This window comes from Salvia hispanica, chromosome 4 (genome assembly GCF_029641045.1).
Source record: "Salvia hispanica isolate PSC_SH4W2 chromosome 4, Shi_PSC_v1, whole genome shotgun sequence".
In the NCBI taxonomy this organism is placed as follows: Eukaryota; Viridiplantae; Streptophyta; class Magnoliopsida; order Lamiales; family Lamiaceae; genus Salvia; species Salvia hispanica.
The window spans coordinates 48,050,026-48,158,188 of record NC_142695.1 but is presented as its reverse complement, the minus strand read 5'-3'; the positions used below and the strand labels follow the sequence as shown (position 1 = coordinate 48,158,188).

The following is a 108,163-nucleotide window of genomic DNA, read 5'->3' as shown; positions in this document are numbered from 1 at the left end:
AAATTATAATTAGACTGAAATATTCTACAAATAACAAAACATATATCGAGTTTTGAAATAATTGTAGCTCGACATAATTTGTGATATTTGAAGTGTGAAGTGGAAGAAGTTTCGCGGGAGCTGCCTTTTTCCACAATTTCCAAATATATAATGAAAGTGACGTTCAGCCAAAAAAATTTGACTAACCAATAAATACATAAAGAATAATGTTACCATGAATATAATAATTTATAGTTTTATGTAGATATTTAAGATTATCTTAATATACCCATTTTTAATAGTATGATTTAAGAATGGGTAAAGCTATGATTCTAGTTCGACCTGATCTAAATCGATGAAAATAATATTATAAGTATAATTTACCACAGTATGATTTAAGAATGGGTAAAGCTATGATTCTAGTTCGACCTGATCTAAATCGATGAAAATAATATTATAAGTATAATATAGAGTGGTAAGTTCAATTCCGTTGTAATATATTCCTTAAATTTCAATTTATTTATTTATTATAAAAACAAGCGGATGTGATAGAAATTCATGGGTTTCATCCTAAAATCAATTGGTGATAGGAGGAGGGCCCATGAAATTTATATATTAGTTTCAGTTTGCTCATAACCATGATATGAGATAGTTATATGTTATATTTTTTAGTTTCCATCGTCAACTGGATGTAATTCAAATTAGTGATTATAGACAAATTGATAGTACTTAGGATTTTTATTTAATTGCGCAATAATGAGTTAATACTAATAACGAAGCATCTTTCTTATAAGCATGTGCTATAAATTGGATTCTTGTTTGGACTTAGGTGCCATCCATTACAATCCAAAACAATCTAGAATGAGAATATTAGTGCATTGGCCGATTTTATATATAAAACTATTGGCGTTTTAATTAATACCAAAGGATGCTAACGTTAAACAATGGGTAAATAAACACAAATAATATTGATGTCTTCTAGAAAAAAAGAGGCTAAGATGATCTAATTAGAAGACAACAAAGTCATACCAAATAATGTATAGATCTGTTACTTTGTAAGCCACCCACTTTTTATCTAATTGTGATGGTTCCTTTGACTTGTTTAAAATGTGATCTTCCTTGTAATTGCTTTAATTCGATTTTCTGTAAATTTTACTACTACTATTTATTTTACTGTAAATACAGTCATACATAAACTATAAAAATTACACTAATACTTGTTACTATAAATTAAAATACTCCACATGGTATGCTAGTTATCTCACGTACATTTATAAATTACTAACGGTACAAAACTACTATAGAATATACTTTACTTAAAAAGAAAAACTACAAACCATCCGCAATTAATTATTCCATTGATTTAATAACTTAAAATGAATTAATTAAGACTATATTGTTAAGTAGTCATAATTAGTCAACGATCAATTGCAGCCAATTGGCATCATTAGATGAATCATACCTAAATATCACTAAAATATATATGACTTAAGCGGATTTGATTGGAGTTGAGTAATCCAAATTAAATCTTATCACCTTATAAAAAATGTTTGAAGTCGCTTTGAAGGATTAGCAATGTAGCATGGTCAATTTTTATAATTATCAAATTAAATAGTACTCTCTCCATCCATCAAAATTTATTCTATTTTCCACATTCGTCGGTCTCCCAAAATTTATCCCTTTATCATTTTTAATAGTGAATCCCATATTTCACTAACTTATTTCTACCCACATTTTATCCACGGGGAGTAGTAAATTGATTCTTCACTCCTACTTTTAGGCCACTTGATTGCATAGGACTGCACTGCGAGGAGCACGTGAGTGGGGGCCACGTGCTAAATTGTTTTAGTAGAAAAGTCAGCACACCGTGTACGACCGAAACACCATGTTTGACCCTCACTTAATTTCCACATTATTTATTGCGCAAAAGAATTTTCGTAGGAGTATCATCTAGGCATATATAGGGAAAAAAGGATTGGGTGAATTCCATCAACAATAAAATGAATGTACATAGTAACTTAGTAGGGGTATAAATTATTTTATTATTAAGATCTCTGTTTCATTTATAATATATTCATATTTTTGATCGAGTGCTGTGAGGAGTTGTAAAGTGGAATAAGTCAAATGAAAAAAGGTAAATAGTTAAATATTTTTAATAGAAAAAAAGAAAATAAGAATTATTTTTAAATATAAAAAGTAAATATCTTAAGAGGGACAAACTAAAAAGAAAAGTTAAATATGTTGAGTTGGACGGAAGGAGTATTATATTACAATAATAGTAAAAAAATGTAGATGAATGAAAACTTCACGACAAATTTACATGGGATTTCAACTTGATTTCAAAATAATTATGTACTAATATCTAACAAAAAATTAATTTTTTCATTATAAATGTGATTTAAAAATTTATTCTTTCGCTAAATTATTGCAGAAAGATTAACACGTGTATTATGAAGTAGTATTAATTTAATTTAAATCGATTAATGTTTATGAAGATACTTTTAATAGGAGTATGCAGTTATGCACGTGTACATTATTACTATCCGACAACATATTATCCAAATTTAAAATTAAAATACTCCGTAATTCTGATTCAATATGAAAAATGAGTCCAATTTTATTTATCAGAGGTTCAAATGTTTTTAATATTATACGGAGTACTACTTGTGATTTGTGAACAAGGTCGATACACAAATTTAAAGTTAGTAACTATTTAGCTTTCATTTACACTTCTATTGGTGGTGATTATAAAATTAATGATACGATAAAGTCTATCAAATTTATTATAGCATGTCACTAAACAGGATTACAAATTTTCAAATATATAAATGCAAAAATTTTGAACTCGAGTAAAGTTCCTGAATTTGCAATAATTCCTTTAACTAAATATCAACATGCATGCTAACCAAATCAAACTAGCAGATACCAATACTCAACCATGCATCTCTAATTAACTAGTCCACTGCTAAATAATCATTTTGACTGGATATGAATTTGAAGAAATTATTTGACTTTATAAAAATAAATAAATTGAAAAAGTAAGTAAAATGTGAAATCCAAGTACTTATTAGAATTATGAGTGTAAAAAATTAGTGGAATGTGGAATTCGCATAACAAAAGTGAAAAATAGCAATGATTTTCTAAATCGTGGATAGCAAAAAATGACAATATAACTCTTTAAATAGTCGACAAATAAGTAATTATTATGAGTACATGACATCCCAAGTTAATATAGTTAGGAGGTTTTGTTTTAATTAATTCCTCCCTCCCACACTTTTAGTCCATTTTTGTTTGTCCCCATCATTTATTATCTTCTTTCATTTTTTACCATAAATATTAAGTAATCTCACATTTTATTAACTCAGTTCACTTAAATTTTATTAAATCAATATATAAAATGAGATTTTGATTTCATTAATTTTTTCAATCCAATTTTCTTTAGCATTCTTAAAAGTTAAAACTAGCGTCCAACATAAAATGGACTAAAAGTTGGGGACGTAGGGATTTAAAAAAGAAAGAAAACTACAAAATCCAAGCAGAATATCACCCAAATCTTGAACAATCTTTTCTTCAAGCTCGAATCTGTCTGACTGTGCCTCCCATGAGCAAATTTTCTTCCTAGGTTTTTATATAGTCCATAAGTGATATACACTGTATCCAATTATTTTTTTCATCCAACTTTTTTTATAGAGTAAATGCCAAAATTAGTCATGACTCATTTTATGATTTTAGTCCTCAACACTTTATCTTTTGAATTTTTGCATCCCGAACATTTCAACTCGGATCACAATTAGTCCTCCATAAAAAATTTCCGTTAATATTTAACGGTCAGCGATTTTAATCACAATTTTGACCAAGTTAAGCATGTTAATTGTGATTACCAACTCCATAATTAAAACCTATTTTAAGGATATATCGTTTCTCATCTCAGTCGATCGGAGCTCCGGCGAGATCTCAGCCATGCCGCTGGTGGCTTCCGCGATTTACTTCCACAATCTTCGCGGCGATGTTCTCATCAATCGCCTCTACCGTGACGAGGTCGGTAGACTGAGGGGAAGGGGAAGAGCACCGACTGAAAATCGACCTCAAGCACCGCCTCACAATTCTGAGAGAATGTCGTAAGCAATAACAACAATCTTAAGCATAAATATATAGAAAGAGAAAATTGGAGGGGAGGAACGACCCGACCTTGTCGGTAGAGGCGATTGATGAGAACATCGCCGCGAAGATTGATGAAGTAAATCGTGGAAGCCGCCAGCGGCATGGCTGAGATCTCGCCGGAGCTCCGATCGACTGAGATGAGAAACGATATATCCTTAAAATAATTAAGGTTTTTAATTAGGGAGTTAGTAATCACAATTAACATGTTTAACTTGGTCAAAATTGTGATTAAAATCGCTAACTATTAAATATTAACGGAATTATTAATGGAGGACCAATTATGATCCTAGTTGAAATGTTCGGAATGCAAAAGGATAAAATTTAGGACCAAAATCATAAAATGAACATAAATCCAGCATCAATTTTGGCCTTTTACTCTTCTTTATATTTTTAAAAATTTGTAACTTACTTAAATGGGATTTCGAAGAAAGTATCAACTAATGTTTTTAATCAAAGATCCGTTTAAATCATTTAAACTAACAGAAAAGTTTACAATTCTGTCATTCTGTGCTCCGATATAAAAGTAAAATCATTTAGTAATACAAAAATTATACAACGATATAATGTGAAATAAATGAACAAATTTGCCAAATTTAAACTATTCATGCCCCACGTGGGCCACAATTGCAAGATTTAAATAATAAAAAATCCGCCATTTTCCACACTTTATCAAACCAATAAAATTTAATGATTTTTGAACAGAAAACCAAGCTTCATTTATAAAATTCCATTGTCCAGAGTTGACCGACATCACTAGATGAATCAAAAACGTGTCATCTCCCTCCACTTCACCCACAGCCTCCGCCAATTGTCCAAAATGCCCTTCCTCCACCTCTTGCTCCTCCTCTCCTCCCTGCCCATTATCGTCATCTCACAACAATTCTCCACCGCCGATAGAGCCACGCTTCTCAACATCAAACAACAATGGGACGACCCGCAAAGCCTCAGCCACTGGAACTCCACGTCATCTCCCTGCAATTGGCCGGAAATCCAGTGCTCTGGCGGCGCCGTCACCGGAATCACCCTCAGTAGCTACAATCTCAATGGAACCATTCCGGAATCCATCTGCTCGCTCCGGAATCTAACGTTTCTCGATCTTTCCTACAATAATTTTTTGGAGGATTTTCCAGTGACAATTTCGAATTGCTCAAATCTTCAGCATCTTGACCTACAGCAGAATCTGTTTGAAGGAAAAATTCCGGCGGAAATCGGCCGGCTGAAACAGCTGCAATATCTAGACCTCAGCGGCAACAACATCGCCGGAGATATACCTCCGGAAATCGGTGAATTGGACGAGCTGATGACGCTCAATCTACACATGAATTTATTCAACGGTAGTTACCCTAAGGAGATTTCAAAATTGGCGAATCTCGTGAATCTCCGGCTGGCCTACAATAACCACTTGTTGCCGGCGGCAATACCGCCGGAGTTCGGGGATTTAACGAAGCTGGAGTATCTGTGGATGCCGGATGCGAATGTGATCGGCGCGCTGCCGCAGAGCTTCGCGAATTTGTCGAGCCTTCAGCATTTGGATTTGTCTATGAATGAAATTAGTGGAGAAATCCCGCGCGAATTGTTCATGCTCAGGAATTTGAGTGTGGTATATTTGTACAAGAACAATTTATCCGGCGTGATTCCTCAGGTGATCGAGTCCTTGGATTTGGTAGAGTATGATATCTCTATGAACAATCTGGTCGGTGAAATTCCTGAAGATTTCGGAAAATTGAAGAAATTGGAAGTTCTGAATCTGTATGCAAACCAGCTATCCGGTGAAATGCCGCAGAGTATTGGGGAAATTCCGAGTTTGAAGGAATTCAAAGTTTTTCGCAACAATTTGAGTGGGATTCTACCGCCGGCAATGGGGAATTACTCAAAGCTCGAATCATTCGAAGTTTCCGACAATCACTTCACCGGAACCCTACCGGAAAATTTATGCGCAGGGGAAACTCTGTTTGGTGTGGTGGCGTTCAACAACAATTTGACCGGAGAAATTCCGAAATCGCTCGGAAATTGTCCCCATCTTCGCACTCTACAGCTCTACAACAACCAATTTTCCGGCGAGATTCCGGCGGGTGTGTGGACAGGGCTCAACATGACCAGCATGATGCTGAGCGACAACATATTTTCCGGCGAACTTCCCCGCCGCATCGCGTGGAACATGACGCGATTGGAGCTCAGCAACAACAAATTCTCCGGCGTGATTCCGGCGGAGGCCTCGTCGTGGGCGAAGCTCATCGTGTTCAAAGCCAGCAACAACTCAATCACCGGGCCAATCCCGAAGGGCTTCACCGCCCTCCACGAGCTGACCACTCTCTCATTGGACGGAAACTCTCTCTCCGGCGAGCTCCCACCGGAGATCATCTCGTGGGCATCGCTCACCGCCTTGACTCTCGCCCGAAACCAACTCTCCGGCCCAATACCGCCTTCATTCGGCTCCCTCCCCGACCTCCTAGACTTGGACTTATCGGACAATCAGCTCTCCGGCGAAATCCCGCCGGAGCTCGGGCGGCTGAAGCTCACTTCCCTCAACCTCTCATCGAACCGACTCACCGGAAAAATCCCCGATGAATTCGACAACTTGGCTTATTCAAACAGTTTCCTTAACAATTCAAAGCTCTGCGCAAGAAATCCAATCTCAAATCTCCGTAGCTGCAGCTTCACTCATTTTCAAGAATCCAAGAAACTACCACACAAAATCCTCGCTGTGATTCTAGTGTTAGCAATAGTGCTTCTTCTGATCACCCTCGGCACTACCCGTTTTCTGGTGAGAGAATACCGGAGAAAGAAGCTTAACCGCGATCTCGCCACGTGGAAGCTCACTTCATTCCAGCGGCTCGATTTCACGGAAGCCAACATCCTCTCCCGCCTGCAGGAGAGTCGCATGATCGGCTCTGGCGGCTCAGGGAAGGTCTACAAGATTCCGGTGGACCGGGGGGCCCAGTGCGTGGCGGTCAAGAAAATCGGGAGCAACACGAAGGTCGACCGCCTCCTCGAGAAGGAGTTCCTATCGGAGGTTCATATACTAGGCTCGGTTCGACACTCGAACATAGTGAAGCTCTTGTGTTGCATCTCTAGTGAGGATTCGAGGCTTTTGGTGTATGAGTATATGGAGAATCATAGCTTGGATGGGTGGCTTCACGGCAACAAGAGAAAGGCAGGTGCAGCTGCGTTGGACTGGCCTGCACGGCTGAAGATCGCAATGGGCGCGGCTAACGGGCTGTGTTACATGCATCACGACTGTAGCCCTCCGATCATACATCGTGATGTCAAGTCGAGCAACATCTTGTTGGACTCGGAGTTTAACGCGAAGGTGGCGGATTTCGGGTTGGCGAAGAATTTGATGAAACGCGGGGAGGAGCCCGACACGATGTCTGCCATCGCCGGGTCATTCGGCTATATCGCACCAGAGTATGCTTACACGAGAAAAGTGAATGAGAAGATTGATGTGTACAGCTTTGGTGTGGTGCTGCTGGAGCTGGTGACGGGCCGGGAGCCCAACCGCGGGGATGAGCACACGAGTTTGGCAGAGTGGGCGTGGAGGAGCTATGGGGAGGGGAAGCCGGTGGCGGACTTTCTCGACCGGGAGATAAAAGAGGGGGTATATTTGGAAGAGATGATCAGCGTATACAAACTCGGGCTTATGTGCACCAGCCCGCTGCCCACAAGCAGGCCCTCCATGAAGGAGGTGGTGCAGATATTGCAGCGCTGCTGCCCCCTTGATGCCGATTACCGGAGGAAGGCGGGAAAGGAGTACGATGTTGCACCGCTCCTCGGTGCTGAAAAGTACATCGCTAGCTATAGGTGTGATTCGAAGAAGCTGATGGGGCAGAGTGACAGCAGCTTGATCACTCTTGTGTGAAGAGCAACAAGAGAGAGTGAAGAATGAGAAGAAAAATGGCTCCAAAATGCAACGTGGAATGTTAATTTGCGGTTTGTGAGTTCTAGTAGTATTTTTTTTTCTCAATATAGATGAAATTTTGGTGTGTTAGTCGTTAGGGTGAGAATACTATGTAAAATAGTTGCAAGAACTATGTATACAAAATTTACAAGAATCTATGTAAGTTTCGCAAAACTCTAAATTTTGAAAATTTGCTTATGGAATTCATTCCTAATAGAAGGTTGGCAGGTAACTTATGCGAAATATATGCGTGCGGCTAAAATGAAAAATTTCTATATAGAAATAATGGTAATGTGACAGATCACAGATCACAAGTATACGGGGGGAAATGAAACACAGTTATTTAAAAATGCTTCGCAGTCTCACTTAGCCGAGCCAGAGATAATTAATTGCACATTTGGACAATAACAGCACTTCTTACACATTGAAGATGCTGCATCTTCAATGTGTACGTTTGAAGGCAAACAATCACACTCAAAATCACGAAACTACTCGTTGACTCTAAATTTATGAACATCTCACTCTCCCTTCCAGATATGCACAAGAAGAATGAGAGGGAAACAAGTGCGAAAATGACGTTTCCAAAATTGAGAGCTTCAAGTTGGATAAGAGAGCAGAGAAAACAGGAAGCCACATTCAGAATGCACAAGAAAGCTAAATTCACCTACAAAATATTTGGAAGTTGAGAATCCAATCTGTTCTGCAACTCCTTGATCTTGATTGCAAGCTCCGAGTTATGCTCCTTGTAGCTGTGCAGCAAGTAGTCTTTTCCTTCATTCAATTCTTTCAACTCACTCACTTCCCTCCTCAACATTTCAACCCTTTCCCCATCTCTCCCTTTCTCTGGAGACTCCATATTGTTTTTGACTTCTAGGCATCCGTTTACATGGCCGTTCATTACTTCAGCTGGCCAAATGGGCACAGTAGGGAGTTTCTCACCTGAGTTGACATGTCCAACACAGTGATCTGCTATTGCCTTCCGTAGTCTCTGTACTTCCCGTTCTGATTCAAACAAATCCCTGTTTGAAGCATCTAGAAGAGACTGCAGGTGTGAAGAATGTGAAACCTGTGCAGCAAGAGAGGTTTGCACTTCTGCAATTTGATCTTGCATTTCTAGTATCATGTCATCCCTTCTCTTCAGCTGCTGCCTCAGCTTTTGTATGACCTCCCGCTTGCTGAAAATATCAGAACCAGATTCTGAGACACAAGGGGAGTCTGAGCTGTTTGATTGGTGGAAAGGTTTCTGGGGCAGCTCCAGGCGGTCAGGAGAAGACGACCACATCACCCCGTTTTCTTTATTGAAGTCTGAAGTGGGAACAGTCACCAGTGGAAGAGCCATTTCAGGTTCTGACATCATCTGTCCATTGGCGTGTGGTTTGATTTCCATAACATTCCTGGATCCTGTTTCATGGATGTCATTTAATTGCATGTTCACATTGGAACTACCAATAATATGCCAATTCGCTATATCAAACACCTTACATAAATATGAATGGTGATCTACATCACTACTTCTATTAGGCTAAGTACTACTACCAAAAGACACATTTAACCATCCAACAAGTTTTCTCCAGCACAAGATAAATGAGGAAAAGCAATCTGAGGAGGTTCAGTTTTTGACTTAAATGATCTAAATAAGGCTTTTGACCAGGACAAAAATGTGATTACCTGAATAATGGTTGTAGCAAACATCTTGAGGAAAGCAAAAGGCATTTGAATGCATAGGGCAGCTTCCTGATTTCTTTCCGTTAGTAGATTTTCCATTAACTGCAAATACAGTAAACTCTAAGATAATATAACTAGAATCTTCTGGAATAAGTTGCAAGAACATGCATTGGACACCTTCTAAACTTGGACTACTGTTTTCCAGTTGTTTAGCATCAAGGACCTGTTTTAGCTTATATCCGAGGCGAACAGACAATGTACTAAGCAGTGCACTCCCTGCAATAAGGATCCAATTTGGTCCCTCCCCCTGAACATTTCTTGACCTCCGAGGTGCCTCAGTGGATCTTGGCTTCATTGCTAAAGCTATAGAAGTGCAGACCAAAAGCTTCTCTGGCATGTACACAAACCCTCCTTTTGAAACATGAAAATGCAACAATTACTACAGGCAAAAAATAATTTATCACTTGTTTAGGCAAATGCTGTGTTTTTCGAAAGACATGGCCTTTTACACTACAATACATCTATAAAAATATGGAATGTCACTCTCAAACACCAAAAGATGAAAGTCTATGTCTGCATGCATACTCATATAATGGTTGGCAGTCAATTATGTTAGCACTGAACAAGATCTGTAATTCTGTATGTGCTTCTCTTGTTTTAGTCCACATGTCACTTGACTATCCAAGAATCCTGATGAACAAAGATATAACCTTACATCAGGTACTAACATGTTGCTTTCTTTCATAAAAAAACATGTCTCCACAGTTCATGCCAAGAACTATTCTAGAATCCCTACCGTGTATATGCTACTCTGACTTTTCTTCCAAGCGAAAGGAATGAACTCAATCTTTGTCTAATCCAAGAAATCTCAATTCCCTTAGGCTACTATCATAGAAGCACAAATTGCGAGTGGTCGGGCCTTAAGCCATAAAACGCAAACTATAAGTGTTCCACTCTATAATTACCTAGTTGATTCCATGATTAAAACTGATTACACAAGCTATAAAATCAACATAAAAGAAGCTTCCCAACAGAACAATCCATCAAAGATTATCAGAAATGTGGGAGATAAAACACTATTTCCTTTATTTTTTGTGTTCATGGGAACCCGCAGCCACTACCTTCGGTTAGCACTGTGATTTCTCTTTCTATGTTTATAATTAGAAAGACAAAGGAACGCCCGATTCAGGTCTGTACACTCTCTGTTCTTAGCTGTTTCAGCAATGGCATGCATCTATAGACACATTTTGCTAAAAAAATCCTACAAATAACAACGAGAACACATTGACTCTCCAAGCCGTACACAACAACTGCGAAACTATCAACTATCATATCAAAATTCGTCCAGATTTATGAAATCGAATTAACCACACCATTAGCCACAGGTAATTTATAAACCCTACCACTGCTTCATCTAATCTCAACTGCGTCCTTCTATTCGGAGCTCCACCAGCTAATATGCACAGAGATACATAAATTAAACGCAGTGAATAACCCCCGACAAAAGCAAGCGCGGGAAAAAAGTAGAAAAATTTACAACCAAAATCACACGCGTTGAGAAAATTTGAAACCATAGCAGCTAGAAATAGAAAGTACCACAGATTCCGCCAAGCTCGCAAAGAGTCTCAGACGATTGTCATTTCAATCAGCTCAGTTTCCGATTTATTGTGAAATTGGCACCAAGATGGAGACGGAGTCCGGAGTAAGAGTAGGTAGAGAATCACGGTGGCGCTGAGACAACGACGGCGGCGGCGGTAGAGAGACCGACTGACGGGGAAAATGGGGAAAGCCAGAGAAGGTGAAAAATGGGAGCTAGGGCTTTTCTAAATAGTATAAATCCTAATTCACATGCAGTTTTTTTTTGCTAAATATAGTAAATATTCCTATACAACTGGATGAATGAATTTTACAAATCTGATTTGTGTAGTAAATAAAAAGAATTAAATATTACTGTATGAATCTTCATAATATTCTTAAAATATATCCATGTATATTACGGCCGTGTATTAACAACAGAAATACTTTAATATTTATCATTAAAATTTTTAAATAAATAAACATTATATTTTTTTACATAAGATAGAGCACACATTTTGGAAGCATTCATAATTTTCATTCTCACGATCCAATCGCATAAAAATAAATTACGTATACTTACTAGGAGCATGGTGTATAATAGATTCCCCAGTTTCGAAGAAAAAAACAGGAGAAATTTCAGGTCACCAAAGACACAGACAAAATCGAGGATGGAAATTAAAATAAAAAATTAGATAAGCAAATTATACGAGAAAATTTTGTTTGCCTGTTACAAAAGCTAAATATATTAGAATTCTCATAATAAATAAATTAAATTTTATTACATACCAAAAGATTCATACAAAAGATATGGAGCAATCAAAACAACAAATTAAAAAGAAATGATGAATACTAGGTTCTCAGGCATCCCAAGTTTCCAAACTTGGATAATTCTATAGAAGATGCCGTTGTAATCTTTTCTTACAGTCCAAGTAAAATATTGTAAGATCAGGAAAGAATTAATAAGATGAATAGAGCGGTAACATGAACCGATACAAGGATATGGCAACAATAAGGTGAATGGATTTTGTTTTGGTGTTGGGAGTGATCACAGTCTCCCCGCGATGCAGCCTCGATCTCAACATGCCCATTCATGATTGCAATATGAAGCGTGTTCATATCATGTCTGTCTCGCCACCAGCAAGCCTAGGGGGCTAATGGTAACAGCTTTTGGCATATCCCAATGTACCCTTCTTGAGAGCCTCTTCAACAATGGTCGTTTGTCCGTGCATTGCTGCTACGTGCGAAGATTTCTTGAACATGGAAATGGGACTCCATGAACAAGATATTGATCTTGTTGGAGTAATTGTTGAAGTGTTGCAACATAGATCTCCCATTGTTGCAGCATTATATAGTGTCTTTTCTACATCTTCTCCAACCATTCTCTTATGTTTTTAAACAAATTAAGAGCTAATACAAGGTGAAATTAAGACAAGACGGAACGTTAATTATGTAAATTGGTTTAAACATATAGAATCAACTTAACAAGAAAGTATATGCCAATACTTTTGTTTGAGCCATGAGGTGAAGTGTATTCCAATATTGATATGGCAATTAATTCTTTTCTTCAAGACAAAGAAAAAGAATTAAAAGCTGCATTTACTAATAACTAGTGTCAAATTAGAAACTGTGAATTCTCATTTATGAAATTAGAAACAATATTACTATATCAAGTTCTAAACTCCGCATTTATGAAGTGAGAAATTTCTTATACTTTTTCTCAATTTAATCATGTCCTTCATTTTTTCATTGATTTATTCTCTATTCATTTATCTATTTTATTATATCTTCACGTTAACTAACTAGACATCATTTAGAATAGATAAAAAGAAGGAAATTTCAAGGAGTCGATAACAAACGATGTTGAAGGATATATATTGAACTTGTACAATGCATTAAACTATGGAGTGCACGGAGAGGAAATTCTTGATAAAGCATTAGAATTTTAGTCTTCTCACCTCGAGTGTTCAATCATTAACACGAGTGATAATTCTCTTTCGACATGAGTTAGGGAAGCTCCGAATGTCCCGATTTCAAAGACTCTTAACGGAGGAGCAAGAAAGTTCAATTCTATGTAGAAAGAAACGACTCATGCAACTAAAAAACTACTACTAGATTTTACGATATTGGACTTCAATCTTGTGCCGAAGATGGATACCATGCATTTTCGTCGTTTTTTTATGATAAATCTGCTAGGGGTGTCGAAACGGGTAGCGGGTAACGAGTAATCCCGAACCCGACCCGATACCCGCGGGGTATCGGGTACGGGGTCGGGTATAATTATTTTGGCTTTTGCGGGTATCGGGATACCCGATACCCGACCGGGTAATCCCGATAGTCCCGAAATACCCGATATGTATATTAATATTTTCTAATTTTTTATTTTTAATTTTAATACTTACTGATTGGGATGACTCAAAAGTCATAATATAATTTTTTATTAAGCGTATTTTTAAATTTTTAACTTGTGATTAAGGTTAAGTATTTTTATCTTTTTCCGCCTTATTCTCTTCTCCCACTCTACGATTCAACTCCAGTCTCCTCCACCAGCCGCTTGCAGCTGATCGTATGATTATTTAATCTTCTAAGTTCTTATTCATTCTAGAATTTTGATGTGAAACTGTAATAATATGAAAGGTTCAAAATTTAGAAATAGATGAAGACAAATCACATGGCTTCATCTCAATTCTCAATAAAATTAAATTAATAAAAATAAAGTTTCAAGTTAGCAAGTACTCCCTCCATCCGTGAATAAGAGTCTCGTTTTTCCATTTTAGTCCGTCCGCGAATAAGAGTCCCGGTTCACTTTTACCATAAATGGTAATAGGGTCCCACCTTCCACTAACTCATTTCACTCACATTTCATTTAAAACTAATATATACAAGTGGGACCCCTATTCTATTAACTTTTTCCACTCACTTTTCTTAACATTTCTTAAAACCCGTGCCGCCCATGAATGGGACTCCTAATGGTGGACGGAGGGAGTACTACTTAAAAAAAAAATCATCCAAAAATATCATACTCCATATAACAGTTCATGTGAAATCATATATAAGAGTAGAAGTGTGCAAACAATTTGCAAATAATTAAAAAAGGTTTGAAAAAAAAAAAATGTTTCGGGTCAGGTACCCGCAGTGTCGGGTGCGGGATACCCGACTCAGGTATCGGGTAATACCCGATTCACTGCGGGACGGGTATCGGGATTAACATTTTGGCCGAAATCGGGTGCGGGTACCCGCGGGTACCCGTTTCGACACCCCTAAAACCTGCAGTCAAAGAGAATGCACTACTAAATTGATAGAATTATTGTTGTAGGTGGTGGAAGGAATTGGACTTTGCAAATAAACTTCCCTTTGCTAGAGATAGACTTGTGGAATGCTATTTTTGGATTGTGGGTGTTTACTTTGAGCCAAGCTATGCAATTGCAAGAAAGCTACTGACCAAAGTCATTTATATGGCTTCTGGCTTCTGTCCTTGACGACATTTACAACGTTCAACTTGTGCTGAGTGTTTTCAGTGCCAAACGACACGAAGAAACTAGAACACGAGAGCTACGCAAGAAATGGATAATGAGATAAATAATTAGAGGATGGCGTAATAGAAATTAGAGATCAATATAGTGACAATATTAATATCGAAATAATTAAAGAATAGATTTATAACACAGACATAATATTAAAATTGATTTTACTAATACTCCTATTATATTTATGTCAAAGAATTATTTTTTATTCTAGTTTTTTATCATTGAAATTGAATTTTTTTTAATACTATTATATTTAAGGGATGTTTTAAATAATTCATATTCTTAAATAAAATTATCATTTATATATATTACAACTGTAAGATTATAATGTTAGAAAATCCAAAAGAAAATTACTTAAATTAGCCATCACTCCACTTCTCATATGTTGCAGCCATCTCTCCACGTTTATTCCTCTCCAAATTTTATGTAAATAGGACTCCTCTCTCTCAGTTGAGCGAGAGATGGGCGCTTCCATTCCACTCCTCAAGATTCCTCATTTATTACTACTATGAAATTATCAATATGTTATCAATATCAAATTATCTCTCCTATCTCTGCACCGCTCCACCTCCTTTTATTTTTGTCAATTTGAGAAAGAAACTCATCTTCATAATCTCTCTCCACCATTCTTTCATAAAATTGAACTTCAACATTATTTTATCCGACGATTGTTGAATGCATAATTTCCAAGTAGTTTAGGTTTTTTAATGATCAAACGGATGTCTTGAATAAAGATAAGGGTTTAGGGTATTTGGGTAAAAGAATAGGTTAATATGATGGTATTTGTGTAATAACCTAAGTTTGTCTAGTTTTAAAATTGTTCAGGATTTTAGGTGGTGGTTTTATTTTGTGTGTTAGACCATCTCCAATTATACACCAAAACTCATTTTTGGTGTAGATAATTTCTCCAATCATACATCAAACTCAAACTCATTTTTGGGGTTTTCAATGGGATAAACCAAATATGGTGTTTACTCCAAAATTTTGTTAGCCAAATACTCAAAAATGGTGTAAACTTAAATATGGTGTAAATGGTTGGAGTAAAATTACTTTTTGGTGTGCGTATACTAAAAAATGAGTTTGAGTTTGGTGTAAATGGTTGGAAATGGCCTTAGGTGGAAAGAAAAAATATACTCCCTCCGTTCCATAGTAATGGAGGCAAAACTTTTTGGCACGGAGATTAAGAAAAAATGTGTTAGGTGAGTTAAGTAAAGAGAGAATAAAGTGAAAAATGAAAAAGGTGGAGAGATGAAGATAGAAAAAAGTAAGAGAGAGTAAAGTATGTATGGAAAAATGTGTTGACTTTTACTAAAAAAGGAAATGACTCTATTACTATGGAACAGACAGAAATAGAAAAACGCCCCTATTACTATGGAACGGAGGGAGTAATATTTATATTATTAATTATAAGAGAGAATTTGTACTAAAAATGGAAATGTGACATCTTTAATGGGACAAACTAAAAAGAAAAATGAGACATCTTTTATAGGACGGAGGGAGTAGTACAAAAATGGATGAGAAAAATATAGTACTCCCTCCGTCCGCGAATAGGAGTCCCGGTTGGCTATTTTCATCCGTCCGCCATTAGGAGTCCCGGTTAGACCATTTATTTTGGGAGTATAAAAAATGACCACACTATTCCCTTAATTTAGAAGCTGCAATTAATTTTAATCCACTTTGATTGCAATTTCTCACACTCTCTCTTAATGTTAGATTTCATTATTCCAAAGAATAAAGTAAATAATAATATAAATGGATCCCACATTCCACTATCACACACTTTAATTATTACACTCAAACTTTTCTTAAAACCCGCACCCAACTCAACCGGGACTCCTATTCGCGGACGGAGGGAGTAGTAAATAATAAGATACACTCCCTACGTCCACAAATAATAGTCTTATTTATGGATGACACGAATTTAAATAAGAATTTTGGTAAAGTAAGAAAGAAGGAGAAAAAATAGATAAAGTAAGATTTATATGTAGAAAAAGTAGCTAAAATATGGGAGAGAAGAGAAAAAGTGGATAAAGTATAACAGTGAAAGTTTTCATTTTTGGAAATGATTCAAAAATAAAAATGAAAATATTTTACGTGCACATGCATATGTATATTAAAATGCATTAGGAGAAAATTAAATATACTAAAAATGCAGTATCGAAGCATGATCTTGGCTTGAAAAACGTGTTTAAATGAAGAAGAGGGCGAGAGGCAATCCAAGACGAGGAATCAACGGTATCTTACACCGTTCGACGTCGATGACGTGGCACCTTTCGATTTGCTTGTGGTAGATGAGCTTATCCCATCACCATTTTTCTCATTCTCTTTTCTAGCAATATTGTCTACTATTATTAGTGATTCGAAATCGTCGTACACATAAACTTTTAGTGATTCGAAATCATACACATAAAAGTTAAAAACTAAAGCTTACGCACTCCTTTCACGAGAAAAAATAGTTTTCTTTATCTATGTTAGTCTCTTCTCTACCATAAAAATTCTTCACTTTTATTTCAAATAATTTTTTTTGTTACGTGGTGAGCCCATTCTATACTAAAAATATTTTAATTATTTTTTCTTTTAATTTTTTTTTATTTTATCAATTTTGTATTAAAACTCATCTTGTCCCCAAAATTCCTATTTTATAGCTAGGACAATAGGAGTAACTATAATTCATTAAATTAATGTACTATTCTTTTCATCTTGTCATAAACGAAACATTTCTTTTGGACATACGCCTTTGTAAAATGATATTTTGAGAGTAATGTGAATAGAGAATGAAATAGAAAAATAAAATAAAATAAGAAAGAGTAACTATATTAATATTTTACTAAAAAGAAAAATTACTTAATTTAGATTAGATGTCAAAGAAAATATATTTCACTTATAATGAGACAAAGGAAGTAGTACTAATTAGAGCATCCGCAATGGGGCGGAGGATGCGGCGGACGATGCATCCTCCACCCCTTAGTCCACCACTGCAGCACCACGGACTATGCATATTTTATCCTCCACGCCCTATGCATCGTCCGCGGACTATGACATGGAGGATGCATCCTCCGGCCTATCCTCCGCCCCTTAGTCTGCCATTGCAGGGATTGCGAACTATATGGCGGAGGATGCACACATTTTTATTTTTATATTTATTTTAAATTTTTTTGTATTTTCTTCTATATATATCACCAATTTTTTTACTTCATTTCACACCTTTCACTCCACTCTCTTCCTCATCTCAATTTCTCTCTAAATTCAATAATGAATTCCGACAATTTTTCATTTTTGCAAGTACAAAAAATAAAAAATAAATATTGACAATAGGATTTGCCTTTAATTTATAGTGTTTTTATATTTATTCTTGCTAATTGATATGTTTGCAAACATAAAAAATAAATATTGTAGTGTTTAAATATTCAAATAATAAATAAAATACTTAGGGCGGGGCTTAGGGCGAGCTATAGTCCGCTCCATTGCAGATGGAAGGGGCGGAGGATAAAATGATGATGTGGCAGCGCATAGGGCGGGGCTTAAGGCGTCGCATCCTCCGCCTCATTGTGGATGCCCTTAATTATATTTTCATAAAGCACTAGTCCTCGTTACATGTTCATATTTTCTTAGTTGGACAGTCTCCAATAAATATCTCATTTCATTTTACTATTTTAAGTAAGTGGATCCATATTCCACTAATTAATCCATTCTATTTATAGTTACTCCTATTACTTTATCTGTCCATCATAAGCAAATCACTTGACTTGTTGGAGTGTCCCATCATAAGTGAATTATTTTCCTTTTTAGTAGAACATTTAACATTTATCTCTCTTACTTTATTCCTTTTTTATTCGTCTAGCTACTTTCTCTCTTTATCCATCTATTTCATCTAACCAAAGAAACGCTTCGCTTGTGGTGAGACTCATAAAAGTTGCGTATATATTCCACAATCTTTTTCCACTTACTTTTCTTCACAATGTTAAATAAATTCTTAAAACTCGCATTCAATTAAATATCTTATTGGATACCAACGAGAGTATTTGTAACATCCCGAATTTCCGAACCCTAATTTTAGAGCCCTAGAATTTATTATTGATGACGTGGAAGATGTGAATTATTTGATAAGTGAATTTATTGCATGAGTTTCTTTGACCGGGAAGTTTGAAAAGTCAAATTTGTTGACTATGTGAGGTGGCATGTGATTTATTAAATTATGAGATGAATTAATTGTTTAAGGGTGAGTGAGAATATTAGAGAAAATTTCCATAAATACTAGCCACTCAATTCTTGAGATTTTCGACCCCCTTGACGTTTGAAGAAGAAATTCTATTTTTCCGGATTTAATTTAATTCTTGGGATATTTATCCAAATTAAATCCAAGACCCAATTATTCCTTATTTTAATAGGGAAATCGACACCCCCTTATTTAATAGTGATTTTCGAAAATCACCATGTTGGGAAGGAAATAATATTTTGCTTATTTTATTGATTCCTTATTTGATTTCCTTCCATACCTAGAATTTAAATATTCTACCAAATCTTTCCATACCTCAAGAGATCTTGCCATATCTTATTTTAGTTAATAGTCAAAAAATCCATTCCTTATTTAAAACCCAAAGTACACGCCTATTTCTTTTTCCCATTGGGAGGATTCTTTACTTTATTTTATTTTTTTGCTCCGTGATATTTTATTCTACTCCGTAAAATATACCAAAACAAAATCTTGGCTAATTGAGAGCCATATATTTCGAAAATTACATGCCTTGATACCCTAGTCTATTTTTGTTAATTCTTCTTCCCTACTTCACAATATTTATTTATTTAATTGTGGAGAATGAAATCTTACCAAATATTCTATCCTAATTACCTAAAGATCTTGTTGAGCACTATAAATAAGAGGACTCCTAAACCCCCCTCCCCCTCAACTTTCTCTCAATTTTCTTCTACTTTACTCCATTAATCTTGCATCCCTTGAGAAGAAATTGAAGTTTGATCCAAGAATTCTTGAAGAACCAAGTCTTTACTTACTTCCTACCGATCGTTTTTCTCAAAAAGGTATTCTTATAATTATCTTCTTCTTCTACTTGATTCATCTTCTTTCTAACCGACTAATCGGTACTCTTGAACCCTCATGCATATTAATTAAGCGAGAGTGGGATAAAAAGGACATAGAAAATATGTATGCATGTGGTGTGTGTGTTATGCGTGTGTGTTATGTGTGTGTGTGTGTCGAATATGTGTGTGTGTGTTGTGTGTTGGTGAAATACTCATGCACGATATATATTAATGCTAGATCTAGATTTATTATGCGAACGAATTATATATATATATATAGAACATGTTTATGTTTGACCATATTAAGTTAAGTCATTAGGAAAAGGGAAAAAAACGTCGAGGCATGCATGAATTAGACTTTGAGTTGTGATTTTGATTTGTATGTGCCTATGTGCTTTTTAAAAGGTGAAACCTCGGTTGCAAAGTCAGATAAAGGAAAAGGGAAACTTACTTGAAATCTAAGCAGTCGAGGTGGGCTTTATTCTTAAACTCTTTTATTTCTTGCAAAATATTGATTGGTGTTATAAGGGTGGTTTAACTGTTATGCCATGCCTATGTCTGTTTTATTGTGATATTGTGTGCCTGATGCCTAGTTTGTGAGTTCGCTCCATTGGGCTATATGGCTATGGATATGTTTATACGAATTCGGGTCTGAGTATGGGCCGCAAACCCTACCAGGCTGTGTACACGAGGGGATCGGGAGCCATCCTTGCTAGTCGGCCGGTCTCGTGGGCGAAAAGTGTGGCCACACTTTCGTCGCACCATGGATATGATTGAGATTGTGGAATTTGATGAGAAAATGGGAGATATTTGATTGGCCAATCTATGAAAATATTTTGTGATACTCGATGATATTTTTGTTTTGATTAAATGTAAAACTCGAGTACACTTGGTAAGGGTGGCATAACTTATAAAATGTTTTGGCAACGAGCTCACTGAGTATTTCAAAATACTCAGCCCTGCATGTGTTTTCCTTATGTCCAGGTTGAATGGCGACGAGCGGTGGCGGGTGTTGACCTCATTAATTAATTAAGACGGTTGTTCTGAACACTGAGTGTAGTCGTGTCTCCATACATGGCTCCACTACTCTTGGTCTTTTCCGTTGAATTCTTGACACATTCTAGTACTCTTTGATTACTTTGAGTTTGCCCCTTTTGAGTTAGAAGTTTCAGACTTGTTGTGGTTCTGTTGACTCATGTTGAACCCCTTCTGAATTCGATCACGTTTTATGATATTTATCCTTCATTTATTCCTCTTGACTAAATCGTTGACTTAGGGCTTGTTAGTTCGTTTAATGCCTTAGTCGAACCTCTTTTATTGAAACCCTAGGCTTTATTCTCAGTGCTTTGAAGTCCGTTTTGTACCATAGAATTCCGGGCTGTTACAGTATTGGTTTGAGTGGTTCTCACTTCTCATACAAGAAACCACCTCTTGACAAAACATTTTACAACAATATTAATTTTATGACAAACGTAAGAAATATGTTATTGGATACCAAAGAGATTACTGGTTTGAGTGGTTCTCACTTCTCATACAAGAAACCACCTCTTGACAAAACGTTTTACAACAATATTAATTTTATGACAAAATACGATATATTCTATTGGATACCAAAGAGAGTATTGATTTGAGTGGTTCTCACTTCTCATACAAGAAACCACTTCTTGACAAAACGTTTAACAACAATATTAATTTTATGACAAAATACGAGAAATTTTATTGGATACCAAAGAGAGTATTGGTTTGAGTGATTCTCACTTCTCATGCAAGAAACCACCTCTTGACAAAATGTTTTACAACAATATTAATTTTATGACAAATGTACGAACCACTAAAGATTTCTCTATATAAAGGTCGTCTAAAAAGTCCCATTTATTCAAATCTGTTGCCTCAAAATAATAAGATGGAAATTCCCATAATGGTTACTTTCCACAATTCAGCTAATAATGTCAGTGTAAACGACAGCCGTCGCTCTGTAACTTACCATCCCAACATATGGGGAGATTTCTTTCTTTCGTATGCTTCACAACATAAGGTATATATATTTATAATATTATTTCACTTATTAAAATTGTTTTAGTCATTCCCATTATTTATTATATATATGTATGCAAAGTTTTCTGTCGAATGTTGATCATATTTAACCAAATTTATGTAAATGATTACATAATGTGAATTATATTAAGAATATATTTCTGAATAAAATTTTGAAAAAGCACGTGCCTTCTAACCTTTTCACGTATTACATGTATTGTCAGTTGTCACTGCTAATTTTGTGCTGGTTCGAATTAGGACATCTCCATTGCTGAAATGGAAGAACACGCTGTAAGAATATTTATATTCTTATATGATCTATGTATCTATTGGTTTAAATTAAAGTTCAAGTTCATAATATTAAAAGTTAAAAGGGATTCTAATATTAAAGACGACACCGTAATGGATCGGTTTCGATTAAAGAATTAGAATTGGGTGTATTGATAACCCTCCTTTCTTACCTTATTATTGATATATGTTTATATATATATATATATATATATATATATATAAAGCGTAATATAAATATATATATATGTACATTAGAGATTGTATACATAAATGATAGTTTAATATATGTATACATGTGGCACCGAGAATTAAAAGAAATGGAAAAGGTGTCAGTTGTTTATGATAAAGTAGTTATCACTTCTATTTTATCTAATTAGCAACGGTTGTGATATTCAATGTACATATATATATAGGGTTTTGATCTATGAAGACCAGATTTACATACAGAAACGCAGAACACGGTCATACGTAAGGCATTTTTAGGTCATAGTTAGTTTATTTTTAGGTCATGCTAACAAAGCATGACCTAAAATGATCTTAACATGACATAAACCCAAATATTATAATATGACCTAAAACTACTTAATTATGACCTTCCGTGTTTTGGGTTAATTATTGACCATTAGATCATCTAATCCTAGGGCCATGATTTGGGCTGCATTTCTGGATTTAAATGCATTCTTACTTTGATCATCTCCCTATATATATATATATAAATTGATTAAATTCGGGTGTTGTGCATGTATAACCGTAATGATAAGGTAGTTGATTCTTTTGATAAGAGAAAATGCAATTCTCTTTATACCAATTAGCATATCTTTGGTTAAATGAAACGATGTGCTTCTTAACTCACGGCGTTTGGATGTGTATAAATATGTGCGATGGTTTCAGCATTTGATATACAATCCAGAACGAGTTATATACTCAGAAAAGTCACAGTACATACGCACATATATATACACTTATATACAAGTTTTTGATTCTTTATCCATTAAAAGAATCATAGAAGGCTTGAGGTCAAGGAGAGGAGAATCATCAAAGTGGATTCAACATCTTCTTCAGCACAAGAAAAGCATGGATGGAGGTTGGTGATCTATCTCCACTTTATAGTCTATATGTTGTGGTTGAATTAATTCAAATCTAGAATCAGATTTCATTATCGAAATCATTAAAGTTGAGATTTGGCTAACAGTTGGTATCAGAGCCAATCTAGATTTGGTTAATTCACCATTTATGTGACTTCAAAATCGAAATTTGAATGGTCTTGGATTTTTCGATTTTGATTAATATGCTTCCGCTTATGTGTTGGGTAATTGTTTTATGAAATGTTAGAACAATATTAGGATATTCTACCCATTAAAGATTTCAATATTTAAATAATATATAACTTGTTTATCACCAAAGTGGTCTTGTTATATTGCATTTATTTATTGAAAATGATAAATGTTAGTTAATTGATCATGATTAAAGAGATGCTATAAATGACATAAAAGTTTGATTGATCAATTAAATTATTATCTATATGCTTGGAGATCACCCAAAGGTGGATCATTGTATATATTTAATAATACGAAAGGGATTAATCATGTATACTATGTGTCTTATGTAGTATGTACACCCAAAGGCAACATGCTTATTTGATATATGTATGATTTGATTAATTGTTAAAGTAATATGATTTTAGCATCGTTGAAAGTATGTGTATTTAAGTATTGCCCAAAGGTTACTTGAATGCATGTTATTTAAGATATTACTGTTTATGAATCTGTATTAAGGACTCAAGCACTAATAGATAAGTATGTATAAATGTTGCAGCCTCAGCGAATTTGTATGCATCTGCAAACTCTGTCATTAAATTCAATGGGCAAAACTATGGCGAGTGGTCCGAACAGATCCGGTTTTCATTGGGTGTAATGGCGTTGGACCATGCTATACTAACAGAAGATGAACCCTCAGCCATAACGGATGAGAGCTCCGAAACTGAAAAGTCTCAACATGAGACTTGGGAGCGATCTAACCGGTTGAGCCTGAATCTTATGAGGATGACGATGGCAGAAAATTTTAAGCCATCGATGCCCAAGACAGAAAGTGCAAGGGAATTCATTGAGAAAATTAAGGAGTGTTCACAATCTGAATTGGCTGATAAGTCAATTGTAGGAAGCTTAATGAGTGAACTTACTACAAAGAAGTTTGACTGGTCACAGCCCATTCATGATCATGTGACAAACATGTCTAACTTGGCGGCAAAGCTAACGACCTTGGGAATGGAGGTTCATGAGCAATTTGTGGTCCAATTTATCATGAACTCCCTACCTATTGAATTTAGCCAGTTCCAGGTGAATTATAACACCATCAAAGATAAATGGGACTTTAAGGAATTAAAGGCTATGTTGGTTCAAGAGGAAGGGAGATTAAAGAAGATGAATGGTCAAGTTGCGAATCTCATAGGTCATGGAGGTGCTAGCTCCAGTAAAGGAAAATCAAGTAAGAATGACAAAAAGAAGGATAAATCTTTTCTGAAAGGTCCGGAGAAGAAAATCCAAAAGGAAAGGAAGTGTTTCTTTTGCAGGGAAACGGGACACTTCAAGAAAGATTGTCCTAAAAGGAAGGCCTGGTTTGAAAAGAAAGGTAAACATAATACTCTTGTTTGCTTTGAATTGAATCTTATTGAAGTGCCTAATAATACTTGGTGGTTAGATTCTGGTGCTACAACTCATGTGTCTCATATTAAACAGGGATTCAGTTCGATCCAACCTATAAAAGGGGTTGAACAATATTTGTTCATGGGAAATAGGATGAAAGCACTGATTGAAGGCATTGGGACCTACAGATTAATCTTGGACACAGGATGTCATGTAGATCTTATAGATTGTCTTTATGTACCTGAATGTGCTAGAAATCTTGTTTCTGTAAGTAGAATGGATGATTTAGGTTTTAAAGTTAAGATTGTAAATGGTGTATTCTCTTTGTACCGAAACGATTACTTTTATGGTAGTGGTACTTTGTATGATTCACTTTATAGATTCAATCTTGATGCAAAGTTTCGTGAATCCTTATTTCATGTTGAAAGTCGAGGCATTAAGCGTAATGCGTCAAGCGAAAGTTCGGCTTACTTGTGGCATCAAAGATTAGGTCATATTTCTAAAGAAAGGATTATGAGGTTGGTAAAGAATGAAATTCTTCCTCGATTGGATTTTAGTGACCTAAATATGTGTGTAGATTGCATTAAAGGAAAGCAAACTAAACACATTGTAAACAAATCAGCCACGAGAAGCACTCAGCTTCTTGAGTTAATACATACTGATATATGTGGTCCTTTTGATGCTCATTCGTGGGATGGTCGAAAATACTTTATCACATTTATTGACGATTACTCACGTTATGGTTACATATATCTACTGCATGAAAAATCTGAGTCAGTGAATGTGCTGAAAATATTCATTGACGAGGTGGAAAGGCAGTTAGATAGAAAAGTTAAAATTGGTGAGATCGGATAGAGGTGGTGAGTTCTATGGAAAGTATAATGAGACTGGACAATGTCCGGGCCCATTTGCAAAGTTACTCGAAAGTAGAGGCATTTGTGCACAGTATACAATGCCCGGTACTCCGCAACAGAATGGTGTAGCGGAGAGGCGGAATCGTACATTGATGGAAATGGTTAGAAGTATGTTAAGTGGTTGTACTTTACCCCTTTCATTGTGGATTTATGCTTTAAAGACTGCAACTTATATGCTTAATCGGGTTCCTAGTAAGGCAGTTCCTAAGACACCTTTTGAACTGTGGACGGGAAGGAAACCTAGCTTAAGGCATATTCGTATTTGGGGTTGCCCAGCAGAAGTAATGTTGTATAATCCACATGAAAAGAAACTTGATTCAAGGACCGTCAGTGGATTTTTCATTGGCTATCCGGACAAATCAAAGGGGTATACCTTTTATTGTCCTAACCATAGTACGAGAATAGTTGAGACGGGAAATGCTAGGTTCATTGAAAACAGGGAAATTAGTGGGAGTGGTGAACCTAGAAAGGTGGATATTCAAGAAATCCACGATAAGGTTCATCCACATGTTGTTGCACCAAATATTGTTGTTCCTATTGTCTCACAATCAAATGACACAATAGAACAACATGATAATGTGCAAAACTTACTAACCGAAAATGAAGTAATTGAACCTGTCACAATTCAAGAAGCGAATAGTGAACCACAAGAAACTTTGAGGCGATCGGTAAGGGAAAGAAGATCTGCCATTTCAAATGACTATGTGGTTTACAGTGTTGAAAGTGAATGTGACTTAAGCCTTGATGAAGATCCAATCTCATTCCGACAAGCCATGGAAAGTGAAGATTCTGAAAAGTGGTTGATTGCCGCAAAAGATGAAATAAAATCTATGGGTGATAACAAAGTTTGGGACTTAGTAGAATTGCCTAAAGGTTTTAAAACCATTGGTTCTAAATGGATTTTTAAAACAAAACGTGATTCGAAAGGTAACATCGAAAGATACAAGGCTCGCCTTGTTGCTAAAGGCTTCACCCAAAAGGGTGGCATTGACTATAAAGAAACCTTCTCTTCAGTTTCAAAAAAGGATTCTTTAAGAATTGTTTTGGCTTTCGTGGCTCATTATGATCTCGAGCTACACCAAATGGATGTAAAGACCGCCTTTCTAAATGGAGAACTTGAAGAGGAAGTTTATATGAACCAACCCGAAAGATTCTTGGCAACGGGACAAGAACACTTAGTATGTAAGCTGAGGAAGTCAATATATGGACTAAAACAAGCTTCTAGACAATGGTATATAAAGTTTAATGATATCATTGTATCATATGGTTTTGTAGAGATCATTGTTGATCGATGTATCTATGTAAAAATCAGTGGGAGTAAGTTTATAATTTTAGTCTTATATGTTGATGATATTTTGCTTGCTGCAAATGACATGGGTATGTTACATGATGTGAAGAAATATCTCTCTAAGAACTTTGAAATGAAAGATATGGGAGATGCATCTTATGTGATCGGAATAGAAATATTTCGAGATAGGTCACAAGGATTATTAAGTTTATCTCAGAAAGGATATATCAATAAGATTTTAGAGAGATATAGAATGGAAAAGTGCTCTATAGGGATTGCTCCAATTCAGAAGGGAGACAAGTTTAGTAAAATGCAATGTCCTAAAAATGAATTGGAGCGTAAGGAAATGGAAAGAATTCCATATGCATCAGTGGTTGGGAGTTTGAACTACGTTCAAACATGTACGCGACCAGATATCACCTTTGCGGTTGGTATGTTGGGTCGATATCAAAGTAATCCCGGAATGGATCACTGGAAGGCTGCAAAGAAAGTCCTCAGGTACTTGCAAGGCACCAAAGAGCACATGCTTACGTATAGAAGATCCGATAATCTAGAGGTCATTGGATATTCAGATTCAGAATATGTCGGGTGCGTTGATAGTAGAAAATCTACGTTTGGCTATTTGTTCCTTTTAGCCGAGGGAGCAGTATCATGGAAAAGTGGAAAGCAGTCTGTCATTGCTACTTCCACTATGGAAGCCGAATTTGTGGCATGCTTTGAGGCCACTGTTCACGGATTGTGGTTGCGGAACTTTATTTCAGGGCTTAGAATTGTCGACTCTATAGCTAGGCCGCTGAAAATTTATTGTGATAATTCCGCAGCTGTCTTCTTTTCAAAGAATGATAAGTACTCGAAAGGGGCTAAGCACATGGAGTTAAAATACTTATCTGTTAAAGAAGAAGTGCAGAAACAAAGAGTGTTCTTTGAGCATATTAGGACGGATATGATGGTAGCGGATCCGTTAACTAAAGGACTACCACCCAAAATGTTTATTGGCCATGTAGAGCGTATGAGTATTATAGATAAAGCCTTGCTATTTTAGTTGTATTATGCTTGTAAAGTGTAAGACACTTTGAATTCAATAAAAGTTATGTTTCTGTTTATTAAATATGTTATCATTATAGTTTGTATACAATTATGGTTGTTGGATAACATATGATGAATTGAGAATAAAAGTTCATCTCAATGAAAGGACAATGTAAAGTTGGAATTGATTTGTGATACATGGAAGGAATCATGTCGCTTAATGATGTGTGACCGCCATGATTCGATCAATTCTAATTTTTTCATGGTATTTAAAGAATATTTTGAACATGATATAAAAGTGCGCATTATAGTTATTAAACCATCAAGACGATACAAAGGTCAAGTGGGAGAATGTAAGAATATTTATATTCTTATATGATCTATGTATCTATTGGTTTAAATTAAAGTTCAAGTTCATAATATTAAAAGTTAAAAGGGATTCTAATATTAAAGACGACACCGTAATGGATCGGTTTCGATTAAAGAATTAGAATTGGATGTATTGATAACCCTCCTTTCTTACCTTATTATTGATACATGTTTATATATATATATATATATATATATATATATATATATAAAGCGTAATATAAATATATATATATATATGTACATTAGAGATTGTATACATAAATGATAGTTTAATATATGTATACATGTGGCACCGAGAATTAAAAGAAATGGAAAAGGTGTCAGTTGTTTATGATAAAGTAGTTATCACTTCTATTTTATCTAATTAGCAACGGTTGTGATATTTAATGTACATATATATATATATATATATATATATATATATAAATTGATTAAATTCGGGTGCTGTGCATGTATAACCGTAATGATAAGGTAGTTGATTCTTTTGATAAGAGAAAATGCAATTCTCTTTATACCAATCAGCATATCTTTGGTTAAATGAAACGATGTGCTTCTTAACTCACGGCGTTTGGATGTGTATAAATATGTGCGATGGTTTCAGCATTTGATATACAATCCAGAACGAGTTATATACTCAGAAAAGTCACAGTACATACGCACATATATATATACACTTATATACAAGTTTTTGATTCTTTATCCATTAAAAGAATCATAGAAGGCTTGAGGTCAAGGAGAGGAGAATCATCAAAGTGGATTCAACATCTTCTTCAGCACAAGAAAAGCATGGATGGAGGTTGGTGATCTATCTCCACTTTATAGTCTATATGTTGTGGTTGAATTAATTCAAATCTAGAATCAGATTTCATTATCGAAATCATTAAAGTTGAGATTTGGCTAACACACGCAAGACAAATGGAAGAGATTAGGGAATTGGTCCTTCACAATGATGAAGATGATCTAACCCTAAAACTAGAACTCATTGATTCGATCAAACGGCTTGGAGTGGGCTACCATTTCGAAAAGGAAATCCGCAAAACCTTACGATGGATTCATGACGCCTATAGCGCCAACGACAACGATCTTCGATTTGTTGCTCTTCGCTTTCGTCTGCTCCGAGAACAAGGTTTTCACGTTCCATGCGGTATGTATAGATCTCTAAAGTCCGGAGCCTTTGTCCTAGCTAGTGACATGTTGTTGGTTTATCTATTTTATTTTCTATTCACTTAACTCATTAAATACTATTTTGGCAGATGTTTTTTGCAAATTCTTAGATGAAAAAGGAAATTTCAAGGAATCGATACCAAACAATGTTGAAGGGCTGTTGGAATTATACGAGGCATCAAACTATGGAGTGCATGGAGAGGAAATTCTTGACAAAGCATTAGAATTTTCCTCTTCTAATCTCCATTCTTTAATCATGAACATGAGTAATAACACTCTTTCTACACGAGTTAGGGAAGCACTAAAGATCCCAATTTCAAAGACTCTAAACAGATTGGGAGCAAGAAAGTTCATTTCTATGTACGACGACTCATGCAATGAAAAGCTACTCGATTTTGCGATATCGGACTTCAATCTTGTGCAGACGCTACACCAGAAAGAGCTAAGTCATGTTACAAGGTTAGCTGCCTAACATTTTCATCGTTTTTTAATCTGCAATCAAAGAGAATGCACCACTAAATTGATTAAATTATACTACTATATTGTTGTAGATGGTGGAAGGAATTGGACTTTGCAAATAAACTTCCCTTTGCTAGAGATAGACTTGTGGAATGCTATTTTTGGATTGTGGGTGTTTACTTTGAGCCATGCTATGCAATTGCGAGAAAGCTACTAACCAAAGTCATTTATATGGCTTCTTTCCTTGACGACATTTACGATGTCTATGGAACGTTAGACGAACTCACGCTTTTCACTAGCATTCTCCGAAGGTATGTGCAATTTAGTAGTAATATTTTTGTACTGGAAGGTTCCCTATTTAAAATTGAAACTATAAGAACTTTATTGGTTATTGACGAGAAATTTTATTAAAATGCTAAAATAGGAAAAAAGTTAAAATATTTACCACGTTTGATATCAGGTGGGACATGGATGGCATTGATGAATTGCCACCATGCATGAGGATATACTACAAAGCCCTATGCGATGTATATGTTGAAATGGAAAACGAAATGGGAAAGCTAGGCAAATCATATGCAGTCGAATATGGAAAAGCTGAGGTATGGATTTCATTTTCTCCTTACGGTCGAATATGTACGTTTGTCATTCATTTTAGATTGGATTGAAATTGCGCAGATGATTAGGTTGGCGGAGGTGTACCTTAAAGAGGCGGAGTGGTCTTTCAGCAAGCACAAGCCTACAATGGAGGAATATACAAAAGTGGCACTTTTGTCTTCAGGATATGTGATGATGTCAATAAATTCATTACTTGTGATTGATGATCCAATTAGCAAGGAGGAGTTTGATTGGGTTTTGAGTGAACCACCTATTCTTAAATCATCTTTACTCATTACTAGGCTAATGGATGACCTTGCAGGATATGGGGTACGTAACAATAATGTATCTATCTATAGGTTATATATATACATTCACTTATGCAACTTTCTTGATGAATCAAAAATGTACATACAGTTTGAAAAAAAGCTGTCAGCAATTCATTACTACATGCATGAAAATGGTGTGGCAGAGAAAGAAGCTTTTGCAGAGCTGCGCAAACAAGTGAAGAATGCATGGAAGGTTCTAAACAAGGAACTTCTTCACCCAACAGAAGCTTCCATTCCTATCCTTAAATGTGTTGCCAACTTCACTCGTGTCATATTCTTGCTATACACAGATGAAGATGCATATGTTAATTCCAAAGCTAAGACCAAAGACATGATCAAGTCTGTGCTCGTCGACCCCGTCACCAATTTTAGCACTTTGAAAAACCCCAATAATTCAGTGCTGGATTCAGCTGCAAACAACATCTTCAACTGTAGCATGTAGGGATCGACCATTTTTATTTTATGCTCAATTTTTATGTAGTAAGTCCATTTATTTTGTTATTTACTGATTCATTGGAAGTTTTAACTGATTGATGCATCTTCTTTATCACTTTGCATTCAAGCTATTGGCCATGGCATTGATGTCGGAAATTAATTACTACAAAATTCAAGAAATTCGTATAAGCTTATTACTATGAATCATTATTCAAGAAATTTAATTTAACTAATAAATAGTTAAAGTAGATATATAGTTTAAAGTAAAAGCGAGAATTATGTAGGAAATACTCTACTCGACATTATTCTTGATTTTATTTTACACTATATCCACTTTAACTATTTATTACAATTTTTTAAAAATAAATATAAAAAGGAAGTGACTCAACTTTCTTAACAATTAATTATTGTAAAATATTTATAATAGCATTTATGTTATTACTCTAAAAAATCGCTGTATATATTGATAGATTGAAACATAATAAGTTGAGGCTGATTTTGGGATGACTTTGTTGCAGATGTTGGGACTAAAAAAGGTTATGACCGATTTTAGAAAAACAAGGAGTGGGAAAACAAAACGTGATTTAGACAAATAGTAAGATCTATGACATCTTTGTTGATTTGAAACATTGTCTATAAATGAAAATATACGTTAGATATACTTTATTACTCCCTCCGTCCCCTATTAGGAGTCACTCTTTGATTGGACACGGGTTTTAAGAAATATAAAGAAAAGTTGGTTGAAAAAGTTAGTGGAATGTGATACCCATTTTTTTATATTAGTTTTATAATAAAATGTGAGTGAATTGAGTTAGTGGAATATGAGACCTACTTACTATTTATGGTAAAAATGAAGTGTGATTTTTAATTGGGGACGGACCGAAATGGAAAAATGTGACTCTTAATGGAGGGACAGAGGGAGTATAATACTAGCAAAGTAATTAAATACTCATTATTAGTCATCAACACGATTTTAGAGCATCCGCAGCGTCCGTCCGTCCGTGCCAGCGGCACGGCGCTGCTCTTAGCTAAGAGCACGTCCGTGCCGCTGAGCAGCCCTACGTGGCGTATTCTTATTGGCCAACGGCTAAATTCGATTTTTTATTTTTATTTTTTTTTAATTCGAAATTTATTTTAAAAAATGTTTTTAAATAAAAAAAATATTTTCCCACTTTCCAAAAAATTATATCCGTTTTCTACCCACTTTTAATTTATTTTTCAATTTTTCCCCTCAAAATTCACATTTTCATCTATAAATACCCCCACTTCAACACAAAAAATTCCCATAACACTTTAATTATAGGAATTTTTAATTTGTAAGATTTTAATTATGTATTTTTTTATTTTCTAGAATTTTAATTATGTATTTTTTTTTTAGGATTTTAATTATGTAATTTTTATTTTTTAATATATTTTTTATAATGTAAAAATGTTTTTAGTAATTGAAATATTTAAATTGAATAATATAATAGTGGGACCCTTGAGCTTGTCCTTAGCTAAGAGCACGGATGTGGGTGTTGTGCTCTTAGCTAAGGACAAAGAGTAAAAGTGGGTCCGGGCCCACCTCCGTGCTCTTAGCTAAGAGCACGGATGGGGATGCTCTTAATTTAAAAGGACATAACTATATATAGGATGCATGGGTCGGCCCAGAATTCATTCTGCTTCTATTGTCCTGAAGGCCCATGAATAACGACCCACAAAAATAGCTCACTTAGGGCCTCCACAGTAGGGGCGCCGCCGTGACGTGGTTGCACCGCGGCGCCCTATTGTAAGCCGAGGCAGCGCCGGGTACCCGGCAGTGGCACTGCAAGACCGACGTGGTGGTGCTTTTCTGCTTTTTTTAATTCTTTAATTTTTTTTCTATAAAATATATATTCCCAATTCATTTTTTTCATTCCATTCCAATCTCAAATCTCAAATTTTTCTCAAATCCACTGTCTGAAAATAGATTCTGATGATGAGTATCAACGCGCATGAGATGAGGCATATAACGTGTTGGTTGAAGAGGTTGGACACGAAGTACGGAAGGAGGAAGAGGAGTGCTTGGCGACGGCGACGGTCCCTTGTTAGATCCAGCATCCGCAGACAATCCCCTGCGACCATGTCGGGGCTAACCAGCGGATGGTGGATGACTACTTTAGCGAAAACCCGCGTTTTCCACAATAGCTTTTTCGTCGGCGTTTCAAAATGTCTCGATGGCTCTTCCTACATATAGCATCATCATTGGCGACGCGGTATGGGTGTTTCACTCTCCGATCTGATGCCAACGGTAGGATCAAATTGTTGACGATACAGAAGTGCACTGCTGCAATTAGGCTGCTGGCCTATGGCAGACCGGCTGACATGTTCGACGAATACTTGCACATGGGCGAGACGGCTAGCCTACAGGTTTTGAGACAGTTTTGTAGGAGCATCATCACGATATTTGGTAGAGAGTATCTCCGAAAGCCACACCGCCGACTGCCAGATACTGCTTACTATGCACGAGAGAGTGCACGGTTTTTCAGGGATGATGGACAACATAGATTGCTTGCACTGGGAATGGAGGAACTGCCCGGTGGCTTGGAAAGGGCAGTTCACTACCGGGTTCAAATGCAAACACCTGACGATAATCCTGGAAGCTGTTGTTGACTACTGATTGTGGATCTGACATACGTATTTTGGGGTTGCAGGGTCTAACAACGACATCAGTGTTCTGCAGTTGTCACATCTCTTCAATAGCAGTACTGGCGTGAGGGTCCAAAAATTTGTTTCGTAGCAAACGACAGGTAGTACAATAGGAACTACTGTTTGGCAGATGTGACATACCCTCGGTGGGCCGTATTTTTGAAGATGACCAGACATCCATTTGGTCCGTACAACTCTTGGTTCACGCAACAACAAGAGGGTGCGAGGAAGGATGTTGCGCGAGCATTTGGTGTGCTCCAAGCACGATGGGACATTATACGGTGCACGACACGTAGACGACGTCGCTGATATCATGTACTATCATATTGCATAACATGATGGTAGATGATGAAGGTATATCTGTGGAGCGTTGGACCGCGGACGATGGTGTTGGACCAAGTCAGGTGTTGCCACCGCACCCTACAGATGGGTGTACTGCGTTCTGACGAAGACTTGCTCCGAGTTTTCTTTGATATACGCGAGGAAGAGAACATCTCCAGCTCCAGGCCGATATGGTTGAAGAGATATGGGCATGTAGGGGAACGAGCACATCTTGATTACTTTCGTTTGTATTTTTTGTTGTATAATTTTCAAATATTTATAATACAACGAAGATTTGATTTAATTTTTTTTAATGAATTTTTTTTGTACAATAATTTTTTTTTCCAATCCAATTAAAATATACCAAATTAAGGCGTGGCTGTTGCGAGGTTGGACAAATTTTTTGTGGCTGAGGTATGTCTGTGATGACTAGGCGGACAACTTTTTTTTTTGTCTGAACTAGAAAATAAATTTTTTGTTAAATTTACTAATTATACTATACTAACTAGGTTAGCTCTAAAACATTATTCTTCATTTTAGTCACTTCTTTAAGCTCCTTAAAACAATTTATAGTACGATATTTTAAAGAATTTGAAATAATTATTTAATAGTATAAGAATAATGTATAGCCAGTTTTATTTGCTCTCCCAATATATTAAGTTAGTCGCTCGTCAATTTATATACTTCCTTACGTCCTATTCAAGATATCCACGGTATTGAGTGACACGGAATTTTTTAAAAAATGTACTTTATTATATTAAAGTAGAGAGAGGAAAGACAATTGAGTGTTTTAATGAGGTGAGATGAGAGATGAATTTGTTTTCAAATATGGAAAGTGAACATCTTAAATGAGACAAACCAAAAAGAAAAGGTGCAAATCTTGGGTGAGATGGAAGAAGTATAAATTATTGTCAAAACATATCCAGAATTCATTATACTAAGGACATGTTTGATAAGTTAGTAATACCAAGATAGAGAATTATATATGTGCATTTCAAATTATTTGATATCATAGTTAATCTTAGCTCAAAGCCCAATATAAGACAAGGGCCCTACCCAATCTTACCAAAATTATAACTTTAACCATGCTTATGTAACCCACAAAATTTATCAAGTTAAACCATGTTATTTAATATACTACTATACAAATAGGTTCTATCAAACAACAATAAAACCTGTATTTCTTTTCTTATTTTACATATCTTCTCATATCCCATCTTTTTATCAAACGAGTCCTAATACTATATTCTATCTATTCAATTAAAAATGGAAATGTTTTACTTTTTGAATTATTCCATTAAAAATGAAACATTTTCTTAAATAGAAACATCATCATTTCTCATTTTCCTCTCTCTTACTTTACCTTCATAAAACAACATTGCATAAAATTGTATTGAAAACCAAATATTTTATACTCCCTTCGTTCCATATATAGTACTAGTAGATACATTTATTTTTAACAAGGAGATTAAAAGAAAATGTGTAATGTACATTAAATTAAAAAGGAGGAAAAAATAGAGAGAATCAATTAAGAGAGAGAGAGAAAATCAAGAGTAAGAAACGTGTTACTTTTTACTAAAAAAAAGTAATGACAATATTTACTATGGAATGACTAAAATGAAAAATTAACTCTATTACTATGGTTGGAGAATATTTATTCATTAGGATAGAGGGTGTATTTTAATTCATTAAATTTATTTTTATTTTGTTTTATTTAATTAGATCCTTAATTTAAGCAATGGTGGAAGACTTTAAAAAAGAAACAAAAAATTATTCAAATTAAAAGTGCATGTACTATTCTAACATGACGCAGCTGGCTCCGAATTTCAATGAAATCCGATTAGAGCAGAATCTTCCATGTTCAATACCACTCAATTCACAGTGGCACCGCCACCTGTTTTATATAATCAGCTGTACCGAAGAATTTCATAATTAACCCCTGAATTCAAGGGAATGCTTTTCATTTTTTTCGGTTTCGCCTTCGATCGCCTTTAATCGTTGAATTCCGCTGTGAAGATTCAGATTTAGTGTGTTCACATCTAGCTTATTTTTACACCACTTTTTCTCATCGATTTGTTTTTCGTGATCGGGTGAATCATGGGGTCGCAGAGTAATTTTGAGATGAAGGTGGTTCAAGGAGAGTTTGGATACGTTCTCCAAGATGTGCCTCATTTGTCCGATTACATTTCCGATCTTCAGGTAAGATTTTAGTTTGATCAGCGAGTCGATTTTTCTGATTAGTTTGATCAATCGCAGTGCTGGAGGAAGATTGTATTAATCGGATGCTTATTTGCATTGCTAATTCTAATTTGTTCGATTTTAGTATGATGTTACTTGGACCGAGTACTGTTTATTTTGTGCCTGGTGGTTTTTGCACGCAAGATCATTTTTTGGTCACATTGGGAGTTTTAGGCAAAAAACTCAGCGCCAACTTAGAAACTTTCATTGGGGGCTCCACTGATTACAAGTTTGATTAAGCCAATGCTGCATTGTCCTCAGTCTTCAGCGCCCAATCTCTTTTTCCGGTCACCGTCACTTCGAGTTTTGCACAAGATTTCGAACTTTTTAGCTATCATATAAGAACGAGTAAGATTAAAAAGAATTAAAAGTTGATTGGCGGGGGTGATTTGTGTCTTACAATGGAAGGAGGATATGACTAAGAAACCAGGCTTAGAGTTCTGCTGTTTACCTTCATTTTACATTACAATGTGAAGGAGGATATGAGATATTGATTGTTGGAATTATGAAGAAAAGTAGATCCTAACTGATTCTTTCCTTGGTACGAGTCTGTCAAATATATCAGTAGATAAGAAAGAATCGATCTGATAAATATGCTTCATGGATGCATTGAATTTGCACACTTTCCCTTTCCACCTTGACGTTTAAAAAATTGACTGCTCAAAGTTGTATATGTATGTAATTCCACAGCCAAGGCTTTATTTGGAATTTTTTGTGTGTTCTTAGTTAAATAATTCTCATATAGTGTAGCATACATGGATTTGTTTAAACAGTCTCTTTCACGAAATGGAGAATATGGTAGGAGACTAGGAGGAATAACTGAGTCTTGTCCTATGTGTCAATAATTTGATTATTGTTTTGTACCTTTTCCTTTAAATTAGTGTTAGCTCCTTTGTTCTTTTAATTAAATTTTGTGCTTGAACATTTGTTGCAGACTTATCCAAATCCCCTGCGCTCCAATCCTGCATACTCAGTGGTTAAGTGAGTTGAACTTTCTTTCGTGGATTTCATTACTTTCTCGCAGCATTGAACTTGTTTTTTATTGACAGCTAATAATATTTTTCCGGTTACCTCTGATTCCAGGCAATACTTTGTTGACATGGATGATAGTGTCCCTGAAAAGGTATGCTGTAGCCTGCAGCTTGGTTTATGTAGCCAGGATCATAGTCCGGAGTTCTATTTATCCTTTTTGGTTTGGCTATAAATCTGCAGCTTGGAACTGAAGTTGATTTTATTATATGTTTTCCAAGGCTGGAGTATAAAAGTCCTAAAAGGCGTCATAATTTAAATTTTAAGTTTTCTCTAACAATGATAGAATTGAAAAATTGTGTCCCTGGGCTCATTATCATTGAATTTCATGTGACTGGGAGATTGGGAGATATAGAGATCCAACCTTTTTGAGATAATAAACGTTAACCTTCCACGTCAACTCGGAGTAATTCATTCATGCATGCTTGGTGTATTTGACAGATGGTTGTTCACAAGGATACTCCACGAGGGGTACATTTTCGGCGAGCTGGACCTCGTCAACAGGTATACCAAACCTTTTCTTCTTCTTCTTCTTTGTTCCCCTTCTTTTAGGAAGTTTAAAGATAAATATGGTATATGTTCACTGATGTCCGCAGGTCTATTTTGCATCAGATGACGTACTTGCTTGTATTGTGACATGTGGTGGTTTATGTCCTGGGCTAAACACGGTGATCAGAGAAATTGTACACAGCCTTGATTATATGTATGGGGTCACCAAAGTCCTAGGAATAGAGGTGTGTTGGCTGTTCATGAATTTAATTGCATCTTTACAATTTATCTATTAGATATCATGAAACTTGGTCATGAACCGTCAGCCTTTTCTTTGTATCCCAGGATAGTTTGTTTATGAATGCATAATCTATATCCTTATGTCTGGTTTCCATTTCGAGTTCCGTGTAGCTTTAACCTGTCAGACCTACATCTTAATCTTTGTGATGGATCTTTGTTAGTCCAATTTATGGAACACATCTTTTTTGTTCATAAGACATAGTGGTTCAAAAGAGTGGTAAAGTCTCATAATTGGTCATTGCAGTTTCTTTATAATCTGACAATGATGGCATCTCTTTTCATAGGGAGGCTACAGGGGTTTTTATTCAAAGAATACAATTAATTTGACGCCAAAGCTTTGTAATGACATACATAAGCGTGGTGGAACAATCATTGGATCTTCTCGAGGTGGCCATGATACCACAAAGATTGTTGACAGCATCCAGGACCGTGGAATTAATCAGGCATGTATCAGATTGTACTTGACACAGCAACAATCTGAGATTTCTCTTTCTGGAAGTTAAATCCTTCACCAGATTTACTGCTGATGATTGGCATTTTATAAGCTGCATTTTTTGGCTCTAATGAACAGTATTATTGGCTCAGGTTTATATTATTGGAGGAGATGGCACTCTAAGAGGAGCAAATGTGATCTATGAGGTAATTTATTCAGGGGATAGGCTAAATTGTTTTACCCACAACTCTCCCAGTTCAAGGTTCTTGAGCTTAGCATGTCTAATTTGTTTGGCAGGAAATCAGAAAACGCGGTCTAAAAGTTGCTGTGGCTGGTATCCCCAAGACAATTGACAATGACATTCCGGTATCAGTCATCATACATCCTATTATATGGACTCCTTTTACCTTATTCTCCATATTGATTATTTTAGTATCAAATTACATGCTTAACTGCGTGGAATGAAGTTTGTTAGTTTTTCACATGCACCTCTAAATAGGTCTTCTGATCTGCATGGAGGATCTGTTGTCTTCCACTGTTCCATGTTCGAAATATGTTTCAACCAACTAGAAATTTCACTAGAAAAAAGAGAACCTAGTTTGTGTTGAATGGATCATCCCTCACATTTAATTATAGGCACACCGCATCTACCTCTTTTGATTTTCTCTCTGTTAGATGCAAATGATCATTATTCCTTTTCATTTCTAACAAGCTCCCTTTGATTTCTATTATCAGGTTATTGATAGGTCATTTGGTTTTGATACTGCTGTAGAAGAAGCTCAGCGTGCCATAAATGCTGCACATGTTGAAGCAGATAGTGCAGAGAATGGAATTGGCATGGTGAAGCTAATGGGTCGCTATAGTGGTAAGATGAGTGTATACAACTGAAAAATCAGAAACATTATGATGTAAAGGGTTTCACTTTCTAATTTTATTGCAGTCTAGTGTAGGTCTTTGCACAATAATTTCAGATCCCATTTACTGTAATATGTAAAGCAAGAAATATGTATATCGTATAAGCTTACAAATAGCTGAGGTCCATATACAAACAGGAACACGAAGAGTACCTATCATAAGTTACTATTTTTACAATCTGTTCCTCTGTATTTTCTTTTATAGCGGCACAAATTTTTTCCAAAATAATTGGATTCATTGTGCAGGTTTTATCGCAATGCATGCTACTTTGGCGAGCCGAGATGTGGACTGCTGTTTGATTCCAGAATCGCCTTTCTATCTCGAAGGAAAAGGGGGGCTTTTTGAATATATAGAGAAAAAACTCAAAGAAAATGGGCATATGGTCATTGTTGTTGCTGAAGGAGCAGGACAGGAGCTTCTAGTAACCAAAAATGAAGAAGATGCTTCAGGAAACAAGCTACTTCAGGATGTCGGGTTGTGGCTTGCTCAAAGGATAAAGGTACATGTTATATTGATAATGAGTTTCAGTGGTGATTTTTTCTTCCATGTATATTTTTTACTCCCTCCGTTTCTTCATAGTTGAGGCGGAACTTTTCGGCACGGAGTTTTAGAAATGAATGTTGAGTGTGTTAAATAAATAGATAAAAAAGTAAGAGAGAGGAAAAGGTAGAGAGAATAAAGTATAAAGTAAATAAAGTAGAGAGAGTAAAGTAAGAAAGAAGAAAAAGTTACCATATAAGGAGACGACTCAACTATGAAGAAACTTCTCGAAATGGTAAAATGACTCAACTATGAAGAAACGGAGGGAGTATTAGCTAAATGGGAATCCACATGAAAAGTCTTTTTCAAATGCAATAAGTCTTTTGCATTATCTTGAGAAAAAAAAATGGTTAACACTAAACATATAATCTGATGCTACTGTTGGCACACATAATGTATTATAGCGCCCTCATGTGGTTGTATGTAGAGAGACTGACCTGCAATCCATATAGTTAATGTTTTAACCAGATATAATCCGTAGAAATCTCTCATCTTCTTGGCCTTTTGGCTTTTAGCTTTTAGATCATATGAAAATAATATAAGTGGAATTCAGCATGCCAGATAATATCTGGAAAGGTTTTATGGAGATAGTTGGTCCATATTCCATGATGTTCATTAACAAAGCTGGTTACTCTAGAGTGCATTTCCAAGAAAATGGCGATGGCCCTAGTAGTTATAATACTCTAATGGATGCCTGAATAAAGTTAATTCTAGATTGGAACACTAAGGATGGGCGTCAATTTTAATTATCTAACTGATCTTGTTTATTACTGTCCTATGTCAAAGACCTGCATGAAGAAGGTTATTTCATTGGTGGGAGGCAATAAGCATTGTTACTTTTTTTGTACTTAATCATGTTTTCTTCATCTAAACCAACATAATGATAGTGTCCACTGAAATTCTATTAAGCTACTTATCTCTTTTGACAGGAACATTTTGCAAAGCAAACGACAATGCCAATCACTCTAAAGTATATAGGTTAGACCACTTGTATTGAATTCATATGATCCTTATTAAATAGTGGCACTAAACTTGATTACATGCAGATCCAACTTACATGATCCGTGCTATTCCTAGCAATGCATCCGACAATGTTTACTGCACACTCCTTGCTCAAAGCGCAGTTCATGGGGCAATGGCAGGGTACACAGGCTTCACAAGTGGGCTTGTTAATGGCCGTCATACATACATTCCCTTCAATGTAAGTGACAGTACAAAAATTCTTTCAATCTACATGATTTAATTTCAAAATAGATTTCAGGTTTTCAAATCATCGTTCTTGATGCACACACTGGTCGGTCTACCTTTGATTTCAGGATCTTGCATGCAGCTTTAGTTCTTTCATCCATTTTATTTTTAAATGAGGCTCTGAATACATGTCAACTGTCAAGTTTTACTCCTTTGTTTATTAGAATTAACATAGATTTAAATAAGCTAATCCTACCAAAACCTAAATACTCGGAGCTGGATGCTATACAAACGTGATGGAAAATGTCTATTTTTTGCAGCGTATCACTGAAAAGCAAAACAAGGTTGTCATAACAGACAGGATGTGGGCTAGGCTTCTATCTTCCACTAATCAACCAAGCTTCCTGGGTCCAAAATGTGCCAGTGTTTCGAGTGCAGGTAATACAGAAACCGGTATAAACTAAACAAAAAACACTTGATTCTTGACTACTTCCTTTTAGCAGCAATTTTTAATCTTTTGTTCCACACTCCGATGTATGAGTTGTGCATAATATTGGATTGATCAGGTCAACCAGGAACAGATGAAAAGGTCACCGGTCTATTAGGATGCCTCACCCCAAAGCCATGATTCTCATGAAGTTAGTTATATATTGAACATTTGGGGCTCATAAGTAATTTGTACACTAATTACTCTAGTAATAAGATTAGTCCTTCAAACTATATATAGTTTAAAGGTCTTGTATTAATATCTTGTTTTATGCAGATTTTGCGTTTGAGTATTTGCTGTTAGCAATTGATAAATTAGCAGCTGAAATTCACTCTGTTTCTGTTAAATACACAATTTGCATAGGTTTTTCATTTGTTCATTGGTTGAGTGATATTTTTGGACATTTTGTGAACCTATATTTTTGGCTGCCACATCAGACTTCATCACCCCCACGCCCCTCCCCCCCCAAAAAAAAAAAATAAAAATTCAAAGTTTATGGGACAATCGCGAAAAATGTGATAATTTTTTGAAACTGCAGTAATATACCTAATAAAAAATTACATTTAAAATACACAGTTTGATAGGTAAATCCCCAGGGAGAGAAGGTATATAGAAGAGGTCTATCATGCATTTACCTTCTTATAAAGTGAAATATACCCTTCTAAAAAGTAACACATTCCAAAGGGAAAAGGTATAAGGAAAGGTAAATTATTTTTTAAAATGCATTAAAAAATATAAAATATAATACCTTATCAAATATCTTTCCCATTGGAGAAAGATTTTTCATGAAAAGAAAGTAAATATGGTAGTTATGAGATTTTACCTCTTCATAGATGGTGAGGTAAAGATACCAATGGGAAAATGAATAATACATTCTCAAATACCTCTCTCCCCTTGGAGAATGATTTTTTTATGAAAAAATGGTGAATATGATAGTTATATTAGGTTACCTCTCCATATACCTCTGAATAGTATTGTAAATTATTGTCGATAATAATTTACCTGCTGTTGATATGATAACCCATGATATATAATTTTTTGAACTCTGAATAGAATTGTATAGTAAAATATTGTCAATAATAAGAAGCATTACATTTAACCAGATAAACGTTTAGTGGCAGATAATGCTGATTACTGCCCCAACATATATGTATAAGAAAGAGAGAATGCATATTATATAGCTTTCATCTACATTTAACACAACAGAGATTAATGTAATCTACAAAGCTAATCAAGGTATGAGATGATTGATTGGCCAGAAATATAAATGTTACAGCAGCGGCATCAATCAACCCCTGTAAACACCGGAGGGATCAGCATTCTGTACGATCCACGTATGCTCTAGCAGTTTGTGCAGAGGCAGACGCTTAGAAGAATCCTTGACGAGCATCTGCAGATTTTAGAAAAATGACTAGATATGAGCTTGATGAACTTGGGACATAGCATAAAACTTGATATAACCATGTTTGGGCTAAATTACCTGACTTATTAGATCTTTAGCTGCTGAAGAAACTATTGGCTTTGGGGGAAATTTTAAATCTACTTGGACAATTCTACACAAAACAAAAGCACACATGTGGATTGCAGATTAGTACTGTGCATATACGAAATGGACTATGTAAGATCGTGGATTTTACCTTCTGTATGTGTCTGAATGTTCTTTTGCTTCAAAGGGGGGTAATCCATAGAGAAACTCATAGCACAGAATACCGAGGCTCCATATATCTACATTCGCATCATGCTCCACACTCTCCACTGCGTTAAACATTTGGCATAACTCAATAACCAATATAAGGATACTTTGATAAAGGGATTTTTCTCCATATATCCACATTCGCCTACTTAACACCGGATCTTGCATAAAAAATAGCTTACCCATCTCAGGTGGAAGATAATCTAGAGTGCCACACATGGTCCTCCTACGACTAAATGTGTGGACAGACCAACCAAAATCTGCAATTTTGAGCTCACCCTGAAAATTTGGAAACAGAAGTGTGTCAAAATGGAAAGGCTGCAGCTGTTTTCTTTCAACTAACACAAGCATAAGGGGTAGGTAGTGACCTGTGCTCCAACCAAAAGGTTTTCGGGTTTGATGTCTCGATGTATAACATGCTTCCCATGGCAATATATGAGTGCTCGGGCTAATGATGCAATATACTGTAACATGTTGGAAAAGTACAATCATAATTATATTTCTTTGAGACAAGTCATAAAATCATCAAGCTAAATGGAGCATTATTTTTCTGATCTCAGTTCATGATAATAAATAAAGGCTGTAAGAGAGAGGAATAGCTCACAGTTGCAGCGCGTCTTTCACTAAAATATTTGCACTTCTGCAGCTCTTTGTAGAGCTCTCCCTTGGCAGCATATTCTAGAATTAAGTAAACGCGTTTCTGCAGTTGATGATCTTACATTTTAGGTCCAGGCAACATTTACTTCCAAGTCAATAAACTACGGAAACGCTTGTTACCTGATCGTAAAAGTAGCCATATAGTCGTAGTATGTTGGGGTGTCGAAGATGACTTTGTATCTCCACTTCACGACGAAGCTGGTGCTCAACCTGAGATTCTTTCAATTGGCTCTTAAACAAGACCTTCAACGCAATAACGTGGTTGCTCTGCTTCAAACAACAAAAAACATAATTGAGTTGCCATAGTAAATCAAACAACCATTTCTTTCCAATTTAGTTTTCTAAAAGCTATGGATCATAACAGATAAAGGGCTTCATATCAAAGTGAAACAACAACATAAATACTTAGCAGAGTAAGCAAGATCTAAGCTCCAGAAATACAAAAGATAATTGATTCAAACAGCACTAACCCTCTTTTCTCTAGCGAGATATACATGTCCAAACTTTCCTCGGCCAAGAGGCTTTCCGATGTCAAAGTCAGTTAAGGTCCATTTCTTTCTCTCTGCTGCTGTGCTTGCTGAAGAATTCTGTAGAAAAATGGAAATTTCTTTATCGCATTCAAGCATATCAAGAAAACGGCACCTCAAAGCAGGTTTACTCTGCTCATACAATAAAAAATGACAGATTATGCTATGAAAACACAATGTAGACACTGAGAACATGATTTCTATCTCTCTCGCGATTATCTCCAGAATTTTAGTTGTATTTCGAATTCAGATTGCAAATTCTTCGTTTCCTTTATGTTAGAATATATTGAGAAATCGATACATGGATCATTTCATATCCGATTACATTTTAAAGACCGAAGGCGATGAAAAACAGTAAAAATAGGCGGAAGAGGAATTGAGACAACCAAATCTCATCAAAAGGAAAAAATGAATCAGAATAGTATTTCAAGACAAATCTATAAGAAAATTGAACAAAAAAGGAGAATAACGAACTCCAGAAATTCTTCAAATTCCTGGACAAAAAATCATCCAACAACCTACCCTAACATTCATTTTTTTTTAATTGCAGATTTTTGCAAACAGAGAGGTTTGTATCGCCTACCTTGTGCTCCTCTTGTTGAGACTCCGTCGCGATCGCCATCTCCGGGAAAACACACAAACCTCACACAGTGGACGTGAGAGAGAGACGAACCCTTCAAAATGATTTGAAATTTGTAGAGAGAGAAGAAAGCGGAGGTACGTTTTTGGTTTTTATTGGCGTAATATAGCAACGGTCATATTTTAACAGTAGTACTGTACATGTGGCGTTGCCGCTGCAATCGCTTTTCAAATTTTTTCATTAAATAAAAATCATTTTCAAATACGCATATTGATTATTTCTAGTACTTTGTTTTTAGGACACCATATTTCTAGTTTTATTTTTTATTTCATTTCATCCATTAAAATTAGTTAATACTTCTATTATTTATTTAAGCTAAATTTCTCTCTTTAATAAGGTTACTTTTTTGGTATTAGACTGAGGTTATTCATCAACGGACACAATGGCTATTCCTCGTACTAATTTGTAGACAACTCGAAGGGTGGGGCACTCAATGACTATTCCTCAAGTTGATTCAAAGGGTGAGACAACTGATCCCAAGTTTAAAGCACATTGATTTATAAGTGCCTCGAAGGACGAGACACCCAATGACTATTCCTCGTGCTAATTTGTAGGCATCTCGTGATACAACTAACCCAAAGATTGACACTCAGTGATTATTCATTGTGCTGATTTGTAGGCACCAATGACTATTCCTCGTGCTAATTTATAGGACCTCGAAGGGTGAGACAACTGACCCAAAGATTGACACTCAGTGACTATTTACTGTGCTAATTTGCAGACACTTCAAAAGGTGGGACAGTTGACGCACAATCCAAAAGCAGGGATCAATCTTCGAACCATTTAATTAATGATGGACAAATCTCATGCCATCCGATTACACCACTTGGATTGGTGAATCTCATTTTCCATTAGTACTTATGTTTTCTTCTTATTATTTGTCTTACTTTATCAATTTTAACATTCATATGGATTAATCGTGGTCCAAATTTTAATTTGAACATATTCTAAAACAATAACAAATTTGTGCATGTTTGGAAAAATGAGTAGTCTTTTCGTCCAAGTTGTATGAGACACTACTATTTTGACACAAGCATTTAGGAATTGATGCTTAATGAAATAAATTGCACTAAATAATAAAGTAGAAGAAATAAAAAAAAGTGTGAAAAAGAAATAGAGAATAATATAAGAGATACTCCCTTCGTCCGTAAAATGTTGTCCACTTTTGCCAGGGACGGATCCATATGGCCTTCACAAGGGGCAAATGCCCCACCTAAAAAAATTCATGTATGCTAATTTTAATAGATAATTTTAAATTTTGTTTAAATATCCTTATTTTTGCCCCTTCTTAATGTATTAAAATATCTTTATGTATATTTTTTCCCCACCTATGTAGAATTCGTGGCTCCGTCCCTAACTTTTGCCAATTCGGCCCGTTCATGAAATGTCATACATATTTGCCATTTCGATCCGTCAGCGAAATATTGTCCACTTTATTTTTGTTTTATTTTATTTTTTCATTTTTAGTAAATGAAACCCACTTTCCACTAACTCATTACACTTATATTATACCAAAAAACTAATAGTAGTATATAAATGTGAAACCACATTCTACTAACTTTCTTCCACTCACTTTTGTTCACATTTCTAAAAATCTGCGCTGAATCAAATATGAACATCATTTCACGGACGGAATGAGTAAAATAAACTATAGTATGAACACAAAGAGAGTTAATTATTGTTAAAAAAAGAAAATATCTCGGTTAGTCAAGACATCTCAAAAGCGAATAAAGTAGTTTTTCCTTTTAGCGTATTCACATGTGATATCTAATAAAATACCCATCCGTCCATAAAATAATACTCCCTTTGTCCACGATTAAGTATTTTAAGACTAAACATGAGTTTTAGAAAATTAAATAAAAAGTGGGCAGAAAAAGTATGAATTATACTTTTATGTTTTACCTGTTGGACATAATCATTTCATATTTATTCTATTGGGCTCTAAAGCCCAAATGTGAATATCCACACACCGAATAAACAATATTGGGCTCCGTTTCTTGCAATCCTTTCGTTTAGTGATGAATACTCCATTTGAGCAGGATGAGCAGGGCAGGTATGCTTCTTCGAGCTAATCCGCAGCTCTTCAGCTTCACAAAAAGCGCTTTTCCGAAAGCATTGCAACCGAACACGCGATTTTACGTGGCCAAGTATAGTCTCCAGCCTCCGGATGTTACGGATTTGGCTCAGAAAGCTCGGATTTCTCTCACTCCCAACCAAGTACTATGAATTTGCACTTCTGATTCTATTTGTTTGCAATGTGAATTCAGATCCTGATTGTTTTTCTATCTATTTAGTCATATCGATTTGTACTTTATAGGTCGAAGAATTCGCTCCCAAAATTCGGCAAGTGGTGGATTGGTACACACAATCTCTCTCTCTCTACAAATTTAATTTTCGCATATTTTGTTCTGTATTTGTGCGTTTTTGGCTGGTGGAAATGTATAATGACCTGGTATATAGTGTGTAATTTTGTATACATAATGTGTATTAATGCTTTGAGTGTTTACGTATCAGTTTATACTTTAGATAGTGTGCTCGACTGGAATTTATTACTCTTTCAGAGTCTACTGAGTTTGCTGCAATTTGGTTTCACCTGATTATAATGTGTTTCAGTCTCGTATATAATTTCACAAGCGTTCATTACCATTGATGCTGTACACATGGTATGATGTTTAACTAGAATAGGAGAGAGATCCAACATTGTGCTGCTGCAAATCGACATATAGGATTGTTTCTATAACTTTTCGATTGTGTTTGGTTGGAATGATTGGTTCAGGAGAAGGATACATGGAGTCAAGGATGATTGAATTATTCTAAGTTTGTTTCAAATGTAAATATATGTTCTAGTATATTTCAAGGCTAGTGATATCCTGTTAGAGCATCTGGTATGCTAAAGCTATGGATTCTTTTATGTCATTTGAATTGTGTTTGGTTGGGAAGATTGGAAGAAAGGAAGGATTCATGGGCCTTCTTGTTTCAGGACGATAGACTTCCTGTAACAGCCCGACATTTTAGGGTATAATAAATACGACGTTCGCTATCTAGGCGGATTTAAAAGCGACAAGAACATAAGCTAGGGTTTCATTTAAAGAGATTTGACCAAGGTATTTAATGAACTATAAAGCAATAAGTTAATGGCTTAATCAAGAAAATCAATGAAGGATAGAATACCACAATTAATGCTCAAAATGACAAAGATTTGATGAATTCCAAAACGCATCATGTCTTGATATTCTAACAATAATGAAATAGTTCAACTCAAACAAACGAAAAGAAGTTCATGTTTTCAGCGGAAGCAACCAAGAGAAAAGTGAAGTCATGTATGAAGACACAACCCCACAACCCCACTCAATGTTTCAAGACGATCATATTATCATTCAATTTATTTGCTCAACACCGCCAACCGCTCGTCGCTGCTCAACCTGCACATAGGGAAAACACATGCAGAGCTGAATATTTTAAACATACTCAGTGAACTCATGTCAAAACATTTGAAGTAGATATGCCACCCTTACCATAGTGAATTCGAGTTTGCATTTATAAAAGAATATCATCGAGTATCACAAAATAATTTCATAGACTGGCCAATCAAACAATTCCTCCCATTTTCTCAACAACCAACAATTCCATAGTGCGACGAAAGTGTGGCCACACTATTCGCCCACGAGACCGGCCGACTAGCAAGGACGGCTCCCGATCCCAACTGTGTACACTAGCCTGATAGGGTTTGCGGCCCTACTCAGACCCGAATTCGTTTTTATAGCCCTATAGCCTAATGGAGCGGACTCACAAATTAGGCATCAGGCACACAATATAATCAAAACAATCACAGGTATGACATAACATTTTAATCCACCCTTATAACACCGTAATCAATATTTTGGTAATAACAGAGTTTAGTGAATAAAGCCCACCTCGATTTTAGATCACAAGTACGTTCTTCCTCTTGCTATCACACTGAGAGCGCGAGTTATCACCTTTAATTTATGTGTATCATAAGTAAGTCTCAATCATCTACTCAAATTTATGCATGTTCCTAACGTTTCCCTTTTTCCCCTCGATTCGTTTTGTATTACCACTCAAAAATCAAGGTATGATTATCATATCACTTTCTATTCACACCACAACAACTCCATATTTATCATCAAAACGTGTCACGCATGAGTGTTTTTCAACACACATCACATGCGCACACACAACACACATGCACGCACACCGAGGCACACACATACACACACGATTCACACACACACATGCATCCCATCTTCATCAATTGTTTCCCCTTTCACTCAATCTATATGCATGAAGGTTCAAGAACACCGATTAATCGGTTAGATGAAGAAAGATTAATATAAAAATACCTTTTCTTGATAGAACGAATGGTAGAAACAAAGTAATAGCCTTGATTCTTCAAAGATTCTTGAGTTTCAACTTAAATTCTTCTCAAAAGATGAAGAAATCTTGGAGAAAAGTAGAAGAAAATTTGGGAGAGAGTGAGAGAAAGGGGAGGCGTGAATTCCAAGAGTGGGAGGCGGTGTATTTTTGATTTTAGGGTTAGGGTTTCTCATGTATTTATAGAGTGCAAAATATAATATCTTTAATTAAATAAATTAAAGATTTGAGAAGATTTGGTGGGAGAAAGTGGCGTTAATTTTGGTGAGAAATAAGGGGATTTCGAATTCTTAGACTATTTAATTAGCCTATGATTTAATTTAGATAATTCACGGAGTAGAATAAAATATTACGGAGCATAATAAAATAATAAATCTCCCAATAAAAGTAGGAAAGTGGCGTGATTTTTGAATCTCTCCCCAAGGATTCAAATTAAAATCCTAATTAAAATAGGATATGACAAGATCTTCTTAGATATGGTAAGATATGCTAGAATATTTATATTTATTTATGGAAGAGAACAAATAATGGATCAAATAATATAATAAAATAATTCCTTCTCCCATAAATAGAAGATTTTCGAAAATTTCATAGAGGAAATAAGCAATAATCGGACTTTGGATTTAATTTGGATAAATATCCCAAGAGAATAATCAAATCCATGAAAAATAGAATTCCTCTCCAATAAATCTAAATCATGAGGTTCGAAAATTCCTATAATATGTATAGGATATTTATGAAAATCCTATTTAATCTCACTCTATCCCTTAGGAAATAATTCGCCACGATATATTCTACCCCGCATCAAAATATTCACATAATCGCATCACAAAATCCACCATTTTTAATTCCACCTCACATTCACAACACATTGACCTTTCAACGGTCACGCCATATTTTCCACAATATTGACTATTCAATAGCCACGTCATATAATCAACAAGTTTGACTATTCAACTCAAACTCAACTCCATATCGCAATTAGGTCACAAAGAATCATGCAATAAATCACTCATTATTTAATCCACATACTTCATATCATTAAAAGCATTTAATGCAAAAATTTTATATCTCGAAAATTAGGGTTCGAAAAAGTGGGGTGTTATACTTCCTCTCTAACTTTATTATCAATATTTAAAGCGTTAGCAAATCACATCCTATAATGCTCTTGTTTCACAACACAAGAGATGTAGAAGATCCAATGTCAATCAGCTTCTGAAGATCATCTAGGAACAAGTCTTTGTTTCATTTTCTTTTTTATTATTTATTTTCTTTCCCTATTTCTGTTGATAATTCTTGTAAATATGTTCTAGTAACTTTCAAGGGTAGTTGTTTCCCTTGTTCAAGCTTTTTGGTATAGTAGACAACAGCATTTGTCAGAAACAGTGATAATTGCTCTTACAAATAGTTACTTGAATAATGGGGTAGTTGTATATGATTTTCCCAATGTTTTGTGAAGAGGGTTTGTCATTGCTAATGGTGTGGATTCTTCTATTTGTTTAACTTCATATAATTCTTCTAACAGGTTTGGGCTGCTTCAGGCCGTAGACCTTCAGAGCATCGAACCAGCCCTAAGAGCACTTGCTAAGCTTTTTTAACTGTCTTCTGCTACTACATGATGTTGTTGGGATACAGAAAATCATTATACTGTTTGAACTCCCTTATTCATGCTTTGCAAATCCATGTCTATGAACTTCACTAAAATCTTAGCAAATACACTATATTTTCTTCAATCATTATGAGAAACGACTCTTGTGAGTTTTTTGCCTAGAGGAGAAATGGAATTTATTTGTTTCCGTGGCATGTACAGACACTGAAGATGACAATCTGCGCGATGACATGCCTCGAGTATTTGATAATAGGTAACTAGATTCGTTTGTAACATGATATAATTGTGATTTATTTGAATCAACAACTGACTTTGGATCTTCTCCGAAAAAGGAAAAAGAAAAAAACTGACTTAGGGTATGTTGCAGGGATGCTATAGTAGCTGCAGTGCCAAACTACGAAGATTCATACATCAAAGTTCCACAGGTCTTAAATAAGGAGTAATATATCAGGTTTTGAGTATGTGACTCTTCTCTCCTGTTCATCATTTATGCCTGACATTTTGCCTTGGCACAATTTCATCCTTTAATTCAAGTTCGGTTAATAAAGTTTGATAAATCGATTTCTTTAGAGCACGTTTGCAAACACTGGCTAATAATAGAAGTATATATGCTTTACCAGAGTAAATTATTTGTTGTTGGAGTGTAATTTATTGAATGCAGAAAATACGGAGTATATCCATAGACGATCTCTGTTATTTTTTCAATGTTTGTAAGAAACGTTAGAAACCTAGCTTCAGAGTTTAAGATGTAGTAGTAAATATACCAGTGGAGATAACAACCTTTGAATGAAAGTCATGGAGATAACAATATACCAGTGGCGGATCCAGGATCCGGAAACAGAGGGAGCGGAGTATATAGTATTAGCTTGATTTTAGTGTGGACATGACTATTTTTTTCGTTGTTCGTGGCGACGCCAGAGGCAAACGGAGGGGGGCAACCGCCCCCTCCTGTCCCCCCGATCCGCCAGTGCAATATACCCAAACTACTATAGTCAATAATACAAGCATTTATTTTGTTTCTCGTCTTAGTAGTTGGAGGAATAAAAGTATTTTAAGTATTCACATTTATTCCATCTGTAATTTGTAGACTATAGTTAGTAGTTTGGACGATTTTTTTTTTATTTAAAAATCATTTCAAATAATGTGTAGTGGATGGATTTTGGTGAAACTCATTAAAAATACTTGAAAGTTATTTTTACTTTTAAAAGTCATTTTACAAACTACCGATCATCTGGCGTGGTTTATTTATTTCGATTTGATTATGCACAATACACAAATTGTGTACTTGACTTCAGACTTAAATAATTATGCTTAATGCGGTATGAACTCGATCAGAATCGAAATAATTTGTGCAGCAATACATGGTTCGATAGTGGTAATTACCAGAAAAATATTACACACATATATTCGTTCTTAGTTACAAAACAAAATATACTCCAAAATAATAGTGGTAATTACCAGAAGAATATTACACACATGTATACACAATTTACAAGCAATACGACGCGTAAAAATCAACACAAAGAATATTTCTAAAAAAAGAATACCTAAAGCGAATTAAAAATGAATTTTAAAATTTGGATAATATTTCACCGAATCAGCGTGCAGCTCTAGTAAAGGAAACTCACATATAGCTCAATTTAGCTCACTGAAATGGGTTTTGTCTACAGTAAATGAAGGAGGACACAACTTCCATAATTAACATTCCATTTGCATTTCGATTTTGGGACAACGTGACAATATTACAAGTCCATTGCAAATCCCGTGGCTGAGATTTATACAGCCCAATAGGGGAAATATTTTTGAATTTTTGTGAAAGATAAAAGTTGAGCTAGCATAAGAGGTGAAGGAGCTGACTCAGCGCTGAGTAGATTGAATGACTAGGCATCTAGTCAGCATCAAAAAGTGATTAATTAATTAGGAGTTTGTTAGGCGTGGAGCTTGCTTCACTAAATATCTTAGTGTGATAGCTGATAGTATAAATAGTATAAATAGTAGTCTCGTATCACTTTGTAAGATTGATTGAAGCATTATCAATAAAAATCTTTTTCTTCATGGATCGTATGAATCCTATTTTAAGAGTTTCTACAATTTTTTAATCGAATTTGATTTCTTTTTCACGAGATTTCAGATATTCGATTATATTTTATTTTATTTTTAAATCGAAGATCCCAATTATATAGTCCATACATATTAAATAGGGGTGGGTAGATACGGTATACCTTACCGAAACCACCATACCGTATACCTTACCTTAAATACGGCATGCGAAAAAGTCATACCTTTACCTTACCAAAGTTTTCGGTATACCGGACTTTGGTATACCTTATTTTCAATATGAAGAATTTCCATACCGATACCGTACCTCATTTTCGGTATACCGTACCGAACTTCGGTATACCTTACTTTTGCGATATACCTAACTTTCAACGTCAACTAAAATAGAAAATTAGAGTTTTTAGAATATTATTTATATTTTATAATTTTAAAAATAAATTAAATATAATTTATTCATAATTATATTTATATTTCACAGTAGATTTTATAATTTTAAAATATATAAAATATATTTTATATATAATTGTGTTTATATTTTTGTGGTATATACCTTAATTTATGGTATATACCGAATTTCGGTATGGGGCGGTATACCGCGGTATTTGAAAATTCATACCGTTACCTTACTGGAATCTTTCGGTAAGGTATCATACCGTACCGAAAGTCACGGTATACCAAAAATTCGGTATTTTCGGTATTTTTTCGGTACGATAAGGCCGGTATTTCGGCATTTCGGTATTTTTCCCCAGCCCTAATATTAAATGTAGATAAAAATATCTCTTTAATAGAAAATATTTTCAATTAATATGGTATCAGTAGACAATTGTTGCTTCCGCTTGTTTTCTTCTTCTTCTTCGCGATGAATCGTCGTGGAGGTGGAAATGCATCTCCGATTCCTCCGTTCGAAGATAGCTCGAGTCCTTATTATCTTCATCCCAGCGACAATCCGAGTTTTCAGCTAGTTCCCCATGTTCTAACTGGCTCCAATTATATCAATTGGAGTAGATCGGTCACCACAGCTCTTTTGGCGAAGAACAAGCTTGCGTTTGTCAACGGTGTTCTTCTTCGGCCGGCTGATGATGATCTATTGTTTCCGGCGTGGCTTCGATGCAATAGTATGGTGGTTTCGTGGGAATTCAATTTCAGCTCAGATCTGCTCAAGTGTCATGTATATTGACAACGCACATGAGATCTGGTCCGATCTGCGCGATCGCTTCTCTCAGCTCGACACAGCTCGAGCCTATCAGCTGCGACAGAGGATTATGTCTCTTTCGCAGGGGCAGGATGATATCAACACCTATTTCACCAATCTGAGAATACTTTGGGATGAGTATAGGCATTCTCAGCCGATTGCTTGGTGTATTTGTGGCACAAGCCGATGTAACAGTGCCTCTAAGTGGCATACCTACCAGGAGGAAGAGTGTAGCATGCAATTTTTGATCGGCCTCAGCTCAAGCTTTTCTCAGATCCGATCAAGTATTCTGTCTATGGTTCCTATGCCTCCTTTATCCAAGGTTTTCTCTCTTGTTTTGCAGGAAGAGAGGCAACGCACAATTGATGGAAGTGCATCGCCTGTTATTTCCTCAATGAGTGAGCAACCGTATTCTGCTAATGCTGCTCAATCATACAATAAAAACCGTTTGTGTTCTCATTGTGGCAAGACTAACCACACAGTGTATAAATGCTTCTCACTTCATGGTTATCCTCCAAGTTTTGGTAAAGGAAAAGGCATATTCAATGCTAAGGAGAGCAATTATTCAATATCTGTGAATTTTGTCGAGGATAACTTTGATGATTCATGTGATAAATCTGCTATCTCTCCATCCACTGGTATTACCATGCCATCTCCTGAGCAGTGTCAGCAGCTTATTCACCTATTGCAGACTCAACTTGCAGCTGCTGCCACTTTCTCTCCAGCAATATCTTCAACTTCTCCATCAAACTCTTCTGCCGCACTAAATAATTCCCCATCCCCAAACTGTGCTTCCCAAATAATTCCAGCAATAATTCCTTTTGTTGCTTCAATCACTACATCATCTCCTATTTGGCTGCTAGATACAGGAGCCACTCACCATGTTTGCAGTGATTTATCCATGTTCAATGCCTTTTCTGCTATTAAAAATGCTTGTGTACATCTTTCCAATGGTGCAACTGCTCCAGTTACACACATTGGCACTATCATCTTAAACTCTTCTATAACTCTTCTATCTGTCCTTTATGTTCCTAGCTTCACTTTCAATCTCATTTCCATCAGTTCCCTAACCTCTTCACTTCCATGTACTGTGGTTTTCACTCACAATTCCTTTGAAATCCAGGGAGTTTCACAGGCAACTGTGATTGGGAGGGGTAGCCGAATAGGCAATCTATACACCCTAGAGGTTTCTGATTCAGAGGAAAATAAAGGTTCTGTTATACCTTCCTCTTTTACAGCTTCTACTGTTATTCCTTGTGTCAATTCTGCTGTTAGTTTTGATGTATGGCACAAAATATTAGGACATTTATCCTATGACAAATTAAAGTCTAGGACTAATGTTCTTCATATCAAATAAAACTGTCTCTTTGTGTGAAGTTCGTCCTCTTGCAAAACAGAAACACTTGTCTTTCTTAAGATCAGATAGCATAGCAGATAATTGCTTTGATCTTATACACTGTGACACTTGGGGACCTTTCACTCCTTGTACTAATCAAGGTTTCAAATATTTCCTCACTATAGTAGATGATTGCTCTAGATTTGTTTGGACTTTCTTGATGCAAAACAAATCTGATGCTGGGGTTGTTCTTCCTAAGTTTTTCAACACAGTGCTTACTCAGTTTGGAAAGAAAATTAAAGCCATTCGATGTGATAATGCCCCTGAGCTAAATATCCCTTCCTTATACTCTTCTTTTGGTACTGTCATTCAACACTCATGTGTTGAGACTCCTCAACAAAATGCCCGGGTAGAGAGAAAACACCAACATCTGTTAAATGTTGCTAGGAGCCTGTTGTTTCAATCCTTCTTGCCCATCCAGTTTTGGGGTGAATGCATTCTCAGTGCTTCTTATCTCATAAACAGAATTCATCTGTTCTCCCACACAACTCAACTCCCTTTCAAATTCTCTTCCAGAAAATGCCCTCTTATTCACACTTAAAAGTGATAGGATGTCTTTGTTATGCCTCAACTTTACAAAGAGGCAGAGACAACTTTTCCCCTAGAGCAACTAAGTGTGCTTTATTGGGATATCCCTCAGATTACAAGGGATACAAACTTCTGGATTTGCAAACTATGCAAGAGATTGTCACAAGAGATGTGATATTTCATGAAAATGTTTTCCCTTTCTCACATTTATCTCCCTCTGAATTTCCAAATCCTCCAGAAATCTCAGAAACACAGCCTAATGCACCCTCTCCACCTACTGTGGTTTTACCAGAAAATAATGCCTCTCACTCATCATCTTCTAACTCAGAAAATAATCACTCCATCTCCATCACTTCTAGAACTGGCAGACTTATTAAACCACCCTCTCATCTCACTGATTTCATATGCAATTCTGTGAGTTCTTTATCACCTTATCCCATATCTTCCTACTCCAGTCTGTCAAAACTCACTCCAGAATACCTCAAATATATTGTTCTCATGTCTGCCATCTATGAACCTGCATCATATAGCCAAGCCTCTCAATGTCCTGAGTGGCAGCAAGCAATGCAAGATGAGCTATCTGCCTTCTCTAGAACTGACACTTGGTTTGTCACTGTCTTGCCTCCGGGAAAAACACCTATTGATTGCAAATGGGTCTACAAAGTTAAATATAACCCTGATGCATCAGTTGAAAGATATAAAGCAAGGCTTGTAGCCAAGGGCTTCACTCAGTTAGAAGGTGTGGACTTTCTGGACACCTTTTCCCCTGTAGCTAAGCTTACTACGGTTAAGCTTTTGTTGGCTCTTGCTGCAATTAAGGGATGGTCATTATCTCACCTTGATATCAATAATGTCTTCCTCTATGGGGATCTGAAAGAAGATATATATATGACCCTTCCACCAGGCTACAAAGTTGACTGGCAGACTGTTGAAGGGGCAACTTCAGATTCAACACTAGTCTGTAAATTAAAGAAGTCTCTTTATGGTTTAAAGCAAGCATCGAGACAGTGGTACTTAAAATTCTCAGAGGTGTTGAAGGGCTTTGGTCTGCAACAGTCTGCATCTGATCATTCATTTTTCTTTAAAAATGATCACACATGAGCCTTCTTTGGCATTGTTGTGTATGTTGATGATATCCTAGTAGCCACAACTGACCCACAAATGACAGAAAATTTCAAGATTTTCCTATCTCAGTATTTCAAGTTCAAAGATTTGGGAGTTCCTAAGTATTTCCTTGGAGTTGAAATAGCAAGAAACAAGAAGGGGATCTTGATTTCCCAAAGGAAGTACACCATGGACTTACTAAGAGATACTGGAATGCTGGGTTGCAAACCATCTGCAGTGCCTATGGATCCTCTAAAGAAGTTAAGGCTGGATTCAGGGAAGCCTATGAAAGATCCATCAAAATACAGAAGATTGATTGGCAGATTACTTTACTTATGCATCACCAGACCTGATGTAACATTTGCTGTTCACAAATTAAGTCAGTATGTATCTAATCCTACTGATGAACATTGGGAAGCAGTAGAGAGGATTTTGAGATACTTAAAAAGATCTCCAGGCCGGCTTGTTTTATTCAAGCAGCTGCAAGCTCAATCTCAGTATATTCTCTGATGCAGATTGGGCATCATGTCAAGACACAAGAAAATCCATGACTGGCTATTGTCTATATCTTGGGAGTTCGTTGATATCTTGGAAAGCAAAGAAACAAAACACCATTTCTAGATCATCAGCAGAGGCTGAATATAGGGCAATGGCACAAGATACTTGTGAAGTAATATGGGCAGTGGCTCTTTTTGGTGATTTTGGAGTGAGAGTTGATAAAGCTGTGCCCCTATACTGTGATAACCAGTCAACAATACACATTTGCTCCAATCCGGTGTTTCATGAAAGAACCAAACAAATTGAGATCGACTGTCATACTGTGAGAGAAAAGTTTTTGGAGGGAGTGATCAAACCTTTGCATATCAGAAATAATTCACAGGTTGCTGATATTTTTACCAAGCCCTTAGGACCGATGGCATTTCATTCTATACTTAGCAAGATGAATTTCGAGAGTCTCTACAATCCATCTTGAAGGGGCATGTGAAAGATAAAAGTTGAGCTAGCATAAGAAGTGAAGGAGCTGACTCAGCGCTGAGTAGACTGAATGACTGAAAGGTTAACGTTCTGTAAATTTACAGTGTGTTCAAAAGGAAATAACAGGTTCCCTAGGTCTAGCAAATCCACTAGATCACGCGGTCTAGGAACTCGTTGGTCGCAGGAAATCCCGGTCATTGGACACACAGAGCACTTCTTTCAAAAACCCTCAACCACTTTACTAAACCTAGTATAGGGAAGTAGGGATCGATCCCACAGAGAAGGATGCGTAGTACTCATGTTCAAGGATTTGGGTGTGTTTTTGGTGTTGGCTGCTGCCACGCATTTTTTTTGGGTTGAGGAAAAACAAATTAAACTTGACTTGGGAATCTTTAAAACTCCTAAGCTAACAGCTAGACCTAGGCGAAATAACAGAGAACGTTGCGAGAAAATAACTACTCAAACACTAGATCTAAGAGAACTACGCTACTTACCTAGACCTAGGAAACAAACTGACTGTGGGGACCATGACTGAAAAAGCAGAGTACGAACGAAAAGCTGGCAGAATAACTAACTCTCGTACTAACTAACAGCGACATCGTCTTCTACAACCAAATTGCGTAAAAATCAACATGAACGAAATCAAAACAGAGCAACCTAATTCTAAGTCAAATCAATGCATAATCAACGAAGAACTGAACAGATCTGCAAACGCTAGACGAAGCAAAACAGAAAACAAGAAGAAAACTCAAATCCATCTAACAACTTTCTTTTCTCACTTCGAATCCAACCTCACACGCTAAATTCACTCCGGATCCAAGCGTCCAACACGAACTCCATTCAACAGAAACACTTCATCACTTCAGATTCGAACAACAACCTCCAAACAGTCAATAACCACAGATCTATCACCAAATTCCCATATCAAACACCACGATATCAAAATAAAACAGAGATTGACATAATACTTGTAAAAAATAAACTTCCAGCAAAGAGATCTACGTAAATCAACTTGAAAATTAACAACTAAACGCAAATTCAACCAAAGCGCCCAAAAGTGAAGTTCGACAGCAAAAAGAGTAAAACAATTAAGGGAAATTGTATCTTCGTCCACACTCGGACGGTGTTGCAACGGCGAAACTTCTCAAGAAAAGTAACCCTTCGTACCCGACTATCCCAGATCTCCCATTCCCAAGTGTGTGTAATGTGTGTGAGCTAAGAAGAGAGTGAAAAAGTTATCTATTGTGCGTTGCATGCTCTTCTATATATAGGCGTTGGAGTGGGGCCCAGCGAGGTATAGATAAGACTTTGTTGCCCTCAGCTATTGACTCCCTCTGTCACGCCTTCTTTTCTTTTAAATCCTGCTCACTTCGTTCCTTTTCTTCGCTAGACCATCTCCTTCAGCATTTCCTCAATCTAGCGATTTTTCTTCACACACCTGGCTTAGGAAACGTGTTAGACCCAGCAAATTATAACGTTTTTCACATATAGCCGATGCATGAAATTAGCCTTATCAATGACTAAGCATCTAGTCAGCATCAAAAAGTGATCAATTAATTAGGAGTTTGTTAGGCGTGGAGCTTGCTTCACTAAATATCTTAGTGTGATAGCTGATAGTATAAATAGTAGTCTCGTATCACTTTGTAAGATTGATTGAAGCATTATCAATAAAAATCTTTTTCTTCATGGATCGTATGAATCCTATTTTGAGAGTTTCTACAATTTTTTAATCGAATTTGATTTCTTTTTCACGAGATTTCAGATATCCGATTATATTTTATTTTATTTTTAAATCGAAGATCCCAATTATATAGTCCATACATATTAAATGTAGATAAAATATCTCTTTAATAGAAAATATTTTCAATTAATATTTTATTCAAAAATTTCAAAATCAATATTTTCTCCGTCTCGCCGCAAGTGATCAACTTCTTTTCAGCACGAGATTTAAGAATGTGATGTTTATTGAGTTAAGTGGGTACAAAAAAGAAAAAAAGGGAAGAGAAATCTCTTAGGATAGAGAGAGTATATAAATATCATAATTAAAAAATTTCTTTCTATTTTTTTAAATGGATGATTTCGAATTTTTGATTCAATTCGGATAAAACTAACGGAGATTTCGTATCAATAAAAATTAATATATTCTCAAATTTTAAATTTTCGAATATCCAAATTAAGCAAAATTGTAATTCAAAATTCTAATGCATCCACCAAACTTTACCATAGAACTCCGGGAAATATGAACAAGAGTAGTTTGTCGAGGTAATTTTTCAGTTAATTGCGTGGGAAAATAATAGCTTTATTGTACGAATCAATATGACCAAGAAACACCTTATAACTTAAAGCTTTCAAATTGAGCATATGAGTATGTACTTCTTCAAAACTTCATATGCTTTATCCAAAGATATACGCAACGACATGCAAGATCTAGCTTTCTTATCGTGTGTTCTATAGACATTATAGGCCGTTGAGCACTTTGTAGTGTGTAAGAGCATGTTAGCTGTAATTCGATCATAATCCGTACTTGTAATTGGTGCATAAAAGTACGGGAATAATGTGAATGTTTAACTTCCTAGTTCTCAAGTATACTCAAAAGCATATGAATAGTGTATACATTTATTTTATAACGTTTGAACAAGAAGAAAGTCTAAAAATTGAAAAAAATTGAACATAAAAAGAAAGAAGTATATGTCTGAAATAAGCTTTTAATTAGTAAATGAATATCGAAAGTTGTTGAATAAAATGATGAAGATGGTTATAACGATGAAGTAAGAATACAAAAACATTGAGATATACAAAAAAAAGACTAGAAGAAACATTATTATGCGGATGCGAGCTTCAGTAGCAAAACTCAATGAGTTATTATTTTGTTTTTACTGTCCCAACTTGGAAGAAATCTTAATAATATTCAAATTCATAATATATCCGATCACTTCCAAGTTCTTCATTTCATTACAAAAATGTCAGATTCAATTTCATAACGATATTTTAAACATATTTATGTATTTTAACCTTGATATTTCTACCAAAATACATCATGATTGCCAATCGTAAATCATTAAACGATAGCCACGAATAAAATTTTAAGCATCTTTGTTAAGGATAACGAACTCGTGATTAAGTTAGGCAAAGACGATGAAATTTAACTAAATTTCCAATAATCACTTGGACAATATAGTCCTTGCAGTAAAGGAAAGATATGCAAATTAGGAAACGCAAGATTTTGAGATAAAATGAAAACGATTTTCCTACTTTTATTTCATATTCATATAGAGACATAGAAATCGTGCGACATGATGATTTCTATTATTATCGTCGCACACAAAAAATACAACAGTGGAATAATAATCAGAACTTAGAAACAATACAAACAACTAAATTACTTGGATAAATCCAAAACCCCCCACATTTACAGCAATAATGCATGAGAATTTTCCTAAACCAGAAAAGCTCTTCTTATTCAAAAAATAATACTAATCCATACTTACACCTGAAGCAGAAAACTGACAAAAAATAAATGTTTGAAAATCCAGGAAATATTTACTTTACTTGCCGAAGTCCTTGATTTTATTCGTATCCCCAAAAATGGAAAATGAGTATTAAAAATAATTTTAATTCGAAGTAAATGCGAACGTAAAAGATTAATGGATAAGAGTAGTTAATTGGCAATAATAAACATAAAATTAATTGTGGAAAATTTAATTAAACCATTGTTGAGCCTTTAACCATGGTTAAATTTTCAGTTTATATTTAACCCCCGTTTCCGAATTCCTGGTGATCATGACAGTGCCATTGAACGAAGTGGAGAAAAAGAAGAAGAAAAATAAAATAAAATTACTACTCCATAATTAAGAAAAGAAAAAACGATGATGATGACCGGAGATCATCCTCGGTCAAATCCGACCGTCCAAATCCCTCACCACTACATGGATGATCCGACGGTGCACATTCAATCCCCAATTTCCGCATCCATAAGCAGCCAATACGACGACTTCCGCATGTTCGACTTCAAGACCGACTGCCCCTTCGCGCACCCCGACTTCCGCCGCGGCGACGCCTGCGAGTACAATATTTAACATGCATTAGTAAAATCTATACATATATAAAGCTCCAGTTTTTTGGAGTGACACGTGGCACATTTTGGGTGGGAAAATTTTTTGTGAGAGTTAATTGCTTAGTTGCAATGGCTAAGGCACAAGGAATGAGAGAGAAGGAAGGATCGTTGATGTGTTCAGCTGTTTTGGGTTGGAAGCTTCAGCAGCCGTCCATCTCAGAGATTGTGGGAGATTAAATCCTAGCCATAGGATTTAAGTCTTTTAGTTTTCTGTTAGATAAAAGAGATGTTAGTTAGGTCGATATTAACTCCGTGAGTTAGCATTGTATTTTTCCCCAATTTCTCTCTCAACGCAATACACGAAATTTCCCCAAATTTCTCTCAATCAAGTTCTTGTTTCTCAATTCGAATCCGCTGCAACACCGATCAACACCAACAAGTGGCGCCGTCTGTGGGAAAGATCTTCGAAGTTTGTTCAGATCGACGGAGTGTTGAAGAATGGCAGGGGCAAAATTCGAGATTGAGAAGTTCACAGGCCAAAACGATTTTGGTTTGTGGAAGGTCAAGATGAAGGCCGTCCTGATGCAGCAAGGTGCGTGGAAAATCTTGAAGGATGGCAAACCGCTTTCAATTGAGGGGCTGCCGGAGAAGGAGGCGGCGAAGATGGAGGAATTGGAGTACAAGGCGTATAGCACTCTCCTTCTATACCTCAATGACAGAGTTCTACGGGAGGTGCAGAAGGAGGAGACCGCGCTTGATGTGTGGGTGAAATTAGAGTCTCTGTATGCTACGAAATCCACCACCAATAGGCTACATTTGAAGAACAAGCTATTGGCCTTCAAGATTACAGACTCAGAGGCTCTCTTGAAACAACTTGAAGAATTTCATAGACTTCTTGATGATTTAGAGGCAATCGAGGAATCCATGAAGGATGAAGACAAGGCATTGATGTTGTTGCATGCCTTGCCAAGAAGCTATGTACATTTCAAGGAGGCTATACTTCTTGGCCGGGAGACCAAGGTGAGTTACGAAGAAGTGTATCAGGCATTAAAGCTCAAGGATGTGGAAGAAGCAGATGCTCTGAGATCAGAAGAGAAGACTACATATCCAGTCCCAGAGAGCCTATACACTAAGGGGAATGACAAGAAATTCCCTCCCACCAAGAAGAAATTTAATAAGAAGGCAGATAAGGAGAAGGTGGGAGAATTTAAGGAGACAAGAAGTTGCCATCATTGCAAGAAACCTGGCCATATCAAGAAGGACTGTTTTGCATTGAAGAGGAAGCAAGGCCTTGAAAATGGGGCTGCAAAACCAAGCTCTGATTGTGTTCAGGAGGAGGAGACTCCACATGCCTTAACTGTGATGGAGAGGCTGTATGAGGAATCATGGATCCTGGACTCAGGTGCAAGTTTTCATATGTGTCCCAGACTAGATTTGTTTGAGGAGATCATAGAAGCAAATGGTTCAGTGGTGCTGGGAAATAATCAAGTTTGTCAAATTCAGGGGATTGGTAAAATCAGATTTAGGTTGGAGGATAGCTCAACTGCAATCCTTAGTGATGTGAGATACATTCCCGAGGTTAAAAGAAATTTGATTTCCTTAGGCTTACTGGAGAGAAAGGGGTGTTCTTTTTACTCATCTGGTGGAGTTATGGAAATCAAGAAAGGAGGAGAGTTGATGCTGAAGGGAGGCAGAAATGGTAGTCTATACTACCTATGCGGATTTGCAATAAAGTCCCCTGACCAAGTGAACACAGTGAAGGCAGATTCAATTGCAGCTTGGCACCTTAGGTTGGGGCATCCTGGTGATGGAGGAATCAGGGAATTGATCAAGAGAGAGGTCATATCTGGTAGTGGTGATAGAGGAGAGCATCCTTGTGAGGAATGCATTCTTGGTAAGGCAAAGAAGCTGCCTTATCAGAAAGGTAAACATACCTCTGTTGCACCTCTTGATTATGTGCACAGTGACTTGTGGGGGCCTTCTCCAGTTGTATCTGTTGGTGGGGGGAGGTATTACATGTCAATAATAGATGATTACTCCAGGAAATTCTGGACTTACATCCTAAAGGAGAAATCAGAGGCCTTTTCTAGGTTCAGAGATTGGTGTGCCATTGTTGAGAAAGAAAAAGGCTGTGTAGTGAAGTGCTTAAGGACTGATAACGGCCTGGAATTCCTGTCAAGAGAATTTGAGCAATTTTTTCAAAGTAAGAGCATTAAGAGGCACAGAACCGTTCCCTTAAATCCCCAGCAAAATGGAGTTGCAGAGAGGGGCAACAGGACAATTATGGAGAGGGTGAGGTGTATGTTGATTACTTCTGGTATGGAGAAGAGATTTTGGGCCGAGGCTGTTGCCACTGCAGTGAAGCTCATCAACAAATGCCCATCTTCCAGCATAGGTGGTGATACACCAGACTTAAGGTGGTATGGCAGCTATGGAGACTACTCTCAGCTGAGAACTTTTGGCTGTAAGGCTTTTGCATATCTCAAGCAGACCAAGCTTGATGCAAGGGCTCAGAAATGTGTGATGTTAGGCTATCAGCAAGGTGTAAAGGTTTACAGACTATGGTGTATTGAACCAGGGAATCACAGAGTGATTACCAGCAGAGATGTAACATTTGTGGAGGATGATATGCCTTTCAAGAAATCTGAAGAAAAAGCCCAACATTCTCTGATAGACACTGAGATGGGAGTTGAGAGTCAGAAACATGTTGTGCAGGCTGAGGCTGGTGGGCCTAATGAAAGTGAGATGCTGGGTTCAGATGAAGATGAAGATGAAGTTGAAAATGAACCTCCGCTGCCAGACATCAGGAGCTATCAACTGGCTCGAGATAGAACCAGAAGGAAAAATGTGAGACCTCCGGCCAGATTTGCAGATGCAGTTTTGTTGTATTTTGCATTATGTGTTGCTGAGGAGATAGAGTTTTCAAAACCAGGATCTTATAAAGAAGCAATGAATTGCAGAGAAAGAGATAAATGGCTTAAAGCAATGATTGATGAGATTGATTCCCTCATCAAGAATGGTACATGGATTCTGGTGGATAAGGTGGATGGCAGGAAGCTTGTGAGCTGCAAGTGGCTATTCAAAAAGAAGATAGAGACAGCAGACAATGAGCTCATTAGGTTCAAAGCAAGGCTTGTGGCAAGAGGGTTCACTAAGGAACATGGAGTGGACTACACTGAGGTATTCTCACCAGTTGTTAAGCATACCTCGATTAGGATTTTATTGGCTGTTGTGGCTAAGCTGGACTGGGAGTTGGAACAACTAGATGTGAAAACAGCTTTTCTACATGGGGATCTGGAGGAAACCATATACATGAGCCAGCCAGAAGGTTTTGTGAAGCAAGGGATGGAAGACAAAGTATGCCTACTCAAGAAAAGCATATATGGACTAAGCAAGCTAGTAGGCAATGGCACAAGAAATTTGATGATTTTGTGCTAAGGAATGGTTTTGAAAGATCAAGTTATGATGAATGTGTATACATAAAGAGGAAGAAAGGTGTGGCAGTTGCTTATCTGCTACTATATGTAGACGATATGTTGGTGGCAGGTGCTTCAAAGGCTGAGGTTCAGAAAGTCAAGGATGATTTGAGTCTAGCTTTTGAGATGAAGGATTTGGGGGCAGCCAAACGTATTCTGGGCATGAATATTGTGAGAAACAGAGAAAGAAAGGAGATTTGGCTGAACCAAAGTGACTATATCTCCAGAGTCATCAAGAGGTTCAGAATGGAGACTACAAAATCAACTGCAACACCTATGGCCCAACACTTCAGGTTGACTATGGAGCAGGGACCAAAAGGCAAAGAAGAGAGGCTGGAGATGCAGAACATTCCCTATGCTAACATAGTGGGGAGTGTAATGTATGCTATGATTGGGACCAGACCTGATGTAGCCCAGGCCATTAGCTCTACTAGCAGGTTCATGAGCAACTATGGTAAAGATCATTGGTTGGCCTTAAGGTGGATTCTTAGGTATCTGAAGGGAGCAGGGGATCTGGGAATATTGTTTAGTAGCAGCTCATACAATGGGGAAGATGCTCTGGTAGGTTTCTGTGATAGTGATTTTGCAGGGAGTATAGATACCAGAAAATCTCAAACTGGATACATTTTCACTATGTATGGAGCGGCTGTTAGTTGGAGATCAAGCCTGCAAAAGGTGGTGGCTTTGTCCACCACAGAGGCTGAGTACATAGCCTAACTTCGGCTGTGAAAGAGAGCTTTTGGCTCAAGGGAATAGCTGCTGATTTTGGGGTGGAGCAGCAGGCTGTAGCTATTGGCTGTGACAACAATGGGGCTTTGAGTTTGGCAAAGCACCAAGTCTTCCATGAGCGCAGTAAGCACATCGACGTGCGGCTACATTTTGTGAGGGAAGAGGTGGAGAAAGGAACGGTAAAGCTGTTCAAAGTTCACACGGCAGATAACCCGGCCGACATGCTAACCAAACCACTGCCAAAGGAGAAGTTTGAGCTTTGTCTAAAGATGGTTGGTATGAAAGGCAGGAATACCGAGTGATTTCATCTAAGCAATGAAGGTGGAGATTTGTGAGAGTTAATTGCTTAGTTGCAATGGCTAAGGCACAAGGAATGAGAGAGAAGGAAGGATCGTTGATGTGTTCAGCTGTTTTGGGTTGGAAGCTTAAGCAGCCGTCCATCTCAGAGATTGTGGGAGATTAAATCCTAGCCATAGGATTTAAGTCTTTTAGTTTTCTGTTAGATAAAAGAGATGTTAGTTAGGTCGATATTAACTCCGTGAGTTAGCATTGTATTTTTCCCCAATTTCTCTCTCAAACGCAATACACGAAATTTCCCCAAATTTCTCTCAATCAAGTTCTTGTTTCTCAATTCGAATCCGCTGCAACACCGATCAACACCAACATTTTTATATTGCTTTTGCAGATTATTCAGAGTTAACATCTTGAGCAGAGTGTAAATTAGTAGGTCTCTACAGCTATGGTCTAAAAAGTTTTTAGTTTCTTACACTAATTTTTGCAGGAATCGACTTGGAGTTAAAAAGAAAATTCAAGCTTTCAAGCTTCACTCTAATGGAGGAGAAGAGAGCGTGGCTGTGGAAAAGGAGAGTGGCAATCCGCGCGCCGATTACATTTTGCTATTTCTCTCTTTTGTCTATTTGTATGCGTGTATATTTGTAATTGTGCACAAAATGGTTTGGACAAGAACAGCGGCGTCGGATAACCGAGACTGGCGAAGCGAAAATAGGAGAGGCGGAAAGGAGGTCGATGGCCGCGCTACGTTCTAGCACGCCGTCGGTGACTCTATGTGGGAACTCTACACCTTCCTCGACGAAGACGCTCAACAGCGTTCGCCTTCGTCCAACTCTCTCTTCACCGATTCTTTCTCCTTCTTCTTTTCCTTATAGACTATAGCTTCTCTCTCTTAAAGTAGGGCTTCATAAGGAATGTGGGCCCAAATACCGATTGGATCTCAGGGTGTCTCCAACGGCGCCCTTCCCGTTCGCCCGTCGGGGACGGGCGACCTGACGGGCGCCATAGTGGGCGGGAAGGACGCCCACGCCCGTCCCGAGTGCCCCTGCGATGGCCTCGCCCCTCCCGTCGACGGGCGAGTGGGACGGGCGCCACTGTGGCGAAGGTCGCCCGTCCCACTCGGACGTCCGACATTTTAATTTTTTTTTTTTTTTAATTTTTAAACTCTATAAATAGGGCTCCTCCAACGTCATTTTTTCTATCTACTATAAAAAAAATGCCATATTCGACTTCAGGAGGATATCATCGAAGAGGTTTGGACGCGGAGGGGTGGACACTGATGTGGTTGTTTTTTTTTCTATCTACTATGTAATTTTTTTTTCGAATGATGTATGTTTTTTTTATTTTATTGAAATATTCATATTTCCCATTCGTATTTGTGTCGAATTTTAATTCCGTGAATTTTAATTTAATTGTGGGAAGGACTAGTGGGAGGGGCGAGTGGGGAGGGCTAGTGCAGTGGGAAGGGCTAGTGATGTGGCAGTGGAATGGGAGGGGCTAGTGCTGACGTGGCATGGGAAGGGCGAGTGGGAGGGGCGCCGCCGGAGACACCCTCAAAGTCTAACATTCTATGAGCTTTGCATGATTTAATATTTCCATTACTTGGGAGTATATATTTAACTATTTATAGATAATAAGGGTGTCTCCTACGGCGCCCTTCCCATTCGCCCGTCGGGGACGGGCAATCTGACGGGCGCCATAGTGGGCGGGAAGGGCGCCCACACCCGTCCCGAGTGCCCCTGCGAAGGCCTCGCCCCTCCCATCGACGGGCGAGTGCGACGGGCGCCACTGTGGCGAAGGTCGCCCGTCCCACTCGGACGTCCGACATTTTAATTTTTTTTTTTTTTTTAAACTCTATAAATAGGGCTCCTCCAACGTCATTTCATTCACACCACTTGTGTTGACAAGTTTCTCTCTCTAACCTCTTTTTTCAATTATCTGTAATTGCGAGTAGTCGTGCGGGTGGTAGTGGCGGAGGCGCTAGTGATAGTGATGGCTTTAGCGATGATGAATTGGATCTCGCTGTGCAAGCGGCGATTGATCGACGGATCCGGCAGAGGCAGCAGCGGCGGCAGCGGCCGTGCCTCGGCCAATCCATCGCCGACGGCATGTACCCCGGGACCACATTGCTGCACATCAACGGTTGTATGAGGACTACTTTGCTCCAGAGCCGCGTTTTGGGGATGCCTTATTCCGTCGGCGTTTTAGGATGCACCGTCCTCTGTTTATGCATATCGTTGGTGCGTTAGAGATAAGGTATGAGTTTTTCAGAATCAGGGAGGATGCGGCTGGCAAACCCGGACACACACCAATACAGAAGTGTACGGTCGCAATTAGGCAACTGGCGTACGGAGGCCCGGCCGACATGTTCGACGAGTACCTCCACATTGGGGAGTCTTCAGTCGTCCAGTGTCTGTTGGAGTTTTGCGCGGGCGTTAGAGCGATATTCGGGGATCAGTATCTTCGGCGTCCGAGCCCCGAAGACTGCCAGCGGCTGATTAATATGCACGGGTCGGTGCACGGGTTCCCTGGGATGTTGGGCAGCATCGATTGTATGCATTGGGAGTGGAGGAACTGCCCCGCCGCTTGGAAGGGGATACACACTTCCGGCTTCAAAGCCAAGCATCCCACGTTGATCCTTGAAGCTGTAGCTGACTACCGGCTATGGATATGGCATGCTTATTTTGGAGTGGCCGGGTCGAACAACGACATCAACGTCCTCCAGTCGTCGCCCCTGTTCAACGATCAGTGCAATGGCGTTGGTCCCGCCATCAGTTTCGTCGCCAACGGCAACCAGCACAACATGGGGTACTATTTGGCGGATGGGATATACCCAAACTGGCCCGTCTTTGTGAAGACGATCAAGCATGCGGTCGGGCCGAAGAAGTCCTACTTTGCGACCCGGCAGGAGGCAGCGCGCAAGGATGTTGAGCGCGCATTTGGTGCGCTCCAGAGTCGATGGGCGATGGTGAGGGGTCCGGCACGGCAGTGGTATATTCCCAACATCGGCGACATCATGTACGCGTGTATCATTTTGCACAACATGATTGTCGAGAGTGAAGGAGACGAACTGACTCAGTGGACCAGCGAAGATGACACGGGTGCCGGTCCAAGCCACGGCGTGGCCACCGCGAATGTGAACATGGGGGTACCTCATGGAGAGGTTGAGCGGTTGCGCGCATTTGCCGACATGCGGCAAAAAAATGCCCATATTCGACTTCAGGAGGATATCATCGAATAGGTTTGGACGCGGAGGGGTGGACACTGATGTGGTTGTTTTTTTTCTATCTACTATGTAATTTTTTTTTTCGAATGATGTATGTTTTTTTTTTATTGAAATATTCGTATTTTCCGTTCGTATTTGTGTCGAATTTTAATTCCGTGAATTTTAATTGTGAATTAATTTAATTGTGGGAAGGGCGAGTGGGAGGGGCGCCGCCGGAGACACTCAGGAAATAGTACAATACTCCATTTGATTGTTTCTGGAGAATGTCTAAACAAATTTCTTGCTGCGGATGCATTGCAAGAAAAGGTAAATTTCTTAACACAAATACACATTGCATAACAACCCAATAAAATCCTAAATGACAATGAAAATAAAGGCTGACAATAAACTTAAATAAACATTTGGGTAATAGAGATTACAAACTTTTTTTTTCGGTTTTTTAGGCAATTGTCACATTTGTCTGCTCCTAAATTATTGTGCATTGTTGAGATATCTCCAAAACCATTGAATAGTTCAATAAATTGGTGTATAATAATGTAAAAAAAAATTATTTTTTATCTACTGTGTCATGATGCATTTATTCTTTATACCTGAGAATTATATTTTGAATCAATCATGAAAAAAAAAGTTGATGAACTGGTCCAATTTAAATTCACCTTTCAAAAATCAAAACTTAGAGCCAAAAATCGAAGCAAGTTCGAATTATAATCTGTTTTGTATGTATTCATTTCATGCTTTCTTTCTCTTGATCTTTTCTTTCATGCTTTCTTTCTTAGTTATGTTAATTCATTTTTCTACAGTTTGTTATCTTTCTCCAATTTGTTTATCTTTTTTTAGTTTTGTTACCATCTGTTACATTAAATCTGAATACTGATAGCCACTCTGTTGGCGGATGGGAAGATGAATCTATTTCTTTACTTGAGGAATCTACATGCCTCTTTCTGAAGAATCCAGATGAAAGATGGAATTTATTCAACATATTAAAGCGTATAAACAAAATGGTAAGACAAAAAAGTATTTTGCTACACAAAAAAATTGACAGATTATGCCACAAAAACAAAGCATATGAAAGCGACAACGGATATGAAAAGGATGATAGTATTTCCAAGATTTTATCATCAGATTACAATTTATTTTAAGAATTCGGACGACAATTTCTTTACTTCCTTTCTGGAGAATGTGGAGACAATGCGACTCAGGAGAATCTGCTGCAGTTGTACAATCTACACCCTGAAGCAAAGATCCCTCCATTCCCTCATCGCCAGACATCATCTTGTGCCTGAGCACGGACAAGGAGACTGGCAGAGGAAGGGCGATGGAGGAGCGGCGAGGCAGAGCGGAAGGCGTGGAGGCAATGCAGGCTGGTGGACTTGGCGATGCACGGCTCAGCTCTGCCGATTGAGAGAGAAAGAGGGAGAGGGAGAGTGCAGGCGCCGATTTGGGAGAGAGAGTGAGACACCGCTTTTTCATGTAGTTTATTTACATTTATGGAGTATAATTATTTGGGTTTATTTGTATTAAAATTTTAATTTATGGAGTATATTATTTGGGTTGTGTATGTGTTGAATTTTATGATTTGGAAAATTTAGAATACAGAGTTCAAAATTTTATGGCTATATCATTATAATTTATATTTATGTTTTTAAAAATTAGGTTTTATTTTCGACTATTAATTTGTTGGATTTTGTATAAACATTTTTAATTTAAACTCTTCCTAGTCATTAAATTTATATACTGTTTTCAAATCTTTAATTTGAGTCAAAATTGGAATTGAGCTAAACTAAAGAGTCTAATTTGCCTTCTACTTGGGTCAAAATTGAAGTTTTTATGCATTATTGCAAAATTTTTAAAAAAAATTAATTCATAAACTAAATGACAACGCAAATAATTTTTTTTTTCAATTTTCATAAGCTAAAATATTTAAAATACATTTTAATTAGTCTTCTATATACTCCGTTCCTTCATAGTTGAGGCAAAACTTTTCGGTACGGAGTTTAAGAAAGAGATGTTGAGTATGTTAAATAAATAGATAAATAAAAGTAAAAGAAGAAAAAAAATAAAGAGTATAAAGTAAAGAGTGAATAAAATAGAGAGAAAAAAGGTTACTATATATGGAAATGACTCAATTATAAGGGAACATCCCGAAACGAAAAAATGACTCAACTATAAAGGAACAGAGAGAGTATTTGGTTAGTCTCCAATTTAATGTATACTATTATTTTAATTGGTCTCTAATTAAATAAATACTACTCTCTCCGTCTCTCAAATATTGTCACAGCTTGACTGGACACGAGTTTTAATAAATGTAATGGAAAGTGAGTTGAAAAAGTTGGTAGGATGTGAGTCATACTTTTAAAGAATGTGAGTGAGAATAAGTTCATAAGAATAAGTTAGTGGAATGAAGAGTCCATTACCAAAAAAGGTAAAAAGTGAAATGTGACAAATTTTGTGGGACGGACAAAAATGGAAAAATGTGAAAATTTCAGGGACGAAGGGAGTACTATATACTACTCCCTCCGTCCCAAGATATTAGACCCCTTTCTTTTGGGCACAAGAATTTAGGAGATAGTTGTTTAGTGGTGTAAGTGGAGTTGATAGTAGAGTAAATTTTTACCATAAATAGAAATGGTTCAAGTGTATTGGGTCACCCCAAAATGGAATAGAGATCTAACATTTTGGGACGGAGGGAGTACTTTAATAGAGATAAATGTATCAAGTGGAGAGAATAAAGTGATAGAAATAAAATAAAATGTAATAGAGATAAATGTGTTTCTATTTTTAGTAGTGGGCCATCTTGGTTGAGACAAATCAAAAAGAAAAGTGAGACATCTTCGGTGGGACGAAGGGGTATCAATTATGGCATATACTTTGTTATTGAAAATGTATAGCTTTGGACTTTGTGTGAGAGTTATTTTTTAAATTAAATTTCTTTTAATTAAGTATTTAAATTTATATGTATAAATTATACTTCATCAGTCCCAAAAGAATATGTACTTTGGGTTCGACACGTATTTTAACACAAAATTGGTGAAGTCTAAAGAAATATAGAGAGAAAAAGTAAATGAAGTATTATTAGTGGAGAATGAGTCTCATCTAATTAGAGAAAAAATAGTTTCCAAAAATAGAAAGTGTATATTCTTGTGGGACGGACTAAAAGGAAAGAGTGCATATACTTATGGGACGGAGGGAGTATTTTTTATTACTCCATTTAGTATTATATTAATATTATTTAAAGTTTATTATTTTATATAATTTTTTTACTTATATTTAATATTCAAAATATATAATTTATAATAAAACCTTTGTTTAATTTATAATGGTTTGTTGTTATTTTTTAAATTTCTTATTTTTATTTATAAATACTTATGTTATCATTATGTCGATCAAAACTATTGAACTATTTATTTATTCAAATTATATGTTTTTTTCTCTTTGATCCTTAGTCGCATTTTTTATTTATATCTTATTCTAATGAACTCATACTACTCTTTACTCCTTAGTTACACATTTATTCTTTGTCATTTTATTATTTTATTTTACGCCATTCATATCATAAATTAAAATTGTATAAAATCGTTTATCGAATATAAAAATTTTCATTCAGAGTGGATTGAGAGAAACACATTTTTCTTTTTGTTATTGTTTATTGTGTTTTTAATTGTATATAATGATATGAATACTTATTTTAATTAACACAGATACTTAACTATAAATATTACTCCCTCCGTCTCCAAAGACTATGCACTTTGGGGCCGACATAGGTTTTAATGTAAGAGAGAAGTAGAAAGAAAGTATTGTTAATAAGGAATGAGTCTTGCCTCATTAGAGAGAAAAGACTTTTCAAAATTAGAAAAAACATATTCTTGTGGGATGGATGGAGTATTATATTTTCTTTATTCTTTTTTTTAATCTTTTTTTTAATCTACTTATCTTAGACCTTATTTTCATTATTTGAAAATCTTATATCCCGTGCATAGCACGGGTGATAATACTAGTATTACAAAATACAGTAGTACACTACTACTAGTAGTGTAAAATATTTAAATATTTAAATATGACCTCGTTCATTGCGTCTTTCATATTACAAAATACAGTAGTACTACACTACTAGTACTACTAGTAGTTTATGTTTGCGGGTGCGGCAAGTGTATTTTACTAAGAGCAAATATAGCTTTGAAACCAAAATGCCGTCGGAATGAAATTGAGTAGTACTATAAGAGCATCCACTATAGGGGAGCAGCCGCGGCTCCTTATAGTGGGAGCAATGGAACGCCGCGGCGGGTGGGCGCGCCCATGGGAGAGCCACGATGGCGGCTCGGCGGCGAGAGCCGTGGCCCAAGCCAATTTTGAATTTTTTTATTTTTATTTTTATTTTTATTTTTTTAATAATTTCAAAAATTATTTGTAAATACCTCATTCCACACATTTTCACCTCACACACATTTTTAATATTTTTGAAAATTGTTTATAAATTTTTTTGCATTAAATTATGCATTTTTTATAATTATTATAGTCCAATAATTTTTATTGTAGTTAAATTAAAATACCTCAAAAAATGAAAAAAAAAAATTTGGTGGCTTGGGCTTGTTCACTATAGTGTGAACAAGTTTTTTGATGGCCCGGCCAAATTTTGTGGCCTAGGCCGAGTTTTGTGGCTTGGCCCAGGGCCACGGGCTTAACTATAGTGGATGCTCTAAGCTAATATTAATAAGAGTCGTAACAATATTAGCTCTTGAAAATAATACATTACTACCTTTTTATGTCAAATTCGGCCAATTTATAATCGGTCTAATAAAAGTTACTGTATATAATAATTGGTTGTGGTGTTTTATGGGAGGGGATATTGTGTTCTATATAAAAACGGTATAATGAAATTATGAAAGTGATGATGTGATTATAGGTCCACATCACAAATCTATTATGATTACACAATACTTATATTTTTACTAGAACTTAGTCCAACTTAAGTAACTTGATGAAAAACGGGATTTTTCATTTTATTATGTACACAGTACAGTAAATCTTAGTTATGATTCCTATCATTTGCATAGGCAGTTATGCACTTATGTTGGATTTCTTGGATCCCTTAACAACCAGAATCTCTTACATTTTGGCCGCGTGAGGGTTTTAGCTTATGTGACATTAAAAAAAAGGAAGACAAGAATTACCAACAGGAATTATCGAGGGATGAAATGAGATGAGAGATTATATTATTTTTTTAAACATGGATTGTCTCAATTGCACCGTTAGGCCTTCCTTTGTTCAGATATATAATGCACACATGAATAGCAGCTGAAACTATGATAACCTTTATATGACGTCGTGCCATGATTTCTTCCCGCCTGCATAAGGAAAACCAGAAGCCATTTTTTCAACGGACACGTGAAAAAAATTGCATAAACGACAGCCAATCCATTCTTTAGCATTTGTTTCAAAACTAATGTGAGTTGATTCTTTATTAAATTGATTTCAGAGCATCCTTTTTCTGATGTCGAACTAGCCTTCTGAATGCCTTAATCTTCCTTATTTAGCATCTTTAAGCACACACAGTCACACACACACATACTGAAATCGTTTTCTTAAGTGAGGTGTGAGGTAGCCAAAAAAAACAAATATGTTAAGACACAGGTGAGATAAGAGACCTCATTAAAGGGCCATTTCCCTCTGTAATTCAGCAAGTTCGTCGTCTTCATCTTCAACTTTGTTTGCTGGTTTCCTTCCGGCAGGCACTCGAATGGGGGCAGCAGGGGCTGTCGTTGCAGGTTGCAGAAGCTGTTCCTCCAGCTCAGCTCCTTCTAGCTCTTCAAGCTCAGCCTCCAATTCATCCTGCAGAATATATTAATGAAAATAAGATCTTCGAAACTACAAAAAGAGGGTAACTAAGGAAATACCTCATCAAAATCAGCTGATGCACCAAGTGGTGCCGACAATGCTTCTTGAATTTGTTTCATATTTTCAGTCTGCTCGTTGATCTCATCCATTGTTTTGTCAACATCATCAATATTCCTAGACAGACCAAATACAGAAGTTAAGTGGAAATGATAACTCTACATGCTTGAGGCCAAGATGTTCAAGGTCTGTCCTAGCAGATTATTTGAACAAAATAGTAGTAATCAAATACTCCTAATATTTATTTTCCAGATTTTCTCTCTCCCCCCTTATTCTAAATATTCTGAGCCGAATTTGCAATCAGTACACTTACGTGGCCTTCTGCATGGCTTTCATCGCAGCAGCTCCAGTTCTCAGAGCATCGACAGTTTCTGTTGTAGCTTTTGCACCCTCTAGCATTATCATCTGCAACAAAGGTGAATTACTGTTTTAAATCGACTAGAAAAAGCACCATAGCTGCAGGCAAATGGAATACATGAAATCATATTAAGAGCACCTGATCATGAATGCGTAACTGAAAATTCCCCAGCTGCTCTATTTGTTGCTCGTAAAGCCTTTTCCTTTTCAAACATTGTATAGCAGCTATAGACAAAATTACAAAAGAATAATAATATAAGCATAAGTCCTAATTTAAGAACAACTTCCAGTATATGGCAAATAAACAACCTCCATGACCATAATCAATATTTACGTCCTGAAAGACTAAATTATATACCGCCACTTAAACGACAAGGGATTGCTGATGAAAGTATAGGTATCAAAATAAGGTCAGATTAGGAGTATTTGAAAGCAAATACATATATACTTGGGTTTTATAGCGAATTACAGGAAAAATCAAACTTTCAATTATTTATCTCAAACGTTAGTTAACTATTTAAAGTTGGCGGTTTCTTTACATGTATAATCAACAAAGAGGGGGGCTCAACCTTTTGCCAAAACCATAAGTAAAATTTCAGTGGATTATGACCCTAAAAGCTTATTCTAGGAATGTGCCAAACCGGGGGATCGTCATTCCAGAACCATGGCTAAGACACAAAGATAACATTCTTAAATTCCAAAGATTCAAGGAAGCTGAAACACTGGGTTAAAACATAAGATGAACATATCATACCCCTCTTATTTTTAGCTTTAGTGAATTCTTTGGCTTTTTCAACTTCTCCAGCGGCCTTTTTCAAGAGAACATTCTCTTTTTTCTCAAGCATCTCAAGAGTCTGCATAGGCATTACGTATTTTAAACAATAGAAAGCACTATATTAAAATATAAATTCAAAAAAATAGGAAAATAACAGTACAAACATCCGTCACATTCAAGATAACCACTTTCTTGAATGACATGGGACTTTAGGTGGAATTGTGAGTGTATCAAATTTAAAGAGAGAAAAGACAAACTGTATTCTAAATATTAAAGGAGGACATCTTGAATGGAACAAATTAGAAAGGAAATGCGGACATCTTGAATGAGTATGACAATAGCTGCTCAACATTTGAACAATAAACACTAGAATGCCAGGACCTATGGTCACCTAGTGGGATCAACTGCTAATCACTTGTACAATTAAAACACGAAAAATATTGATGCATCATGAATTCACAATACCAACATCAATAATAAAACATATCGTTATCATTTTTATATGAAGGTAACTGTAAGTAGTACATAAGCACATCAGCAGAGAGCAAGTTATGATTCGTATATTATGTGGGATGCCAAGAAAACATGTTGATTCTCTCCACAGAAGCACAAAGTGATCCAGCACGTGTTCTTGAGTTATAAGAAGTGGTTACAATGATATGCTTTCAAAACATTTACATCGTTAGGAAGTGGAACTTTTTGGGGACATGGTCAAAAGGCGATGGATAATCAGCCCAGCTTGTTCTTCTCCAGGGCTAACAATGTTTCAATGAAGCTGCAACACGAAGGAGTCCAAAATCTTTTTAAGACTGATTTTACAGAAACTTCCAATTTTCCAGCCTGAGCAAAAAACCTGAGGATGCACAATTGCCAATGAACTTCTCTCATTGTGGCAGGACAAAACCATCAGGGGTGAAAAACAAGTTCAGCGAAATGTTTACATACTATAAAAACTTGTTTTTTCATCGATTTTGTTGGCATTTCCCTTTTCACGCTGTTTCCTATAAATTCAACTTTCGTGATTCCTCAAATCCTCAGAAGAACAACATTTGTTCACATTCAACAAAACGAGAGATTTCAGAATAAAGGGATCATATTCGTCGACCTTTCATAATTTGAGATTAAATTCGTTGAGCTTTCGAAATATGGGATCAAGGCATGCAAATGTACTAAAAACTTAAGATTGTGAACTCGACCATTAAACAATTTAAATTCAGCTACTATCATTCATGAATTCAAAACTTAAGAGATCACACACAAAATCAACTCAATACACGGCGAGTGGTACCACTATTTCCAGATAAACACCAAAGTTTAGCATCGAAGAACAAAAAAAAAATCTAAAAACCACAAGATCAAACATCATACCTCGTTCAACTTATCTAGTGTTGCAAGAGCATTTGTCTCTTGCTTAGGCTTTCCAAAAATCCGCGTAAACATCGTTAGCGACCAAAACTACTAGTGCTATTTCCTCGCAACAAAGCAAAAATTATGCCTTTAAACCCTGAAGAAAAAAAATCAAAATTGAAAAATTACGCCACTTAAATCCAGTAAACTTAATCGAACAAATTACTCAAAATCCATTAATAATCAAGTAACAATAATCAAATTAATGTTACTAACCTGATGAGGCTTCGACCGCCGATAAATAGTTATGGATTCAATTTTTGGCTCTGCAAATTTGGATCAAACTTCGAATTTATACGAGCAAGTACTAAGTCGTTGATTGAAAGACTAATTGTTTTGGTATTTTATATGGCATTGACGCGGTGAAGTATTTGGCGTCGACACGGTGAGCGTGGGCCACGCAACAGACCAATTACAATTAGAGATGATGAAATGAGCTTAATTCGGAATGAATTGAGCTTATTTTTATGTGTGCTAGCTTCATTTAAATCTATAATTCACATATGAATGTTTGAAATTTCAATTATTCATTTTTTATATGAAATTTAAATTAAAAAATTAGGAGAAATTCCTTCAATTTTAATCAAACCCAAATTAATAGTACTATTTTAATTTTAAAGTTAAGAAGATTGCCGCACAAATCTATTCTACCTAAAATAAATTACACTCCACAACCGAAAATACACATACTCTTCCTTTTATCGCGCTTTCTGCTGTTTCCACATTATTAACGAATAAAAACGATTTAATTCACATTCACGATATTGATTTTTGATCAATCTCCTATTCTCATTTCGTCGCCGAGCAGCCATGGATTTTATGAAGGTCTTCGATCAAACAGTTAAAGAGATGTACGTGTGTGTTTATGTTTTTGCCATTTTCTCCTCGCACATTTTTGTTATGTTCTCATTTATTTTGTATTTACATGCATGATTGTATCTGTATATACGTAAATGCAGAAAGAGGGAGGTGAATTTGAAGGTGTTGAAGGTTCCAGAGATCGAGCAGAAGGTGATGGCAAAATTATTTGCATTTATTTCTCCTCAATTTCGTGGTTTAATTATGTTTAGCGCTGGTTTATAGATTGAATTAATTAAGTTTTGGAATCGATAGTTTTACCGTTGCCAATTTGTTAGGATTTTACGTACCTTATTGTTTGATTTGGAAGTAGATGAGGATAAATGGCACATCAGCATAGGCAGTTTAGTTACATATGATTTTAGGTACTCCTACACTGTTTCAACAGCATTTGAACTTATCCTTATCAGATGTTTTTTTTTGCTATCCTGATATTCATATTCCCATATTCGAAGCTGGAGTGTTCTGGTACAGGTGATAATATGGGAATAACTTGTACTGTGATTTTTGATCCATAAATACTATAAATATCTTCTAATGTGAGGATTATTGTTATCATTAAACCTTTGCAGTGAAAGAGGATTGTGATTGGATCACCAGATAATGGTGTTATTGTTGTCTATTTGTTGAATTTGATCAAGTGTGATAAACTTTTGTTTGGTCATGCATAGGGCTTTACCATTTTGGTCTGGAGTTTTTCTTGAGAACTTCTATTTTGAATTGGGAGATTGATGCACATGTAGATATTGGAGCTGGAGTTTATCAGATTGTATTTTGACACTCTGTTTATGTCAGGTGTTGGATGCAACGGATGATGAACCTTGGGGTCCTCATGGCACAATATTGGCAGAGATAGCTCAGGGCACAAAGAAATAGTACTTTCACATTTTTGCAGAGCTCACTATCTTCTTATATGATATGAATCTGGTTATAAATTGACCTGATATGCCTTGTCTTTTGAGCTATTTTGCAGCTCTGAGTGCCAGATGATTATGAATGTTCTTTGGACTAGACTGGCTGAGACCGGCAAAAATTGGCGCGCTGTCTACAAGGTTGCAGCTCAATATTTTATTCTGGTCATATCTTTTATCTTATACTACTACATTTTTTAATGAGTAAAAATGGCATCTATATTTTTTTTTCATATTCGGTATCCGTTCTATTTCTTTTTTAAGTCCTATTTCCTATTCAAACTTTAGGCAAGAAAACTAATGTTGTTTTGCCACAGTCTTTGTCTGTTATAGAGTATCTTGTGGCACATGGATCTGAACGTGCTGTCGATGAAATAGTAGAGCATACTTATCAGATAGCGGTATGCATCTTCATTTATTTGCAACTCACGTCAGCTCTTTTATGTTATCTCTAGATGAATTTGATGGATCTTTAGTAATGACCATCGTGTGACAATTGTATTAGGCTCTTTTTTTCTCACTACTGTTTTATTTTATTATTCTGCTTGCTTCCTCTAACATCTGAATTCTCTAGTCTCTGTCAAGTTTTGAGTATGTTGACCCAAGTGGAAAGGATAACGGAATAAATGTGAGAAAAAAATCTGAAACCATAGCGGCTCTTCTAAACGACAAAGATAAAATACAAGAAGCAAGGAATAAAGCGGCTGTCAATCGTGATAAGTAAGTCTGTGTGAAGACATCGACCACTATCATTGCTTCTAATTTGCTCCTTTTCTGTTTCATTAAGGTGGGGAGGTTTATGATATTTGTAGTTACTTTCCAGGTATATTGGACTCTCATCATCTGGACTTGCATGCAAGTCAGCTGCAGCCTCAGTCAGTAACAGTAACTATAGGAGTAGCGATCCATATCGAGGTTATAGTAATGCACGAGATGTTTATGCATCTAAAGATAGTGAAGACAAATATTATAAACCAACCAAATCAAGGAGAGAGCCCTCTCGCTCTGGCAGGTCTGTCTTCTCTCTCTCTCTCTCTCCTTTATTTCTTTCTTTTTCCTGTTTTATTGCCAACAAAAGATTCAGGCATGGCTACGCACTCAATGTCCCAATTCTTGGCGTGCTGGATATCATTTTGTTCTTAGGATACTACAATTCTTTTATAAATGAACTTTAGTTGGTATTTCTGCAAAATTTGAATATAGAAAGCAATGTCCCCTGTGGTTATTGGCCTCTAATGGCAGGCTTGATACATCAGTAACCGACAAATCAAATATGTATTTTCTACCCTCTTGAAGTAAAATGTTAAAGATTTGATTACCTGTGCTCAACTCTGACATATTCTTAATAATATTTTCACTTCACTCTTCTAAACCACGAGCATGATCTGCAGCAAGAAACAAGGTTCTCCTGTCGCTGGTGCATCAAAAAAATCTTCCACAACCAGTAAGACTAACATACAAACTTCAAGTTCAAAAAATACCCCATCAAACAAATATGATGACGAGTTTGATGATTTTGATCCACGGGGAGTTTCAAGTGCTAGTAAGCATTAACTTTTAAAGCTTTTTTTTTATTAACGTGCTGCACTGTCCAAACTTTCTGTTTCATAGGAAGAGGGCACAAGATATAGCCTCGTGTCGCCTGACTTGTGCTTCACCATATTTTTACCTCTACAAACTCCGGGATTTGGAGTAAACTATGCTGATGTTCTCTGGTTAATTTTTTTGGTGTTGAACAGAACCTTCAGCTGGAAGTAGCCCAGTGGATCTTTTTGCACAAGACTTTGTTTCTTTTTCGGATGAACCAGTATCTCTTCCAACAGATAATTCAACCACGTTGGTAAATAATTCATCAGAAGTTGATCTATTTGCTGATGCTGATTTTGTATCAGCAGAGCCTGTACCGGTTTCAGGGAAATTTCCTGGATCTCAAGTAAGGCTACAGCCTGTTCCTACCTGCCAAATTTATACTCCTACCAATATACAACTCAAACAATGTTATTAGTTGGAGTAGCCGTAACTGATCCGAACCTAAACAGCATTAGCTAGATTTGCTGTCTACAGTGCCTATATCTCGATCACAGGAAATCTAAGGATTCCATTTTAACCAAATATGATTCCTTTGTGCAGACCAATGTTGATGATCTATTTGCTTCCCAGCCTGCTCCTGCTGTTTCCACAACGATGGATTTTTTAGCTTCCCAGCCTGCTCCAGCTGCTTCCACCACAACAATGGATCTTTTTGCTGATCCAGATCCAGCCTCTAAACCTGATGCAGCTAGTAGCACCTTCGATCCGTTTGCAGCCATTCCATTGAGCGAGTTTGACACAGATACTTTGCCAATAGCTTCTGGTCAACACTTTCCTGATGACGGTTTTCATGCGAAAACTAATTGTACTTCCGTTGACACCAACCCCGCACCCAAGAAGGACGCATTTCAAGTAAAATCTGGAATATGGTCAGATTCCTTGAATCGCGGGTTGATTGATCTAAACATAACTGGACGTAAGTATTTCTTACTTGACAGCTTATTTGGTGGTATGCTCCCCTTACTCTTAATCCATAGAATATGTAATTTGACAATGTTCTCTTGATGAGTGTATAATTTGTTGGTTATATTTGTGAACATCCATATTGCATATTATGAGCCGAGAAACTAGGGCCCGGTGTAAGGATACAGTTACATTGCTTGATCACTAGGCTTGAGCTCTAGTGATCATCATATAAACTAAGATTTCATCAGCCATCAGTTTCAGTCACGTTTCTGCTTGTAGAGGATCTAGTGCAAATGAACTTGTCTTCCTCTCGTTGAAAGTTGTAAAAAGCCATGATAATCAACTCTCGGCTTAGATGATTGGCATCATACTCAAATTTTGATTATGGAGTTGTTCTGATTTGTTTTGATGGTAACTGTTCATATCCTATCCTAACAGCCAAGAAGGTCAACTTAACAGACATTGGCATAGTTGGTGGATTGACAGATGGATCAGAGTCGAAAGACAAGGGACCTCTGCCTTCGTTCAACATGGGAATAGCCATGGGCGTCGCATCCGGAGTAACTACACCCAGCATCACATCCGGAGGAACTACACCTGAGCGATCAAAACCAATATCTGCACTAACATTGGACGACGATTTCTTCTCCAGTTTAAGCAGCCAGCAACACTAGATTCCCAAGCTTTCAAAAATGAGTTACTCTGCTACTTGAGTTTAGTATTTATTTCGTAAAATTTTCAGCATCGGTTTGGATGCTAGAGAAGATTGTTTACGTTTTTTTGTTCTGTTTGTGTATGGTTGATTGCTGGTGGCCTGCTGCCAACCAAGGTTGGTAGGAAATATTTCATGAATAAAAGGCTATAAGTGATTAAACATTAACTAAGTCGAAAAGAAAACTATATTAAATGCTGAAATTACATAATATGTACAAGGGCTTGGAATCAAAAACAAAGAAAGGCTTACGAAAAATCATACTGTTTTCTTTCTTCCTGTATGGATTGAAAAATCCTAGCAGCAGATTCAGTCGCTGATCTTGCATTATGAGGCACAACCCTGATTACCTGTGTCACGCGAACGGGCTTGGGCCGAGCCGGGCTGCATCTCCCAGTGTCGGAAGATGGAGCCGTGGGGAAAAGTAGCTCGTTTGTTCGTTCCGCATCATTGCTTCCTCTACTATCTTGCAATCTCTCGACAGGGCTACTCGTACCGTCTGTAAAAGCTCGTACATGGTCAGAATCCCTAGGCACATGCAAGATGCTCGCCCCGTCTCTAAAAGCCCGTTTCAGGTGGCGTAGCGGTGTCGAAGACGCGTTGTGACGCTGGACGCAGATGCTGGCTTCGCCAGCCGAAGCTTGACTCGGGATAGGTCGAGGGTTCATTTGCTCTACGGACGAATTTGACATTGCGGCTGCGTTCATGATCGGCAGCATGCCATATGTTGGGAAGTATCCATGTGGGCCTGACGGCCCGGACGGAGGGAATGGCAGCGGCTGGTAGTGAGGATGCGGATGTGGACCTGCAATCCCATACGGTCGAGTGTCGATTGTCGGGTTTGGTCCTGGCGGCCCAACAAAACTCGGCCCCGGATAGGGCTTGTATACTAATCCTTCCGAAGGAGTCATCACAGGGATCAGCCACTGGTGCCCTGGAGGTTGATTGAAGCACCATGGCGCCGCATTCGGATTGCTGGTGAGTGACGGGGCCGGAGAGTTGCCCGTCACCAGCTGGCTGCTCGGCAGGGGCAGATCGTTCTGAATGGATGAAAACGAGGCTTTTCCAGTGGTGTTTTCTGCCGAGATTTCCTTGTCTGCACACGGCTTCTCGGTTTCACTTATTTGCTTGGGAATATTTGGCATTGCCTTAACAGGAGCAGGCAGTGCGATTTTCGCCCCGGGCAAGACCTTCATAGTAGGTTTGTCGATTAAATCCGAGTCATCGACCAAAAGCTGTGGCGATTCAGCAATGGATTTCTGGACCTGATAGAGAGACCATGCTCAGATGTTCGAAAAAAAAATGCAAGAACTGAAGCAAATAAGCGTTCGTGATCATAAAACGCCAAGCCAAAAATCGACTGTACCTTTACGAGTCGATGCAACTCGAATACTTGAACAGCAAAAACTCTTTGTTGACTGCAAAGCAACATAATAAAATAAGATGATTACAATTAAAACAACCTGTTTAGTCTTGCTAATTCATAACTCTCATATAATCATCCAATCTCGATTTCATATATGTTTAAACGTGATTATAAACCGAACATGTATGATAGAACACGTTGAGCACGGAGACTTACTTAAGAATGGCTTTCCGGGCTTTCCAAAAATGTTTCTGACCTATCACCCCGACCACATCATCAGGTGTCATATCCACTGTGACGACGGACTCCATGACAGAAATCTCAGACACATTGTCGTCCCTCTCCAAGTTCTTCATCGGCACTGATCTAAACGATCTCTTTAGAGATCTTGCCTCGTTTCCCATATCACGAGAATTTCCATGATCTCTTGAAGGATAAGATCCTGCAGAACCTCTTTCATCCAATGCTGCAGAACTCTCCGCCAACGCACTAGTGTGATGATTACGAGCCTGATCCAAATCAACATTGACCACTGGCTCAATATTAGAACTAGCATGAGTATCTCTTGGTTCACGGTTCAGATAGGAATCAGTTGTCATCTTCGGACCTCTATCCTTTGCAATGCTAGACGAATTTGATACTCTATCAGTGGGAGTCTCTTTCGAGTTCAATTCCGTTTGGCTCTTACCTACTTGCTTTCTGTAGTTATGGAATTTCGAAAGGCGCTCAGCATCAGAAGCCTTGGAAAGAGGGACCTTCTCATGCTCTGTGTCGTAACCATTCTTACCACTTTCTCGACTTTGGACATAGTGGTTGAGAATGGGAACTCTGAAGTCTTCTTCATCCAATTTCCTTTTCTGGCTCTCTTGCTTTGATGGAGCGACGAAATCGGAAAATTGGCTGTATAGCTTGTCCGATGGATGTCCGGTAGGCAACTGATACGAGAAAAACGTACTCCTTTCATTTGCAACCCTCTGCAAATCCGAGATTATATGAGACTTCAGAAAATAAATTGCCTAATCAACAAAGTGAGCAATGCTTTTCCAACAGGAAATGGAAGCTTGAACATTCCATACAAGCCAATGTAACTCAGAGACACAGTTCAATTAACCGCACAGTTGTGCCTACCTGCGAGCTCCAGCCTCAACAAGCAATTTACTGAAAAATCGGGCTGATATTTTTCCTCATACAAGTGTCGATTACAAGATCCTACATCGCTCTAGAACTGAAATAGATCACATAACTGCATCTGTCCTAACACATAATTGGAGTATTTTATGTGTTTCCTCACTCATACAAGCCTCAATTTCAAGATCCTCTAGTCACATAACTGCAACTGTCCTAACACAAAATTGAAATATTTTATGCGTTTTCTGATACGAGTCTCGAATTCAAGATCCTTTCATCTACCAAGAATTGAAATATATCACATACACAATCAACCAAACAATCTGATCACTTAGCTGCAACTGTCCTAACACATAGTCGAAGCATTTCATGCGTTTCCTCATTCAAGTCTCAATTTCAAGATCCTCCCATCTCCCTAGCATTGAAAATAATCTCATACAAAAGCAACCAATTAATCTGATCACATAACTGCATCTTCCTTAACACATAATCAAAAGATTTCATCCAATTCTCATACAAGTCTCGATTTCAAGATCATCTCATCACCATAGAATTGAAACAAACCACATACACAACCTATAAATCTGATCACATAACTGCAACCAGCAACATCTACATTCTTTCCACATAAATCACAACTTGCACATCAAATCATATCAAATTCATTAACTAATTGAACTTATACATTCTTTCCACACTCGATTGAATCCCAAAAACGTGCAATAAGCATAAATAAACCATATCAAATGCTAAAATCCCCCCAAAACTCACCTGCTCCAATGCGAGCTCGGAATTCGAACTAAGAAGAGGAAGTCTTTGAGAAGGAATGCTGAGCTGTTCATAAAGAGCCATCTTATTTCTAGGAGGAGCTCTTAGCCCTCCTTTCTCAGTATCATTCACATGTAGCCTTGGAAACATAGGCCCTATGATCTTCTCTTCATCTTTCCCTCTTTTCATCCTCACCTAAATACCCTTCCTCTGGCTAGATTCTACACACAGCATAAAGCACTTCAATTCTCATCTCCTAGATGCCAAGATCAAATTTTTTTGTTCAATAAAATGAATTGATTTTGAAGAAACTGCAGTTAAAGGATCAAAACTATCTAAATAAATATCTATCTATCTCAAAACCTAGCCACACTTCCTAAGTTGCCACATGATCCCACAAACAAAATAAAACCCACTTCTCAAAAAGCAACATACTCACCTAAAAAAGGATTCTTCCCTTTTTTCCCTCTTTCCCAAAAAAAGTGCACTCAGAAAAATCACTACTCTAGACACTACCCAGAAATTATAGGCAGACTTTTTTTTTCCTAGTAAAATGATTAGAAAACAAGAAGAAGAAAAACAGCAGGGGATCAAATTCAATTTACAAATGGGAGAAATATGAAAAAGGAGAGAAAAAAGTGCAGTGGACCCAACATTTGGATATAGAATCTCGAGTATTCAATAAAAGGACTCATTCATTCCAGTAGTAAACTCAAATTAATAGTAATATAGTGCACAGGACTTTTGTCTTGCAATAAAGTCTATTTAAGGACAGAAATACTTAAAATAAACTCAATAATTACTCTGCAGCTGCCAATCACAATCTGTTTATTTATTTCCTTTTCCTAGGCAAATCATTTTTTAATGGTTGTGAAAGTACAAATGGTCAAAGCACTTTTTAAAAACAAATATCAAATTTTGTACAACCAATAAATAGTGGGGATTGGGGAGAGTTAAAATGAGAAGGACGATTTTGTTACGTAGTAGTGATTGATTTATTCAGGTAAGAGATTTGAGTCATTGACGTAACTTGATTTGTTTTGTTGCAATATTTGCAAACACTAACTTGACTTTAATGTTTGTTCAATGCAGATTTTTGTCTTAAATAAAAACAAATGGATTTATTTGGATTGATGAGAAAGATTCTGCATCTTCATCTTCATTGCGTTCGTTTGTTGAATCCTAGTTTTGTACTCGCTTCATTCCATAGTAATAGAGTCATTTTGTCATTTTAATACATTTGTAATAGAGTCATTTTACTTTTAGTAAAAGTAACACATTTTTCCACGCCTATTTTACTCTCTCTTACTTTTTTCTCTCTTTATCTCTTTATTTTTTTCATTTTCCACTCTATTCTCCATTTGCTTAACTCACCTAACACAATTTTTATTAATCTCCGTGCCAAAAAGAAACACCTCCATTACTATGAAACGGAGAGAGTATTACATAAGACAAACTACATATGGAGAAATCCGTCTTTCTTGAATTTCTTGTATGTCCGTGTGATGTAAGCTCCGGAATATATTGAAATCAAGATTTAGTTATCATTTTATAGTTGGGGTGAGATCTAACTTCAAAAAATAAGAAATTACTACCTCTGTCCCTGAAAATTTGACACAGTTTACCATTTCGGTCCGTCCCTTAAAATTTGATACACTTCACTTTTACCATTTTTGGTAGTGGATCTCATATTCCACTAACTCATTCCTACTCACATTTTATTATAAAACTAATACTTTAAAAGTAGGACCCACGTCCCACCAACTTTTTCAACACATTTTCTATTACATTTCTTAAAACCCGTGTCGGGTCAAAGTGTAGCAAATTTTGGGAGATGGAGTAGTAGGTGATATTCCATTTTTCGGGCATTTCTAGTAGACCGTTGGGTTCAGAATAGGGAGTATTATTCATCCCATGCTTTGGTGTATTACTAATACGTATTGTGTGTTCTTATCCATTCATTCATAAATCATAAATGACAGTACAACACTTTGGGAGTAACCAAAATTTGAAATATTACTTGATAGTTGATACCATTCATTTGGTTTGCAGACATAATTTTTTTTGCAATAGGAAGGTCGACGCAAATTGGTAGAATGGACACCAACACCTCTTTAATGTGGAGCTACTCCGAGGCCAACCACGAGCTTCCTTCTTGCGAGAATCGAGCATTTTTCATGCTCCAAGCGCTAAGACTCGAAACACCAACGCTCTTAGCGCCATTGTTGAACACATAAACGTGAGAGTTTTCGGAGATGGCCAATGCTGGATATGCTCTTGCAGTGATGCAACTCTTCCCCTTCCCCCCAAAACTCTCTATTATCGAGTGATCAATCTGTGCAAGCATGATAAATCATCATATATTTACTACTCAAGGACTGAAAATGAAACAAAATACGAGATTGAGAAAGAATAGTATGTACCAAAGTTCTCAATGAGATTTCCTCATTGGGATCCATATCGAGAAATGACCCGTAAATCGGGTCTTTGACTTGCGTTTTTAGCGAAGATCTAATAAATGTATACAACAAAAATGTTATATTTACATACTTGTGGATGTGAATGTGATTCAAATAGCAAAATCTTACACCAACCTGCTTTGGTCACTACACATGAGCACGACGTGCTTCTCGCGGCCCTTGAAAACTCGAAAGAAGACAGCAGTTTGTTCGGTCAAGTCCTCTGAAGCCAGGGCTAGGAGACCGAACGGCCCCAAAACTCCGTTCACGGATGCATTGTTTTGGATGCAAGCGAGTTGGGGGTCGAGCAATCCTTCATCCATCAGCTCGACCCCATCTAGATTTGAAACACGAAATGAGACTTCAACATCAGCCTATAAAACAATAGCAATCACATATTTCATTATGTACAATGTAGTAGTGTGATACTATGAAATATGGGAATGAAATAGAAATATTGTGAAAAAAATGAGAATTGGAATATACTACTAGTAGTCTTTACCTGTGAAGCTGTGATACCTAAAAGTTCTAACACTTTCCCACTCTCGATCTCTTCATTATCTAACATAACTTTTCCATAACGAAGTTGTTCAACTTCTTCAATAGGCCATTGTATTAACTGTCTATGATCTTTGTGAAGCAAAACACTTCTTGGCAATGCTTGTAAGCCGTACCACCCCCTTTCGATGCTATTTGCTTCGCTATCACCCTCGAGTATCCACGACCACAGCACCCTCCGTTTCTTGGCCGTGTCGTAGAACGATTTAGACGCGTAAAAATTTCCGTAATCATACCTCAATTGGACTTGATCGTCCATGAAATCAACCCCGACAACATTAAATTCATCCGTCTCGGGATCATAAGTTCCCACAACATAGTCATCGCGGCCACTGAAGCTCGCCTTCAGGATGTGCAACACATCTTCCCCATTGGTCGACGTGTCGAGTCCATCACCACCACTAGTACTAACAGGGTAAAAATCAGGACACTCCCACATTCCTGTCCTATTCGACATGTGCAGGGGGCTATCTCCCCTGCTCCAGCTAATGAAGTCGCGACTCCTGTACAAAATCCCGGCTCCGTCACTGCCTAGCTGGCTCCCAATCAGGACACACCACGTCCCGTCTGTCTTTTGCCAGGCGGTCGTGGGGTCCCTAAAGGATCTCGGGTCTATGTCGGAGGGCGGTGTTATCAAGGGATTATGCCGAGATTTTACCCACTCCCTCAGAAAGGGGTCGGACGTGTCGGTCGGCATTGCAATATTTTGCACCTCCTCGCCTCCGTGGCTAATGCTTGTATAGAAAATGACGGGCGTGTTGTCGCTAGGGAGGATCGTGACGGAACCCGACCAGCAGCCTCGGAGGTCGTAGGGCTCGGTCGGAACAAGGGCGTGCTCGATGTGGGTCCAGTCAATGAGGTTGTAAGAAACTGAGTGGGCCCATGAAAGGTTACCGTTATCCCATGTTGCACCATGTGGATTGTATTGATAGAAAAAATGGTATACTCCATTGTAGTACATTGGTCCTGTCACATTATTAATATTTCATTGATCACCAGAAATACGAGATTGAATAAATAAAATAATAGTAATTGAAACTCACTTTTAACTACGGATGCTTGAGAAAATATTATTTATGCCAATATTTTCTTTTCTACTCAATAACCAGAGTATTTATTTTTCTTTCATTTCAGTCCGATCCTTGAATTAAATCCCACTAAAATAATTAACAGAGCTTGCTGGAAATATATTACTGTACTACTATAACGAAGATGAATCTCATCGAGAAAGAGAGAGATTACCATTTGGATCTTTAAGCTCAGACGAAAAGAATCAAGATTTGCACCAACAGTGAAAATTGAAAAATAACAAAAAAATAGTCAGAAACTATTAGCAAAAAAATAGAGTGAGATAGGAAAATGAGATAATTAAAGAAATAAATACCATTCATCCAGTTTTTGGGAGGTTGAAAATGGAATCCAGTTCGGTATGGCTGATCCTCTTTCGCCTCATATTCTTCGATAATCTTTTTATTTTTTTCAAAATAACCAGTTTTAACATAAGCTATCAAAATGGCTGGCAAAAGCATTGCCCATATCACATATTTCTCCATCTTTTACCCAGAAATGGAGCTCAATATGCATATATAAGCTCGCTTCTTAATAACTTTTCTGTACATTTATTATATTTTTCTATTGCAACTTGCACTAATACACATATTCCGATGTGTACATTATCATTATTTAGTCATCATTTAGTACCAAAGTTGAATACTCAAACATCATACTAGTATTTGTTTAGATATTAATTTCAAAGTATATAATATTTTATAGTAATGAACTGTTTCTTGTCTCAGATTATTATAGCGATTTAGGTATTTTTAATGTAACAAATACTGTAATGCTCACATTTAAAAAGACTACAGCAATTGGTTTAATAACTTGCTCTGCTGTCCAAGTCTTAATTTTATACTCCCCCGTCCCACTTTAGGAGTCCCGATTTACCATTTTTTGATGTCCCACTTTAGGAATCCCGGTTGTAATATTCCATAAATAGTATTAGGCCTCACATTCCACTAAACTTTTTCCACTCATATTTTTATTATAAAACTAATATAAAAAGTAGGACTCACATTCCACTATATTTTTTCATCAACTTTCCTTTACATTTCTTAAAGTTGTGTCGAACTCAACTGGGACTCTTTCCTTTATATTTCTTAAAACTGTGTCGAACTCAACTGCGACTCCTAAAGTGGAATGAATGGAGTAATTAATTTTGAATATTTGTAACAACTTTCACGACAATTCACTCTTACTTAGCACAGTATATTATCATTTTAGCGGCAGTATTTTTTAATTTCAAGATAAAGGATTTGGTTGTTACAACCACCATTGCGTATTAAATTGGAATTATTTAAAGGAAAAAAAAGGAACTTAAAGATAATGACTTGTAAAAGTGATGACAAGGTAATTAACTTAAAATGACATATTATGATATTACTATTGATATTAACAAAGGAGGCTACACAAAATTTCTTAAAGTCTTTTCCATAAGATAATATTAATAGATGTCCATTAAATTCGTTAAGTTAGTTATTTAACGTTTCTAAATAAATAAACTATTTTTATTTTCGGCCTGCTATGGTGAGCTATATCACAGATATCCTATTTACGACTTATATACGTGCAGCGTGACGAAAGACCAAATAATAAAAAATTGTTTTACAACATAATGATCGAGATTACATAAAGTATAAAACTAAATAATTCAACTTTTTCATTTTAATCATCAAAATCGATTTGAAAATAGGAGATGCCAGTATATAATAAGGTGACAAACAGCTGACAGCTACCCATCTCCGAAAAAAAACAAACCCGAAAAGAAATCTAATAAAATAACGGAAATTTATATCACTCATAGACATTTTATTTTGTGTATTCATTTTGAAAAAATAATTATAAATAGTTAAAGTGGAGAAAAGTAAAGTAAGAGAGAATATTCTCTCTATCCACGTTTCACGCTATGACAAGAGATTGAGAAGCGAGATATTTTTCACAATGAAACGAACTCCTGACTCGTGTGTTTCGTGCAGTTCTATCGACGTGACAGCTTCGTATTGGCTCACTGTATTGATTCACATTTTACAGCCTTTTCAATGTAAGCAACGGTCTGAAAACCCAATAGTCCGACACTTCATATTATTCTTTATCAAGAATAAAATCCTTAAGTCACTCGAAAATCAAAGATTTAGAGCCGTGATAATGATAATTACTGCCACGATAGATGATGAAACAATAACTAAAGAAGAAGAAGTGGTTAACGGCGTAAAATTTGAGAAGTTCACTGTTCAAATGTATCTGTCAAAATAAGGGGAATGGATCCCCTGCTGTGCTCCCACCACAGCAGGTTGTGCTGTGCACTCACAGCACAATATTATACTTATAAAATCAAACATTAAAATATTAAGTAAACTTCAATTTAATATTATACTGTGAGTGCACAGCACACCCTGCTGTGGTGGGAGCACAGCAGGGATCCATTCCCCAAAATAAGTTTCATAGTTTATAAATGACAGACAGATCAACAGTAACTTACTATAATACAGTATGCAACTATTCATCCCTACATCCATTATTTAAAGTTCCATTCTCGCTTATTACGAATTTTAATTTATAAAGTTGTTTTTATATACTCCTTCTGTACCATTCTAGCAGGAGCATTTCTTATTTGGAACAAATCAAATTTATGCATTCTTGTTTTGTAAATCTAAGTAGTAGAAAAATAGATTTGTATTTTTCATTTTAAGAAATTGTGTCATGCAGAAGGAATATGTCGCTTTTTGTGAGATGGAGGAAGTATAAATTATTAAATAATAAAATATGAGAATACTGATTTAGTTGAATGTAATCCATTTAATAAAAATAAAATTCTAAATAGTTTTACGTCCTGAAATGATAAAATAAAGTACTACACTATTATAAAGTAGACATTAGTATAAATTTCTTTGAAAGTAAGTTATTCATCACCAATTATTTTTTTCATAATTATATAAACAATATATATTTTTAATAAAAATAACTTATAATTTACTTCAAGAAATGCATTTTCAGTTGCATCTCTTTCATATTTTCACTCTTTAGCTTATTAATACAAAATTTCTTATTTATAAAACCAAACAATCATTAAAGTAATCTATAAGAGCATCCACAACGCCATAGGTCGTTGGCGAGTTAGAGAGAGGCGAGACGCAGCCTGAGCCGCGCCTGGTTGCGGCCCGTCCCAGCGTTGGAAGCTCTTGGGCCGCACTTGGTTGTGGTCCGGCCCAGGGTTATGGGGTGTTTGGGCCAAACCCGAACCCCCAACTCAATTTCTTTTTTCTTTAAATTTTCAGAATTTCTAGGGTTTGTAATTTTTTTTATTTTCGACTGAACAATGAATTTTTCGTGTTTTAATTGTTCAACGTTTTCTATTTTTACGAGTAAAATATGTTGTAGTTATGAATAGTGCAATTTAATAGTTAGGGCCTGCAGGGTTGTAGGAGTTGTGGCTTGGTCCAAAATTTTAGGAGAATGATAGCGTAGAGGGGAGTTGGAGTCTGAATCCGGGGCGGGGTTGTGGATGTTGTAACCTGTGTCTCAAAATAAAGACAGACAAACAAACCTTTGCCAACCAAGTCAATACGGCACGAGCTGTATCTCCAGCACTGCCAGTGTGTACTAGTCGGGCAGCTGCCCGTACAACCTAGCCTCTGCCCGAATCTGTCTCGCCTCCACCTATATATAAACCCTCACTCTCTCCAGTCTCCATCTCTCTCTCCCTCAGCTAATATAAGCCGTTTAACTTTCTCTCAACCCGCATTACAGCAGCGCAATGGCGGTCTCTAAGAGAGGAGTTTTCATGGTCGCCGCAACAGTTCTGGCTCTCGCTGGAGCCGCTGTGGCGCAGGAGGCGCCGGCGCCCGCTCCTGCATCCTCCGCCGGAGTGGCGGTTCCGTCGTTGGCGGTCGGCTGCGCTCTCGCCGTGGCGTCGTTGGTGCTCAGGATCTGAGGACCTATTTAGTACGTATTTAGTGAGTGTTGTTTATTCTATTCTATGATTGTGTTGTGCAGATCTGCTTCCATTTCTGATTTCTCCGCCATTTCTTACATATACATTATTTATTTGTACGTATTTGCTACTCCATATTATCGTATTTTATTTTTATACTCCACTCTTTTTTTTTGACTCAATTTCGCTTTACATTCATACTCCTACTTAGGGGTGGGTAGGTAAGGTATACCTTACCGAAACCACCATACCGTATACCTTACCGTAAATACGGTATGTGAAAAAGTCATACCTTTACCTTACCAAAGTTTTCGGTATACCGAACTTCGGTATACCTTATTTTCGGTATGATAAATTTTTATACCGATACCGTACCTCATTTTCGGTATATACCGTACCGAAGTTCGGTATACCTTACTTTTGCGGTATACCTGACTTTCAACATCAATTAAAATAGAAAATTAGAGTTTTTAAAATATTATTTATAATTTATAATTTTAAAAATAAATTAAATATAATTTATTCATAATTATATTTATATTTCACAATAGATTTTATAATTTAAAAATATATAAAATATATTTTATATATAATTATGTTTATATTTTTGTGGTATATACCTTAATTTACGGTATATACCGAATTTCGGTATGCAGCGGTATACCGCGGTATTTGAAAATTCATACCGTTACCTTACCGGAATCTTTCGGTAAGGTATCATACCATACCGAAAGTCACGGTATACCGAAAATTCGGTATTTTCGATATTTTTTCGGTACGATAAGGCCGGTATTTCAGTATTTCGATATTTTTCCCCAGCCCTACTCCTACTCCTACTTTTTTTACATGGAATTTCATAAATGTAATTGAACTATTTTAACTTTAATTTTAAGCTGAAATATTCCAATTGGTGAAAATCAAATTTGAGCTCAAAATGAAATTAGTTTTAACCAAAGACAACTTTATTGCAACATTGCGCTATTCATATATGATATAACAATGCTTCTTATTATTTGGAATCTTGGGTGCTCCTTTTTTCTAACTTTTGTGACCTAAAAACAAAGTTAAAGCAGCTCCACATTCTCAACTAAAGCTAGATTGAATTCCTTCTACAGAAATACTCTCATAACATTCGATAACTCAATTCCATTCTTTTTTCTGTCCACAATCTTTAATTTCACCCTAGTTTTATTAATAATTCGACCTCTTTTTTTTTCTCTCTTTTAGGTAATTTCGTTTTCTTTTACTATAACTCAACATTAAAATTTTAACATTTCAGTAATTGTATCAAATATTTTCAAGAAAGGAAAACAAATATTGCGTTGTGCTCCACTCGTCCCTTGAATAACATCATTTGTGAATATACAGAACTATATACTCCCTCCATTCCATAGTAATGGATGCATTTCTTTTCGGTACGGAGATTAAGAAAAACTGTGTTAGGTGAGTTAAGCAAATGGAGAATAAAGTGGAAAATGAAAAAGGTAGAGAGATAAAAATAGAAAAAAGTAAGAGAGAAAAGTATGTGTGGAAAAATGTGTTCACTTTTATTGAAAAATGAAAAGACTCTATTATTACTAGGGAATGTACCAAAATGACAAAATGACACTATTACTATGGAATAGAGGGAGTACATAAATTGGTAAAATCATGATAAATGTTTAGATATTATTCAAGTGTGTTGTTCTATTTTAATAATTTACTAATAATTTAAAATTCTACAAGATTAAAATTTTGCCTTGTCTAAAACAGTCATAATATGGCTGTTTGGCATTGCTTGATAAAATTCGAGCAATACAAACAAAAGATATAGAAAAAGAGCATTTCAAAAAAAAAGAAAAATCATCGAAACATGTTGTAGATAAACTATGGCGTACCCGTGTAATACAATTTGATAAGTTAATTGTTTCTTTGGTAACATAGTGTAATATGATTTATAAATGAAATAAATTAAATCATAATACAATAAATTTTGACCAATAATTTATGGTGCAAGTTCTGCTTAAGTAAGGGTTACAGCAATTTGGAGTTGGACGAATATTATAGTTACCCAAGAATCAAGATGAATAAGATTCGTAAACAAGAAATAATTTCACAATCACATTTCTCAACTTGAATTGATTTTTTTACTAGTTCTTTATCTTCAATTTAATTTAATCTACATACACCGTCCATGCGTTGTTCCTATTTCCTAAAACTCCTACTCGGAGTCTGATTCGATCATGTTTCCCATAGCTCTTAACCCTCTTGGCCTCTGCAAATAAAATAAACCATAAAATTCAAATAAAATAACTAATACTACTACAAATAAAAGTAACTAATACTATGGAAAATGGATACCTTCTTGGAAACCTTCTTCTCACGGACCTCATATCGTTCGAGGGTCAAATCGCATAGCCACGTACCCGGACTCACAAGCTGTAAAATTTTACTACTAATTATTAATCATATGCTACTCCATATATCATACAAATAACAAAATGGGCTCGAAAAAATAAAAACCATAAAATCTTATTTCCAATGAGCTGTATATCGTAAACTCTGTTCTTCACGTGAAACAAATGGAACAAGACAAAGAAAGCACCCCACCACCACGACAAAAACAAAATTGGGATAGGATCTAAGTATTTGGTAAGTATGTCCCTTTTAAAAGACTACTGTACGATATTTTCTTATTATCAGAGAAGTTTACCTTTCAATTGTCATTAACGATGTAAATTTATTTTTTGGATTTCACTAACACAGGTGGACTTTTTTGAGTGGGACAGACTAAGGAGGGAGTAATTAACAAAGATAGTATTTTTATTACCGATACACAGTGTTCCTACCACTAAAAAGTATTTCCTCCGTCCCACTTTAAGTGGAGCATATCTAATTCGGCATGGAATTTTACTATGTACTATAGTTTTGTGAATAAGTAGAGAGAATAAAGTAAGAGAGTAATGTTTTTGTATTTAGAAATGTAAGTATCATTTAGAGTGAGTCATGAAAAAGAAAAATGTGTCGCTTAGGGTAAGACGGGGGAGTTGTATACTTCGCTTTTAAAATAAGTAATACTAGTACTTACTACTGCTAAGCACTGGTTAAATAACAATTAAAAATAACGCTAGTATGACAAAATGGGTAAAAGCCTAAATAACAGCTCTGATGCTTTTTCTTTATGTGACTGTGAAGTTTAGTCACTACAATGAGAGAAGAACCTGTTTTTCTATCCACATGAAGCGACACGTGCAAGCCACGTTCATGAATGGCACAGACCACACATGGCTAGCACTACCTAGCAATTACCAACCCTCTATAAATTGATACTCCACCTCATATTAGTCTCATATGGAACACCATTATAATATCAGCCTACATATAATAATTAACCATAACACCTCTCTATTAAAGTACAAATTAATTACAACTTTCAATACTTTATTTTTTCTTCTTTCATTTCACTCCATTATTGAAATAGTAGCGTTGAATCTTAAATAGAAACTCATGAATTTGGTGGCCACGCACAATTTTCGTACAAATTATTTCCAGATTTAGAAGTAAATAATCATTATCCATTATTAACTCATTAAAAACCTCAGATTTCACTTACTCAATTAGCATTATCGTTTCAAAATAAAAATTTCTTTCATAGTATTATTCGAATTCAATTTCAAACCATATGAAGTACTCCTACTATATGGAACAAAAAATAAAACCAGGCATAGATTCTATTCATTCTCTCTATCAAAAATGACATTCAACTGCATAAAGCAAATCAAGAAAGAAGCAACCACATAATTACCTTTTAAACGCTAGATTCCTAATTAACATTAGCTCCTATTTTACCCAATTCGAAATTTGAATATTCGACATATAATAATTGAGGCTGGAAAAAGAAAACTCACATTGAGTGTGCGCTGAATCAATTTAGCTCGCTTCTTAGGCCGTTGAGGAAGCTTGGACCCTTTAAGCGCCATGAAATCCTCCTCCTTCTCCTTGTTGGTCAAGCCGATCACAAACTTGGGCCACACCGCAGCATCCCCGTCACCTTTTTTTATATCATGGGCGTTCTCCGATGACCCAGAACCACCACCGCCCCCGCCGCTATGGTGGTTGTTTTCATGATTGTGATTGCTATTATTGGCCTTGTTATTATGGTGGTGGTTATGACCATTATTGCTAGTAGATGCACCTTTTCTTTCTCCTGTATCCGAAGAGGCCAACCCCTTCACACCATTGCTATTCCCTCTCATACCAATTTCTCTCTCTGAATTTCTAGCAAAGGAAAACACATATGCATCAAATACCATTTTTCAAAATTTTATAAAAATAAAAAAACAGTATCATCACATATACATCAAGAAAATTTGACAGCTCAAAGGAAAAAAGTTAGACTAGTAAAAGAAAAAACGAGTTCTCATGGTGGGGGAGTGAAATTACGTGAATACCCTCGGGCGTAGAAAAAGGGGGGAGTTGTTGAGAAAAATGAGAGAGAGATGTGTGGGTATGGTTTAGAGTCACCTTTTATATTTTAGAGGTAGAAGGGTCAAGATATGATGTGAAGACGCTTGGATGAGAGATTTGAACCAAACAGGGTGAAAATAAGCTAAGAAAGTGAGAGTAAGGTGGGTTTTTTTTGGGGGGGGGGGGGGGGTTTGGGCCATTGATTGGAATTTACTCATATGATTCATTAACGCAATAACGCTAATCAAACAAAGCAAGATTACGTGTCCTAATCTCAAAATATGGATGTAGTAACAATAAAAAAAAGCATATAACTCGTTGGAAAAGAAAGACAAATAGGTGGCCCACATTTCAAAGTCCCCTAAAACGAGTATCGCACATTTAATGGAAAAAAAGGTAAGGTTCCTTCAAGCTTCAACAATGATGGGATTTGTGGAACTACTAGCACCAGAATTAAATTAATTGATGTTATCACGTAGTAGCAAATAATCATGATAAAATTCTATGATGATGCCACCACCAACAAATACAAATAGAAGATCAAAAGAAAGAGGGATAACTCTTTGTTTTAACATTAAACCGTGGTCACAATCATTAATTTTGTGTTATAACTAGATTAAATGAAAATCTCATCTTGAACATCCCCAATTCTACTACTTGAATGGAGCTTGAGAACTAACAAAGCAAAGAAGCAACGTGACACCCAAATCGCGATTGACGAACAACACAGGCAATTATTCTTAAAAAAAATCAAACATTAAAAACAATTGAAGAACATTAATTACCTGAGAATTCGATGAGACGGAGAGGTGGGGCGGTGGCGGAGGTTCAGATTGCCATTGGTAAAGGGGGGTGGATTTGGGATCGGATTCTTGGTAGTGTTGTTATTGTTATTATTGAGAAGATCCGACCTAACTACCCGCCGGTTCACCCGCTTAGACGGATCCGAACCGGCCGGGTCGTTAGTAGTAGCGCCCTTAACGTGGACCTTCATACAGCGTAACCTTTTCCGGTTCCCCCACTGTAAAACCAAGTCCGACGACGTCGTAGCAGCTGACCTGGACAATGATCTGTTCAGCAATCCATCTCTATTAGTCGCGTGGGAATTCTTCCTCTCCATCTCGCTGCTTCGTGCACCTTCACAGAAACAACCGCCGTTATGTTAACGGCTGTTAAACTGAGCTCTGATTGAAATTTTTTTAGTGGAAAATGGAAACGGAGGAGCGGAAACCACTACGAACTTCGGATTAATATATTTAGCCAATTGCAGGAAAGAGAACAACAACGGAGAAAGAATGGCTCATGATCTAAATTCTGCTTACAATTCTGGGGGAAAAGAAAGAGAGTTGGACACAGATCGAGAAATCAACAAAACTTTGACATAATTGAGAGCTTGATTTCATCATTATTCGCGATGAGAATTTCTTTAGGAGATGAAAAAAATGTTTGAATGTAGCACAGCTTGAAGGCTCTGGATTTGCATTCTGAGCTAATTCACTGACGCGACATGAACAAGGAGAAGGAAGGTAATGAAATGGCGGAATTTGACCAGAAACATTTAGGGAACTCTGTGGTAAAGATCGAAACAGAAATCATGAGAAAACAATTTTTTGAAAAACAATATTTGCGTTACCGGCGAACTTCAATTCTGTTCACTGTACTCTGTTCTTCCTCATACAATCCAGATTTCCTTCTGCTTCCAGATATTAGATAAATCAGCTAACAGAACCATCCAAATCTGCAATTGCGAGAGCAAAAAAGTCATCAGTTAGGGAGAAAATTCAACGCTCGTCGTCTTATAACGAAGAATCAAATTACCTAACGAAATCTGGATTTCGAAGCGAAGCATTCATATCATCGTCTCAGAAGCGGTGAACAGAGAATCATATTTGCTGAAATTATATGTCTAAACACAGTAATTCCGCCACGCACGTCCCGATTGACGATGAAAGAACAATAAATCACAGCTTCCAATTCAGATCTTCTGAACCAGGATAATAATCATATATCTCCAGCACTACCTGTCGAACAAAAAATCCAGATTAATTTCCGGAAACGGAAGAAAAAACAACACAGAAGAACACAATTAATCGAAACCTCTGGAGTCAAAAAATTCGTATCAAAAATCCAATCAGAGTACAAAAACAATTCCACGATTCTGTGAACAAAATCGAGCTCCGACGCCTTCTCCTTCAACAGCTACAAAAATGCACCTGCAATTCAACAATCACGATTCAAACTTGAACTCGGAAAAGTGAGAATTTTATTACTACGAAACGAGAGGTTAGATCGTTTCGTATTATCCAATCCGCTACATTCCACTCACCAGATGCTCGCCACGAAAATTAATTTACAGAGAGAGAAGGCAGTTCGAGCTTCTTCGTCTCCGCCTTGTGAAACGATGAATGAATAAAGGAAATACGAAATTACTCTCTTTTTTTCTCAAACCACCATTTTTATACGTCCCTGTTTCTCAAATTCAATCTGCAGCCGTTGAAAAATAATCGACGGTGGATAATATATGGCTTCTCATTTTAGCTGTGAAAGCCGTCGTTTCTATGTTCCACACAAGAAACCAGAATTCGACTAACGGCGTGAACTGGTGTGACGGAATCTAATATTCCGTTAGTTTCGTCGTTTGTATTTTGTTATTCAATTGGGCTTTAGCTTTTCTCATGTCGACCGGTCCATTAAGTCGTAGCAAAATTACTCCCTCCGTTGTCCATATGATTAATTTGATTCGAATTTTAAAAAATTCTCCATTTCTCCCACAATAATGGTCACTCTTATTATAGACACAAATTTTTAAAAAAGTGAAATAAAAAAAAGTTAATAAAATGTGGGACCTACTTTTTTATATTAATTTTATAATAAAATATGAGTGAAGTGAGTTGGTGGAATATGAGACCTACTTATCATTTATAGTAAAAATAAAGTGTGCAAATTATTATGGGGTAGACTGAAATATAAAAGAGTGACAATTATTGTGGAACGGAGAGAGTACAATGAAAAATGTTAGTGAAAGATAGTCCTATTTATAGTACCGGTATAGTTTTATAATAAAATATAAATGAAATAAAATTAGTGTAATATATTGTCCATTAAAAAAATAGTAAACGGTAGTAAATGTGAAAACTCGTCCATGTTTCTTCTACTGAGTGAACAATGTAATTATGATGGTTATGAATCTCGAATTTGTCGTAGAGTTGGATCGAGTAGAGATCTCACATAGACGAATTGATAAACTTTGGAATTGAAGTTGAGGGTGGTAGGATAGACTAGTAGATCTAAGAGAATTTTCAAGTAGAATTTCATAAAGGGTGTTAATATGAGATGAAGTGTGACGAAAATAAAGTGGAAAATGATGATATTTTAAAAAAAAGTCCAAAATGGCGATTGGGTTTATGGTTTGGATTTTTAGATTTTATTTAGCACTATGAAAATCAATTTGTCATATTAACAAAATGGCTTATTACTCGCCTAAAAATGGTCAATTTGTGTTTACCATGGTTAAGTTAGCCTACGTCGTTTTTTTTTTTTTTTTTTTTTTTGCCTTATAAATATGGTGGAAACAGTTCATAAGTTGCTAAATTTAGTAGCGATGTTCTTTAATTGTGAATCTCCTATCGTGTGTAAAATATGGATCAATATTGATGTACTTTTTAGATTTTGAATGACAAAATTAATTACACAAAATCATGCCGTATCTAGAATCATCTGTATAAGTGCACTACCTCTGTTCTTTTGATTTTTATAAAGTTAATCCAAATGAGTTTTAGACGAGTCAGATTCAACCAATAATTGTCCATGTTTACATTTAGTCTCGAAATAACATATTCAGATTGAAATCATTGTTAATTTAGTCGAACATGAAGCATATGCCCTACAGATGCATCAACTGACAACATAAATACTCCTACCATTTGTTACAGGTTATAGCAAAGACTAATATCATCCGATCTTTATAGATAAAACAAATAAAATGTCCGCTCTTACAGAAGTAATATGTACTTACTACAAACATACACAAACACAAATAAATCTGCTCGTGCACAAACACAAACAAATACTGCTCATTAGTATTCATTTACTTTCTACTTATATTTAGTCTTATGTGGGAGTATATCTTCTAACTAATCCAATATAATGAAAGACATGCTCTTTTATGAAATTTCTTATTACTCAATATAACTTCATAATAATAGTATAGTAGTACTACCATATATTTCTTGCACTATTTTACTCAATGAAAAAGGCATTATTTACAGAGACAACAGCCAGTTCAAGTATTAAGGAATGCGACTATATACATGGAGGAAATCTTTCCTTATAGGAGAGAATCATAATAGTAACAATTTTGCATTGAAGGCCAAGAAATAGATCCATATACAGAGAAATATTAACCTAGACATTCAAGGTTTGTCCGTCGACCATCAAGCACTGAAGCCCCTGTGCAGCGAGCTCCAAGGGTTAGAAGGGAAACTGGTGCAGGCTTGGGAGGATGCTTCGGCCATTTGCTGTACATTCACCCCAGCATTGCAGATATTGGCGATGGAACGCATATGTTTCATCCCGTACTGGGATAGAGATCCACAATAAGTCTCAAATTTTCGAACCTGCATAGCATATCAGCGTTATGTGTTATTCTCAGTAAGACGACAAGCATGGAAAGTCATAGTAAATGCACAAATTTGAAGTTGGATAGCTCAGCACAAAGGTGAATATTATGTTTTCTTGCATAATTAAAACCTAGCAGAATTTTCATGAACACTTAATGCAAAGAAAGAAAAAACTATAGAAGATTTATCTCAACTTGATAATGTAACATAGTAATTGAAGATAGGTAACACTAAAAGAAATATTTGTAAGAAATTGGACACAAAATTATGATATCTTACCAGCAATTTAAGGCAATTCCAGTCATCCACAAGAGGTTCTCCGGCAGGTCTGACATTGTTGAGCACTTCGGGGCCCCTCTCGATCCCGAAAAGAAGTTTTCCAATAAGTTTAATATTGTGGTCTATGTGTGTTCGATGTGTCATAGCTTCCGCAAGGTGTTGCTGGGATTCAAATTTCCTCGTCGAGCCTTCAGGAGCCTTACTGAACTGTAAGAAGAGATCGAGAAGCCATTGATTAACAATAAGTTTAACCATCACTCTGTTACAAGTGTACAGAACATGCATACTAATGTGTGTTTATCCACTACATGATCAAAAATCAACTCTATTACACAACCATCAAAACCTAAATAGTACTCCTCCATATGAGAGTTAAACCACTGATCTTGTTACTTGGAAACAAGAGTTTGATTCAACATACCTTATGCCAAAAATGTAGAAGATCTGCATCCCGCTGGTTTACAGCTTTGGAAGATGGCAACAGAAAGTTATCACTCAACAAAGTAAAGTTGTCATTTGCAGGATTTGTACCCATGTACATGTAAAGAGTATCCAAACTTTGTTTCAGATCACCATATTGCATGACATGGGAGCCATAATAAGAATTTCCAGCAGCAGTTCTCTTTTTCACCTGCATTAGTAAAAATGGCAAAACAATGTGGGTATAAACATCATCAGAATGCATAATAATGTAACACCGGTGACAAGAGGACAAAGTAACTAAGACACATTGCCCTTGAGTTTCGACACTCATGGTCACACTAAAACATGTTGCTCCGTAAAGACACATGACCCAAACACGAACGATCTTACCAGCTGATATTGTTGTCTCAAAGTCTCGGTGCGTAGATTATGCGCGTCACTGTTCACGATGACATAAAACAAACAATAATTAACAAAAGATGTGAGCCACCAAAACTCTCAGATCACTTTACCAACATTTTAACTTAGCTATTCTGTTGGGAGTAAGAGATGAGTTAACAACCATGATATTTTGAAAAGTAAGAGATCACTAAATTAATTCAACTTTTGTAACTCGAGTTCAAGTCATAAATAACTAGAAGAACTTAGAGTAATTGCACACCTGTCCTCCATCCATGCAACACTATACAAATCAGCTAAGCACGTCCCGTATTCATCAGGTGTAGAACTAGGAGAGTCTCCTGGACAGTACGTTCCCCAGCTACTTTCTTCTGCATTTGCTGCCGTGGTTGCATAAATATTCAAGCCTTCAGGAAGAAGACCTTCGAATATACTTCCAGACTCGCATGCTTCAAGGTAAAATACCTAATACAAAGATCATAAGTCTCGATATTACTTAACTGATTTTCTAAGTCATAAGAAACAATTTTGATGTACCAAGCTGTTATATGTTCCGGAAGCATGCTTCTTCTTTAAAACATTGAACAGATCATTCGCATAAAGGTACGGACTGGTAGGCATCCCTGGAAACACATAATAGAATCATGAATAGAATATTAGCAATAAAAATGCATAAAATATCAAGCACAAAATATATATCCTTCATGAATACCAACCAAGTCATGTTCATAAAGAATTGACATAATAGTTAATTCAAAGTAACTAAATAATGAATACGGTGATATAGCAATAATTATACTAACCAAGCACCCCAGGACCACCATGATCGGAGTAGTATATGAATATATTATCATTGGGACCACTGTCCACGACTTTTCCGCTACCTCCTTTAACTGCAGTTTTGTTCCCAAGAAGGACGGCAAAAAAGTTGTCGACAGTAACATGTTCTCCAACATAATCCTGTTTCATAAAATCTAAGCAAGCAAAATGCAATTAACATCCAGTATAGTCGACTGAGCGAGTTTCAACCGAACCTTTGGAACTCCATTGTAGACATCCTCACCATGAGGACTATTGACTATAATTCCACGCCTTGGATTCTCTTCATTGTTAGCAATGTCATCATACATGAAAACAACAATGTTTTCATCTTTGAGACCACCTCGTTTTAAGACTTGATACGCATGGCATACATCAGCCTATATTTTCAATAATAAGACCTTTATTAGTGTATAAGATAGGATAGAAAACAAATGAAGAGTCTTCCAATTTTTTCTATAAAGCATAATGGTAACTTCCAAATTGACTAACCCACATTTCGTTTGGTCCTAAGCTCACTGAAACTTTAGTATTAGTTGCTAGTTCTTTTACCAAATACAAAATGAAATCGTAGAAAATTTTATTCAAAATCACTAATTTAACAATATTTGTAGTGGTGTTGAAGGCACAATTAATTAAGTTCTTCAAACATATCAAAAAGAAAGATTCTTTGAAAAACTTCAACACCAAGAAAACTGTGAAAGCATCATAGATCAGCAATTAGAGTTTGAGTTGGCAATGGTCACTTGTTGAACTTGTCAATCTTCACTGGTATAAAACCCTCATTAAGTCATATCTCATATTTAGAGGAAAAAAGACCCAACTTTTAAAAGTCAGGAAAGGTCTAACAAATGCCATCTAATACTAGAATAAGCAAAAAAACAGTGCAGCTAATTTATACAATATCTTGCCTAACTTGAAAATACACTACTATGAATTACTCCAGATAAGCAGCCATATCAAAAACCAAATATTCTAGGAGAGCACCAAAGAAAACAAATAGTAGAGCAGATAGCATGCACAGGATCATCAGCTGGAATAATGGAGTTTGGATTCAGAACACAATGTCAATTGCATTATTTAATTTAAACATACACCATTTGCTTTTACAATCACAAATATCATCACCAGCTACATCATCCTACACACTCTAGAATAAGCAAAAAAATCCAGGGGAGCTGTAAATTAACATTATTAACAAATGGCTTCAATTCAAAGAAAAGATGCAGAAAAGCTCAATTGAATGGTTCAGAAGTAGTTTTGAGAGAGAATAAACCTGGTGGCGATAATTCCAGTAGCCGTTGGAGCCAGCTAAGAGGATAGCCCATCTAGTGCCGACGTCATCGCCGTCGAAGAAGCGGCGAGCTTCGGAAGGAAGCCTGAGGAAATCTCCGCCGTCGGAAAGCTTATCACACACAGCGATGATCGAGAAGGTAAGGATAATGAATGCGAGAGCGGAGTAGCGGGATCGGATCATCATCTATTCGATCCCGTCAACAAATTTTGGATAATTGATTTTTGAATTTGGTGGTATATGCATGTTAATTGAATTTATACCGTCTCATCAGGGTTAATCCTATCCGTAGTTTAATTATTACCAATATTATAAATTATCCAAATCGGTGACAGAATTTATATATTGAAAATTTTCTAAACCAATATTTACTATATAATACTAGCCCATACACCGACTCCATCATAAAAATACCATATATATATATATATATATATATATTGATAGATTTTCCATCCAATATACTCCCTCCATCCCATTAAATATGCAACATTTGCTTTTCAAAACAAGATTTTATATAGTGTTATTCTGTGAGTTAATAAAGAGAACGTAAAGTAAAAGAGAAGAAAAAAGGTGGAAAGTATTATTTTTTATTTTTAGCTGGACAGATTAAAAAGAAAAACGTTTCATTTCTAATAGAATAGGTAGAATATATACTAATAAAATACT

The 108,163-nt window shown here is 36.5% G+C and overlaps 14 protein-coding genes and 1 long non-coding RNA gene across 23 annotated transcripts; 8 read left to right on the top strand and 7 right to left on the bottom strand.

Annotated features, from left to right (window-relative positions):
* Positions 1–4,834: 4,834 nt before the first annotated feature.
* On the top strand, positions 4,835–8,245 carry LOC125192312 (kinase family with leucine-rich repeat domain-containing protein). Its single transcript, XM_048089849.2, has one exon. The coding sequence runs from the start codon at positions 4,898–4,900 to the stop codon at positions 7,997–7,999; it is 3,102 nt and encodes a 1,033-aa protein (XP_047945806.1). The 5' UTR covers positions 4,835–4,897; the 3' UTR covers positions 8,000–8,245.
* Positions 8,246–8,518: 273 nt separating this feature from the next.
* LOC125192313 (uncharacterized) lies at positions 8,519–11,538 on the bottom strand. 5 transcript variants are annotated; one of them, XM_048089850.2, is made up of 6 exons: positions 11,300–11,538; positions 11,107–11,156; positions 10,289–10,393; positions 9,881–10,114; positions 9,707–9,805; positions 8,519–9,439 (listed from the first exon to the last, which is right to left on the bottom strand). In XM_048089850.2, the coding sequence occupies exons 3-6, from the start codon at positions 10,290–10,292 to the stop codon at positions 8,703–8,705; spliced, it is 1,074 nt and encodes a 357-aa protein (XP_047945807.1). In that variant the 5' UTR covers positions 10,293–10,393; positions 11,107–11,156; positions 11,300–11,538; the 3' UTR covers positions 8,519–8,702. The 5 variants fall into 5 exon arrangements, with proteins under 5 accessions (XP_047945807.1, XP_047945810.1, XP_047945808.1 ...); XM_048089853.2 differs by lacking the exon at positions 10,289–10,393; XM_048089851.2 differs by lacking the exon at positions 11,107–11,156.
* An 8,180-nt stretch (positions 11,539–19,718) lies between these two features.
* Positions 19,719–21,038, top strand: LOC148929332 (uncharacterized). Its single transcript, XR_016137723.1, has 3 exons — positions 19,719–19,842; positions 20,248–20,313; positions 20,827–21,038. It is a non-coding gene; the product is annotated as an uncharacterized LOC148929332 (long non-coding RNA).
* Positions 21,039–29,324: 8,286 nt separating this feature from the next.
* Positions 29,325–31,397, top strand: LOC125195278 ((E)-beta-caryophyllene synthase-like). Its single transcript, XM_048093453.2, has 6 exons — positions 29,325–29,553; positions 29,663–30,032; positions 30,125–30,343; positions 30,493–30,631; positions 30,708–30,956; positions 31,044–31,397. The coding sequence occupies exons 1-6, from the start codon at positions 29,325–29,327 to the stop codon at positions 31,395–31,397; spliced, it is 1,560 nt and encodes a 519-aa protein (XP_047949410.2).
* Positions 31,398–33,577: 2,180 nt separating this feature from the next.
* On the top strand, positions 33,578–34,148 carry LOC125195277 (uncharacterized). The gene is made up of 2 exons (XM_048093452.1): positions 33,578–34,013; positions 34,063–34,148. The coding sequence occupies exons 1-2, from the start codon at positions 33,578–33,580 to the stop codon at positions 34,146–34,148; spliced, it is 522 nt and encodes a 173-aa protein (XP_047949409.1).
* A 2,035-nt stretch (positions 34,149–36,183) lies between these two features.
* LOC125196685 (ATP-dependent 6-phosphofructokinase 6-like) lies at positions 36,184–42,324 on the top strand. Its single transcript, XM_048095298.2, has 14 exons — positions 36,184–36,577; positions 37,551–37,597; positions 37,700–37,739; positions 38,087–38,149; positions 38,242–38,379; positions 38,719–38,877; positions 39,020–39,073; positions 39,165–39,233; positions 39,603–39,732; positions 40,028–40,281; positions 41,252–41,300; positions 41,369–41,523; positions 41,831–41,948; positions 42,077–42,324. The coding sequence occupies exons 1-14, from the start codon at positions 36,476–36,478 to the stop codon at positions 42,136–42,138; spliced, it is 1,440 nt and encodes a 479-aa protein (XP_047951255.1). The 5' UTR covers positions 36,184–36,475; the 3' UTR covers positions 42,139–42,324.
* A 704-nt stretch (positions 42,325–43,028) lies between these two features.
* LOC125196273 (serine/threonine-protein kinase Aurora-1) lies at positions 43,029–45,598 on the bottom strand. Of its 2 annotated transcripts, none has more exons than XM_048094722.2 (9): positions 45,458–45,598; positions 44,818–44,934; positions 44,468–44,617; positions 44,295–44,390; positions 44,059–44,154; positions 43,873–43,969; positions 43,635–43,752; positions 43,478–43,550; positions 43,029–43,387 (listed from the first exon to the last, which is right to left on the bottom strand). In XM_048094722.2, the coding sequence occupies exons 1-9, from the start codon at positions 45,494–45,496 to the stop codon at positions 43,286–43,288; spliced, it is 888 nt and encodes a 295-aa protein (XP_047950679.1). In that variant the 5' UTR covers positions 45,497–45,598; the 3' UTR covers positions 43,029–43,285. The 2 variants fall into 2 exon arrangements, with proteins under 2 accessions (XP_047950679.1, XP_047950680.1); XM_048094723.2 differs by having other exon boundaries at positions 44,468–44,614.
* Positions 45,599–47,507: 1,909 nt separating this feature from the next.
* Positions 47,508–52,141, top strand: LOC125193474 (glutamyl-tRNA(Gln) amidotransferase subunit C, chloroplastic/mitochondrial-like). Of its 2 annotated transcripts, XR_007171582.2 has the most exons (4): positions 47,509–47,731; positions 47,832–47,872; positions 51,717–51,768; positions 51,883–52,141. XR_007171582.2 is itself a non-coding variant. In XM_048091266.2 (3 exons), the coding sequence occupies exons 1-3, from the start codon at positions 47,555–47,557 to the stop codon at positions 51,502–51,504; spliced, it is 291 nt and encodes a 96-aa protein (XP_047947223.2). In that variant the 5' UTR covers positions 47,508–47,554; the 3' UTR covers positions 51,505–51,709. The 2 variants fall into 2 exon arrangements, 1 of the variants encoding a protein (XP_047947223.2); XM_048091266.2 differs by lacking the exons at positions 51,717–51,768; positions 51,883–52,141 and adding an exon at positions 51,432–51,709 and having other exon boundaries at positions 47,508–47,731.
* A 2,192-nt stretch (positions 52,142–54,333) lies between these two features.
* Positions 54,334–60,461, top strand: LOC148929331 (uncharacterized). The gene has a single exon (XM_089057177.1). It carries the CDS (start codon positions 54,650–54,652, stop codon positions 56,120–56,122), a length of 1,473 nt encoding a protein of 490 aa, XP_088913303.1. The 5' UTR covers positions 54,334–54,649; the 3' UTR covers positions 56,123–60,461.
* Positions 60,462–75,721: 15,260 nt separating this feature from the next.
* LOC125195675 (vacuolar protein sorting-associated protein 32 homolog 1-like) lies at positions 75,722–79,388 on the bottom strand. 3 transcript variants are annotated; one of them, XM_048093821.2, is made up of 8 exons: positions 79,189–79,386; positions 78,934–79,069; positions 77,545–77,644; positions 76,930–77,015; positions 76,747–76,838; positions 76,436–76,550; positions 76,187–76,370; positions 75,722–75,886 (listed from the first exon to the last, which is right to left on the bottom strand). In XM_048093821.2, the coding sequence occupies exons 2-7, from the start codon at positions 79,003–79,005 to the stop codon at positions 76,191–76,193; spliced, it is 645 nt and encodes a 214-aa protein (XP_047949778.2). In that variant the 5' UTR covers positions 79,006–79,069; positions 79,189–79,386; the 3' UTR covers positions 75,722–75,886; positions 76,187–76,190. The 3 variants fall into 3 exon arrangements, with proteins under 3 accessions (XP_047949778.2, XP_088926026.1, XP_088926025.1); XM_089069900.1 differs by lacking the exon at positions 79,189–79,386 and adding an exon at positions 78,244–78,418 and having other exon boundaries at positions 78,934–79,066; XM_089069899.1 differs by lacking the exon at positions 75,722–75,886 and having other exon boundaries at positions 76,042–76,370; positions 79,189–79,388.
* A 394-nt stretch (positions 79,389–79,782) lies between these two features.
* On the top strand, positions 79,783–84,117 carry LOC125195664 (clathrin interactor EPSIN 1-like). The gene is made up of 11 exons (XM_048093808.2): positions 79,783–79,823; positions 79,932–79,983; positions 80,626–80,705; positions 80,804–80,882; positions 81,059–81,142; positions 81,316–81,461; positions 81,565–81,753; positions 82,133–82,284; positions 82,481–82,674; positions 82,872–83,247; positions 83,676–84,117. The coding sequence occupies exons 1-11, from the start codon at positions 79,783–79,785 to the stop codon at positions 83,909–83,911; spliced, it is 1,629 nt and encodes a 542-aa protein (XP_047949765.2). The 3' UTR covers positions 83,912–84,117.
* Position 84,118: 1 nt separating this feature from the next.
* Positions 84,119–87,909, bottom strand: LOC125195659 (protein EARLY FLOWERING 3-like). Its single transcript, XM_048093803.2, has 4 exons — positions 87,215–87,909; positions 85,532–86,289; positions 85,316–85,367; positions 84,119–85,214 (listed from the first exon to the last, which is right to left on the bottom strand). The coding sequence occupies exons 1-4, from the start codon at positions 87,398–87,400 to the stop codon at positions 84,198–84,200; spliced, it is 2,013 nt and encodes a 670-aa protein (XP_047949760.1). The 5' UTR covers positions 87,401–87,909; the 3' UTR covers positions 84,119–84,197.
* Positions 87,910–89,098: 1,189 nt separating this feature from the next.
* LOC125195663 (beta-fructofuranosidase, insoluble isoenzyme CWINV1-like) lies at positions 89,099–91,781 on the bottom strand. The gene is made up of 6 exons (XM_048093807.2): positions 91,613–91,781; positions 91,471–91,479; positions 90,173–91,194; positions 89,806–90,044; positions 89,635–89,722; positions 89,099–89,546 (listed from the first exon to the last, which is right to left on the bottom strand). The coding sequence occupies exons 1-6, from the start codon at positions 91,779–91,781 to the stop codon at positions 89,337–89,339; spliced, it is 1,737 nt and encodes a 578-aa protein (XP_047949764.2). The 3' UTR covers positions 89,099–89,336.
* Positions 91,782–97,291: 5,510 nt separating this feature from the next.
* LOC125195672 (uncharacterized) lies at positions 97,292–102,142 on the bottom strand. Its single transcript, XM_048093818.2, has 8 exons — positions 101,988–102,142; positions 101,759–101,874; positions 101,480–101,682; positions 101,295–101,399; positions 100,447–100,798; positions 99,103–99,472; positions 97,556–97,633; positions 97,292–97,469 (listed from the first exon to the last, which is right to left on the bottom strand). Exons 5-8 carry the CDS (start codon positions 100,779–100,781, stop codon positions 97,416–97,418), a joined length of 837 nt encoding a protein of 278 aa, XP_047949775.1. The 5' UTR covers positions 100,782–100,798; positions 101,295–101,399; positions 101,480–101,682; positions 101,759–101,874; positions 101,988–102,142; the 3' UTR covers positions 97,292–97,415.
* Positions 102,143–103,877: 1,735 nt separating this feature from the next.
* On the bottom strand, positions 103,878–107,789 carry LOC125195667 (vacuolar-processing enzyme-like). The gene is made up of 9 exons (XM_048093814.2): positions 107,477–107,789; positions 106,416–106,580; positions 106,185–106,341; positions 105,919–106,004; positions 105,644–105,846; positions 105,373–105,421; positions 104,981–105,190; positions 104,560–104,766; positions 103,878–104,277 (listed from the first exon to the last, which is right to left on the bottom strand). Exons 1-9 carry the CDS (start codon positions 107,678–107,680, stop codon positions 104,095–104,097), a joined length of 1,464 nt encoding a protein of 487 aa, XP_047949771.1. The 5' UTR covers positions 107,681–107,789; the 3' UTR covers positions 103,878–104,094.
* Between the last annotated feature and the right edge of the window lie 374 nt (positions 107,790–108,163).

Excerpts from the sequence above, each read along its gene's own strand:
- LOC125192312 (XM_048089849.2), top strand. The coding sequence starts at position 4,898 with ATGAATCAAAAACGTGTCATCTCCCTCCACTTCACCCACAGCCTCCGC.
- LOC125195667 (XM_048093814.2), bottom strand. The coding sequence starts at position 107,680 with ATGATGATCCGATCCCGCTACTCCGCTCTCGCATTCATTATCCTTACC. Across the intron at positions 106,581-107,476 it reads ACTGGAATTATCGCCACCAG|GCTGATGTATGCCATGCGTA; the intron begins GTTTATTCTCTC and ends TTGAAAATATAG. Across the intron at positions 104,278-104,559 it reads GGAATTGCCTTAAATTGCTG|GTTCGAAAATTTGAGACTTA; the intron begins GTAAGATATCAT and ends TATGCTATGCAG.
- LOC148929331 (XM_089057177.1), top strand. The coding sequence starts at position 54,650 with ATGATGATCTATTGTTTCCGGCGTGGCTTCGATGCAATAGTATGGTGG.
- LOC125195675 (XM_089069899.1), bottom strand. The coding sequence starts at position 79,005 with ATGTTTACGCGGATTTTTGGAAAGCCTAAGCAAGAGACAAATGCTCTT. Across the intron at positions 77,016-77,544 it reads TAAAGCTAAAAATAAGAGGG|CTGCTATACAATGTTTGAAA; the intron begins GTATGATATGTT and ends TTTTGTCTATAG. Across the intron at positions 76,371-76,435 it reads CATCAGCTGATTTTGATGAG|GATGAATTGGAGGCTGAGCT; the intron begins GTATTTCCTTAG and ends TATATTCTGCAG.
- LOC125193474 (XM_048091266.2), top strand. The coding sequence starts at position 47,555 with ATGAGCAGGGCAGGTATGCTTCTTCGAGCTAATCCGCAGCTCTTCAGC. Across the intron at positions 47,732-47,831 it reads TTTCTCTCACTCCCAACCAA|GTCGAAGAATTCGCTCCCAA; the intron begins GTACTATGAATT and ends TGTACTTTATAG. Across the intron at positions 47,873-51,431 it reads ATTCGGCAAGTGGTGGATTG|GTTTGGGCTGCTTCAGGCCG; the intron begins GTACACACAATC and ends TTCTTCTAACAG.
- LOC125195672 (XM_048093818.2), bottom strand. The coding sequence starts at position 100,781 with ATGGAGAGGAAGAATTCCCACGCGACTAATAGAGATGGATTGCTGAAC. Across the intron at positions 99,473-100,446 it reads CCGTCTCATCGAATTCTCAG|AAATTCAGAGAGAGAAATTG; the intron begins GTAATTAATGTT and ends TTCCTTTGCTAG. Across the intron at positions 97,634-99,102 it reads TGATTCAGCGCACACTCAAT|CTTGTGAGTCCGGGTACGTG; the intron begins GTGAGTTTTCTT and ends AAAATTTTACAG.
- LOC125196685 (XM_048095298.2), top strand. The coding sequence starts at position 36,476 with ATGGGGTCGCAGAGTAATTTTGAGATGAAGGTGGTTCAAGGAGAGTTT. Across the intron at positions 37,598-37,699 it reads CCTGCATACTCAGTGGTTAA|GCAATACTTTGTTGACATGG; the intron begins GTGAGTTGAACT and ends CTCTGATTCCAG. Across the intron at positions 40,282-41,251 it reads GGCTTGCTCAAAGGATAAAG|GAACATTTTGCAAAGCAAAC; the intron begins GTACATGTTATA and ends CTCTTTTGACAG.
- LOC125195659 (XM_048093803.2), bottom strand. The coding sequence starts at position 87,400 with ATGAAAAGAGGGAAAGATGAAGAGAAGATCATAGGGCCTATGTTTCCA. Across the intron at positions 86,290-87,214 it reads CCGAGCTCGCATTGGAGCAG|AGGGTTGCAAATGAAAGGAG; the intron begins GTGAGTTTTGGG and ends TCGGATTTGCAG. Across the intron at positions 85,368-85,531 it reads GCCCGGAAAGCCATTCTTAA|TCAACAAAGAGTTTTTGCTG; the intron begins GTAAGTCTCCGT and ends GTTGCTTTGCAG.
- LOC125192313 (XM_048089850.2), bottom strand. Across the intron at positions 9,806-9,880 it reads CAGTAGTCCAAGTTTAGAAG|TTAATGGAAAATCTACTAAC; the intron begins GTGTCCAATGCA and ends CTGTATTTGCAG. Across the intron at positions 9,440-9,706 it reads TTGCTACAACCATTATTCAG|GATCCAGGAATGTTATGGAA; the intron begins GTAATCACATTT and ends TCCATGAAACAG.
- LOC125195663 (XM_048093807.2), bottom strand. The coding sequence starts at position 91,781 with ATGGAGAAATATGTGATATGGGCAATGCTTTTGCCAGCCATTTTGATA. Across the intron at positions 89,723-89,805 it reads ATGTGTAGTGACCAAAGCAG|ATCTTCGCTAAAAACGCAAG; the intron begins GTTGGTGTAAGA and ends TACATTTATTAG. Across the intron at positions 89,547-89,634 it reads AAATCTCATTGAGAACTTTG|ATTGATCACTCGATAATAGA; the intron begins GTACATACTATT and ends ATGCTTGCACAG.
- LOC125195664 (XM_048093808.2), top strand. The coding sequence starts at position 79,783 with ATGGATTTTATGAAGGTCTTCGATCAAACAGTTAAAGAGAT. Across the intron at positions 81,143-81,315 it reads AGCATACTTATCAGATAGCG|TCTCTGTCAAGTTTTGAGTA; the intron begins GTATGCATCTTC and ends TGAATTCTCTAG. Across the intron at positions 81,754-82,132 it reads GAGCCCTCTCGCTCTGGCAG|CAAGAAACAAGGTTCTCCTG; the intron begins GTCTGTCTTCTC and ends CATGATCTGCAG.
- LOC125196273 (XM_048094722.2), bottom strand. The coding sequence starts at position 45,496 with ATGGCGATCGCGACGGAGTCTCAACAAGAGGAGCACAAG. Across the intron at positions 44,391-44,467 it reads ATGGCTACTTTTACGATCAG|AAACGCGTTTACTTAATTCT; the intron begins GTAACAAGCGTT and ends CATCAACTGCAG. Across the intron at positions 43,753-43,872 it reads TTATCTTCCACCTGAGATGG|TGGAGAGTGTGGAGCATGAT; the intron begins GTAAGCTATTTT and ends TGTTTAACGCAG.
- LOC125195278 (XM_048093453.2), top strand. The coding sequence starts at position 29,325 with ATGGAAGAGATTAGGGAATTGGTCCTTCACAATGATGAAGATGATCTA. Across the intron at positions 30,033-30,124 it reads GAGCTAAGTCATGTTACAAG|ATGGTGGAAGGAATTGGACT; the intron begins GTTAGCTGCCTA and ends ATATTGTTGTAG. Across the intron at positions 30,344-30,492 it reads TTCACTAGCATTCTCCGAAG|GTGGGACATGGATGGCATTG; the intron begins GTATGTGCAATT and ends GTTTGATATCAG.
- LOC125195277 (XM_048093452.1), top strand. The coding sequence starts at position 33,578 with ATGTCTCGATGGCTCTTCCTACATATAGCATCATCATTGGCGACGCGG. Across the intron at positions 34,014-34,062 it reads TGACGATAATCCTGGAAGCT|GGTCTAACAACGACATCAGT; the intron begins GTTGTTGACTAC and ends TTGGGGTTGCAG.